Genomic DNA, 105,272 nt, shown 5'->3' with positions numbered 1-105,272 from the left:
GCACTGTACTTCTATTTCACATAAATTACAATGTAATTTTACAATAGTTTTGTCAGTAAATAGATAAGTCGGGTTTCTGGAACAAGTTGGTAACTATAGAATTTTCGAAAAATGCGATGTCTATTTATTTATTTATTTAAATTTTTATTCCAGTAAAATGGCTATAAAGTGCAGAGCCAATTCTACCATGTAAACATATAAACATGAACATAAATATAAATATAAACAAAAATATAACAATAAACATAAATATAAACATAAAATAAAAATTTATATTGCAGCACTTATGGTGGTCTTAACATATCGCGCCATCGCTTGAACAACGGTGATTGGATCCACTCTGCAGTGGCTTGGAGAATTTCGTTATTAGACTTTTTTAGGCGTTCCCATAGGCTCCAGGCTCTTTGGCGAAGCAGGGCAGCGAAGGTGTTTATTCGTCCAGCTGTAAACATTTCAGAGGCACTGCAGTACCTAGGCAATCCGAATAATTGTCGGTATGAGTTGTTTATAACTGGCATCAAATAATCTTTATTTAAAAAGTAAATTAAAATATTTCAAATATAAATACAAAAAATTATATTTTATAAAATTCAACTTGATGTTTTATTTAAATTGTTGATTTGGGATGAGCTTTTCACTTTAAGAGTGCAATATCTCATAACTAGTCAAATGTAAGTTACCAACTTGTTCCAGAAACACAATGATATTATTTAGAAAAAAAAAACAAACAAAATTTTTTAAAAACTAAAAAAGAAAAAAAGACTTTCAATGTATATAATAATTAATTAATTTTAGTAAATATTTGTATTTAACCACTTACCGACTTTTTATGTCTACCGGTTTCGAGACGTAACCGTCTCTTCGTCAGGACACTCACTACACCAACATGAAAATACTAAATTTTTATGAAACCGGTAGACATAAAAAGTTGGTAAGTGGTTAAATACAGATATTTACCAACATTAATTAAAATGTTTGACCAAAAAGTTAATCTTTGAAAATAAATAATAATTATACTCTCATGTATGGGACATATTCCTCAGCTTCCTATTTATGTAATCATTTTATATTAGACATTAATTGGTTTGCGCGCATTTTAGGAAATGGACGAAAAACATTCTGGTTCTAGTAAAATATTGGGAACTGGTGCCGTAAGAATCGATGGTAGAGGAAGAGTTCTTCATTTGCTGAATGTTCTGCATCACGAGTATGGATACCACGTAATCAGCCACTCCATGGCAATGACGTCAAGTAACCAGGAACGAATGTCGTGGACCCTTTTTCGAAACCCTTCATCACATAAAAGATCTCCTATTACTATGTAAAATTTATGGGAAATATGTAAAAAAAATTGATACATGATGAGCTAATGCTGTGTTTTGTGAAAGATTATAGTTTAAAATAATTTGACAATGTTAAATTATTTTTAATGATTAAAAGAAAAAATATTTTCATACTGTAAACTCTCCAATGGTGCTAGTACATTCTTCACAAGTCAGAAGACCGATTTTTTTAATCTCTTTGTTATTTTTTTTTGTTTTAATTGCGTTCTTATGAATTACCCAAATATTTCAATATTGGGGGCCATTTTCTATGAGTTGTAAATAACTCACTATTAGAAAATGGAAATCAAGTTGTGTTAAAATGTGGTTCTAATCTTGGACTTCTGATCTATGAATCCGCAACACTAGCCATGGGACCATAACCCTTGAAATTTAAAATTTCTTGTTTAGAAATTAAACTCATCATCATCAAGCCCATCTAAAAGTGTGTTTATACACTAGAATACTTCATAGTCGCAGGACTGGCCCCTAAAGCTAAGACTGATCATCTTACCTTCGTATAACAAAAATGATCAAGATATTTGCGGTTGGTGTACCAATGCAGTGCCCTGTGCATTAGTAGGTGCGGAAAGAGAATAATGAAATTAATTATGTGTAATAACAGCTATAATCCTTAAAATGTAATATGAATGACAGTTGTCAGAAAAAGTGACGACATAACTTTGTAGTAACGTCAAGGAGTTGTTTATATTGACACACGAAAAATCATTTGTATCTGGCGTGTTAATTATTTTTTTTATTACAATGCTTGAAACATAAATCAACATTAATAAATAAAATCAGCTTTAAAACTAAAAAAAAAACCTAAAATAAACCTAATTATTAACGACGTTTTTACAAGGTTACATCATTTTGCAAAAACGTTAGACAAATTGATCAATGTAAATTGATCGAATAAAAAAATTATTCGTTTGATGTTGTTCATGAAAAAAGTATAAATGTTTCATTTCTGTTGAACAATTATAAACACACTATAATAGGCTTGTTTTTTCGTTTTTTATATCAATTTTTGGAAACAGAGTTTCATGATTGCATGAAATAACTGATAAAATCGATTTGATCAGTGATCAGTAATTTCCCATCACAAATGAAATTAGTTTGACAGCTGTCATTCTAATCCTGCTATATTTTAAGGACTATAGTAATATTTTTAAACCCCGCATTATATTCTTTGTTAAAAACTTTAAAGTTTCATTATATGTTTATCATTATACTATCCAAAACTCTATAATATCTCCTTTGTAATTGACATATCGATTCTTTGGGGTCAAATAAATGCTTTTTTTTCTTCTTTAAAACGACAGTCTTACGAAAATTTTAAGATAAAAGCTTAATATTACGTCAGCATAAATATCTGTCATGTTGATTCCTATTTTTAGACAAAATAATTCTTTGGCACTTAGGGGCTAAAATGTGACAGAATTGATTGAATTGACAGAATGGCATGCTATAGAAGTGGCACTTATTTACTCTATATATGTATAGATATTTATTATAATTTTACTAATGATATTCATTCCAGTGTATGTCAAAATAATTGTTTACCCAGTAAATTTGAACGAAAATGTGTTATATTTTTTTTTGTAACAACCAGTATGCAAATTGCTGACAAACGTTTTTATTATTATTCTATTGGAATACTCGTGTATTATTTATGTTAATATAATAGAGTTTCCGTGTTTGTAAATGCATCATTTGCACAAATTTAAATGTGTTTATATGAAATTGTTCTACCATACCTTGTGAATCATATTTATATTCCTTTTTTAATTCAGCAGTGGACCAAGTTACTAGGACATAAAACAATTTCAAAATACTTTTATTTATAAGAATATAAAGAACATAATCTAAAACTATTTTTTATTAAAATTTATATGTACATCATAATAATATGTATATTAAACTAAACTTTATGGTAATGTACCTATGCAGAATCTTTTAGAATCGGGGTTTGAATCTCTTCTTTTGGCCGCTGACATCTGCATAACATGATATTTAATTATGCATTATAGATTTTTAAATTGAAAATGGACTGTCCATAAAATAATATAGCCATTCGAATTATTTTTTTAGAAAAAAATCTTGTTTATGATTGGAGCGATGTAGAAGATTTTCAAAGGCTAGTAAATAAATAATGTGCTGTATTTTCAGTCTAAAAATTTTCACTTAAAAATAACAAATCCATATTCCTAGCAATCGCACTTAAGAGCAATGTTTAACATTATAATTATATTGACATTTTGTTCTTCCACGTGTTGCCCTAAAAATTGTATTTATATTAAAATGTTTAAAAGGATTTAAGTATATTGAGAAAAATACAAAATGTACACAAGTAAATCATGACTTTGTTCAACTTGGAGATAGCCCTTCCTACAGGCATTTATAATCACCAGGTTGATCTTGTATATTAACATAAGAGAACATAAATATAGGCCATGTTAATGTTTTTTTTCCAGCAATGGATTGCATAATGTAAGATTATTGTGATGATTATGATATTGAGTTGAAATAATTCTTAATGCACCTTATTGTAATGAAATTTAAAATATTTGTACCAGAGACATTTCATAACAAAAATCTATAAATTATTTTGTCTGCTTTTGTCGCCAGTTTCCCATAGTACGGTCTATAAATTAGTATGCATTAATTTTACTTATGAAAATTGAGTTTCAAATATTAAAATAGGTTTTATATTATGAATTTCAGTGCAACTGACAATATTTTATTGTGATACCACATTGTATTAGATTATCAAGCTAATCTTATCATTCCTTAGTAATGTTTGTTATTGACAATGAAAATGCATGACAATTTTAACTTTTAATTTGGATTGTTTAATATTCAGTCAAGTATTGTTAGTAATAAGTTTATAGTGTAATGTTATTTATTATGTATTTATAGTTTTGGACTTTCCCTTCGAAGACAGTAACATACATACCTATTTATATTGATAACTACCTTGGAGTAGAATCCAGTCCTTGTCTATAAAAATATGGACAGACTCAAAATATTGTTGATATGCATATTATTTTATCAGTATTAAAGTGCCTTGGTATTATGGCGATAACTAAAAATATAACTGATAATGAAAAGTATTATGTTCCCATATAGATGTGTTCTCAATAACATTAGACAAAAAAAATTGTCCTGTCCATAAACTCTTAAACATTCACATTAGTTATTGAATTGTACAAAAGCTAACTAAATAATAATATAAGATAAAAAATGCTTTTGAAATGTCTGTTAAATATAACTTGAGTTTAATTTAATCAACAAGTAATTCAACCTTCTAAAAGGAATAATTCTATGGGTGGGGACAAAAACTGTCTAGAATAGAATTGAAGATTTTCAGACATTCACGGGGTGAAACTAGTTGGTAAAAATAAAATAACAAGTACAAAGGTATCAACATATTGTTTGAATAAAAATATTATTTTCGAATCCAAAATACTTGAGTACATTGGGATATCAAAATAATATTGGAAAATAATAATGTTTCATTTCAGCTCTGTTAAATGTAACATCAACAAACTTATTTAATTGTTATATCACCACTATTTTTTATATTTTTTAAATAATATATTTGCACATATTATTTTCAACCATTCTCAGCAAAAGCTTTGTTGCAACACCTGATGATAAAAAAATACCTAACTTGAAAAACTAACCCTGTATTTATGCTATGAATTTCCGCAGAATTGATGCTGAATAAATAATATCAATTTAAAGTAAACACAACTTGTATTAAAATATTACATGATTTTATATTTTAAAATATAAGTAATGTATTTATGTTACATATTATTTTATGTACAACCATATCATAGGTATTTCCCTCATTTTAAAAATCGGTTTTGAAAAAAAACATTTAGATAAAAATATTTAGATTGTATTTGTATGAAATATGATGTATTTTTGGTAGAGTTTTTTAATATCTTTGCAATAATAATAATTAGGATGTTATGTTTTAAATAATGTGATACATAAAAAGAAGCTATAAATGTATTATTTTAATAAAAATATCTTTTTAAATTACATTGCGTCTTTTAAAAATATTTGATCCTTTATTATCTACTTGTGTATGAAAATGAACCATCAAGATAAATATGGCTCTCGAATCATTGACTGTTTTTGATCGCTTTTGATAATTCCATAATAATTTATTTCAAAACTTATTACTCCTGGTTGAAATATCTACCAGGAGTGAAAAGTTTGGAATACTAAAAGGATGCTTAAAACTGACGTTTGTATATAAATTACCAATAAAAAAAACCATTAGCTACACTTACATTTATTTGAACTATGGGGAAGTTCAGTGGTTTAAAAAATATATATTATTTGTTAATGGACTATAAAACTAAGATAATTTTTGTATATTTTTGTTTAACATACCGTCACCACGATTTTGTTTTTTTAAAAGTTTTGAATTTTTAAAATTACTCTGCGAGTAATGTCACTTGTTCTCTTCGGTGGATTATCCTGATTGGAGGGTTGGCTTCCTGTAAACTGGAAATCTATCTCATCCTCATCATCTATCATGGTCGATTTCGGAGAACTAGTGATGTCGTTCAAAGTAGTTCATTTTTATTTAAATCATTTTGAACTTTTTTTTATACATTTCAAAGAAACTTCAATTCAACAATTAAATGCTCTTTTTTTTACCGCTTATAAGAAAACATTTTTTCCAATCAATTTTCTGTAGTACTGAACTTCCTCATTAGTCCTTTCATCTTCGAAGAACAATCTTCCTACAGGTAAAAAGAACACTACCTACTTTAGATTGTTAGTTTTTCTTAAACTGATTCTTCCATGATATATAATTTGATGAACTTCTTTGATCATAGGCAGAGTATATGGATATCACCAGGCATTTTTCCTGGTTATCTTACTTAAAAATTAATCATTTATTTACAGTATCTACTGAAAATGTTTAATTTTAAGGTAGTTTATGAATGGATAGGAATGTTCCATGTGGAAAAATGTTCCCTTTTCAAAAAAAAAATATTATGACGTATGACATAATTGTATTCTTTTTTCTTATAAATTAAAAATAATGTTATGTAAATAAATTAATTATCTTTTTATTTTGACATGTCTCGAAGTATTCTTCAAGGTAAAACTTTAATAAAGTAGAATTTTTATGTTTTGATTAAAAAAATAATTATTAGTAATGTTTCTCATTTGTATTTCAGTATTTGAACAGTATCAAAAAGCTCGTTTGACATTTGCACAAAGTATTTCTGATCTTGCATCTTGGCACAGTAACATAAAATGCTTTGAAGGAACAGAGATTATAGGTAAAATACTATTTTTGAAACGTCACAAAAACCCACTTAATATATGAATAATTTACATGCGAGTTATTTTTTATCAGGTTTATTGATACCTCTCATCACTGATGAGTCCATCAGTGTTCGAAGAACTGCAACTTCTGCTGCAGCTAAACTTGCAGAGAAGTCAGAACTATTGGCTAAGAAAATGGTTTCTTCGTCTATATTAAGTTCTCTACTCAAACGACTTGCCGAATCTGATGTAAGAAATGAAAATATTTTAATAAACTAAAATTGTAATATAACATTAACATATATGATATGAAGGCTGACATTTTCAATTCTGTTCGACTTAATAAAAAAAATAACATCATGGGAAACCATAAAAATAAAATTTCATAACTAATAATTTATATTTTGTAGGTATTTTTTAAAAGGTTTGTGTTACAATTCATCAGAGGCTTAGTAAGGTATATAAATATTACAATAATTATTTTTGAATTTAATTGTTTTATTTTTAATGCTTAAAATTACACATTGAACCTTATTACAGGCACAACGAAGAGTTAGCCCATGAAGTTGTCAATTTAGGTACATTAGAGAATTTAGTTCTATGTCTAGAAGATTTTGATACTCAGGTAAAGTTAAATGTTATATTAGGGTGTTATCAATTGTACACAAAGAAAATTATATACATTATTATTTTTCTAAAAAAAATGTAACAGGTCAAGGAAAATGCAGCATGGGCTATTGGACTTATAGGTAGACATAATAAAGAATTAGCTCAGTCTGTTGTGGACGCTGAGGCTCTTGAGAAACTTGTCATGTGTCTTCACCAACCAGAAATAAGTCTCAAGCAGGTGAGGAAAGAGAAGAGAAAGTTTTAGTTTTTAAAAACTTAAATCATACAATCTGTTAGACGGAATAAAAATACAAAAAAACTTTTTTTTATGCTGGCAGCACCAAATTATTTGTGGCTGTTATGTGATTGGTTACAAAGTAACAATACTGTTGTATTTTAGTATTGCTGTTTTTAGGTGAAAGGAAAGCCATTGAAAAGCTAATGCCCCTAATAATTTCTATGCTTTTCTGACAGACTGTAATATAATTGACATATTAACATTATTGATGGTTAGCGTGTGTGGTTACTATGTGTAAGGATTCGATTCTTGATGATTACCATGCCTTCATGTAATAAAAAAATATATAATCGAGATGCTATGCCCTGTGATTAGTTTGGATGGGAGAATTATGATGATGATGAGTAATTGATAAAAATAAAATAATTCATGGAATTTGGCATAGGATTACAGAGTAATATGGTAATTTTTATCACAACAGATTATTTCTGGTGTTCTTGAAGACATATCTCAGTACCAAGCTCAAGCTGTGGTTGATGCAGGAGCACTCTCTCCTCTTGTTCGCGCTGCAGAAAATAATGATCCTAAATTAAAGGTAAATTAAGTCATTTTATTGTCAAATATTTGGACAGAGCGTGAATAATAATAAAACACAGTGCGTTACACAGTTTGTTTAGCTGGATTTGGAAAAAATGATAAAAACCGTACTATAGCATGTGATATTGTAGTAAAGTAAAATGACAAATAAATATACCAGTTCAAAATTGAATTAGGTTGTGGTCCCTTGGCTAGTGTTGAGGACTCATGGATCAGAGATCCGAGGTTCCAACCCCACTCTACTCCAACTTGATTCCCATTTTCTAATTCAGTAATGTTTATAAATTAAATAAATGAATCTTTTCAAATAATAAATTATTGCAGTTAGATAGTTAACCTATGTGAAAATATTAGTATTCATAATCTACTCCAAATAATTTAATTCAGTCAGACCCTTTGCACACCTCAAAGTCCGATTATCTCAGAATATGTTCTTCAGAGATATCTCACGGTTGCTTTAGGCTAGTGGTATGAAAAACACAAAACAACAAAGGTCTGTTTGAGTGTATAATATGCAATACATAATACATTTTCGCCTTATCTTCTTTCCTTCTCTTTATTCACTGTACTGTGTATGTGAAAAGTACTCTCATAAAATACTATATTGTCCTGTCATCCGATATCAGACGATTTGATAGTTTTAAGTTTTATGGACCGATTATGTTTCCACTAGCGCTGTGCTTTGGGCGCTCTGGGAGCAATCGCTGCAAGTTCAGAACAATTGGCAGAGGCAGTTGTGGCATCGGGAGCTATCAGGCTAGCGTTAACAACCCCTTCACCTGCCTCTGCCCGATTACTGAGGAACATTGTCAAACATTCAACAGAAGTAAGGCACATATTACTATTTTTCAAAATAACATTATGCATACATTTATTGAGTACAGAGACACAGCTTATAGTGACACAACTAAGAACGACCCATGCCTGTGAAATTGCCCCGACTCAATGCGAATTTTCTAGCGAGTTGCAATGCATTCAACATACATACATACATATATTATATTCACACTCACATACGCATATTATAATTTATGCATACATACATATTATTTATTTATTTAAACACTTTATGTACATTTACAGTTTACATACATATGCATAAGGGCGGGCATATTTTACAATTATACAATTTCTTCCTACCAACCCAAACCATTCATTTTGAGAAAATCAGTGGTATATGAACATATTGTTGGTATATTAATATTTTCAAATTAGGACAAAATATTGATAAACAAATATATTTTTTATATTAGGATTATAATATTATATTTATTACATATTATGTTTATTATTACATTTATTGCATTACTTGTTACATTTATACATAAAATAATTGGTCTTCTCAACACTACTTTTGTAAAAAAAGAATATATGGATAGATTAAAACCCCCTAAAATAATATATTTAATACACAAGTGAAATTTACCAAATCTAAAAATAAAATGTAGATAAAATGTAATAAAATCAGAGTTTCCTGTTTCATTGCATATTTATTTATGTAGATAAACACTGATTATTTTTAGTTTTTATTATGACTCTTCAGGCATAGTCCATGTTATGTCAGAATATTTCGTTTATTATTTAGAAAAAATATTTTACTGATATACTGAGTCTTGCTGGTAAAATGGCCTAAGTGAAAAATATCATATAATTCTAATATAATTTTTTTTTTAGTATATCCCATAATCAATATTTTTTATATCTTGCATTAACCTAGCTGAATAAATGTCAGTACTACGACAGAATCATGTATTTTTATTGGTTATATTATATTTGACTAGTTAGTCAACTTAAAAGTAATTTGTCTTAAAACTACGTTATTGTTGCTATTTTTTTTTCACCAACCAAATGACAAAATATATTACATAAAAGTAACTAACACCCAAAAACTTATGTATTTATAATATATCATTGTGTGACGACGAAATATATTGGTTATTAGTCATTGACAGTATCTGTTCTATGTGCAATTATATGATTATTTTTTCCTTAACAATATGATTTTAATTATGAAAACTTGCTGCGGGAAATAAAATCAAAGAACAAATTTAGCATATAAAATGTAATAAATGTCTTCTGTTGAAAGCTAGCTCAGTTGGCTGTGGATTTGGGAGCATGTGGCATGCTTGTTCAATTACTGGGAGGGGCAGAGGAATCTCCCTGCTCCAAAACACCATCCATTATCACAGCTGTTACCACCAACACTACTACGGCAACTACACCATCCCCAGTACTCCCTTCTCCCACCGTCCCCATCCCTCCCCTCTCTCCCGCAGTAGCCCCTGCAGCCGCTACCCTCGGATACATCGCCGCACAATCGGACCAACTAGCCTTGGCTGTAATAGCTTCAAAGGTAATTCAGCGATATTTTTAATATGTTTAAATGTTTGTAGATTAATACTGGATTTCACCCCCTAGGGAGCTAATCGAGATTGATAAATATTATAACAGAGAACATTCTTGGAAAGAGAATATGGAAGGCTAGATGTATTAAAAAATTATTGAGATATTGTAGAAAATAATAAAATAACAACATTATTTTTTGGTGTGTGTATTTTTTGTACATACACAATTCTGGATTTCTCCCGAGGGGGAGTAGGTATATATATTTTTTTATCAATATTTCTACAGAGATGAGGTAGAATTTTTTTCAAATTCAGGATTATCGATATTCGAGCGTTTACAGGGTCGATATTCGCTAATAAGCGGATGTCGGACGCCAATGTCGATATTCGCTAATAAGCGGAATGGGGAATGTTGTTAAAAAACGTAAAGTGGCCACTCAACCCAGCCAATGACAGGTCATAAGCCCTGTAAACGCTCGAATATCGATAATCCTGAATTTGAAAAAAATTCTACCTCATCTCTGTAGAAATATTGATAAAAAAAAATATAATAAAATAAATTTAATTTTTATTTTATCAACATATGCGGCAAAAATGCCTTTTACAAAAATTGTAATATAAACATATTTGGTTTAATTTATGTATACAATATTTTTACCCAAGATTTAGAAACAAAAATTAAACCTAAAAATTATAAAACTCATTCAAAAGAAGTATTGGATAGAATCACTTTTGTTAAGTGCCTCAGAGGTATTATATTACACAAATGATGCTATAATAATATATAGGAGGTTAAGAGGAAAAATTAAATAAAAATTAACTATACTATATTTGATTTGATAGGCTGTTCCTATCCTGGTAAGAATACTGTGCGAAGCAGCGAGGTTATCCAGAAACAGCGTGTCCACAGAAGAAAAGGACTGTGAGCGTTGGGGAGCCGTGTGCGCCGCAGCGTGGGCACTCGGTCACATAGCTCAGCACTCTCCACAACACAGTGAGGCTGTTGCCGCCGCTGGAACATTCCCCATCTTATTACAGGTAAACTGCTAACTATTCTTATTCTTGTAGATGGAGGTCAATACTAAATAAGTCCCTGACGTCACTGCAACCAGAGTAGATCTGTGGGACTCACTCGGAAACAAATGGCCACTGTTATCTGACATACTATCATCTTAAGGACAGGCAGAAGTTGAATCATACATTTCCCGTATGCAAAAATAAATAATAAAAACATGATGTTGCATTGCTCGCGGATGTCAAATTGCTGACAGTCAGGGAAATACAAAATGACCTTAATTCCGCACTAGGAAGTAAAGTGAACTCTGTGGACAGTTACTTCATAGCAGTGTAAATTATTTTGTTTCCATATCTACTTTATGTTCAAATATGACCCGGAGCTTGTAAAAAACAACTTTAGCTTAATTATTCATCAAAATTTATTTTATCCCCTTCAAAGTAATCACCATTAGAGGCAATATAAGTAAATGCCAACATTTTTTCCAATCTTCATAGCACTTCTTGAAGGCAGATTTCGGAATGGCTTTCAGCTATTTCTGCAAATTTTCTTTTATCACCTCAATCAAGGCACAATCCTTTCCAAAAAGTGGTAATTTGAGTTAAGGGAACAGGAAAAAGTCACACGCAGCCAAATCAAGTGAATATGGTGCTTGGGGAACAACTTTTACATTGATTTTTTATTAAATAATCGTGTACAAGGAGAGATGTGTGAGATGGCGCATTATCGTGATGCAAAAACCAAGAACCATCTTTCCACAAATCTGGCATTTTTCGATGAATGTTCTCCCTCAAATGCTTTAATACGCCTAAGTAATATTCTTTTTGACCGTTTAGCCTGTTGGAAAGAACTCCGGGTGCACACCACCATGATAATTGAAGAAATCAGTCCACATCACCTTGATTTTTTTTAGTTTTGGCTCAGTTGGCAAGCTCCACTCTGAAGATTGTTAACCCGTTTCCACGTCATATTCATACACCCACATCTCATCATCCACCATTACAGATGATGAGATGTGAGTATCATTATACTCTGAACGCCGGTATCGTCCATAGAAAGCATCTCTTCTATGAAGTGTTAGAATGTGGACTGTATGTTTAACTGACTAGAATAAAAAACAAGTTTATTGTATGACCTGTACAACTTTACTTAATACTTTGGTATAAACATAACAATGGCGACTAACTTCGCCGGATACAGTATTAAATTCAAGAAACTTTAGTCTAAAAGGGATTTGTCAAGAAAGAGAGCTATAACACCATTGCATTAGCATTTATAACCATTCAATGCGCTCTGAACATGCGTATTCGGAGCTACCAATACAAGAAACCTAAACTAATAATAATTCAAGTTAGCAATACAAGAAAACTAATATTATAATAAATCAGTTCTTAATAAGACTTAATAAAAATCCAACCAGACAGATTTGCAATGATCTTTTTGAAAAAAATTAAGCAATCTTGGCACAAGTCGCGCCATAACACATCCCATATCCAAAACATTTTGTATAATGCTGTGCACTGATCCAGTTGATATCTCAAGGTCGGCAGCTAACTCTCGTATAGTCACTCGACGATCTTCAAGTCGTTTTTATGTTTTCTTCCAAAATTGATGTGGCCGGCTGACAAGGATGGGGCATGTCTTCAACCACTTCTCAGCCCTCTTTGAATGCTTTGTACCACTCGTATGCCCGTGTTTTTGACAAAGTAGACTTCCCCTATGGGAAGTCTATACTTTTTGTAACATTTTCAATGCGTTTGCACATTAAATTTTGTCGGAAAGACAAAATTTAAGACAATTTTTTTGCTCATTTTGACATAATAAAATTCACAGAACACACCAAAGATCGTCTTGTTTACATAGCTGCCACAAACAAACTACATGACAGATCACGCAAAAATTAACACGTATGTCTATGACAAGGACCCCAAGAGTGAAATAAAACGTTTCCTTAAGCGCGGTTCTTTTAAATTACAAATTCTGAGTCATATTGGAGAATAAGGTATATTAAGATCAAATAAATATCAAAAGAGTACAAGATTTACAAACAGGGAATTGTTATAAATAAATTGTGACACCTATGGTGGCTAAGATGCTTGCTTCACACACCGAGGTTCTGGGTTTGATTCCTGGTGAGTCTGGGTTTTTATGCTGTAATTCATTGGTATGGTAAAATTTGTATCAGGATTGTATATTTAGGAAGAAACGACATTATTCTAGCTATGGGGAAGTGGTGTGGGGGGAGAAGAGGTTAGCGCCCGCTGCTCTTGTGCCCTGCGGCAGGCCCTCCAGTGTTGCCTGCACCGTCCCGCCCTGGAGCCTCTCTTACACACTGCCCCTTCTCCATTACTGGAATGTGTACTAACACAGTACGCCAAGGTATTGCCTCTCCCAAATTAATACGATATTATTCAGGCCTAAATTTAGATCTTAAAACACCCTAGGGAATGAAATCTGGCATGTCTACAAAATATCCTTTGGACATACTCAAAATATTGTTAAAATGATCATATTCATTAGTAAATTAATTTTGATAATATTCATTAAAAAATTATCATTGCATCAAAAAAATATATGAATAAAATTATACAGCGGGGAAATTAAAAGTTGACAACCGCATGGGAATGATGAAGATGAATCTTAATAGAATATAATATGACAAGTAGACAGTCTGAAATAATAGGTTGGGGAAAAAGTAATTTCGTATTTTTCGCTTTATTTCAATGCTTTATAAAAAGTGTTACAATCATTCAATTTAAGTCAAATATGCACAGTTCTGTTCGACACTTTGTTTCCAATGAGAATCCAACTTCATAATGCCTCTCTCGTAGAAGCCCTTGTCCCTATGGGCAAAAAACTCGGACAACCAATTTACACAGGCCTCTATTGAAGCCAAATTTGTACCCTCAAGCGCGTTGGCCATAGACAGGAACAGGTTGTAGTCACTTGGTGCCAGGTCCGAACTATAGAATGGATGCATAAGAACTTCCCATCTGAGCTCCCGGAGCTTCTGGCGCGTCATCAAATATGTGTGCGGCCTGGCGTTGTCCTGATGAAACACGATTCCTCTCCTATTCACCAATGCTGGCCACTTCTGTTCGATCGCCAGCTTCAAACGGCCGAGTTGTTCACAGTAGAGGACAGAATTGAGTGTTTGGCCATAAGGGAGCAGCTCATAGTAAAGTATTCCGTGCCAATCCCACCAAACACACAGCAACACCTTTCTGGCCGTTAGTCCTGGCTTGGCCACGGTCTAGGCCGCTTCGTTGGCTTTCGAACACGATCTCTGTCGCTTGACATTGTCGTAAGTGACCCACTTTTCATCACCAATCACCATCCGCTTCAGAAATTGGTCGATTTTGTTGCGATTCAGCAGCGATTCGCAGATGGAAATTCGGTCCATGAGGTTTCTTTGCGTCAGCTCAGTCAGATAATTAATGAACCTTTATAGTTTTATACCTTAAGATAATTGTTGTGGAAATATTTTTTTTTTAGTTGGTGTATTTTAATTTTAATACATGATTGAAATATGAAGAATTTATATTAACATAACTGTATTTTTTATTTTCTAATATTCAGCTTTTACCCCATGACCCAAGAGCACGGAGATTGTTCGTTACAACAGGCGCCCTACAACGCTTACAAGAATTACCTGCTGAGCCCGGGTCACAACTTCAGAATCTCATATCTGCTATTAATTCTTGCTTTCCAGAGGAAATTGTCAAGTACGTTTTTAATTTTACAAATACGCACCATTTCCTAATACAGGCTTACACATTTTTCTACCTATGACTAAAGATTACAATCCTAACTAAACCTCAATACAGTATTTGAATTATAGATTATAAAATCTTAGATTTGAATCGGGTTGTGGTCCCATGGCTAGTGTCTCGGAAGGTCCGTGGTTCGAATCTCACTTTACCCCAACTTGATTCCCATTTTCTAATAACACAAATATTTATTTTTCACAAAAAAACATATAAATATAATATAATTTGCTACAAAAGCAAAATATTTTAATAGTTTTGAGTATGAATGCAATTTTGCTGGCCATTTTTTATCAACAATCAATTGCTTTCCAAACTTCGCGTAATATGTCAACTGTGGTCTGAGTGTTATTTAAAAATAGTTAAAATACTCTCAATGTGATTTTATGTACGCTCTGAAAACTGAAAATTATTTTTTCTCAAAACTCGAATTATTATTTGATTTTTAAATCATAGTTTTTTTTTTTGTAGAGAAATAAAGTTTCAGCTGTTATAAATTTCGCAATGTTTCCAGGTATTATTCCCCTGGTTTCCCGGACACATTACTTGAAAGAATTGATAAATTCATACCTAAGGTACTACATACTCGATTTATCTTTGAAAACTATAAAGAATTATTTTTTAAAAATATTGCTGTCAGATATGGGAAAAATTAAGAGTAACTATGAGACCATGAAATGCATGGACTTCTATTTTATATTATAATGTATATTATTTTTTCTTTCAGATTCCAGAACTATTTGTGGAGAATAACCTTAATGACTGCCCTAGTCAGTTGAATGAAACAAGATCATCAAAAAAATAACTCGCACATATTTAATGATCAGACAATATATTTTATGAATTTTGAAAAAAATGTGTTTGGCAATTTATATAGCAGTAACAATTTATATTGTTTTACTCATCAAGCTGTTTGTATCACTTATATATATTTTTTAAAGCTTTTAATACACTATTACAAAATCAATATCTTATAATATTATTATATAATATGAATATTAGGTAGGTAATTAAAAAAAATAATGTATTACAGTAGTCAGGTGGCAGAAGGGACCTTCTATATTTTTTTAGTTTTTAACAGTTTAAATAAATATTTCAGTAAATACACCAATATTTAAAAAGATAGTTAATTATTTTATTTATATTTAAAGGCGGAAAATTGGACAAAACACTGATATATTTGAGTTTAGATTGCTTCAAGATCTTATTTCAGCTCTCATGAACATTTTTGAAAATCCAGATGGTCCCTTCTGCCATGTGCAGGCTTATTTTATCACAATTTTGTTTCGTAAGTTCGTTCGTTCATTCACTATAACGCAATCAAAATTGTATTTCGCTCTTGTTCCCTCTCATACGTCATGAATGAATTTACAAAACTAATTCATTAAAGAATAAGGCCACTGACTACTAATTACATTGTAACTTCCCGGACATCAGTTTTCTTAGTAGAAATAAAGTAAACTTGACTGAAACTGGTACGTGTATAAAATCATTAATATGCATGAATATGAAGGATTGGTTTGGAAATGAATATTCATAAAACAAAGATTATGAGTCCAACAGGACGAGACATTTTCATTAACAATAATAAAATCAAATTGGTTGATGAATATATATATCTAGGACACAAAGTAAAGCTTGGTAAAGATAACCAGATAGCGGAGTTACCAAGAAGAATGGGGCTAAGTTGGGCTGCTTTCGGCAAACTTAAATATATTTTTGAAAATAAAGAAGTCCCTATATGCTTGAAAAGACAAGTATATGAATCGTGCATATTACCGGTGACAACATACGGAAAGAAAACCATGTCTATAACACAAAAAAGTAGCCTGAAATTAAAATGCACGCAACGATCCATGGAAAGACAGATGCTCGGTGTATGTCTAAGAGACAGAGTAAGAAATGAAGAAATAAGGCGCCAAACCGGAGTCGTGGATATCATGGATCGTGCAGCGAAATTGAAATGGCAGTGGGCAGGACACTTGGCGAGACAAAATGATGGCAGGTGGATAATAAAGTGGAGACCATGGGGAAACAAAAGAACTGTTGGAAGGCCACAGAAAAGATGAGTCGACGACATTGCCTCTATTGCCAGTAAAACATGGATGATGAAACCGGGTGATGGGAAGGAATGGAGACGTTTGGAGGAGGCCTTTATCCAGCAGTGGAGAGAATAATGCTGAAGAAGAAGAAGAAGATGAATTTAAATATTTGAGCGCAAAATCCATCTCTAACAACCTGTGACACTGCTGCACTAACAGTCACCTATTTAAAATTAAAGTAGTTCAAAGTCTATGGTGCGAGTGTGGCCTAGACATGGTACGTACTTTTTGGCTGCCCAATAACAGACGGATACAATATTTATTTTGAAATTCCAAACATAAATTTACCCATAAATGTCACTTCTCTCCTATCCTCACTTATCCCTGAAGTGATTCATCATAAGGAAGATTTCTGAGTGAGAATGGGGTAAACCTTTAAGAAGCTGCTATTTCTACTTGGATCTTCTAAAAATCCCAGTCTACATAAAATTATTTACATGGATGGCAGAAATCATCCTATGCAGGATGAATTGCCCAAAAAAAAAGGTTTATTTAAATAATACCTAATAAAATCTCGAGTTTTTATAATATTGATCGAAAAGAACAGTCTCAAAGTGTATGAGTGAAAATATAACATTGATAGTGAATTCAATTTGGTTCAATTCCAGAAATTACTAGATAAAACTACAATACACTATAATATTTTAGTCGAACAAAATAAATAGGGCAATGGTTTTCCTGCAGATTTAAACAAAATGTGTTTTGAAAGATAGACAATGAAAGATAATAATATAATGTAACCACATCCTAGATGTGGATTGCATTATTTCAAACTTATCATTTTAAGATTGCAAAAAATGCATTTTCAATAAGAATAAATATCGCAATTATACGGCAATCATGTTTAATTCGCTCCTAGTGGCCAACCATAGAAAACTGTTATTTATAATGCATTATATAACACTAACAAAGCTAGAATACCCTACTTCCATTTCTATGAGAGTTAAAGTAAGTATAGACGAGATTTATTTAACATACTCAAATAATAATATGTATATTATTTAATAGGTATACATGTTTTTACATTTTATACTTTCTCAAGGGACTCACGAAACCAGAAAGTGAGTTACTCTGTCAAAAACTGGCAGAAAATAGTATCCCTTTTACAACGATGGGTGCAAATAGTGCCAATTACGTTGAAGCTGATCTTACGGGAGTGGAAATGCTTAATTTATTAGCAGGAGAAGATTTTGGGTGAGTTGTCAAAACTCATTTTTTAAATTAGTATATACAGTGTTTTTCAACCTTTTTGAATACACAACCCCTTTTTGACTAAAAAAAGATCGGTGACCCCTCAAGACCTTAATTTTATTATATATAATACTTCTATGTCAATGATTTCAAGTATGATGTATTTAATTTTCTTTCTATTGAGAACATATTATCATTAATCGAAAAATCAAGTTTTTTCTTGCATACCTTTGTTATTATCGTTTTTTTTTACTTTGTAAAACTTTTTATTATATCCTTTCTAACTAATTTCACATATTTTTTCTGTATATTCTGTATTCTTTAGTATGTTAGCATGTATTTTATTTTTATTTTTTGTAAATGCCTTTTGGGCGTTAATGAACAAAATAAATAAATAAATAAGCTAGGAGCATAACGTTGGTGTCTTATGTATGAAGATATCAAAAGAATATCCAGAGCTGGTAAGGGAAGCATTGAAATTATTAGTGCTGTTCGTCACATCCTATCTATGTGAATTAATGTTGGTTATTGGGTCTTAAACCACGATTCAACAAATTGTTGAAAAATAAATAGGCACAGCCTTCTCACTGCAATTATTGTATTTTTATTGTAAAAAAAGTACCTTAAATCTTTCTTTTTTACTTTTCCTTACTTGCGACTGCGACCTCCAAGTAAGGCTCCGTGACTCACAGGTTGAAAAACGCTGGTTTAGTGTACTAAAAATATATTTTTTTAAATAATAGTTTATCATTGCTAAACACCTTTTATTTTTTGCCGCTGCCTTGCCTTGCCTACCTAAGCAGCAGATTTTGCAATAATTAAGACTGACTAATCTCTAATTAATATGGCGGAAAACACCATTGCACTAGAAGGGCATTGTATTACAAATGTCAATGAGGAAGTTCAATGTTTTTTTTTTATTACTTGCTAATAGACTTAAATTAAGCCAATTTTTTTTTTTTTAATTATGTAATTATTTTCAAAGTTTTGTATTTTTGAAATTATTCCATGTGTAACATCTCAAGTTGTCTTCCTCATCTTCTCGGTGAGTTGTGCTGATTGGTCAGTTGACTTACATTAAACTGGAAATCTGCCACAACTCTCTTATCATTGGTTGATTCGAAAGAACTAGTGCTGTCGTTCAAAGTGGTGCATTTTTATGATTTTTTTCATAAATTTTCAAGAAACTTTGCCATGCAATTTAACACTCTACTTTTTACCGTGCATTAGAATATTTTTTGTATCAAATTTCCCATAGGGCTGAACTTCTTCATTGTACAATGAAATTGAATGGAATATTTCAAATAACTATTGATAGTTCCTATAATTTCTTATTTTGATTTTATGCCACATTCGAAAAAGGTCTGTTTCATAAAATAATAATACATTGTATAGTTTCAGGGTTGTAGGACAGGCAATGGCGATGGAACTTTCCTCGCTCGGAGGTAGATCATTCCAAATTGAAAAGGTCGTGTGGACACTCGAAAAGAATTAAAACAAAGAAGATAGTGCTTCCATTGGTCACATTTAATGTCAACAAAAATATATTATAACAAAATAATACTTTGAATAAATTCTCTAAACCAATCAGTAAATAAATTAAACTAATAGGCAGAATGACTGTATCCTAAGTAATAAAGTCTAAACTCATAATTTATCGGTTGAGGTTTATTGGCAGAATATTCCGCACCTGAAATCAATTATGCAGACTTGTTAAATATGTAAATACATTTAAGTAAAATAAATGCTTATGGTGAACACTAATTGTATATATAGTATATGAATTACGACATTGGCCCTTTTAGATCCAAGCCACAAATTCATCTCCTATAATTTATAAGACAGGGAATCACATTTTGTTAGTTTCGAACATTCCATTCCATGAAACTTATTCAGGAAAAAAAAATGGCAATATCTCAAAAATAAAAAAAGCCTTTTTTTAGCTGTGTACCTTTCAATGTAGTAGAAAAATTCAAATTATAAATACTTACAACAGTCAGAAGGGCTGAAATGTTCTTAGGAATATCCTCTAAATTAGTGGCAGTTTGTAGCTGTTGCGAAGTAAATGCTCTTGTGTCCTTTCCCCCACCTAACCAGTGGAGTTCGCTGGCTTGGTATATACCTGCTACTACCGCTCGTCGAGCGTACCAAGTAGACTGCAAAAAATATTTTTTTTAAATGTGGGAACCAGAGAGTAACGAGAATGTTTTGTTGTCTATGCATGCAGTACCCAATGTACCTATACACCCACCCCTCTCTGCCTCCGCCAGCATTCAAATTCACTTCATGGTATTCTTTTAATTTGTGAAACCACTGTATTTTCGTATGTTCAATAAACCAAAAATTGTAAGAAACATCAAATAATTTATTTCTTTATTCCTTGAGGTTAAATCTGTTAAATCTTTTTAGTCATATTTTATATGAACTACAAACCGCTGCAAACTTGTAGAGTAAATACACCTCTACACAATGCCCTAAAAATAAGTAGGTATTCAAGTTAACTGGATGAAATAATTTCATTTCGATGAGCACACCGAGTTGCAAGTAGCAAAATAAAAAATGGATTTATTTAAGGTCATACTATTAATGCTATTTTTGGACAATAATATTAATGTCAGTTTGTATTTTAAAACCTACTTGTTGATTTATTATTTAGTAAGTACAATACTATTATTTTTTCTTTATTGAAATCACATACTTATGTATAAAAATAATTATTGCAAATTTATATTTTCTAGTACATACATTTATTTAAGTTAACCTAAGCCAATAACAGCGTTGTACTTGTTTAACTCTAAAAAGACTATGCTAAAATATCCCTCTGGCAAAGGTGCTGTAATGTTGTGTTAAATATTAAATGTGATCAAACTAATCTTGGTCATTTTTGTAACACAAAGATATCTGTCTTATGCATCAGGTGCCAGTTCCGGGAATAATCCCTGGAAAATGTTCTAGCGTAAAAATTTGACGTAAATTTGTCGTATACTTTGAATTGGCGCCAAAACGACCATTCGGATGCTGAATCGGCTAGTGATGTCACGTGTTACGATTCCGACTGACAGTTCAAACAAGTTCATACGAATTTGTATAGCCTGCGTGTTGTTTTTGTTGTAATTGGTTGTTTTACACTGTTTTAACTTATTATAAAATGTCTTTAGTTATAAGATACAAGTACTGTTTAGTTCCAATGTGCACAAACACTACGGTGAAGACGTTAAATAAAGCTTTTTTGGCCATTCCTAGTACTTAATGAAAAAATGCGGAAAAAATGGTTGAACGCATTTGAACGTTATGAAACGAGATGTTAAAAAAAACAAACCACCATACTTTTTTCCATAGGCCATGTTCAGTACGCAATACTAAATTTAATGATTTTATTTATTTGTATTATATTTCTGTACTTTTGTTACTAAGTTTAATTTGTGGAAACCTATTCTTGGTTCTGAGCCTACGCAATGTTAACTATGTAGAACTGTTTGTTTTCTAAATAAATAATAAATAAAATTACTAAAAAATTGCTGTATGAAAACCTACCTTATTTATTTGTGAAATTTATTTCATTTACAAAATGGTAACTGACTTTGAGATGCTGGACAGTCTTTACACTTGCAGGAATTTATTATTTTCTGGACTTCATCGTAAATCAACATCATCGAGTACGCTTTGGTTCTAACTTTATGTTCTGGGGTGACTCGACCTTTTACTATTCAAATATCACCCATCCGTTTTACTTGAATGTAGCCTATGGCATTGTCTCCGTAATTTTCCCTAGCTGATATGTTAGAAGTAAATCACATTTAATAAAAAAAAGGCATTAACACGCACTCAAACAACAGAGATGTTTACAAGTAATGGTATTTTATGTGTTATGTTGTGTCAAAGTCACATTACTTCTCTTTTGCATTAAATGTACGCGAAACAATATACTATCTATAGTACATGCAAATAATATAATTCTTTAAATGAATACATTCTGGAAGCAAACATTATATATTTCCTTACCTTATGGCCTTTACATTTCAATAATCTGAACTTAAAAAGTTTGTATTGGATGATAAAAAAATACCCATCGTGATTATATCTATTTTGGGCAAGTTATTGGATTTTCCTTGTAAAAAACCAATGTCAGTCATAATGCTATGGAAGTTTATAAATGAAAACAAAAAAAAAAGAAAAGGAAAAGACGAAATTTAACCAAAAAAAAAGACAAATAAAAAGCAACAAACCGCCCGCGTCAGACGATCTCAGTATAGGATTTGAGTGAACGTAGAATCCATAAGTCACGCGTAACGTCATCAACCTTTTGGCCAGTTATGGGCCGTTTTATTTCTTTCAAACTTTAAATAGGAAATTATGAATGAAAACATTAGTTTCAGATGTTTATAGAAAAATTCTCGCAATCATAAAAATATTATTTAAATACTCAATACATTTAAAATCATATGCCCAGTTTATGAAAATACCCTATTGAGTCCATTACTGGACCTAAAATTTCACAATTCTTCAAAATTTCAAATATTTGATATTTAGAATTTAGCAATCTGCAATATTTTTTTAAATGCAGATGTAACAATGTTTGCGCACATGTTAGTTTTAAATGTTAGTATAAATAAAACAAGGAATATTTTATTTATTAAAATGAACTTACATCAACACTTCGATCTCCAGCAAAATAGCAAATGTCATCGGAAAGTTTTAGCAATGTGGCTGCTTGTTCTAGAGCTAATTTGCTATTGATTACAGTTGCTAAAGCCGTACTCCATGTTGCCCTGAAAATATACTTATTTAATACCTTAGTTATACTTTCACATTCACAGGTTGACTTCATGGAGTAAAGTAATTAGTATTACGTAGACTTTATTAATTAAATTATTAATAACAATACAAGTGGCCACTTAAACCAGCCAATGACAGGTCATAAGCCCTGTAGATGCCTAGACTTCTATATTACCTTCTCTTAAATGTTCTTCATCTCTGTTGTAATTTGTTATACAATACTTATTAAAAATCGATAGAATGAAAAATATGTTTTAATTCAACAGAATATTTATTTATTTAATTGGTTCACAAACAAAAAAAAAATATTTAAAAATAGAAATGTTTATATAAAATGAACACATTACATATTTTTAATCAATTACAAGCAAACGCCAAACAAATTTTCAAAAGTTTTTTTAATGGAAAAACAATATAACATGTGTAAAATTAAATTAATAATGTAAGTAATTAAAATAAGAACAATACACATTAATAATATTATATCGTGGAATAATGACTAAAACTAGGCAACTTCAAAATCAGTATTTGATCAATACGGCTTCTAAATGCTGATTTAGAAGTTGTCTTGTTGTAGTATCCCACAATACCTAGCTTGATTTAACGGGGTTTGTATCAAAATACTGATAAATAGTAACGGTTTAAGGTATGGAACTAAAAATCACTTACTTATAGGGTTCAATCATCTCAATTCTAGTTATTATAGAATCTTCAATCAATTTTACTGGTTTATCAGATGCGGATATATTGGGTTTTTCAGAAACCTCCTGAAATTAATTGATCATCTTTGTAAAATACTTATTTTTATTATATTTTTTTGTAATATACTAGAAAACAAAAACCCTAATTAATTTATTGTATTTGGAATTCAATTTAAGTTATGTTTATAAAATAAAGAAATTATAAATACAACCTTTGTATATAAATATATCACACACAAGTTTAATATTAGTTATAACACAAATAGTTCCAGGTATTCTGAATGACTTATTATCATGAGTAAATATCAACTGTGTGTGTGATGTATAATATAATATATCCAAAGTGTTTTATTTGCAATACATTAAAAATTTTATTCTACAAAGTAAATGCTGAAACAATAAATGTAAAAATAAATAAATAGTGTCACAAGAAGGTAAAAATGCCAAGGAAAAAAAACAAAAACATGGTTTTAAAAATTACCAAAATTTAAATAAATTTAAGTTGAAAGTAATACCATTTCCATTTTCTGAGCGAGGTCCTTGTTACATCTGGTAGTGAAATAGTGAACAAGATGAGCCGCTCCATGAGGAAAAATGGTGTGGACAGTTGGCGCATAACCTATTGCTTTGGCACCTTTGGCTAATGCCCCTTTGGACCAACCCTCATCTTTTACAAACTCCATAGAAGCAATCAGTATTTTAGTCTTTACATCTTCCACATAAACCTTCTCATCTTCTGGTAAAAATTCTTCTTGTGGCGGTTCTTCTATTGTCTGTTTGGTAGACATGCGTGCATTTTTCATTAAAGCTGGTGCAAATCGGTTTCCATTCTTGGCAACTTGACAGGCTTAAATTTTAAATATATTTTGCTGACATGTCAAATCATAAAAATGTGTTTTATTTTATTAAAAACATAAAGAATTGTGTAACAGAATGAGTACTTTTATAACAATATGACAGTTAAATATATTTTAACAATAGATTATGTAGATGCTTCAGTAATACAATACATAATTTCTGTAAAATTGCAAAGTCAAATTTGTTGTGGCTTTTATATTGTGTATGTTATAAATATGTATGTATATTTAAAATAAATATTTGTGTTCTTATGATTTAACTAAATATTTCAACTTTGTGGCCATTTTCAACGGACTGTATATAAGTAAGTGTTAGAAAATGGAAATCAAGTAGGATTTGAATGTCGGACCTCTGATCCGTGAGTCTGCAACACTAGCCACGAGACCACAACATGATTTATATATAATGTATCTAATGAAACTATTCTTTATAAAAATAAACTAAACCTATGAAATATATTCCTCAATAACAAATTACCTAATTTATCTAAAGGATATTCAAAGATCAAAATAAAATTTGAAATATAGTTACATTATTGAACATGCTATGAAAGGGATGTGTGGAAAATGTAACTTAATTATATTTTAAAAAAACATGTAGACATATTTTTCTTTCCATAAAATTTAATTTTTCTGTTGAGTTTACAAAGAGTATGATTTTAAACAAGTTCTAATTTGGATTAATAACAAAATATCCATAATATCCATAAGGTCCATCAAAAGAAATTTAGTACATAGTTGTAGATTTGAGAGGAACAGATAAAAAGATAAGCATGCACAGCGTTTAACCTTTTTTCACCAAGAGACAATCACATGAACATCATATTATTATACCACAGTAATAGTCCAAACACAACAATAACATTTATAGTTTATATATTTAATATATTTTTATCAAACATATCAGCAAGCATTTGACTACATCTGATTTTTCCAAAGAAAAATTTAATGTTATTTTATAAAATTTTGCTACAAAAACTGTTCTCACTACAAAAAAATCTCTTTTGTTGACACTACAAAACACTTCATTTTTCAGTAAACAAAACAGTATTTATGTCTTGTTATGAATATTAATACACTCTTCGAGTCGACAAAGTATACTATCAGTAAGATGCAATGCATTTAATCCCGCCTTTATAACTTCTTTCTTTTTTTCAGGGGTGAGATTATCAAGAAGCGATCCATCGACACTCACTGAAATAGGTTCACTTTCAGTATTGTCTTCTGTGATACCTTTTTCAAATTCAGATAGTTTAACTACATAGTGAGCGCGTGATAAGTCAAGCCCTTTGTGCAGTGGCTCGAGGAAAGTATCCTGGATGTGACGAAGCATATCCCATATTCCTGTCATGTTCTCTGTGTCTTTCAAAACTAAAAACCGCAGAAGATTTAGAGAAGAAATAATATGATCGGCTGATTCCACCAAATTTGTTTCTACTCCTTGCGATAAATGACAAATTCTGTCTAGTACACCTCGCAGTCGAGTACCTTTAAAGCATGATAACGAATCACTCCCGTTTTGATACGCCTCCATTAAGGCTTGTTTATAAATTGATATAATGTAACCCTTTATTCCAGAATGCTCTAATGTTGGGAGCAGGTTGACAATAAACAAATAACGTCCTTCATGATTGAATTTCATAATGTAATCTTTGATTGTCACTACAGCTATCTTCCTCAAAGATTCAGAGGGACAGTAAACAGCGGTAGTGCAGATTACCTTGGCAAGGGTAGAATGAGATGATAAAGACAACAGATTGGAAGGAGCTGTAGAAGGGAGTAATTGAATGAGAGCTTGCGCAAGTGTTAAACCTTTTTGCTGCAGCGCAGTCTCATCTTGTTGTAACATAAATGCACTCAGACAGAGTAACTCTTGACTTATGTGGAATGGATCGTAAACCTGAGGCAGTAGAGGGGCTGGCAATTTTTCTACCAATAATAGATGGTACAGAACACTTAAACTTATAGGATTAAGTTTTTCTTGAAGAAGGAATATATCAGTGGGTGCATCTTCATATACACCATTTTGCAATGAGATATCAGTTTTTGGATAACACTTTGCGTGTGCATACTGAACAAATGTATAAAGATTTGGTTCGAGAATTTGTATATCTCTAAACAAGTTTTCTGCAAGCACACGGGATTGACTCTTTGTTTTGTGAAAACTTATATCCAAAAACGCGAAAGGCTTTCCCAGTAAACCAATTAAAAAACATAACAGTATGTTTTTAGTAGATATGCTATTTGCTGGGTTTTTACAGATTTCTTTAACAAAGAAATGATAAAATGTAGGAAGTTCAGCGTAGATCTTCAAAATTCGTCTTGTATTTGGGTCGCAATCCATCAAAAGATTTTCCGTTTTAGAAAAGTCATAGTCTTTCGGCACAGGAAGTGCTTCTATGTAGGTGCAGATTGAATTAAGACACCACTCTAAAGATCGCCCTCTTTTATTGACTAGCCTTTTTAAAACACCCACTAAAGGCATAAGTATCGCTATAAATTGGGCATCATTTTTGGCTATTTCTGTTTGTTCTATCAGTTCCAAAAGAACTTCTTCAGCATTTGCCCTATCTGCTACTTCCAAGAGCAATTTTTCACAACACGTCTGTAACGCTGGCCATTTAATGATTGTGTCATCTTGAATTCGGGTTAACAATTGAGGAATAAGATCCCAAGAGTAAAATTTAATAGCATCCGAGTACTTATTATCATTTGGCAGTTCTAACACTTCTTTAAACTTGCCAGCGTCCAGATATGCGCACACTAAGCCAATAAATTCTGTTGGCTTGTCGGAAGACTCCATGTTCTTTTTTTCTGTTGAAAACAAAAATGTTTCTATAATGATATACCTAGTAGATGGAAGAATAAAGAAAATCTTGCTATTCACTTTCGGACTCAACCATTTAAAGTACGTATTTAAATCAAATACTGCGTTGGAGATTAAAATATGCGATTTTTCGGTAAGTTATTTTAATAAATTAGAAAAAATACAGTTCGTATTTCACAGAATAAACAACTATTTAAGAACAGAAAAATACCAAGACATTTTTTGTAAATGTGACACAACTGAGGAACACACAAACTTCGATGATTACAAAAGGTCTATGCACAGATGCAATTATTATTAGTGTATTGGTAAAAAATTCAATATTTTTTCAAATACTTACACAGTTTAAAAAACATTTGGATTACTGGCCCCATGTCAGGAAGAAACTTAACTGTGAGTCCTATTGACGCAGCCTATTCAGTGATAATTATACAGAACGAGTCTCAATACTATAAATTATTATTTATAGTTAATAAAAACCACACACTTTTTATAAAAAGAAATTCGACAGTACAAAAATGACAGGTGGTAATGAGATGATATTTTTTACTTTTTACGATATCCGATATCTGTAGTCTGTGCTTTTTACTTGTACGTCTATAATATCTACAATGTTCTATGTCGTAATAATTAGTTTATGGTTTTGGTAATGGTGGAAATAATTCAAAATACAAACGAACCATCACGCCATTTCTCTGTAAGGGTAAGCAGATAGGAAAGAACGCCATACCACTCTGTTTTTACATACATATCTCACTTCCTCTACATTCATACATCTTCTCATGCACACTTTTGACATGTCTATCTTCAAGTATTTGTTGGATTTGGTCATGCCATTTTATGTCTTTCTTGTTCTTCCTAGTTTCTTGCATCTATCAACATTCGAATCGTAAATCCTTTTAGTCGTTCATTCGCTGTCCATTCGCTCTACGTCTTCAAACCAATGTAGGACTCCTGTCTCGATTTTGTCGATATTAATGTATAGCTATATATATGCTTATCTCAGCCTTACATAATGTATCTCGACATTTGTGCTCATATCGTACATATTTTTACCACACATTCATCTAAGAGATCGCATTTCAATAGCATTCACCCTACGTTCATCTTTGTTTTTCCAATTCCATGCTTCGCTCCCATACATAAGGGTTGGCACCATGACCCCATTGCAAACTGCTTATTTTGCCTCCTGAGACAAACATTTATTTGCCAAGGTTTGTTTAAAGGCATTGCTCACTCTGTTTCCGGCACTCATCCCCTTTAATATATTTCTCAGTCATTCCATCTCTACTAAACATACTTCTTAGATTTATAAATTCCTCACCTGTTTCAGTAAAACCTCATTCACAGCGATCTCACATTTAGTTATACATTCCTTTTTTTTTCAAAAACCATCACATGTGTCAAATTAATGTTTACATAAATTGTTTTGCTACAAATAAAATAAAACTATCTGGAATGTTCAAAAAATGTGGTGTAAAAACATAGCGTTATTACCAAAATAATTCAAAATGGTAAAGGCCATTCTCTTTGGCTACTCAAATAATTATTAACTAATAATAAAATAATGCGTTTTTTGCATTCACCCTTTTCCCTTTTTTGGGAGAGCAAATATTTTAATCTGACCAATCTGAGATTCAATAATATATTAGACGTAGCAAAAGTACACGGCAAAAACGGGCTTATTTAAAAAATTCTTCTTCTTCATTTTCGTGGCCTTTTCACATCACAACTCAGGTGTTCTGGCCAGTGTCAAGTTTTCGTTTTTTTCGTTTATTTAGATATTTACACATGTACTAGTAATATATACAAGTTAGTGGGCTAGTATTTAATATTTTGAAAACTTTGCACAATAAACAACATATTTACATTAACATATTACAACATTGTACAATGTTCTTCGTCTCTGTTGTAATATGTTAATATAAATAGCTCCCCCGGGGAGTTAAATCCAGTCCTTGTCTACAAAAATTTGGACAAACTCAAAATATTGTTAACATATTTACATTTTAACACCATTTATTACTATTTTTTTTTTTACATATATATTTTTTGAGTGGTGACAAGATGAGACTTAGAATATGAATAGGGAATAGTATGTTAATATCAGAGAGGTTGGATAGAAAATCAGGATAACAATCATTTATGGGGCAAAAAAAAAAACATGGTTTAAATCTTTCTCCTCAAGCTGCCATTCGCAAATGGCAGAGTCTCAGACATGGAACACACTTCTGAAAAGGTGAGAACTATTGCAGCAGTGCCCAATGCACATTCTGCATATAAAGGATATCTCAAACTTGTTTAGAATCTCTATTAACAAATTTTACACGAGAGCAAAAATAATAATAAAAACTTTACTCGTGGAATACTGAGTTCATATTGAATGTAATAAAACCGGTTTTCTAATTTTTCTACTTTTGACTAAAAAAAACTCCTATCAGACAAAAAATGGGCTCATTACAGCAAACGTCGCATTTGTTACGGTTTTTTGTCATACATGATGTTTATTTCATGCAATTAATAAAACAAGGAACCGCATTTTATATGTTTTGAATATTACATTCTATTGAATTCATTCCCGATCATTAAATGACATTAATATCTCAAAAATATAAAAAAAATGCAATAAACTCGTTTTTGCCGTATTCACTTTTAGTTTAGTCTTACTGTTTTTTTATATTTTGTTATAGTGAAGTAAATGTAAAAATATTGAAGGATACATAGGTAGAAGTAAATTTCCACCATCAATCTACAAAAAGTGGCTTGGTGGGATTTTTATTTCATTGGTTTTATTTATTGAAATATTTATTGGGGATATATATTTCAATAAATATAAATATTGAATATTTTAAAAGTACCTAATCAACACTGAATTATTAAGGGGCAACATTGTAATATTGTCAAACTACTGTCAAAATGCTAGAATTCGTGACTAATTCGGTATTGGGAGGATGCCCTATTTCACTATTTGTTGTGTTGTTTATTTAGTTAACTTAAATTTAAGATAAAATGAACAATCTTAATTGGTGTTATCGCAATAAATAGCTTTAAGGTTATCCTACCGCCTAATTTTTATTAAGATGTCCACCAAATCACAGCTGAATAATGATTGGAATGGTTGGTTTGCCGACAATAATACCGTAATAAATACTATGACTGTTAAAGTTTTGCTCTACTTTTGTGAAAAAAAAATACTTTCTTTATTTGTCACACTTTTATATGAATTTATGCGTTTGTGTAATTGCGTTTATATATCTATAAGTTTGTGAATTATGTTTTGCAGATAGTCTCACCAACCTGCTTGGTAAGAATGTTAAGATATTCTTCAAGACCCTGGTACGCCTTGAAACCAGAGGAGATAAATCTAAAGCGGAGAACAGAGTTCTGGTAAGTAAAGTTCTTAACTAATATAAAGTTCAATGTGTTGTTTTCATTTGAAAACCCATTCATTCGTTTGTATTTTTCTTTCAGGTTTTTTGCTCTAGTCGGTTATTCGTCCTCACTGTAAAAGTTCCCGCCAGGGTATGTTTTAAAAATCATATGAGAAAACTATTTAAAGAACCTTAATGATATTATTAGTGAATTTCTGTCAGAACTATTGTTTTGATGTTTAAAAGTTAATTACTTATGTTTTTAAAAATATTTTTCAGGTTGAAGCCCACTATCACTATTTAGAAATCGAGGCCCTAGAAAGTCGTCAACCTAATCATTTATGTTTTGTGTTTGATACCGATACGAAACCACTTTCTCTGTTAATTGGTAAATATATTTTCATTTGTAGAAAATTGTGGGAATTATCCTACAATCATTAATAAATAAATAGTTAAATAGCTGTAATTTATATTTGAGTTATTAACTGCTTTATGAAGTAAATAAAGCTGACAAAGTTTGATTATGTCCAAATGCTTGCAGACTGGCTGGATTTCCTCCCTAGGGAGTTGTTCATATTTAAATTTATTTCAACAGAGAGGGAAAAATTTTTGAGAAGGGAATATGTAAGTCTAGGCATTTACAGGGCTTATGACCTGTCATTGGCTGGTTTAAGTGGCCACTTTACACACTGTGTAACATTCACCATTCTGCCCAAGTTTGAACATCCACATTTCCTCAACTCTTCCATCTGTTGACTTTTGTGAAGTAAAAGAGCTGAAACCTTTATCACGTGGGTAAGATTCATCCGGCTGAACCAAATCACCTACTAGGCAACGCCTGAAAACAGAGTTGAGGAAATGTGGATGTTCAAACTTGGGCAGAATGGTGAATGTTATACAGTGTGTAAAGTGGCCACTTAAACCAGCCAATGACAGGTCATAAGCCCTGTAAATGCCTAGACTTCCATATTCCCTTCTCAAAAATTTTTCCCTCTCTGTTGAAATAAATTTAAATAAAGCTGATTCACTGCATAACTAAAAAAAGATAACTCAATATTCAATAAACGGAGAAAATCTAACTTTGAACATAATTTAACAATATTATTTACTTTCTAAATATTGCTGTAAATTTACATACGTAAATCACACTAATAATGTGCATTCATTAGCACCCACATGATAAGGGTTTCAGCTCTTTTACTTCGCAAAACTCAACAGACGGAAGAGTTGAGGAAATGTGGATGTTAAAACATTGGCAGAATTATTTTTCATATTCCTTATTCGTTAGACTCCCAGGAACATATTTATGACGAATATAGAGGTTCCACTATGCTTAATTAATTTATAGGAGATGAATCTGAAGGCGGTGCTCGAGTTGTGGGTGCCGTGTGCGCCCTCGCTGGTGCCCTGGCGCGCCTCTGCCCGGGAGCGGCACTCGCTCACATCATACCCAAGGTAACAAAACATTATAATTTCCCTAGCTGCACCCAGTAGTGCATAGGACACTGCAATGAGGAAGTTCTGTGGTTTTTTAAATTTTTTTTTTTTTTAATAGACTATTAAACTATGCCAAAGAAAAATATTTATTTTTTTGTATCATAATAGCCATGATTTTTAAAAGTTTTATAATTTTAAATATCCCCACCAAAACTTCAAAATTACACCGCTTGTCGCGAGTTCTGGTTGGTGAGTGATCAAAACACACATCTGAACGGTGAAGCACAACTGACAAGAAGAAAGAAAACATTAATTCAACTGACGTTTATTGTACAAATCACTAACTTGCAGGCTTTCTATGACATTGTTTGATATGATCAGATTAGTTTGTAGGAATGACAGCTTTTTTTTGTTTTTGACATTTAAAAGTTGAACCCCGTTCAATTATAAATTGTACCTGCTAAATGTTGATAGACATGGCTTCCCCTAAACTGAAAATCTGTTTCCGGTTGCTACAACAACATAACGCTATAATTTATTGGCTATTGCAAACACGTGATCACATAAACCTGTGACATTGTAAAGAAGTTCATTATTATTTAAATTTTTTTGCACATTTTCGAAGTTGTATGCTTCAGATCCAGTCCAGAGATCATGAAATATTAGAGTAAAGGTCGCCCTTTTAAATACATATTTCATGCCAACTCATCAAAATTACCAGTATTTGTGTACACCGATGATTTATTTAAAAAAAAAAAGTTTCATGAGAATATTATTTCTTCATCTATTGCTTCTACTTTAAAAGATACAATTCAATGTTTTGAACAAAAATCATTTTGAAAACCAGCTGTTTATTGTGATGCAAATGTGTTGAGTGTAGTGTTATTCATTTGAATAAACCTTGTGGTTTTATCTTGGGGGAAGTCAAGGAAGGAGTGTGGTTTTATATGGAATTATTATTTGTAATTGATAACAGGCATACATATTAAGTAGGCAATGAATATGACATCATCACCTGACAAAAATACTATTTGTTTTGTATCCATACAGCAGAGCAGGTGTTGCCTTTTCTGTGATCCAGTCAAGTGAATAACTAGTGTTTTGCAAGACCTATTGTAAATTATTTTGAAATTGTAATTTTTTTAGTAGGATACATGGTAAGTACTTAAAAATTGTATGTATTAATGTTAAAACTAAGTCAGTTCATTGAACAGTAATCTTGTGGTTTCGATGACACAGATTATTAAAATGTATGAGTAATTTTATTAATGTGTCACTTCTAACTAGAAAGGATTCAATGAAAATGGGATTGGTGAGTTGACAATTTATCCTTACGTTTTGTAATTTAAATATTTTATCTTCAGTTAGTATGTTTGTGTGCCTCTGTTTACTGTTACATCTTTTCTGAATGACATTTACTCAGAATTTCATGTGTCTAAACTGTGAACTGTCTTCAAAATACTTATTTTTATGTCAAAACTTTCTTATTTTTTTTGAGTTGTTTCTTTTTATTTCCTGCTTGTATCTTATAGCTTTAAATTTGTTAGAATTAAGTTTGACTGATGTCCGTAGATATCCGTCCCAGGGGCTCTCGATGCCGGAGGCATAGGAGCCACTGTTGGAGGCCCGTGTGGTGGGTTTTCTGCCCAATATGCTGCAGCTTGTGATCTGCTACAGGTTCCTTTCAGGTATATTTTATGTTCAACCAATAGCAATCTTAAGAATAATTTTATAAAAATATTGTGTTTTTCCCTTACTAGGTGAAACAACTGTTATAAACTTAGTAGGTAAACTTGGCGATTTAAGTAGAATATGATATGCAAAGCACCTTTTATCTAATTTATTATTTTACATGTGTTTGTATTTTCATTTTTAATATTCTTTTTAATATTTTATTTTTAAATAAAGAAAGTATAAAAGAAAACTATTAAAGTGGATAAAAATGCATTTACTGTCTTAAAACAGGGAAGTTGACCTAGTTAAGCCGTTTATGTGACTCACTAGCAAAAACAAAAAAATAATAAAAAAACTGTTCAATACTATTATATTTTTAATAATTTTTTTCATATTTTAGATTTTTTCTAATAAATGTAATATAGGATTCTAACATTAATAATATTATATTTTGTTTTATAGTTTCAAATGTATAGATATTTATGCTTTTCAGGGAAGACGTAGCTTGGGATATTGACACAATGTATCACACACACAACCAACGAGTATTGATGCTGAGAGATTTTGAACATCTAGACCCAAAGTAAGTTAAAAATAATTTAATTATCTATATTTATCATATAGATAATTGGATTTGTTTCTAAACAGTGCATATATTTAACAATATTATAATGTGATGTTGATGTATGTTACATAACCTCGCCTCTCTAAGGATATTTTATATTGAGGTCCTAAATACCGATGTGTTAAAAGATATGCGCTGTGAATATGAGTCAATGTTACCCGATTTTAAAGGTATTTTTTTAGGCATTTTCTGTAGTTTTTGAAAAAAGAAATTAAATAAAATATGATTTGAATCAATAAGTAATAATTTTTATATAAGAGTTATCATAGTTTTATAAAATTCTAATTCAAGATCGTTCTATGCACTGCTAGCTCAGTTTGGCCATCAGCAGCACACATCATAAACCAGGTGAATGATTCATGCTCATTAAAATCTGGTCTAAACATGTTTGTTACTATGACACATCAACTCACACCACCAGTGGCATGCACTCCAATAGGCGTTTAAACAGTGCCTGTTGCTTACCCTAATAATGAAAATATTTAGAGTTTCTACAAAATTAATATCAATGTAGATTTGACTTGTAATTTGAAAAACAATCTAAATCTTTTCAGAGAAATAAGTGCTCTCGTGTGTGCTTTACAATATAACCGCTGGTTTCGTGGTGTTTGTGGCCCGGGGGAAGGGGGCGGTGGGGGCGCCGCCCTTAGCGGGGCGCTGAGGCGGGGGGCCCTGAGGGAACTCCACTGGCCCCGCGCTGGGCTCCGCCATGACGGGGCAGCCCGGCTGGCCCCCGGCATAGCGGCTGCTGCTTCGCTGCACACCGTGGATCTTACTGATAACCCTATAGAAGATAAAGGTATGTTAGAAAAATTACATGAGACAATAGACAAAATACTACATGTTACTGATAATTAAGTTATTAATTTTAAAGAGGAAGTTCAGCGCTTTGGGAAATTTTGGCATAAAAAATGTCTTTTTACTCCCGATAAAAATTAAAGCATTTAATTATATGACAAAGTTTCTAAAAAATTATGAAAATGAACTACTTTGTAATGTCCAGGTAAAATTATCAATTAATTATAGCTTTGTTATTTTGTTGTGGTAACCGGTTTCCAGTTTCCGGGGTAGCCATGTTTTTTTACTTAGATTTAGCGGGTACAAATAATTTGTTTTTATAATTGTACGGGGTTCAACTTTAAAGTGTCAGAAACTTTAGCCGGTGGTGTAATTTCGAAGTTTCGAAAGTGAGGATTAATACCGATAATTATACGATACATAGAAATTAAATATAAAAAACGGATTAGTTTCAACTAACAGATAAATAAAAAAACCACTGAACTTCCTCAATTAATTCAACAGAAACAAGTTTTTTTAAGACTTAATTACTGATAGGGATTACAAAGCTTACGACCAGGGGACATTTTATTTTATTAATATAAACGGCAAATCTGCCTTTTACAAAAATTTATAATACTAATATATTTGGCTTAATATTTTTTTCAAAAAAAATATAAATTTTCTATTACCCAAGATTTATCAAAAAAAAAACCTAAAAATTATACAACATATTCAGTATAAAGTTTAAACAATTTAAGAATAAAATATTTTAAAGTAATAAAACAAGAAAATCGTAAGTACTGTTTCATACAGCTGGGCAAACTGAACAAACAATTGTATTTTTTATGAAATGTATAAATAAATAAATGTAATTACCATTCACCATATTTGAAAAAGTTCAAAAGGTATATCTGAGTGACATCCATAAAATATGCCACTCAGAATTCTCGCAATATTTTTAACCTATGCTTTCCCCCCTTTTGCGTATGCATTTTATTTATTTATTAACACCCAAAGGGCTTTTAAATATACAGAGGTTATAAACAATCAACAAATATAAAAATACAATTTAAAATATTAAAAAAAAACATAAAAAAAACAAATGAAAATACTAGAAACTTAATTATTATTCAAACATTTTAAGAATAATTGCTTCTTGAAGTTTGATGAAGTTAAAGCAAATACATATATTTTTCGGTCATCAGTATGTTTGTTCCCGAGAGAGTGAATTCTTGGGAACAGAGAATTAATGTGCAAATTCGCCTTAGATTTATTAATATACCTAAAATAAATATGCCTCATTTGATTATTTCACAAATATATACATACATGTTTACTTTTTTCAAAAATGATAACTTTATAGATTGCATAACACTCGCCATTATGCTCATTTTTGTATATCTGTATTTTTCCAATTTTTTTATTGCAAATTGTATTTTTTTTTGCAGTGAAAAATTTATAAACTTTTTTATAGAAATCCATAGAAAAAGAGGGATATTAAAATAAGTTGCGTTGCATGAGTATGACTGAAAACTATTTACTTGTCCTTTAAAGCAACTGTGTCATAGACATCAGATATTTAACATTTTTTTATTTTTCTCCGCCCACGCAAAATACGATATTACTTTTGCATTAAAAAATGTTTATTATTTTAGGAGCGATAAGCATAATAAATGCACTAGCAAGTAACGAAACGGGATTAAGGCACCTGTGCTTCGCTCGCTGTAATATAACAGGAAAGGCAGCCAACAGTCTCGGTGTGATGCTGTGTGACAATACCAACAACCTAGAGACCCTTACACACCTCGACCTCTCTAACAATAATCTTAAGGATGACATACATGTGAGTTGATTTTTTAATATAATAATAATTGTTATTAATTATTCATTTAAAGTTCATATTATTACTGTCCTTTACACATAATCAGGATTGCTAACAAAAATCCAAGTATTATGGATTGACGTTTTTTGTAGATATTTTTTGATAAAACTTCTTAGTATAATTTTAATATAAAATATGAATACAATTATTTGTTTACTTAAACACTACACAATACCTTTGTGAGCAATTTATTACCTTAACTTTTTATTAATAAATAAAGTGAATTCAAATAATTTTATTGGTTAAATATGTAAAATATACTTTTCTCTATAAGACTATATTTTCAACTTAAATTCAGGCCTCTATTTCCTAAAATATGTATCATAATGTACATACATAATTTAACAAAAAAATATTTATGAACCATACAGTAGATTTTATAGAAAATATGTATGTAAATATTATTTATATGTTAATGACTGCAACACGGTACAAATCTTCAGTACAATGCGTAACATATTATGAGCATACAAAGAAAACTAGCCAAGTTGGAATTCTTGTTTGTTGGACTTGGTGAAAAAAATCTTAAAATTGCAAAAAGTGGACTTGGCTAGTTTTCCTTGTATGCTCACGATATATGTTTACACAGACAACATCAATCCTGATGATGGATGCTGTAATGCTACCTGAAATTTAGAAAATAACCCAAAAAACTTGTGCATCTGAACCCCCATGAAAATCTAAGAAATTTTAATACTTTTTCATTCATTTTTCAGTTGATAATTATTAAATATTATCTAAATATATTATTATTATTTATCTCGGATAGTATGTAAATTTTTTATTTATTTATTTCCAGGACTTATGTAGTTTTCTGGCTCAACCCAACGTGTTAACACATCTTAATTTATCAAACACTGAAATCACGCTGGAAAATGTAAGTCTTTATTTACCAATATAATTTAATGATTGTTTTATGTCTTTTTGTCATTTAAATTACAAAACATACTCATCTTCGTAATTAATGAAAAAAATGTATCAAAATTTATTTATTTATTCATTTACATAAGCAGATAAACATACATATCCAGATTACAGGTCAAGACTGCCAAACTGCAACCTATTAGCTTTTTAAGTAAAGTCAAACAATCTACACCTTGTTAGTCTTGTTATTAGGGGGTACATTTACACATTTATCTATGTATTAAATCTTTTTAAAAATATATTATATAGTATCATTGCCAGTCTAACTAGGGTCAGAACCTCGTCCTAAGACCGGAAACGGTAATAATATATACATAAATAATTAGGCAAATTTTTATTTATTTATTCATATATAGGTACGTATTATAAAAAATAATAATAACATATTCCTAACTCTATGAGGCCAAGAGCCCTGTTGTATTGGGATTCAACATAATTGAAAGTGGAAGCATGCATGTTATTAAAGAATACTACAAATAAAAATTGTAACAAAAACATAAATTTCAATAAACATCTGGACAACACGCTTAATAGAACTATATGTAAATCTATGCAATGTCTCGCAGCAGTCTCCTGCAAAGATAATAACAAAGATTATTTTTTTCTTAGTAATAAGGAGCTTGAAGCATATTGTTAACTCTCAATTCATTACTTGTTAGACCATTGAAAGCCCCACTGATTCGGATCTAGTCTAAGGTTTTCTTTTAGATCTGCACATGGAAAGCAGTTTTTAAGATATATTAATGGAATTCAACTTGTTGTCTTGAAGATTTGTGTTTGATTTAGCATTTAGTGCATAAATTTTTCTGTATCAATAAATTTCAATTTACTTCTTTAATACTTGAAAGAAATTGGAAAATGATGTGTATCATGGTTTGTTATAAATTTGACAGGTTTTTGGAGCTCTTCTTAGGGGCTGTGGTGCGAAACTTCGATGGCTTTCTTTGGCCAACAATCCCTGGAGTAACCGCAGAGGTTCACGAGATCCTCCTCCCTCCTTAAGGCAGTTCTTCACGGCCTGTCTTGCTCTCGACCACTTAGATTTGTCTTGTTGCCGACTTCCACAAGATGCACTAAAGTATGATTCAATTTTAGTATTTATTTTTTTCTGAAGAACAAACAATTTAATTATATAAAAATATGAATTATAATCGTTTATAAACTCGGGTGTTTCACTCAGCCCAAGGGAAGAAGCTTTTCTAATTCCTACTCTTATACTTTTTTCCTAATTTGCCTGTTTAACTTATGGCAAAATCTGGCAGTAATTTACATGTTGTATTCAGTATGTAAACATTCCCAAAATATTGTTGAATAATTCTCTGGTTTAAACCCTTATATATCTCTATCAACTTGTTAAACAGGAATGTGTTGCTGGGACTAGCATGTAATGAAGCAGCCGTCAACCTGAGACTGTTCCTACGTGGGGCTCTCGCCACCGGAGGCCCTTTGGTGCTGGAGGCTTGCCTGCCGGGAGTACGCTGCCTCACACACCTTGACCTCTCCGACAACTGTAAGTTATTTTTCACTAGCATTCATTTACTGTAAGCTTGACTCCCAATTGAATATCTACTTAATGTTGTACCAAAAGTGTGGAAAAGGGTACATCCACTGTCTGAAACCGATAGTAAATAATCTTTATTAAAATTATAAATTAAGATACAATAAACCATAATTAAATTTTATACCCTGAATTGATTTGTAGGGATTTTGAGTATTATTCAATTAAAATCTATAACCTACCTCCACTATCTATTAAAACAATTAGTAACGAGAAAATGTTTAAAAAAGCTATAAAAAATTGGATAGTGGAGCTAGGTAGAAGTAAAATGGATTGTCTCATTCACCCAAACCAATATTGAATCAACCGCTCCACAAGTGTATAGCTTATGTAAGGTTTTTGTTATTTTCATTGTGCGTTTTGTAGTATAAATAATCTGGATGTACATATATACCTTGTTTTTAAAACTGTGAATATTTTGTTAATTATCTCTGTTTATTGTTAGTCTTCTTTGTTTATTCTCTAATGCAAAAACATTTAAAAAAAGTATATTGTTAAGTGTCCTCGGCACGGGTAACCCCAGTGAGGACACATTATTTTTATTATTAATTATAGTTTGTAAGAGAAAAATATGAATAAATAAATACAAGGAAACCTTTGTGTAATTATTCTTAATTTCAGTATTCCATGGAAAATACCACCATTTAAAACGGGAGTTTTGTATACTCTGTCAAATAACTTTTAAATATTAGTTCTATCATATTATTATTGCATTTTGAAATTGATTTTATTTTTATATTTGAGAGTTGCCAAAACAAATGCATTTAATTAGTGATTTGCTTTGTATGTGTTGGCCTTTACATGCACCTTTAAAACAATTTTTAAATTCTCTCTAGATAGAAATTTGAAATAGCAAGTCATAACGTTGCAAGTGCCTCGTAAGTTGTACTGTCAGTTGCCCCACATTAACTCATACCAACACAAGGTAATAAGTAAACAATTTAAAAAAGTAAGACCAATTACAGATTTCACATCCATATTTACTATGAATATAGGAGAGGGGAAAAAATTAAACAATTATGAAAACCGAAATACTAAAAAAATACATAAAAGGGAGAAGGCGGGCATGGTTTAGTGCCGTGTATTTTTCAGACACAAGAGCCTGATTCTTTTTGGCAAGTCCAACCTAATTTTTCTTGTATTTTTTGTATTGTATTGTAAAGGTATTTTAAAATCATTTTTTTAGTATTTTATGTATGCACATATTTTCGTACTTATTGTGCTTGCCTATATTAACAAATAAATATATATTTTTTAAACATTTGATCTAGGTATTGAAGGCGAATTAGCGGGAGTAATGTCAGCAGCAGGTCGCAGCCGATCTTTACGTGGATTAGTGGTTGCACGTATGCAAGGACGAAGGCAAGCCGCTGCTCCTATTGTTCAGGTACATCTGATATCTCATTTTGTTTGCATTTCTACTAGAATTTCACTTATCCCAAGGTGTAATTTTTCAAAAAGTCAATGTTGTATTATTGTGTAACTTATTTTCAATGTAGAACATATTTCTAACAACAAACATTAATTAAAATAAATATTTTTAAATGTTTATAGGCACTCGTGGAAGTACTGCAAGATCCTGAATCTGTACTGACATCTTTAGACATTAGTGATTGCAAACTCAAGGTACGTAATTAAAAAATATATACACAGCTTAGTTTTATCAGATCCACGATTATTTGGTTGATTTTGATATGTGTGTATTGTAATATGTCATTTTTTGACATAGAGATGAACCTTGAAAACCCTCTCCACTTACCGGGGTACGTCCGACTTGCGGCCTCTTTTCAGATCCGCACATTGCACAAACAAATTTTAATTCAATAGGTTAATTATTTTCATATTATTTGTTTACATAATTTATTATATAAATAAAACACGAGTGATACTTTAATCCACAAATTTGGAATATCCAGTGACCGGTTTCATCGCTTTCGCGACACCTTCGAGACTGGTATCTTTATTAAAAAGTTAAATGTATTTATACAGAACAGAGGTAAGGATACATAATTCAAAGTTATATGTAAGTAAATTAAATAAAGTTATTTTTATCTTAAGGATCATTATCGACAAATTTTCTATGGGTTAACTAATGAATGGATATAATGTTATTTTAATGAGTTTAAGTATTTTATTTTATTGTTGGTGTCCCATCCTTCGTGAGTGTGGTTTTGTAAATAATGATTTCTGAAAAACAAAGGGTAAAAAGTCATTAGTAAAATTATATTACAATGGGTAAAGTAATGGGGAATGCACATGTGTTATCTGTTCATTAAGTAATTCTACGTCGGGTTTATTTTTTAATCTATTAATTTCGAGAATTTCTAATTTGTCAAGTTTATGGCCTTTGGGTGCAATATGAATTATTTTTACATTATTTTTACAATAATAATTCCTTAGCTAATTTGTTGGTAAATACTAAAGACAAAAAAGATAAGTTTTCCAACTCAGGAACTTACCTTCTTAATTGTAACGACTGTAAAAATACATGCTACGTAGGCCAAACGGGTAGAGCCTTTAAAACACGCATAAAAGAGCACATACAATCATGGTCTAATAATAAAGATAATTCAAATTTTGCCAATAATTTAATAAAAAACAAACATTCCTTCAATTTAAAAAATAATGTAAAAATAATTCATATTGCACCCAAAGGCCATAAACTTGACAAATTTGAAATTCTCGAAATTAATAGATTAAAAAATAAACCCGACGTAGAATTACTTAATGAACAGATAACACATGTGCATTCCCCATTACTTTACCCATTGTAATATAATTTTACTAATGACTTTTTACCCTTTGTTTTTCAGAAATCATTATTTACAAAACCACACTCACGAAGGATGGGACACCAACAATAAAATAAAATACTTAAACTCATTAAAATAACATTATATCCATTCATTAGTTAACCCATAGAAAATTTGTCGATAATGATCCTTAAGATAAAAATAACTTTATTTAATTTACTTACATATAACTTTGAATTATGTATCCTTACCTCTGTTCTGTATAAATACATTTAACTTTTTAATAAAGATACCAGTCTCGAAGATGTCGCGAAAGCGATGAAACCGGTCACTGGATATTCCAAATTTGTGGATTAAAGTATCACTCGTGTTTTATTTATATAATAAATTACAATGAACTTCCATCAAGAATTTTCACTTACAAACTTAAATGTTTTGTTTACATAAGTTTCATATATTTTATTATTGCCATTTTTTGCTTTTAATGTTCGTATCACTGTCAGTGTACCTCCTATTTGTCTGTCATTATCAATCTTATTTTTCTGACCGCGAGAACCAAGTCCAATCCAGCGAACCAGAGCTATTGCTATCCCTCCACCAGATATTCTATAACAGTTCATACAAAGAAGAGAAATATCCAAAACACTTTTCATTTTGTGATATGACATTTTGTGATATGACACTTGTTTGTTTTACACTAATTTGTATCAACCACTTTAACTTTTAGTTAAACGTCAACTAAAAATATATATATTTGTGTAACATATAATTAAAAATTAGAGTAGTTTTACAATGTTTTTGTTTTATTAAAATGCTAGACTCTACTGGACCTTTTCAATGCATCAACATTACTTCATAATTATTTTCATAAATTCAGTTTCATAATATTTTCTCAAATATTATGATAATGTATTTTTTATCTATTATACTTTTGTTGGTTAGATTTAATTATGTTAATATGAATATCGGCATCTCAATACTGCATAAACATTTGTTTCAGAGCACATTACTTCCATTACTTGGTGCCTTGGGAGCAGCGCGTGGCTTGACCAGTCTGGATGTGTCGGGTAACGGAGTGGGCGACGCAGGGGCGAGGTTACTGGCGAGGGCACTCCGGCTCAACACATCCTTAAGACATCTGAGTCTCGACCGAAACCATCTTACTCACAAAGGTTAATAAAGAATTCGAAATTTACTATAGTTTTAAGCTCCAAATGTAATCAACTGAGTATTTTTTCATTAAACAATCAGGTTATTAATTTAATATAAAAATCAAAAGCATCTTCATCTATTCTAGAAAGTTAAGAAATCATGTTCCAAACCCTGTTGATATATCATTAAATGTAAGGTAGCGGATCTTCCATTAACAGAAAAGAAATATGAAAGAGCATGACTTTATAAAAGCATCTCATAATAATATTCTCATAGATGATCTGAATGTTTGTTGGGCAGATGACATCAGGAGTAGAATTCAGATGTCAGGCAAGCTTAAGATAGAAGGCAGCCGATTATGATTCAACCCCATATCCAGCTGTTTGGAAGTAGCTTAAATAAAATAAAAAACATGAAAATTGTTTTCAGATTCAATTGTGGCCAGTCAACAATTTTTTTTGTATTTTTTTTAAACTTCCGAAGTATGTATTTTCAATTAAACTTAATAAAGTTTGGTGTCTGTGTCTTATCAATATCAAAAGCAATTTATGTAACATACGAATACATTTTTTAGGAGTTGGTGAACTTTCGCAAGCCTTGCAATACAACCATTCCCTACAAAAGGTGGGTTTCCCTGCTGCTGATGTGCTGGGAGGCGGGAGAACGGCTTTGGAAAGAATTGAGCCACTTTGGAAGCAGTTAGAAGAAAGATTATTACGAAATGCATCAGCAGATGTATTCTCACCTAGGTATTTTAACCCTCACAATATCCATAATAAATATTTATAATCTTATTATTATTAGAGCACACTTAAATATTTGTATTGTGTGTCTCGGAGTAATAACGCACTACCGCTCCCACATGGACAAAAACCATTCTAGGATTTTCAATCACAAAGTTAGCTACAGCTTGTAGCAAAACAATGGGCCGTAGGTACTATGGTAGAGAATTGCAAGCATAGAAATGAAACCATCAGTTACTATGCAACAAAGCAAAATTGCTGTCTCCATTAGCGGGCAGGGCATTATTACTCTGAGATTATGTGTGCACTATTTTAAGTTATATCTGTTACCGCCATATGCCTTTATCATCTTCAATTTTGTTGTATTTACGTTTCGAATCTATTTCCAGTATATTCAAGTCACTTTATTTTTACACTTATATTTTTGTCCTATAGCAGTGATACAATAGAAGACATCGATGTTCCTCGATGTATATTACCTCCCTCACCTCTTCCACGACTTCTAGAATCTGCTACTGATTTATTACATTCCGGAATATCTAATCACTTGCAGGTATAAGCTTCATTTATTCAAAATATACATGACGAATAGAGCTAATATAATAGAAATACATGTAACTCAAATGCAAAAACAGATAATGTTCATATCTATATTATAATTTCTATATTAAAATAACCTACAATATCTTTAGGAAAATCAAATGGTTTCATCATTTTACCAATGGGCATCATAAATTCTAATACATAACAAAAAAATATGTATGCTCTTAAATTTATATGGAATTACTCCCACTTTTGAATTTTAAAATGCCCAACCCAGGGTTTTCTAAATATTTTCTGCAGCGGAACACTTGGCAGATCCGAAAATTCTAACAGATCTCTTAGCTTATTTTTTAGGTTGGCTAATTCATAATAGTAAAAATAAAAAATGTTATCAAAACATTTATTAATTTTTTATAATTATAACAATTCATATAAAAAAAATATTTAATAAAACTCTCAATGCCTTGTATGATTTCGAGTTCTTGAATCACAATTAATATCAGGCACTCGGTGAGTTGAATTCTCACATACATATTCTGCTGTAGCATCGAGCCTGTTTCTGCACTTTGACTTTGTTTCAGCATAATTATAAAATCCCACTTCGCATAAATAAGTTGTAGAAAACGGATATAAAACAATAATATGTAGCTTGTTTTGACATATTGGTGTACTGTACCAACAAACTCATCCTGGTATAATTTAATCTTTATTTCAAATCAGAGTCACTAATGAAATCAATTAGAGTTTTATAATGACTTACGCAGGAATCGTACTTACTTGTTTTGGAAAAATATTGCAAAAGAGTTGTTTTCGTATAGAATTACTTCATTTTTTTGCGGAACACCTATTCAGGCTCCGTGGAACACTGATGTTCCACAGAACGTAGTTTGGGAACCCTGCTCCAATCAATAATCATCCTTCCTTATCTGCACCCGGTGGTGTATAGGGCTGTGCATTGGTACTCTAAAGTTGTTAACAAAACATTTGTTTTTGTTTTGATCTGATGAACAACTGCTGTTCATTAAATTAAATTAAAAGCAACAATACTTGTGATTATTACTTATGTCTTCCTTTAGGCTTGTGCGGAAGCAGCGTCTGACCAAGCCGTACAAGGATTAAGTTCGAGCGCCCTGAGGCGGGTTACTCCTTCTAGAACTGTTATTCAAAGGGCGCTGGCACATTCCTTACAGCCTATAGCTGGTCACATCACGTGAGTAAAACTAATTTGTCTTTCTTTTGTGTTATATAACCTTTTGCCATCAATTAAAAAAGTATATCCCGGAGTATCCGCATCTCGGAGTATATGTAAATAAATTTTTCTCCTTTAGATCGAGTAAGCTTTTACATTAATGTATACACACAAACATAATGGACTTATACACATATGTATGTATGTACGTACATATATTTATTGTGGGGTAATTACTACAACTAGGTAACTTTAAAATTAGCATTTGTGAGTTACCCGCTAAAACCTATTTTTTTATCTACATAGTGCTTTAGTTTTTCCCTGTATTATATATGTACTCATCGAAGGTGTTCTAATCATTAATGTTTTTTAATTTATTGCAACAGAGAAAAAAAAATTGAGAAGGAAACATGAAAGTCTAAGCATTTACAGGGCTTATCACCTGTCATTGGTTGGTTGACAGGTCATAAGCCCTGTAAATGCCTAGACTTCCATTCAAAAATGTTGTCTCTCTCTTTTGCAATAAATTTAGATCTTTACTCCTTAGGGAGTGAAATCCAGCCTCTCTACATACAGACATTTCGACATACTCAAAACGTTGTTTTTTATTTATATTTGAATCCTTGATTCTTTATACTATTCATTTTTTCTCATCCTCTTCATTTTTTATGGAGACTGGAAAGTTCCATCATACTTTATGTTTTAATACAGGTAACATTTTTATCAAATACATATTATGTTTTATTTTTTAACATGTACTCAAAAATTTAAAAAATATTCCGCCTTCATATGCAATTTTATCATATGTGTACAATAAAATAAACAAATTGTATAACATATCTTCATAGTTTCATATCAATTTAACCTAATTTCCAATGGGTATAATGTTTTTTTAAAGAATTTTTTGATAATTATGTTGTTTTATCTTTTCCGGTGTTTTGTTCCGGAAAAAGATAGTTAATGATAAAAAACATAAATCATGGTGATTTAATTTTAGAAATACAGATAAATATGTATTTATGAAAGAATGATGAAATAAAAATTACATCTTGTGCCTTTGTCATCATGTATGTATATTTGAAAACAAGATATGGTTTTATTTTATAATACATTGATATTTTACATATACAAGTTAAACAAAGACGGTAATCTCAATCATTGGTCTAAAACGAGTTTGATATGGAGATGGATAGAGAAACAAAAATACTATTGACTACTGCAAAAATTTTGGACGGTAACTAGCAGTCTCCTTTACTTTTCAGAACAAAAACCAAAACCATTGATTACTCTAAAATTAGTCAATAATCTACCGAAATTATTATACATAGATATAAATTTCTGGCTATAATTATTAAATAAAATAATAAATTTTCCTTAATATTTATTGCATATTACTCAAAAATTTAAAAAATATATAACACGCCTCTTATAAATGTTGAAATTAGCACAATCATTATTTAAAAAATGATAAATACATACGTACTTAAATTATTTCAACCAAAATGGTTTGCTTTCTACAAAGCTTGGAGCGAACATTAGTTCCAAAGAACTTTAAAATGTGACATGTTTCAAATAAGCGAATTGTACAAAAGTTATTGGACGCCTGTACTGTATTAATATTATGTACGATTTTTTTTAAATTTAGGGAATATGGTTGTTATTTTTCAGTGAAGCATGGAATGCAGTGATGCGTGGTGTATATGAGGATGGTGATCTAGATGATGTCAGTCGAGGGGTTCTGAGGAGGCCGCGCCCTGCCCCACCCCCTCCGCTTCCAGTCCACTTACATACAACGGTCTGTATACTATACTACAGATACTTACATACACATGTGTGTTTAAAAAAAATTGACATTTGTCAACGGTACTTCCGTATTACGTATTCAAGTCTTACAGAATGAGGTGATGAGAATAGTACTCAAAGCCAACATTTTTATATTCACATTTAAGATGAATGCATAAAGGTATTGTATTTTTCACTGTAAAGCAACAAGTAAAATGTATTGTTGCAATTTTTATTAATAAAATAATTATAACAAAAAAATTGTAATCAGATTCTAATTCTAATATAAAATTCTCAAGTGTTATCATTTACTCTACTCTCACACTACTGTGTATTCATAGTTAGATCTTTTATTTTTTCTTATTCATTTTATATGTGCTTTATTGAAATGTTTTACAATACTTATATTATGTAATCTTTAATCTATCACCAAGTCTTTGCTTTAACCTTATTTTTACCAAAGTATGTAATACACATGATTTTTTACATACAATAGTTTTATCTTTTGCTATTGTTTGTTATGTGTTTGAAGTTAAAATTTATTTTGCTATTGTTAATTATTTCTTATAGCTACTTTAATCTATATATTTTTTTATCTTTTTTTTCTTATATGTTTTCTTAAGTTTTGCTTAGTTCTTTTTTACAGATGTATATTTTTAAGCATTTTAAAACATGTTATAATTTGTTTATAATTTTCTTTTCTACCCGCTTACAACTGTGTATTTTTTATTAGCGTATCTTAAAAAAAAGTTGTTCTTCTTAGGTACATTGATTTATTTAAATGTTTTACAGTATTTGTGTATCATGTCATCTTTATATATGTAGATACATATTTATGTGTTTATAAATTATGTTGTCTCACTGGTTATATGTAGGAATATGTATTTGAATGTACTAAACGCTATATTTTATTACTTACATCATATATTTTATCTATGTCCCATACTTGTGAAAGCCCTCCGGGCGTTTATGTGGATTAAATACATAAATAAATACAATTTCTGAACAGGACAACAAAATGTGACGAGAATATGTATTACACACAACTCTATTTGCGTTGGTATCTCCATTGTAATGTAATATTGTCACGGTATTTTGATTTTTTTGGTTTATGTCGATATATTTTATTGATACTTTTGGTTGGTGCTTATGGAAACTAAAAACTCTTTTAATACATATTTTTTATTCTTTTTCTGCAAATCAGTTGGATTACTTAAATCTGGTAAGGAAAAAATTCTACTACAATTTGTTCCGTGAAAAGAGTGTGATTGATGATAGTTCATTAGTTAGTTTTTTGATAACCAATATTTTAATATCTATTTTATTTATGAAAATTTAAAGCCAATACAACATGAGGATAACAAATCTTGAAAAGAGAAAATGAATATTTATCTGCCATGATTCTCAGTGCCTTCATCTCGGAAGTATTCAATAGTATGACCTTTAAAATACCAAAAACTTGTAACCTGACTGTGGAGCACAAACCCATTATTCAGATTAGCACCTTCAGATATTTAGGCATATACCGGTTGGAGGAGCTGATCTGTGTGAAGAAATACAAGCTCAAGTTAACAAGATAGCTACCATCTTTGGTGCTCTAAAATCCACAATATGGAAAAATAAAGATATGACCACAAAAAGAGAAAGTAAGAAAGTATATATATAATGACATGTGGCAGTTTAAGTAGCTCAATTGCAGTGGGGGCAATAATCGACGCGATAAACGTTTTTCACCGTGATTGTTTATCGTTTAACCGATACGTCGACTTAAATTTATCATTTGAGAATTTTTTTAATCTATGGCAATAAGCCACATTGCCACAATATCCTAATTTTTCAAATGCCCTTGTGTGAGTTTATTATCGCAGTCTAGTTCCACTGTGATCAGTCAAGTTGCTTAAAAACTTTTAAGCGATATCGATAAAAATTTCTTCCCACTTCTCAGATCTCCTCAATACCTCCATATTTTTGTACATCAATACATGTGTGTGACAATTGTGTATGTATGTGTCCAGGCGACCCCCCTGGGCGGGAGGCGGGTGTCGGAGGCGGGGTCGGGGGGCGGCGGAGAGCGCCCACAGTCAGCGGCCGGAGCCCCCCCAGGTCGCCACTCCCCGGACAGCCTGGCCGATCTCCCGTCCAACCACACTCAGTTGCATCATCTCGTCAAAGGTACAGCGCTTAATACTTTAACATTATATTTATTTCAATAATCACAACAGCAAACATAATATTAAGGTTACAAAATTCACAAATTTTTTTACAATTCACCTTATTTTGTTAGCTGTCCAGGGGTGCTATTCTGAACCACTCTCGTGGCACGAGAAAACAGTTTTTCTCGTGTATTTTGTATGTATATACGGCCACAAGAGCATTTGGAATATCAGCCCAGGTGGATGAAAAATATAGTTCTATAGTTAAAGTCCTGGATAAGAAAATTGAGTGGGAATAAGTGTGCCTCACTGTGTAGTGGTAAAACGCATTAGATTCCTGGAAGGGTGGGTGTGAAATATTGATTTAATGTTTTTTTGAACTGCAATACTTCATTGTTCCTGAATTTGGTACCTGAAGCATAAGACCGATCACCTTACCTTCACAAAATAGATGATCAAACTATCCTGCATTTGGTTTACTGGGTGATGATGACCTTTTATTGTGGATATAGCCACTCCACTGGCCCATAGGCACATTTTGGACTGTCAAATGTATCATTTTGCTTATAGGTGTATATATCGCTCATCATATCTACATCTATATATTATATATCCAGGTTTGATTCCTGGTGAGAACACACAAATTAAATGTGATTTTTCTCAAAAATGTAGTACCCCAAATAGGCAATTCACTTACTGAATTGCCCAATGAGTAAACCAAATACTCACTTTTTTCTGTTTGCTCAGAAAGAAACTTTTCCTGCCATCTTTTTATTATTATTATTATTTTTATTTTTTTTAATTACACCACAACAGACCAGGAGGCCTAATTACAGTGGGGAATTGTAGCACAGAATATCCAATCTTGAGAAAAATCACATTTTTGTATTCTCACCGGGATTCGAACCCGGAACTTTCCGTGTGTGACTAAATAAGTATCCACTTACCCTAATTTTACTGGACCAAGTAGATTGACATAATACGTGTGAAACTGGCCCGTACATGACGGACACAATCAATCATTTTTAGAATAATAATATATAAGATTCTATTTTATGCCAATTGCTATAATACTTTATGCACTTTTTAACTAAAGATTGTAAAAGCCCTCTGGATTTTGATATATAAATGTATTACAATGTGTGTCTACATCAATACATACAATATCATATTGCAAGTAACTAGACTGTACGTATGAGTTTTTATATAGTGGATAGATAACCATAGAGCCAAATCGTTGTCACGTTGGTTTGACCATCACCACTCTGCTACCAAGAAAAACAACTTAAAAGAAGAGTTATTATGTGGTGTGTTTTGTTCTACAGGACGTCCTAGAAGAGCAAAGACGCGTGCACCGAGTCGACCCGTACCAGAACTGCATTCACATCGTACAGCTGATGGTTAGTCTTCAAAATAAAATTATATTATTATTGATTGACATATTCACGTTTAAGCTGGCTATAGCTGTCAAAATAGTGTCTTTTTTTTATTTTTCAGAGTCTATTCAATAAAACATACACATTATTACAATATTAATACATTATAAAGAAAACAAAGTATTGAAATATATTTTGTCCCGATAAACTATTTAACAATAGTTTGAAATGGAAATGACAGCTATATTAGGAAATGACACCTATAGTTATCAGTCCAAAGGTCATTGCTAGTGAAAAGACAGCTACAGCCTATGTGAAACTGAAGTTTATATGGTAGGAATATTGTATCTATAAAAAACAGTCAGCAACAAAAGTGTCCCAATATGTTCGTCAAATAAGATTTACTTTAAACCATCAACTACGGTCCAATTGGAATATTTGAAAAAATAAGAAAGTTATGTGTCCACATGAGTGGATCCTATGAGAAAAAAGTGTCCGCAAACATGTTAATATACCTACAAAAGTAATCTATGTTTCCTAAGTTTTCCCTTTGTTAGCATGCTAATGAAAATAACAGCATATTTAACGCTATTGCTAAATTTTAATAATATTTCGGGAAGGTTCTCTCCCAAAAAAGTTAAAAGCTAAATGCTATGTAATAACTTCTAGATCCTATTTACTCAATTTGCTGACAATAAATAGAATATTTGCATTCAGTAGAATACATACATTAAAATTAATTAGCATGTCATTACATTCAGCATCTTTAATCTATTATTGGTAATGCTTTTTATATTTCATTATAAATTCACAATGCTAATTATTCTATACATAATATGCAGTGCACTCAAATGTTTAATAACCCTATGTTAATGTGTTAGTGCCTGTCGGTGAACCAAGTTAACATAAAAAATTTGTTAGTATTAGTAGGCACACTAAGATGATTTACATGAAATCTTATTGTTACGCACACATAAAGTTGAGGTTTTTTAAAACTCTAATGAACTGCATATTCATATATTATCTAAAATGTATCACATAATTTTATCTATACTTTTTAAAGAACATGTTCCGAAGTATAGAGTTACCATCTCTAAAAATATGATACTTCATCTTACAGGTGTGGAAGTTTTCTGGCGCGGTGGGCACTCCCCTCCAACATCTCCCCGCTCCACCCCCTCCTCCCCTACCTCTCCGCCCTCGGCATCAGCCTCTGCTTCTTTGACCCTGCATAATGATGATACAATGTAAGTTTATTTATTTTATAAAGGCATATAATACATTACTAGCGGAAAGAAAACTGCATTCCAATCCGTGGGTAATTGCCTTCCGCGCCTTCTTTTTATCACTTTTCTCTCTCGGCTAAGAAGTGTGACTTACCTTCTAATTTTATTGTCAAAAAAATTACACTACGCGGCAGCCATTTTTCAAACATTGAATGACATTTGTAAAAACTTGATTAATTTTTTCGCATTTTTAAATAGAAATCTGTTTGATCAAGTATTTTTTTTCTTCTTTTATGAGAAAGGTATATTTTTCCTTCAATAGATGGTAGTAATATGTAGTATCATTTTATGTAAAAAAATAAGAAAGTTGCTGGGCTTTTTTACATGACAATTCGCTCAGGCAGGTGACTCCCGCCATATGAGATGTAGCATGTTTTTATTTTAGGAGGATGACTCTCGCCAAAGGAGTTCTAAGGGTTAATATTTTTTTCAATTTAAAATAGATTTAACATAAATTTTATTTGTGTAGTGTCAAAAATTCCCAATAAAAATATTAAAAAAAAAATTTTTTTGTAGAAGTTGTTTCATATTTTCATTCAATGTATTCAGAATTACATAAAACTACCTTTCAGGTACAGTTTAACATCTGGGGAGAGTACACCAGTAGCAATGGATGATCGTTCAGGTATAAATATTTATATTTATTATACCTACTATTACTTACGTGTTTTAATCTATTTTTTAAATTCTTATATTTTGTAGGTATGCCTTTGATTGTGTGTGCTTCGCACTCTCGCAAAGATGTGTTTGTTCTGCTTTACAGACTAAACACGATATAAGATGACCATTGAAGTCTCTTATTGGCACCTAACGCATATCCCACTTTGTATAATATTTTAGAAAGTTGCTCAACAAACCATCGGTGATAAAGAAAATAAAAAGGCGGTACTTACATGAGTATAATACACTGTTTATTTACACACAAATTATTTACAATCTTAATAAGTATTTTTGATGAATTAACTTTATGAAAATTTATATGTGAAGCACTAACTTTCTGGTTATTTTATTAAACTTCATGATATTTACACAAAATTGAAATTACATAATTCATCTAACATTGTGAGTAAAAGTCCCACGACGAGGATCAAAGATCTTGAGGTGTTGAGAGGAGACGTGAAAGATAAAGAGGAATAGCAGTATTGCCTACGTCACTAATTCTCAGGGCTGCCAACCTTGCAGGTCTCTTGTCCTCAGTCAGTACCTACTCGGAGGCACCACAATACAACTGATTTTTATCTTGTGGCTTGTTTTGTGATTGATTATTTCAAGTTCTATTCAGTACTAGTATTTCTAATGTCTTACCATAAATGGAAACCCTTAAAAACACCCTTAATTAATTACAGAATTGTATATGTATACGGGGGGGGGGTCCGATGTCCCGCAGGACATCTGCTGGTACAGAGCGGGTTTAAACTATGCAACTCGGTTATAAACTTAGACTATACCCTGCCTGCGTAATCTATAAGTATGAAAGCACTAAAATTAATGATACGAATCATAAATGTATTTATTAACTCTGTTTAGAAACGGACACAGGACGAGCTCGATCTGCTGAATCCCCGCAGCCAACCAACTGCCTTTCAACAACCAATAGCATGTCACTTGCTACCACTCCTCATGGTTAGTATTTTGCATGTAATATACAAATTGATGTCCCTTCCAAAAATCTCGACGTTATATTCGACATTTAGACCGTGTCCAGGTGTACCAGAGTTCACAATACCTAGACTCACTTCACTCTTCTGACATCCCATCAGCCGCCGAATTTGTCATCATCCCTTAATTTTGGCCTTTATAAGGCAGATTCATAGCTCTAGAAGTCGAGAGTATTCCGGGTCATCTTCCTGCCATTCTGCTTACCTATTTTTTCGGGTAATTTCTGGCTTAAGACACCTACTCAGGGCTGCGTTAGCCTAACCAGCTTGCTCTCCATGTTTGTAACTCTTTGGTGGTAAGGGCACCCCTCGACTAACCCCATACAATCATTGTTATACTGATCTGCCTCTGCCTGCCAGGTTGCTTACTTTAATTTCACCAGGTTCTTTGGTATGACATATAACTTGATAAACCCAGATCAAAGTAGTTGATCCCTAATACTCAGTTAAGTACGAATGCCAGCTTTTAGGCCCTTTTGAAAACTTCTGAATATGGTGTGAGACATCAAGTACCAGATACAGATTGCTCGGCTGACCGAAGTACCACATGTTTTCGCCATCCGAAGCCCATAAATCATCCCTATGTCGAGAAACAATAACTCAGTCGCCTTTCAATCTGTAAAGTCAGTGCTTGTCAACCCGTGTAATCAACAATATTGTATTTCTATCATTTTATAGTACTTGTATTGTATGTTATATATGAACTGAATAAATAAATATATATTTGAAAATAGAACTGGATCCTTAATAAAAAATATAACCCTCAAAAATCACTTTTGAAAAATTCTTATTTTTAAAATACCCCTACTTCCTGTTTTTTTTTAAATTGAAACACTAAGCCCACCTAATTCTTGTTGATATTTTAATATTAATTTGTAATTTTTTTTAGGTGAAGAGAAATCTCCTATTGCTAACCACCGTGTAAAAGATGGATCTCCTTGTACAACAGGTCTGTTTTTATATTTAATTTTGTAGGACATATTTAATTAATACATATCATTATACATGGGCTGGACATCTACAGCGAATGCCTGATTCATGCTTCCCTAAAAGACTAATGAGCGGACACCCAGGTGGAAGGAGATTGGTGGTAAGACCCAAACTGAAATGGGAAGATGAAGTGAAAAAAGATGCAGTGCAGCTTCTCCTTGTGGTGAATTGGAAGACGGCAGCTGAAGACAGACTGAGTTGAAGGCGAAAGTTGCAAGAGGCCGAACCTCGATATGCACTGTAGCGTCATCGGAGAGAAAATCAACTGTCATATTTTTTCATTTGACCTGTTGTAATAGGCTTTCCTTACTAAGATACTTTAAAAATTGCCACCATACATTTTTCTTTATTCTATCTTTATTTTATCCAGCATTAAAACAACTTAGTAAATACTATTTTACAAAAAGGTAATCAAATGCAATCAATGACTTTCAGAAGGTGTAGAGAGCTGCGTTGGTGGTAGTATTGTTGGTATTTCTCCAGCTGCCTTAACTGGTAAGTTTTACGCATAGTATTAAACACAATTTGTTTGTTGGTGGTTAAAAATAATGCTTTGGGCTAGTGATATGATCTTCATCTAGATATGCCACTGAAACAATTATACAAAATAAATTCCATCTAGACCCCCACTCAAGCCTCACGATGAGGAAGTTCGGTGGTTTTAATTCTTTAATATAACTAAGCCAAAATTAAAAAAATATGTATATTTATGTATGTATCATCATTGCTATGATTTTTTAATTTTTGTAACTTTGAAATTACTCCGCCTGTAACGTCACGAGTTGTTGTTGGTGTGACATTTAAAAGAAGAGTCCCGTAACATAAAAATACACCAAATGTTGAAAAAAATGGCTACCTGGAAATCGGAAATCTATCATAACACATAACAAAGCTGTAATTGATTGGTTGATTCACAAGAACTTTTTTTATAATTTTTTTCATACATTTTTGAGAAACTTCACCGTATAATTGAATGCTCTAATTTTTACCGCATGTAAGAAAACATTTTTTAAATCCAATTTCCCATAGCACTGAACTTCCTCATCGAAACTCCATCCTTTATACTTAGATACACCACAAGGTGGAAGAAAAAAACATATTGGTGTTGTGTTTGTGTTCATAAGTTCATTGTAATTTTGGCCAGTTACATTACTTGAAAGGTACTTTGCTCGAGATCTCGACGACTCGAGCATTAAATTGTACTTCAAAATATTTCTTAATTGTGTTGCTAAATCTTATATGTAGATCTAGAATCTAATAGACTAATATTTGTCACTAATAATAATTTGGTTTCTTGAAACTAACCTCTTATTAACCAACATTAATTTTCCAGGATCTATGCGAAAAGAGGCTCCTTTAGCAGCTGGTGAGTGATGTGAATTCGTGACTATTGATTTGGTTATATTTTAATTAATCTTAAATATGTTCACAAATTTTTTGGAATTTCTAAAAAAAAAACTAGTATGTTAAAAATTATGAGAAATGCTTATCAATGTAATTAACGCCGCTATTTTATAATCACCTTAAACCGACATTTTAGCATTTAAACTGTTCATTTAGTATTTTGTAATGCAGTTTACCAAAAGTAATAAATATTCAATATTGCGTTCAGATATGAATGTTCAAATGACTATTCCTGTTTCAGAAGAGCCAGCCTGAATAAACGATATGTCAGAACTTGAAGTTCGGAACTGAAATACTTGCATGTACACTTCACTAGTATTGGAAAAGTTGGGACGTCACCGAGTTAGAAATGAGTGCAGCTTAACGTAACATTATTTTATAATACGATTTCAATAGTTGTATGTATTAACGAAAGAAGTACATTGTAGTTTCCTAATTATAAAAACAATGTCACATTCTGCAATGGTATATTAGGTAAGGGTTCTAATGTGTACATTTTTGTTACCAAAATTCTTTTTGAATGTATTTTTAATTTTAAAATCTTTGACTGAAATTTGTATGTCCTTTTTACATTGGCTAAAGAATACTGTATTTGTGCTAATAGGATATAAAATTGAGTTGTCAAATGTGATCGCATTATATGTATTTTATGTAGACGAAAAAATCTTTGATTTGATATTCACATTTGTCGCAACACTATCATTGTTTTAAGCGTCTTGTTCAGATTACAACTGATATTCTATATTTTGACAGTGTTTGACAAATAAGATGGATAGTGTGCTGTAAAATTAGACTTCAGAATGAATGACTAATTGTTGATTTTGGAATTAACTGATTATTTACACAATATACACGAAGACTAAGAGGAAGATCAGACGGAAGAGTTAAGCGAATTGTAGCAGTACTTGGTATATGCAGGGTAGACTGTTATGTCTGCCAATATGTTAATTTGGAGTCAATTAGGTACTTTTATAACAGTATTGTGATATTGATTTTCTTAGTAGCGTATAAAATGAATTAATTTTTAGTTTTAATAAATAATTTTAGTTTTACAAGAAAACACGAGTTTTATAAGATGCCAAGATTTTGCCAGTAAAATTTGTTTCGTAATTTTAAGATTATTAATATTAACGCTGAATTATATACATACCAAGTTACATAATATAGTATGTACATAAACATAGAGAAAACTTATTTTAATTTGGTGATATGTATCGGATTATTTTAAGAAAAACTAAATAAATATAATTATTTTCACTTGCGTTATGTAAATCTTGCATATTTGTTATTTTGTTAATTATAAATTCATTCGCTTTTCTAATTTTACAACCCATTTTTGACAATGAGTTTTGCAAATACGGAGCTCTTGTCAATATTAGTTGCATAATTTTACATGAATTTGAATTGAATGAATTTCGTCACAAATACATACCTATTTTTCCCCCCCTCGATGACAGTGAATTGATATTACCAAAGATATTAGCTAGTTAAGTAGTAAATGTTGAAGTGACGTTGTTGTTTATCTCAATAATAATATTAGGAATAAATTGAAATCAATCTGTTGCCCAAAGAGATTTATGCAATAACGACAAACAATCATACCCGGTCGCCTTCCACGATGTATTGGTAAACAATGCAAAAATGTACATTTGAAACTCATTGTCACAATGGGAATAAGATAAAACGACTTTTGCTCAACTAATCTATAAACTTCTTTTTGAAAATTTTATATGATTAAACTCTAAAGTTAGATAAACAAGATAAAACTATATTATTCATTTTAATATTAATTTTTGCATAATTATAAAAAACACATGTAAATCGTCCACAATGTGCAGATGGCACAGCATTTTTAATCAAATATTTTTTACATGCATTATTCTAATATTTATTATTTGTTAATTATTTATCTTTATACATTGTTTTTTTTTTTTTAAATACTTTTTACTTACACTTACACTCAAAGTTGTGATAATTGTTTAATCAATTCTATATTTAAATTAACCGTATGTAATAAAATAATCATTACTCTTCACAAAACTGATACGGTTTAGTGATTAATTGATGAGTTCTGATAGTGGTGGCGTCTTACCCATTATAAAACTTTATTTCATAATAAAATAATTGGGCTATTTTATTTTAACTATGTCTTGAGTTCTTTCTTTGCAAATATAAACATGCATAGCACAATGAATTATTCCATGTCGCATAATGTGGATTATGTTTTACAATGACAGTTGCATAGTATTTTAAATGAAAACAGAATATGGGGACGATCCATCAATACAATGTTATATCACTGGAGTACTGAATTTAAATTATATTTTTCATATTCTGGCAAGAATCCTGCAACAATTTACTATATATATGTATATATTGTGTATAGGAAGTTCATTGGTTTGTTAGGGGTCATTTGGATTGTAAAAAATGCAATGATTAGACTAGTCTTTTGTATCAACAGTCATAAATAATACCCTCAATAAACGAGCCAGCGATCAAATAAGAAAGAAATGTTTTAAATTGTATCATAATACTTGCCTTATTGTGAGAAGAATTGTCATTTAAATTTGTTTTTTATTTAAATGTTTCGTAATTATTTAAGATTGCGCCATTTTGATTTTATCAATCTTGCATGCTGCTTACATACATAATTATGTTATGTGCAATGAATTATATTAATTATTTCATAGTTTAATAATTCGGGCTGAAAGAGAAGACAAACTCTGGTGCTTGTTTTTTTTATGCCAATATAAAACTGTTTCATTATACCTAACACCCCTATTATATTACTAATTTACAAAACATAACTAGAAATAGATTGATACAATTAAGTAAGATTTTAAAATAAAGTCTTTTATCAGCAGTAAAAATTACATTCCCATCACTTTGGAAATGCTTTGTGCAATTCCCCTAATTGAATTTGATCATATTAAAGATTTTAGACCTTATTTAAAAATTTCAAAGATGTGGACTGGATTGCCAACACACTAGTCAAAACTATTGTGTCTTATGTACTAGAAGACTATTTAATAAATTATCCATAAGCTATGTGTATTTTATTTTAGAAAAATCTATAATTTTAGATTGAATACCAACTCGGCTGCCGGAGCGCAGATACTTTTAAGCGGTTTTAATGCGTTTAGAATTTAGAGTTTTTTCAAACTTATTTTATCTGGGGTGCTATTCTAAATCTTCTCGCGGGGATAGAAAAGAAAGAAGGATTTCAATTTTTTGCATGCGACTACACTGTGCTTCACATATGGCCACATGCTTAAACGTCAAATGACATAAAATAAACAGTTTTATAATAGACATTTATCTTCCCCCGTAAGAAGATTCAGAATAGCACCCCTGGGATTATGAAAGGATTTTTTAGCAAAATGTTTGTAACTTGTGCATGGAAGGTATTTTTGCTTTGTTTTTCTCATTAAATCCTGTATTTATTTCCTATGGGATTTGAAAATTTTCAATTTGAGATTTCTATCACTTAACTTAGATATTTACCTAACTGTAAAGCATACAGTAAATGAACAGTTCAATCATCAGTAATATTGCTTCTGTTAGAACAGGTGCGAAGTGACATAATTAAAGATTAAATAATAATTCTATTGAACCCCAAATAACTAATTGGATAATACACAACTTATTATGTGAGTAAATAAATAATTGGTTTAAAATAAGATAGCAATATTAAAAGTCGAGAAAGTTGACAGCTTTAAATACTTGGGAGTTCACATAACTGAGGATAGAAGCACAGCACAAAGAGCTCGCAATCCCCCTAGGAATTGCTGGAGCAACTTTTAACATGATACATCTTATCTGGAACTCTAGTCTATACTCAGTCAAAACGAAATGCCGATTATCTAACTCTTGTTAATGCCAGTACTCCTATATGGGTGCGAATCTTGGCACCTTACCCAAACCTCAAAACTTCTGAGTTTTGAGAGGTAGTGCTTGAGGAGAATATTAGGTATAACGTGGTCAAATTTGTAACTAACATTAAAGTCCGAGAATGGACGCAGCAGCCTCCTATAACAAGCATCTTAAGGATGCGGCATTGGACCTGGCTTTTCACGTGCTGCGCATGCCTCAGGAGAGCCTAAACCCAAGTTACCTCTTCTTTAAAGCTGCGGGCTCGCGCCGTCCTGGAAAGCCGTCGATGACGATTTTTCAACTTTATTTGGCGGAACTAAGGGGCGCTGGGTTGATGTGGGAGGAGACTAGAGTGCTGGTTGGCGATAGGGTCTCCTGGAGGCAACTAGCGATGACCACATGCTCCATTTAGGAGCAGATGTGGAAAAGAAGAAGAAAAATAAATATTTCCATTTCATTTTTTTTTTCATCGATAGTTTTATCTTCCTGAAACATGTATTGGCATGTCGCGGTAGTCATACCGAGGTAGATAGCTTTTGTAATCCTGGCCCTGGAGTAAGTACACTAGATAAGGGGAGAAAAAATAAACAAACAGTGATGCTTCAACATTTTTTAATAACATTTCCAATTATGCATGCCCAGCATACATATAATAATATGTAGGCATATATATATTATGTTTGTACATATTATATTATAACATTAGCAATTTTTTTTTTTTTTAATGTAACATAAATGGAATTTAATACTTTTGTCTTAAATAAAACGGAATGCTATCAATTTTAATCCAATCACAGGTTATTTTTTTTATAATATATTAATTTTGATGTATTTAATTAAGATATATTTAAATTATAAATTAATAAAAATTACACTAAAAGAATCAAAATTGGAATTGAATTTTGCCAAAAATGAACAGCAAATGAGATTATGAATACATAATTTGAGCAGGTCATTTTACCTTTGTCTGGAAATAAATATTTCATTACAAAAATTATGGCATTTCGCAATCATGGTACTAATTTCAACTCAACAGCTTTTTACAAACGATATTATTAGTTTGTTATCTATAGTTAAATTATTATTATCAATTATTTTTATCGATAAAACACGATTCCCGTCTAGTTTTCATAAATTTAAATACTAGTTAAAGCGCATTCTAGTTCCAATGCATTTATACACATAAGTAGCTAAGGTATATATTAATTACACTGACTTATTTAGTAAGCTTAAGTTATTGTCGAAATGTAAGACAAGTCACTTTACCTACTAATCACTGGGATTGGACAAATAATATTGGTTTATCAAATTCAACAGAAATTCAAAAACATTTAAAACAATATTCATATTTGTAAAAAGGTACTTTAAAAGGAAATTGTTAAAATAAAGCAAACTAGGTAAATGGAATGGTTAAAGGTATACAAAAAGTAATCACAGGAAGGATGCTAATTTTGCAAACACAAAACACAAATATTCTCATTTAAAAAAAAACAATAAATTAATGTAAAACCTGATAATACATTAAAAGTACATACATAACATTGAATCTACTAAATAACAAATTTGTATATTCTACAGACACATTCAGTTCCGAATAAATTACATTAAACAATATTCTTTATTTATTGTGTTAACCGGGCCATTACCAATAAATTGCATTCAAATGAAGGTGGCAGTGACTGTAACTTGCAGATACTTGTATGAATCATGTTCAAAACTAATATTATGTTTATTAAGTGTTTTGTGAAATGTGTATATCTTACTTAATAATAAAATCTCTAAGAAAAGATCTTCACAATGCAAATTTATCAAAAATGGCAAAAATAATCCGTTCTGGCGATTACTTGTACTGGTTAATGAATTCTTGGTGGAATTTGGAGAACTTCTGTAACATTTCCTTGAGCTTCTCAGTCTGCGGGAGGATGGTTGTACGGAAGTGATAAGTACCCGGCTTCTGACCAAATCCACTGCCGGGGACTATGCAGATTCCTTCAACAGGATAAAACCAATGTTGTACATAGTGTAATAAATTTATTCACAAAACCATAAGGAAACAATTTATTTAACATTTTTAGGTGATAATATAACACATAATGTAATCAAATTACGAAAATTCAGAGTAGATAACTTTTTGAGAATAATTTATTGACATTCATTTAATCAATATTACTCATTGAGATGTAAACATTATAAACTCTAACAATTATTTACACTACCAGTTATGTATAGATGAAATCGGCAGCGTCGTAGCTAGGGGCTTGTCATGGGGGCGGCTGCCAGGTGTGCTCATGCCTCCTAGCTACGTTATAATCGACAGCTAAATATAAGAAAGCCTGACCTAACCTGAAATTGTGAGTGCATCCATTGGAAATGAGTTTATTGTGATTAGAATAAATATACATTTACTAACCAGTCTTTTCAAGCAATTCAAAGGCGTAGTAAGCATCTGGTGCCATTCCCTTCTTTTTGGCAGCTTCGATAACCTTTGTTGGTAGTTTTATTTGGGGAAAAGCGTACATAGCACCCTGCATAAAAAAGTTAAATTTTTAGAATATATCAAATTTTGGGAGTAATAATTAAGCCTATCCACCTCGAAGTTGAAAAATACCTAGAACTAATAATGGTTTCAGAAATGTTATGTTATAATAAATACAGTAAAACCCCGAAATTAAGATTTTAAGGGACCAGCAAAAAAAATGTAAAAGGAGGGTGAGTACTGAAAAAAAAAATTAGCAAATATTTTTTTATTAAAAAATTTATAGAGAAGTGTTCAGACCATTTTTTAATTGCAACTTTTTAAAATATCATATTTATAAATAATAAATGTCTGTAAAACACAATACGCATATTTAAAATTACAACAAAAAAACACAAAAATGGAGGAAATAAATGTCTGTTAAGCAGAAATACACAAATTGTCTTTAAATTACTACTAAAAAAAAACACAAAAATGGAGGTAATAATTTCATCTATTTTAACTGATGTATATTCAAAATTATTTAACTTCAAATGACTAAATAAATATAAGTGTATGTCACTCTCCAAGCACAAGAGCTAGTCTATTTTTTGGAAATTTATAAAATTAAAAAATTATAAAAGTATATAGTAATAGAAAAAAAACACGTACCGTTTACATAACTATATAAATAAAAAATATTAAAAAAACTAACAAGTTGGTATAATGATAGAGACTAACTTCAGACTCTTGAGCTGTCAGTTTTCAGTTGGGGATTGCAATTTTTTTCCGACCAACAAGTTGGTATCATGACTAGAGACTAACTTCAGATTCGTAAGCTGTCAAAAACGCGAAAATTGCGGTGATAGAAAATGTCCGCATAATACAATAAATTGTTTTTAAAACCACAACTAAAATTACAAATTTCTCCGACAAAAAAGTTGATATAATTAATAATGATAGAGACTAACTTCAGACTCTTGAGTTGGGACTTACAAAATTATATGTAAATCGTGGGAAAACGCAAATTGCGGGGACGTAATTTCGGGATGCTAAATTAACATGTTTTGATACCAAGTCTTGCTTGTTGTGGTATTGATAATTGTTTTCGGAGTGTAGTCAGTTTTAAAGTTTATATAAATAGTCGATGGATGACGAGTCATAGCTTCTAGATGTTTTTAGACCTATTGTAAAATAAGGTAATGATGCTAAAGGATCATTTAAAAACCTTACCTGAACAGGATTACAGCTAAATCCTTCAAAGGAATTAAATGTGTCGGCAATCAGTTTAGCACGAACCCGTAGGGAATTGAGCACATTCGCCTTTTCCTTGGCGTACAATTCATAAGATGGGTCTCCTTTTTTCGGCGGAGATGCCTATAAAACATTTTTTAAACTTTATTCCCAAATAAATAAATACAAGTGATGTGTATAAACATTCACATGAAACGATGTGCTTTTATGTGAAAAAAAATAGGATAAAAGGTTATTGATATCTGAAAATAAATATATTATTAATTCTTTATTAAAATTCAAAGGTAGTCAAAAGATTTTTTGCAACACAAATGTTTTACGATATTTATCCCTGTATGACAATTGGAATGATTTTCATAAAGCTTTGGATTATACTTTAGCTATTTACTTACGAAAAGGAAAAAGAGGAAAATGTAACTAATATATTGTCAGTCCGTGTGCATTACAATTTTGACAAAAAATATTTTTATATTGGGGCATCTATAACTATTATTGGATGTTCCCTAATCATACGATATGGGTGGGACCAATACGAGGCGAGCTTTCTGAAGACGAACAGTGCCGCAAATCGGAGTAAATAATGGATTGGATCTGATTTTAAGAACAGTTTGTCTCCTGGAAAAAGTTGATTTAGTAGATATTCACACAAATTTCTAGAATTTTGTCACAATGAAAATCATACCACACAATCCATGACAGTCTGTCCCAGTACAGTGGGGCACAGCATGGCCGATATTGCCTTCATGAGGATAGCTCTCACGTGGGGACAAATATTGATGAGCTCCACGTAGCCCCCGCGCAGCCCACATTCTCCCATGTAGCCCTTGGAGCACGACATGAAACTGGCCAGCTCCAGTGAGGAGTAGGGTGGCCCCAATTCCGTAAGGATCTGAAACGGCACTGAGAATAAACAATACAGTAAAACCCAAGCTATCTGCAATGGTTGACCTTAAGTTGTATAGTTTTAATATTTTATTAATCTAGATTCTAAGATATTTAACTGTTATTTTGGTTGAAATTTTTTACTAAATCAATTTTATTTAGATTTTTTAAAAATACATCAAGGTATTTGAGGATACATTGGTATATTTATAGATTAAATATACCGATGCATCCTCAAACTCCAGAGGGTAAGGCCGGTTAATTTTGCAGGTTTTGTAAGTATGTGTGGATATTGTGTTTATTTTTTATTTGTATAAGGAGTACTAATTATTTCATTTTGTTATATTGTTACATCCTTTAAGATCTACTGGTTTGTAATTTTTTATTAAGTAAACCAATGAAAATAATTGTGTTAATGTTGTTGAATTAAAAATAATTTAATAATGTAATAAGTACATAAAATGAGCACTTTAGTAGCAAGTGGCCTTATATATGTCGCAGCCGGATTGTGATTTTGGCTAGCCAATATGTATTCTGCCTAAAATGACAATCAGGCTGCAACATATCGTTGCTTTAGATGTGACACCTTGTACATACAAACCAGTCAACCTTCCAAGAGAAAAAAAAAAACTCTTTGGACAATTAAGCCCACTGTACAAAGTGTCAGCAAGGCTAGGTACAAGAGGTCACTGGCAGTCAGTTTAAGCCTCTTATACATACAAGGTACCACCAGAAAGATGGAAAATTACTTTATGGACATTTTTACATCAAAACTTGAAATTGACAAAATATTGCAGTTACGAAGTGTCACATCTAGAGCAACTATCAACATGATTTATATGGACTTTTTATAAATTAATATACAAGTATACCAAAATACGATTTACAAAAAATATTTATACGTATGCATATTTAAATTACGATTTTGTAAAATACGTAATTAATGAACACTTTGTACCTTTTTAAACGAGTAGAACTTGGATCCTTCTGCATAGACATTATCTTGATAGACTTCATCAGCGAGTAAGAACAGTTTCTCTTTATATGCAAATTTGATAATTTCCTCAATGTTTTCCTTAGAAAGAACCTTAAACATCGCAGAAAGAAAAATATATTTTATTATTAGTATGAGTATAATTTTAAAAAAATTAAATAATCACTTACACAATACACATCAATCACATTAAATTAATAGAAGAATTCTGAAGTAAAAATATTCATGATATTAAAATATATAATAATAAACCTTAGACCTCTGATTAGTACAGTTCAGTGCCACACAGTGACGTTTATTTATAAAACAAATTTGATGAAATTATCATCATATCCCTGTCCACACCTAATGATGCATAGGACACTGTATTGGTACATTAAAGCGGGGTACATCGATCATGAAGACCCAGGAACATGAACTACCACCTTTCACCTTTCTAAACTATATTTTGTGTCAAACTTCCCAGGAATCGAATCCAGGTCGTCAACGAGCATTGTGTGCGTCAACCACTACACAACGAGGCGGACTTATCTCCGCTAGATTTCCTTATTCAAGATTTTTACTTTAAGAGTGGCCATTGAGTCAAAAGCACTCGTCCAGGATTCTGGTTCTATTGCACATACAGAACTGTATTCTTAATCTGCCTGTAGGTAGAGAAAAATCATGGTTTGTAAAATATAAACATAGATTCCACTAACATAGTTATCAGTGTATTCTATAGTTTTAACTACAATCATAATAATAAATAAATTCTCATTATTATAAAAATAGTACAAAATATGTAAGAAGTAGTCTTTAATACCACCAAAAGACCACAATCCAACACAGCGAATATATATTATTCTTATTCAGATTTTGTCGATAATGCTGGTCTCAGCCTTACATAGCGCAACGGACATTAATTTGTGCACCTATTGTATCGTCTTACACATTTTCAAATAAATATTTAATGACAATTTTGACAGGAATTGAACCCAAAACCTCTAGCAACCTATGTAGCAAACACGGGGCATATTCACCAGGACACTAATATCTATTTTATTTCCTTTCCTCGAGATTTTCAATAGAGTAGTCAATAGGGGGAAAAACAATTGTCCAGGGTCAGAGCCGGAGATACCATAGGTTCAGTTGGCACAAAGAACCAGACATTTGCTTACAAGTGAGAGGAGAATAATATGCTCATATTAATTTACAAACAAGCATATTTCCGTCCCTTTTCAATGAGTGATATGGCGCTAGATCCGGCGCTGTCCAGGGTTCTACATCTAGTCATATCAGTTACCTGTCCGGTAGGGTTCCCCGGGTTGATGATCACAAGTGCTCGAGGATTGCACGTTTTCCTGGCCTCCGTTAGAGATCTGCTCAGTTCATCAATATCCAAACTCCAGTTCCTGTCCTCGTTTAAGTAATATCCAATCTGATTAATGTTGAACTCAGCCAGCGTAGCGGAGTACAGTGGGTATTGTGGAATCGGGATCAAGACACCTGAAATAATTGTACATTATAATAAATGTGTGTAGATTAAAGTAGAAAGAATGTAGACCTGAAACGCAAGCTCTAATATGGAGTGTCTTAATGCCTAAATGGTGCCTATCTCAAAGACATAGGCCTCCATAGCGGTTAAGACACTTGACTTGCACACGGAAAGTTCCGGGTTCAATTCCCGGTGAGAACATAAAAATTGAATATGATTTTTCTCAAGTCTGAGTGTAATGTGATGTAATTCACTACTGTAATTGGGCCTCCTGGCCTGTTAAAAAAAAGACAAAAAAAGATTAGAGGCTTTCGAGATGTGCCCTGTGTCTTTTAGTCCAGCCAAATAAAGCCAAAAGATCGTCATCGACGACCTTCCAGGATGGCGGGAGCCCGCAGGTGTGAAGAAGAGGCTCTCCTGAGGCATCCGCAGCACGTATTAAAATAATTAGTTATTATATTTATTTTGGTACCTGGTTTCTTTCCATTTACATCACAAATGAGCAGTTTGAGTATGGATTTGATTGCATCAGACGCGCCTGCAAACAGTATCACATTGTTCCAGTCACAGGGTTGCCCATCACGGTTAGAGATGTATTCTGCAACATGGTGTCTTATTATCTCGATACCCGGGGAGTCGGAATATGATCCAACTGAACCACCCCTGAAATAACATCAAAACAATTTAATTGAATTTACCAGTTGTGTATTTATTGATCAAATCACAAATTTTGAGCAAGAGCATTTTAAAATTCAAAATTTTTTTGAAGTTCATTTTTATTTGTGGGGACCAGCGTAGAGTGCTGACTATAAATTATTGTCTTTGCGCGAGATAACCGACGCACCTATATAAGGGCGCGCATTACGTCACTCGCCTTCTCTGCCTCCATCGGCATTCCTGTTTACAACTTGTTAGTGTCTCAATTTTGTATTTTATTGTAAACCAACCGCATTATTTGTACGCAAAATAAATTATAATTGAATGTAACATTATGTATTTTATTTTACTTAAGGTTAAAATATAAATTATAGCTGTGTTGAGTTTTTAAGAAGAGCTGTGTTTAAATTTAATGAAACATATTGCGATTAATAATAGATACACAATTGATTTGATAAATACTCTTTTAAATAGAAAACCAAAGAAAAAAAACAATTTTTATATCATGTTAACAGTAATTATAATAATGATAATAAGAAGAATTCTTTACATAAATATTATATCCACAAATGTATCCAAATTTTTACCAAATAATGTCAAACCTGCCTTTTATACAAATAACAATATAGGTAAATTATTGCTTAATAATAAAGGTTTATTATGAATGACTTAAATTCAGGTGTTTACCAATTAAAATGCAATTCTTGTCCTTCATTTACGTTGAAAGAATATCAAGAAATTGTGATATTCATGTTAAAGAACACACGAGATGTCTTCACAATAAGTGGTCAAGACGATTGACTCACGCACGGAGGGTTCCGGGTTCGATTCCCGGTGAGAACAAAAAAATTAAAAATGTGATTTTTCTCAAGCCTGGGTGCTCTGTGATGTAATTCACCACTGTAATTAGGCCTCCTGGCCTGTTGTGGTGCAAAAAAAAAAATGTAAAAAAATAACAACTTCTCTGATTTCGCAAATCACCTAATTAATTTTAACCTCGACTTTAATAAAGATACAGGAGTTAAAATCCTCCATACAAATAATAAAGTATTAAAAGTAAATAATATGGAAATATTTCGTATTAAGAAAGCTTTAAAAAATAATGTTTCTTTGATCAATAATCAAACAATCTTTCAATATAGCCCAATAAACAATGTTCCATTGTAACGGTCACCATACCCATTAAACTCACACCCCTCCCTTTATCCCCTACCTCTTTTTTCAACTATTTCTCCCGCAACATCAAACATTTTCATTACCTAATTAGTGCATGTAAGAGTTGCCTACTAAAAGCATAGCATGTTGGTTTTATATTTTTGTGCAACAACTATGGTGAAGGCGTATAGTGGGTTTTGCATGTTGGTTTAATTGATATTCTGACGAAGAGATAGGCACGTCTCTAAACTGGTAGACATAGAAAAGTCAAACTCGGTAAGTGGTTATACACAAATATTTAATAACATTTAGTAAAATGTTCGACCACAAAGTTAATGCTCTAAATATTAATAATATAGTATTTAATTATCTACAAGTTGGCATATAACAATACGATTTAGCAAAAATTGGTAGCTTGATATTCTACTTAGCTGACTCCTAAATTAAATCCACGAAATGTCAATTTTAATTCCATAAAATAAGTTTTCATGGTAAAATATTGGACAGTTTGTACAAGAAATGTGTATTAAGCTATGCAGAATTATGCCCATACCGTATTCAGAATTGAAAACATTCTTATATAGAATTCTAAACAAAAGAAAACAGAGGTAAACATACTAAATTACTTTAATAAATCAAAGAAATCGATTAAGTGTCAGAACAAAAAGTTCAAATCACTATCAACATCTATGTATCGAATCGATTTGTTCTGCAAATTGGAATTTCCCCCCACAATACGGTAGATGGATTCCAAATATATTTAAAGCAGTTTTTTTTAATAAATTATTTTATTTATTAGTCAAGCAGTAATAAATAACTTATTCAATTTGTTGATTCTTAATTTAATGATCGTCTTCCTTATCACTGCTCGATACTAAACTAAAAATAAAAGTTTTTTTTAAATCATTATTTGCATTTTCAACCATCTTTAAAAAGTCTATGATTTTGGTTTGCTTGCTTGTTCACTGCAGATTTTCTGGTATGAAAGTCAACTCCCTTTGGAATTTTCGGCTTCTTTCAGCGGATGGGTCTGCATTTAAAAAAGTGATACTAAAATTTTCGCTAGGGCTTCTTATAAGTTAAAGTGAATATTTTATTTTACAATTTTCATCACTGTTCTTATCCTCGAAATTGGTTTGAATGCCTGAATCCATTTCCAGCAAGTCTAATTTGCCAATTTCATCTTCTATCAATCTTGAACGACCTGAATGTTCTGAATGTTCATATTGTCAAAACCGTCGCCTCTGATCGATTTTGCAAGTTCTTCAAAAATTTCAATTTCTGGTGATGTACATGCATCATACTATTAAACATAACAGCTTTCATAATGTATGTATTCATTATTGGGATACTGTTGATTACAATTATAATCTATGAATAACATATCCACAAGGCCATTTTGTAACACTGGAGAGCAAATTATTACGAGCTAATCTAAACTTTTCCTATCTGCGTTGATTGTTGAATGAGCGTTATCTGCACAAAGTTTATGTAAACACTGTTCAATGTTCAATAACTAATAAAAACAACACTCATAAAAAATACACAAATTATTTATATGTTACGACTATTTATGAAGGTCGGAATTTAATATTGCGACGATATCTTCTGTTTTATCGATCCTTCAAATAAGCTAATTATGTCACCGTGCGGTGGCATAATTGCTAACCCTGTTAACCAATCCTCAACATTAATTTAGCCGCATCACAAAAAGCATTAAGCAGTTACAAAGAATTTTCTGAAGGTGAATTTGAAAATTTGATTAGTGGAAGTGTGTTGCATCATTCCTTGGATATTTATTTGGATTTCAATACACAATTAATTAACACAATGCATTTGACGCAATAAAAAAATATATAATAATATATTATATAATCACACATGCAGTAAGGAGTTAGGAAACAAACAGTATTTTAGGTTAGTAAAATTTGTGAACTTATTTATGTTTTAAAAAAACATAGCATGAGTAAATGTGAAGCTTTTGTGCTTAATTTATGTTTTTTTTTTGCAATTATTATAATATTAAAACAAGACGATCCGTGACTCCATGATGAAAACGGAGTTAAGATCAATCTACAATCACTTTTTGCACACAAAGCTTTACCTTCGATAATGAAGATGGTAAAAATGTAGAAACATTATTACTTAATGGAAAAATTCTTATCTCCAGTAAAGACAAAAATTTTGAGGGTATAAATTCAGCCGGGCATGGAAATAGGCTAAAACAAAATATTTAAATATTATTCACTCTTTATGCTAGCTAAAAATAATATGTAAATAAAAATTTAACTACCATTCTTACTCATACAAAATATTATATTTATGAATTACCCTGTCTGCGTAATCTATAAGTGTGAAAGCACTACAATTAATGATATGAATCACAAACGTATATATATTATGGACCTATCCCATTAAAAAAAATAATAATAATTGATAAAATAAGTACAGTAAAACTACAATTATCCAGATTAATGAGTGCCAGATGTTATCCGGATATGCAGAAATCTGGTAATTGAATTAACCATTAAATTAAGGCAATGTTTTGAAAGAAAAGGAAAAATTTACTCTAAGATCACTTGCCTTCGAATAATACAGCGAATTGGAATAACATAAAAAAACTTATTGAAACATGACGAAGAAACTCGTTTACGAACAACGAGGTCCTTATTTCGAGGTTTTATTTCCTGATAACGATCCGGATATTGATTTGACAATCCGGATGGCTGGAGTTTGGATAAACAGAGTTCGACAATAGGTTCTATTTTTTAATTAGCTGTTTGAAACTTGCTAAATGAGTATTTATTTCTTCTAATTTTCATATATAAAATTAACGTTATTATTTAAAACTAAAAAGTCTTAAAACTGAGGCTATATAAAAATATATTTCTAAATCTTGCTAGTTAAAATAAAACAACTTTAAGTAATATGCCTTCATTTATTGGAACCTTCATACATATTCACTAAATGTAATAAATAACTTTGATGAAAACCCAACTGCTGATTGAGATACACAAAGATAACTTTAGAAAATAATTTAATGCAAATATAATTATACATTTCTTACTTCATTTTAACCTATTGCGACAGATTAACGAGTCGGACTCGTAGGAAGTAACCAGATCCAAATGTATAAACTGCGAGTCACTCTCATAGCAACTTTATTTATTTGTAAAACTACAATTATAAACAAATTTATAAATGTAACCAATTTTGTCATATTTTTTATTTATTTATATCGTTCTATACTACTAAAAGATTTCTACGTCTTTCCCTTATAAATAATACTAAAATTTATCATTTAGGCCCCGTGGCGCAGTTGGTTAGATGGCCAACTGTGAAACCGGCGACACTTTTCAGAGTTCGATTCCTACCAGCTGCAAAAAAAAAATCCAAGAATGATTATTTCCTCAATTGGTCTGGTTGTTGTGTTGTATTTTCATAACCTCCTTACATATCCCCTCTTTCCCACTTGCTGACAAGCCTCTAAAATAGAGACTTAGCGAGTTATTCCTTAAAAAAAAGTAATAGGTTTTCTTCCCCTTTTTAATAAGCAAAAAAAAATGCCACGCTAAGTCTTGAATATTTTTTTTTAATACGGTTTTAATGGGTTGTGCAAATTATAAAAAACACTTCTATTCGCATTGCTAAGAAAAATATTTAATTATAACATTAAATATGCATTGTTTGAGCAGCACGCTTATTCTGTCACAATTTCGTTTCATAAGTTCGTTCATTCATCAAATATCTATCTCACTCTAACGCATTAAAAATCATATTTCGCTCTCGTTCTCTCCCATACGATACAAATGAATTTACGAAGCGAATTAGTTACAGAATAAGGCCACAGTATTAATTGGATATAGTTATGCAGAAAGCGTCCAACCGTCAAAATGCTAAAAATGAGTAATGCCAGTTTCGATAGCATAGTACGATATCTTTTTGTGCTGAAAACGTCCAAGCTCCTAGTGATATCCTTTTTTGCCAGTCAAAGAAATTTCTAACCCACATAACAGCTAGCACTGTTAATATTAAGTTTTAAAAACGTCAAAGTGATTTGAGTGTTTTCTGTGGCCCTTTTTAAATTATTTTTTAAGTTTCTAGCACATAAAGATATCGTAGTATGCTATTGAAACCGGCATTAAACCTTTTTTATGATTTTGAGGGTTGAACGCTTTCTGCATAACTACGTCCAATTAAAGCCATGTATTTTTTATCTTGATTTTAGTGAAATTTAACTTACAAGTAAAATACCTCATGAAATAAATACGAAAAGTGCAAATGACTTGATAATTATGAACAAATATATTTTTTTAAACTAGTCTGTTTTTTGGTTGGCTGGATGATACTGCTTTTGGAAATAATCCAGCTAAAGTGCATGTATTTTTTGCTTGAAGTTTTTATAAATAAAATAAATAATGTTGACAAAAAAGGATTTTCCAATACGTATGTATAAATATAAATGTAAAATGTAATGGGTAATATAATATATTAATGATATGTAGTATATGTATAAACTTTTTTTTTTTTTTTAATAAAAAAAGAAATATTAGCGTTTTTATAATTTACCCTAATATTTCAATTTTGGTGGCCATTTTCAACGAGTTGTAAATAACTCACTATTAGAAAACAGAAATCAAGTTGGGGTAGAGTGGGGTTTGAACCTCAGACCTCCGGCCCGTGAGTCCGCAACACTAGCCACGGGACCACAACCCGATTTGTATGTGAATATGTATGTATTAAATATAATATGAATATGTATGTGCAAATATACACAATATAAATGTGTGCACGTATGCATTAAAAGTGCCCCGACTCAACATGAATTTTCTAGCGAGTCGGGGCAAGTTCACAGGCATGGGTCGTTCCTGATTGTATCGCTATAAACTGTGTCTCTGTCCCTAATAAATGTATGTACAACATAATAAATAAAATCAGTACATAATCGTAAATTCGCTTATACCCGTGGACATTAATACTACACCGAGTGCTATTCTAAAGGAACAGAATGATTAATCAAGAATATTTTATATACATAATGACATATTGAGTTTAAATGTTTTGTTAGAAGCAAAACTGAGATCTCACACCCTTTCCACCGGCGATATGTATTGAGCCACTGTTTAGATGCGGTAAATAGAATATCATGAAATAACACTATAGTGTTAATTGCGTGATACGCAATATGGTTTTGTAACCAAGTACAGTATCTACATTTTACTAAACTGAAGTAGTCAATTTATATGCTCTGTGAAAACTGAAGCAGAAAAGCATTAACTTTTAAAAGCTATAAAAACTAATAAAGAATTAAGAATAGTCCAGAAGGAGCGTAGAATCATATTTGAATATATCGGACTGAATCGGAATGTCCAAAATCCCCCCACTTTCGCCGAGCGCATTCGTTATGTCGCCGCGTAATGTTGCACGATGGGAAAAAAAATAATCATAACACAAATGTAAGGTTAAAAAAAGCAATCTGTTAATTTCTCTAAAATTTTATTGTGCACACGGAAATATAGAATTGACACAACAGAGTAGATACGTAAAGGGTCTTTTAATAAGAGTAATGGAATAAATGAACTTTGAACTTAAAATATAAAACATATTTTTATATCATGTTAAATAATATTTGATGTTTTAAAGATAATGTCGGTCTAATAATGTCCACCACAGAGTTGTTTAATTCAAGGTCCGATTTTCATTAGTTCTCTCATTAGATGAGCAAAGTAGGGTAAAAAAATTTACTACCCTGGCAACACTAACGAAATTTACATTTTCTTTTCTTCGACAATCTGACTTGGCAATTTATTTTTTAGAATTTTATGATGCTGTCAGTTACAACATATATAATATATGGACAAACACCTTTTCTAAATATTGGATTATAAGAAAAAAAACATAATTTACATAAATAACCATAATATAAATTGAATTAAACTCTAATATTCTACTTTTAAAATGTTATTTTTAATATTTTTTACTATAAAAATGTTCTATTATTCAGTGTTCTCACATTAAAAAGTATATTTATAGTGATAAAATTGAATATTCAAGCTTATATTTTATTATTATTATAAGATGTGCAGTGATTAAAGCAGTGAATACAATGCAAGAAGTCACCATGAATAACAAACATAATGCCTGTTTATTTAAGCTGTGTGTAACTTTTGAAGTACTATATTTCTTTATTATTATAAAACATAATATCTAAAAATATTTTTTGCTTTTACCGCTGTAATACAGAAAACAGGTTTATTACTGCCACATATCATAATACTGATACCCCAAGGCACTATTGAACGACCTGATAGAAACTCATTTTATGTGAACTAGATATAATGCTTCGACAATTTTCTTTAATGCAGTTTATGTTATTTAACCCTTTTTCAAAGAGAGCTGTTTTAAAACAACATGAACTTTGACAATTATTTGCTAAGTGCTGACCATATTCATATTTTTCTTTTTTGGAATTGATTTAGTGAATCATTTTTAGTAACATATTTTTTTGATTAGTTGGGTTTACTGCGAACAAATCTTTTACCATAAATAAACTACCGTGTTTGCATTCCAAATTCTGTCATCTGAAGAAGCTATTTTCACCAAATTTAAATGGTATTTATTTAAATTTCATTATAGGTATTTCTTAATAGTATACATTTATTAATTATTTCTGTTTTTTTACGCATTATGTAAATATAAAATATGATTTATAAGGTTACAAAAATGTTTAATTTATCTTAATTCCATTTACTCCTTGCAATGACTGTTGTTTTGAAATTGGGTTAAATAACTCTTAAGCTATTTGTAAAAAAATAGATGTAGAATTATTTTAGTAATGCCAGTACACATAGTCAAATGTTAATTATTTTTTAAGTTTAAAAAAATTAAATATGATTGATATTTTCAAAATGTATATATTATGATACATACATATTTATGCACATATCACCATTGTGGCAATACACATACACAACATATTGACATTGAATCTGAGGTCAATTTAAACTGTCATAGTCCTAATTGAGCAACGTTACTATGTGATAGTAGGTTCATATAATCCATAAAATTCATAATTGTAATTTATCACTAGAGATCTATATTCCGATAACAATATTTTTTATCATCATCATTCCCTCTCCAGACCCAATGGTGCATAGGGCACTGTATTGGTACACCAATCACATTGTACCTTGATAATTTTTTGTAATATAAGGGCAAGACAATCAGTCTTACGCCTCAGGTGATAGTCCAGGGACTATGAAATATTGTAGTGCAAAAATAGCTTTTTAAATAAATATTTCATGTCTACCATGTCGGGAGTCAAACCCGAGACCTCTTGCACGGTAGGTAAATGCGCTGACTATTACACTATAAAGCGGACAATCTTTTATACACGCAGGAGAAATCTACATAATACTTTCCTGACAAAATCGATTTTTCTTTAGCAAATCGGGATACGAGTGTGTAAAATAATTTGTAAACATGAGTAAATAAAGGTAAACATATTACCTGCATCCCTTAAGAATGGCGCTTGCTTTTGCCTTAACATCGTCGGGGAAATGGGAATCCTTGAGAAGAACTTCAGGATACGATACTATGGCGAGAACCTAAAAGAAACAGTCATTTTAATACATCATCAAATCGTTATCCGCACCTAATGATGTATGGGGTCCTGCATTGGTAAAATAAATAAAACATATCTCAAATATCTGTTATAGTGAAATACTGCAGTGTAAAACCACTATATAAACAAATATTTCACGTCAACTATCCTAGGACTTCAAGTATGAAAGTGAACTATTTTCTCCGGTCGATTTTTTTCAGGATTTTTGCCCGAGAGTAATCATCGAGTCGAAAACACTTGTCTAGGATTCTGGTTCTATTCCATACGTAGAACTGTATTCTTCATCCATTTTAGTATTAGGTGTTGACATAAGTTGTGTCCGTTTTTTCCAAATGAACAGAACAAGAGGACACAAGGACATATTTTTAAAAGGTATGTATGAAAACATTTCTCCACAATATCCATATTGATTTTGAAAATACAATTAATTTTTCTAAATCCATTTAATTTATTTTTATCAGAATTCGTAGTATGTGATATTTCCCTATTAAGTTAATGAGGCGCGTTTAAGTGTTTTCCAGGTGGTTTCTTTATAAATTTGTCTCGAGTTAGTTGAATACCACCCATTTTTTCTTAATAACATGCTATGTCTTTCTTAATCGCCCTACGTACTTAAGATATACATTCTGCATTGGGATCACATTCTTCCGTGATAGTCGAAAATTTGTCATCAATCCATGATGACTCCATTTCATCTATCACTATACCGTGTTTTTTGGAAACTATCTTTGAAGATACGTTTCTACAATTTTGAAGGAATGCATTAATTTAATTCTTGTTTTTCAAAATTTAACATTCCGTGGACCTGTTTATGTTGTACGAATAGCTGATCAGAGAAATGATTCATCACCATAAGAACATCTAATTATCTTTGTCTGAATCATATTTAGTTTATGAGTGATTTTTATTTATTCGTATCAGCACTGCAGTTTTTCCGTTTTTTACTCATATTTGTAAATATATAAGGGCGAAATATTTAAATATTCCCAAATAAATGGACAAAACACACAACGCATTGACACACGTCCAACGCAAGACTAAATCTGTTTGATGTTTAACATTACTTTAAAGACCAACTGCAGAGGCGAACAATTTTTGCACTAATAATAAAAACCTGTAAAAAACATGGGCAGAATGGTGAATGTTACACAGTGTGTAAAGTGGCCACTTAAACCAGCCAATGACAGCTCATAAGCCCTGTAAATGCCTAGACTTCCATATTTCCTTCTCAATAATGTTTTCCCTCTCTGTTACAATAAATTCAAATAAAAAACTTTATTTTTTAATGTGCCTAATAGCGAATTGTGTGAAAGAAGAATGTGCGAATGTCGAGGGCCGCCTGTAAACATCTACAATGTACCATAGTAATATAATACAGTAGTCACGTTTTATCGAGTGATTTCAATTAAAATCAATTTGAAGTGGCAAATCAATATCTAAAAGCTTCAAACACATTCTCCGTAAGTTAATTGAAATGTTTACCGATGAATTAAAAAAAAATAATTGATGTGGTCATTTTAACTTTTTATAGGACCAAGTGGTACATAAATACACCACCAGAAATAAGGTATTTATTTTCTAATATTTCATATTAATAATAAGTCTAATGTCTCAAGAGTATTGTAATAGGTTTATTATCTTAAAAAAGAACATATTTTATTAAGTTTACAAGATGTAATTCAAGACAAAATATGTGTTAAAGGGTTAAAAAATACATTTTCCGTACATCATCATTTGTACATTGGATAATAAATATATGAGATTTAACTGTGATAAAGCATTTTTTAATTACGGTAAGTTATAATAAAACTAGGTAAAAATAATTTTAAAATATAAAAACAAGATGAGGTATTTGATTATAATAATATTAACCGAGAAGAGTATGTTTGTGTTTTGAAACATACTGCAGACTGTTTACTATATGATGTGTAGAAATTATTTTTTATTTGCCTTTTTTAGATAAAAAATCAACTTTATTAAAATTTTCAATTCATTGAACCTAGTAGTATTTTTTTTTTAACAATAATATCATCTACATTCATATTTACCTGTGATCTGCCATTATTACATATATAATTTGTTGGTATGTTTGTCAACTTGTAAGTCTAATTTTACAACACTTTCAAAGATATTTCTTTTGAATAAAAATATATTGTTATTTAAAAACAATAAGATGTAAAGAAAAGACTAATAAAAAATGTAAATATAAAGAAGACAAGAAATACAGTAAATATGATAATGACACATTCCAGAATTAATTAATTTATTGTGTGAATTTGTTGTTAAAAAATGTGTAAACATACTTATTTCATGTATTTTATAAAACCTATTTGATTATATTTTTTTGCATTGACTTGATATATTCAGATACAAAGAATATACATGTAGATGTTTATATTGTCTAGTTTACCAGAAACATGTTTGTATTAATGTTAATTTAAACTGGTTATCCTCAGTGGACATGTAGACACTATGATAATATATAATAACATAACATTCAAACTCTCAACAACCAACCATTTTGTTAATTATAATACCTACTATCCTGTGGGTATTTTTCCTAGAAATTACAGTGTCATGTATACAAGTAAATATAAAGAAAGTTCATTAATAAAAAGTATTGGGGATACCAATCCTATGCGATCATTTTACAATAAATATGATCTAAAATTTAAAATTGAAGGATTAAGGGTGTATGGGGCACTAATTTTTCAATATTTCCAACCACAGCCATAGAATTAGAATAGTCCAGAAACCGCATCAAACTGAATCCGACTAAACTACTCACAAATGAGTAGTTTTACGTTTTGGCCGTTAGGTACTCTGTAGACGTCTCTTAGTAGCCAACTGCCGATTTAAATTCAATTATGCCGTGTTGTGTCGTTTGCAAGTGTCAAAATACTGCTTTGATTAAAGGGGAATACGGTAAGATCACATTTCATGTATAAAAAGCGAATTCACAAGTAATATAATTTAAGAATTCAATTATTTTACCATCTGTCAGATTGTTATATTGTTAAATAAAAGTACGTCAGTACGTGGACATTTTGTTAGTATTGCTAGGGTAGTCGAATTTTTTACCCGGCTTTCTATTAATAAGCGTTAGTGTAATATCAAACGGTATTAATTTACATAATTATTAAATTATTATTTAATGTTTTTTTTTTACGTTCGCCTAGTAAAAGTACCTGTTTTTATAGTCCAGTCAGTAAAATATATTTTTTTGTAAAATATAAAATAACATATCACATAATTATCTTATATTTGTGTGTATTGTTCACGGTCTGGCAACATTACGGGGCCACTTCAAGCATGCGCGCAGGCGGTTGTCGGGTAGAAGGGGGGGGGAGACTTTTAGGCACAGTAAGATGTATACAAACTTGGTTCTACGCGCCTTCTGGTATATTGTAATTCTATGGCCACGACATTGCATTCTTCTTAAAAATATAACAAAATGTAAAAAACAGAATGTCCATACAGTTATATCTACTATTGTATTTGGCTTTAATATTAATGAGTCTTTTGTTTGAATCCATAAAATGAGCATATAATATTGGTACTATAAAATGCTGAAATACTATGTCATAAATTATTATTGATGAGTGTTCAATAAGTACATCAACACTTTATCTTATGATTTTGTTTCCAGTTGGAGTCCATCTTGATAGTAAAGATAAATGATCTAGATTGAGTGTGCGTGTTCATTGGAAGTATTAAAATGAGATAGGAGTATACATTGTTATCATAAGTTTAAAGGCGTTCTCACCTGTCGGATAAATGTCATGGGTACTTGCCCCATGGCATGGCAGTCTCCAATGTTGGCCTTAATTACTTCACTGAAAGGCTTAGCTGCTCCCTGTTAAAGTAAGTCAAATAAAAATATTATTATAATTGTTCTAGGTACTAAATCTTGTAAATATATATAAACAGATGTGTCAAGAAAACGTGCGAGCAAATATTTGAAGCGGTATTTAAAAAGTCAATAAAATACACAACGAATTGATCGCATACTCGATTTGATTTTGAACAGCTATTAGTAAATGTCACGTTAAAATTAGAAAACTACACTGTGCAGACATTAATTGGGTAACTTTGGCCAGTAAATTTCAAAGTATGATTAAATTGCTACGGGGTCAAAACAATTGAGCGTTAGATAAAGAAAGCCGGACCGCGCCGACATCGATTATTTTCATTACTGTACGTACCTTTGATAATTCCTTTTCAATCTCTCCCGCCCTGATGACGAGAGGTCCTCTGACCGCATACTCCATAATTTTAAGATTTGGGTTAATATCATCCATGTTAACACACTTTTTTTCGGTAGCCATGGTTCTCGATGTAATATTGATGTGGACGTCAGCCGCCTTCGACACCTTTCCCACGTTTGTAGAATCGGCTGCGCGGGCCCAGTGCAGAGAGCGGGCGCTTATCAACCGCTTCACTGACATTTTTAGGCTGTGCTCAACACAGATAAAAATATTATATCACACACAAACAATATCAATTATCATTAATTGAAGGGTCACAATCATAAATTGAAAAGAGGAGCGACAGCGTAACAATGAATTGTTTCAATATTATATTTGCTACGCTGTCAACGAGACGTCACCTTCCGCCGTACGTTTTACTATCGGAGAACACAAACAACGAATACTCCACTTGAAATATTGTGTTATGCAATGTTCTAGGTAAATCCAGTCTTAGGTCAGTAGTTTATCGTGTAAATAAAGCGATATTGTTTATGTATTTCAACAATATTATCTTATTAACAAACTACAGCACTATTTTACATACCTTATATTTATCCTAATAGATACTATTCAAGACAACGCTGACGACCGGATGAACGTTTTCAAAACACTAGTAACTGGTACCGTATGAAATTTTAGATTGTTTTAGCTGCATAACCCTAACAGTTGAAGATAAAAATAGAAAATTTGCACGTGCCTACATCTCGTACTGATACATACGATTGACACAAAGTAAAATGAGAAATGAGCTATTTTTAAAATAACTTATCACTTTTTCCTGGCTCATAAATTCAAATTCACATTCTTATTTACTTTTCAGCATATTGAGGAAAAGAGTTGGATTTTAATTTGGAAGTCCACATTATTTCAATGTTTAAATTATGTATATAAGTCATAAGATTTTGTAGATTTTCACTTGAATTTGCCGGGCGATAAAATTTGCTTGTGGCGCCGAACGTCGGACTTGGCCGGACTATTTTTTAATTTAATTTATTATGGCTTTTACCATTCTTGGTAATATAAGTCAGAAACATATAATATTTACAAATGTTAAATGAGATCAAAACAATATTACAGAAAACAAGGGGACTATCAATAACTGTCTTGTTAACGTTTTTTAATTTTTCGACAGTTTAGTCAAAAATGAAATAATATAATATATGTTATTATCATACAGCTTTGTTGCGGGGGAGGTCTCATTAATAATATGTAGGTACTTATATTTGAATCAACATAATCATTATTATTAATATTTTGTGTATAATTAGTGGTCAAACATTTGATTAAATATTAGTGAATAGCTCTATGGTGAATAGTAATTAGATAATTAAAATAATAATAATGTTTTTTATTCCAGTAAAATATTTAATAGTGTAGAGTCAATTCTACCATATAAAACAACAAAAAAAACATATTTTCTTTCATAGATCAATGTAGATATAACTAAAGTGAACACATTTTTAGAAGATCCTCCAAATAAACAAAAGAAATGCGTGATATTGGCGTGATCGGTAGGGGCCAGTTTTTCAACCAAATTATTAATATCTCTTGCTCTCCTTTTTAAAAACTTTTACATTGAATGTTTTCCAATAAATACAATGTAAAAGAAGCAAAAATATTAAATTACGTATTGATTTAAGTCAGTAGGTACACGCACAGTGGATAATGTTTTAGATAATTAAATATACCAGACCAAAACAGAGATTTGATAAATCCTTATGGGTGAATTAATATAGGAAAGGACTTATGAAAAAAAATGTTTACAAAATAAGTATAAAACTACAAATGTTTTGAACATACTTAATTTATTATAATGTTTCTACCTCTCTAATAGAGTAAAAAATCGTGTTTAGAGAGGGAGTTCATTTTACATTAATTTTTATTTATAAGTGTATAAGGTACATATATATATTATATTTTATTTATATTTCATTTTTACTATCTAAAACTGGTTCCTTAAAATTAGATATTATATTCTAAAAGCTACATAATTTTCTACTGTATAGGGTTCAGGATAGGGTGGGTCTCTGTGTTTTTTAAAATTTAGATTGAAATGTTTTAGTTTTTGATATTGATTTCAAGATTTCTGGAAGATTATTATTTTTTAAATACCAGCATGAGTATAATGATTTCAAGCTGCAGTTGTGTTGGATCTATGTAAAATTATTTGGATATGTAGGGTTTTAAGAATTTTGTAAATTAGAGATTTTTTTTACTGTGTGTATAATAGATGCTTTTTTTAAAGATGTCATCAATTGAGGGTACATCTAGTTCTTTAAAAATTAAATTTGAAGGGTAAGTTCTAGTCTATTTTAATATATCAACAACGTTTTGAGTTTGTCCAAATTTTTGTAGACAAGAACTAGATTAAACCCCCTAGGGAGCTGTTAATATTAACATATTACAACAGATATGAAGACACTTCAGAGAAGGAATATAGAAGTCTAGGCATCCACTGGGCTTATGACCTGTCATTGGCTGGTTTAAGTAGCCACTCTACACACTGTAAAATATTCACTATTCTGCCTATATTTGAACATCTATATTCCTTCGATTTTTCCATCTGTTGACGTTTGCGAAGTTAAAAAGCTGAGACGTTTATTTTTGGTAGTGAGATTCAACTGATTGAATTATTTCACCAACATACAACGCCTGAAAATATTTTCAACTTTTATGTTTCTTCTTGAACCAGGTGGATTTATCAACAATGTTTTTAGTTTGTCCAAATTTTCAAATTTCACAAACGTCAACAGATGGAAGAATAGAAGGAATGTAGATGTTCAAATATAGGCAGAATGGTGAATGTTACACAGTGTGTAGAGTGGCCACTTAAACCAGCCAATGACAGGTCATAAGCCCTGTGGATGCCTAAACTTCTATATTGCCTCCTCTAAAGTGTTCTTCATCTCTGTTGTAATATGCTTTTAAAAAAATAATTTTAGCAATTGTTTTTCAGGCAATCAAAAGTGGGCATAAATTTGTCTTGTAAGCTCCTCCCCGGCCTATGACTCCGTACTGCAGAATGGACTGTATGATTGCGTAGTAAACAGTTTCAATATTTTTCGGAGACAGAATGTTTCTTAATCTAACAAATATGGAAATAAGTTTTCGAACTCTTTTTACCATGGCATTTTTTATTTGTGATTTCCATTTCGTAATACTATCTAGGATAGTACCAAGGTACTTTATTTGATTAGACTTTTTTATTGTCACGCATGTTGGGGGGCATGTAGTTTTATGTATTATTATTATATTAGTAATTAGTGGGAAGATCACAATTATTTATTGAAAAGGGTAGAAAGAAAGGTTTTTCACTATTCAGTGATAACATATTGAAATCGAACCATTTTTTCAATAAATTGATATCTTGGTTGGTGCTATATTACATCCTCCCAATTCAATGCATTTGTTATCAAAACAGTGTTGTCTGTATGAGATATTTAGATTTTACCTTTCAAATTTAAAGCGAAAATTTCATTACATATTTGACAAATAATAAAAGACTCAACATAGTACCCTGTGGTATAACAAAAGTTATTATTTAACATCACGTACTCATTAGTCCTAATGAAGAGAAGGGTACGTCTCAAAACCGGTAGATATAGAAAAGTCGGCTAGTGCTTATAGATAATTATTTACTAACATTTAATGATCGCAAATTATTTCATTGATATTATAATGTTTTCTCAAAGGAAATGGATGATGAGAGGTCAAATAATAATTAATACTCAGTTGTTTATTTTTTATTACGTAATAATAAAATATTTTTTTTGTTTACTTCTATTTTTTTAATATTTTTAACTTCTATTGATGTAATAAAGTATGTATAAAAAATATGAAATGATAAGATCTAGGTGGTAAAAAAAAACAAACTGGTAAACAACCACTGAACTTCCTCATTGTAGCAGTTAAACTGATAGTTGTAAGGTATAACTAGTTGTTTAAATTTATATTTTGTACAACTATTCAAATAAAATACATTACATTACATAGATATGACTGATCTAAGAGGATATGAATGAACACAATGATAATAATAACTTGGACACTAATAAATAAAAATAATATTTTATTTTCCAGATTAATAAGTATTATTTATAAAATATCACGTAAAAAAGTTTTTTAAAAGTTACATAAATATTATTTGTATTCTTCGACAAATTTGGAGTGGAATGAAGAGAACTTTTGAAGCATTGCTTTAAGTTTTTCAGTTTGTGGCAAAATGGTTGTACGGAAATGATATGTGCCAGGTTTCTGACCAAATCCGCTCCCAGGAATAACACAGATTCCTAAAAGAAAGAAAATATTATCATTTTTTCATCTCTATTTTTGGTAGTATTAAAATATCTACAAAATGAATAAGATATAAAATGTTGTAAAATCATCATCTCCTTATCCACATCCACCTAGTGGTGCATAGGGCATTGCATTTACAGTTTGGAGATTTCACATTGGTCCTACAAATCCACACAACATGGAAAAATTAATATGGATTGATTTTTATCATTAGTAAATCCTGCAGCTCAACTGTCAGATTCAGGCATGGCAGGCAAATGCACTAATCACTATGACATGAAGCCGACTAATCTAATATTAAGTATAACAAGTGGTTATATAAGTTACTTTACAAATTTAATACTTATGCCTTAATGCCATGGAATTGATTTATTTATGTTTTTCAGATAGTTATACAAATTACATTTAAAATCCTGACTAGCTAGGAATATCCTGTGTTGTGTGGACTATTTTATCTGTTTTATACCTGTATGTATAAGAATTGATAAATATGAAGAGTTTCAACTATTAACACCTAGAATAAATAAAAACGTATTTACAAATATAAACAAAAATTAAAGTAGACCCAAAAAATTATTCTGACAGATTTGCAAAAAAAAAACTAACCAGCTTGTTCAAGTAATTCAGTGGCATAAAAATTATCTGCTGGCATTCCCTTTTTCTTAGCAGCTTCAATTGCCTTTGGAGGAAGAGTTATTTGAGGAAAAGCATACATGGCACCCTAGAAAAATATGCATTATTATTTTTTAAATGAAAACTCAAACCGAATAATAACATAAGGACATTAGTACATGCACTTATTTATCTGTTGTTCCTGCAAGAAAGTTTAGTAAAAAATTTCACAATAATACATTTTATCTTTAGTATATTGATTTTGCAATTACTTTTTTTTACTTATAATAATAAAAATACTTTATTAATATTTGTATATAACCATCTACCGACTTTTCTATGTCTACCGGTTTCGAGACGTACCCGTCGAAACCGGTAGATATAGAAAAGTCGGGAAGTGGTTATATACAAATATTTAATAACATTTAATAAAATTACTTATTTAGTTTAATTCATATAAATGTCAGACTGGCGCCAGTCTGACGATGCCAGTCATGACATCAGTCACCGGCACTGGTGAAAATTATAAATACACGTTGAATTAAACTAAATAATTATTTTTCTTGTTATAATTTAAATGCAGTTCCACCAAGAAATGTCGATAGAAAAACACAGAGTCCAGTTGTCCATTTTTAATTCACATTATATTTGGTTATATGTGTTTTTGAAGAATGCCAATTACTCACTTCAATCAAATCGTGAACATAAATATTTATATATTTTTTTCAGAAACCAACCTGCACTGGATTACATGTAAAACCTTCAAATGAGTTAAATGCATCTGTTATCAATTTAGCTCGGAGTCCCAAGGAATTAAGAATGCCAGCCTTTTCTTTAGCAAAGAGTTCATACGATGGGTCACCTTGTTTTGGTGGATCTACCTGTAAATGCACAATAATTTATAAATAAATAATTATTTTTTAGCATTAAGAGTATCATTGTCTAACTGGGTGCGAAGGTTTTCACGGTCACTATTATCAATATGTTTATTTTTTGGGTGATACCGTGTGTTTTGGATTTGTTCCAACACATACGGTATCACTCAAAAAAGAAACATATTATTGTTTATTTAGTACTTTTAGAAAAGGATGTAGAGTTTCAAAATGAGGTTTAAACCTTATTCTACTGCAAATGTATTACTATTTTCTAGTGCAATTTTCATGACCTATTGTCTATATTGGACAACTTTTTTTAGTTTTAATTAAATTTAATTATAATATTTACATCTTTCACAATTTTTATATTTAATATTCGATTTTTGAAATTCCGATGCACTCCGCTCCTATTAGATGTATTTTGTTAATTTACAGTCATTAATTTTATTCAATAACTTCAATCAGTAATTCATTTCAGAATTTTCAAAGTAATTTTCATTTTGGACAAATACATCATTTTTTAAAAATATTCCCACGCGATTTGAAAGCGCTGGACGCCAATCTATTTACGTGTTTTGAACCAAGTTTTATTTATTAATTTATGATGTTTTTTGTGCAAGGTAAAGAAATCAAATCCATGAAGACTGGTGGTCTCCGCAGTGGAATCTAGCCTTTGGGGAGATCAGGTTTGAAAGTGTGAAATTTCAAATTTGGCCTAAGCCGAATGCAAAAGAGGATATCGGGTGCACCAGGAAACTGATCTTGCTGCAGTCACCACCAATTGTCACGTCTTTATGACTTCTACACATTGGCATTAAAAAATGCACACATTTCACCTTTTTAATTTGCCATACATTTTCGATCGAACTCAGATATCTCGACTTTGAACGGCCGTATCAAAACCACCTTTTCAGGTATCTCCCTGGATTTTGCACTTTGCGGTCGAGTCGGGTGAGCTCTATTTGGGGACTTTATTGAACTTTCACTTTTTTACATACCTGATTTTACACAAAATTATTTCGCCATATTTACACTGCGAAAATCAATGTTAATCAATGTTAATCCAGTGCCTCGAATCGACCCTTTAATATAGAAAAGTGTTTTCCAATCGGATAGTTGGCAGGGGACTGGACTTTGGTAAGTTCATTTAAATTTTGTAATAATTCTGTATTTTTCCATTTTTTAACCTGTATTGAAAGTCATGTATATAAAACACAAAGCCTTTTTAGTTGTACACTTTTTGGGTTTGCGCTATGATTGACTGCGGAACAGTGCAAATTTATCATAAATATATTATGTGCAACTTGTTGGAATAAATATTTAGTCCATCTTCACTACGTTTTACAAGTCATTATACAAGCCTCAACTTCACTCCACTCCTCTCCAGGCTTAGAGGATGGTCGATCGCTCCCCCCCTGCAGCCGTACTTAATCACATCTACAACCTAACCAAAGGTTCCTCCTGCTGGCAGAACGCTGTGTAAGCCAAGCTCCAAGCCAAGACGGGATTATTTCACTAGCTAAGTAAAGAGGTTCTGCTCAGCAGGGTTCTGAGCTAAAGTCCGGGTATAGGCAATCGACCTTCAAAAGAGACGGCTGGGTCTGAGCGACAGCACCTGACTATGATATTTCTCTGAAAACTTCAGTTCTCCTCTTGCAGGGCTAAAACAGCAAAAGAAAAGGTCACAGCCACGCGTACGGTCCCTGTGTTCGTCTTAATGGATTGCAAGGTTTCGCTGTCGCTAGCAATTCGCCGTTCAGGTTCTGGATTTACAATGTGGAGCAAGAAACTGGAGCAGTAGTCGGACCAGCGGTTTTTTGTTCGCCAAGTGGCCACCCGTCACCCCAAATGACCCAAAATTGAAATATTTTGAATAAAAACACTAAGTAAAGTAAAAATATATGCAAAATTATTATAATTTACGAATAATCAAATCCCATATATGAGGCAAACAAGAAAAATATACTCACAAGGCAATCTATAACAATTTGTCCCAGTGACGGGGGGCACAAACTGGCTGATATTGCTTTATGAAATACAGTTTTTACTTCAGGACATATGTTTATAAGCTCCATATATCCTCCACGTAAGCCACACTCTCCAAGGTACCCTTTAGAGCAAGACATAAAGCTAGCTAGTTCCTGAGATGAGTAAGGGGGTCCAAGTTCTGACATCACCTGAAATAAAGGAGTGCTTATATTATGTTCAGGTGTACGAAAATCATAATTATCACATTCAGCCATTGTTTTGTAAATTTAATTACCCAATTGCCTAAAAAATTAACATGTTTATTTTAACAAAAAATTCTTCAAATGACATATTTAAATTCGCAGTGCCTTTCCAAAAATAGAAAAAAATATATACACTTACAGTTCAAGCCTATTTTTGTATGTTGATGCGACGGTAAACCAAATTTTTGTTTGTATTGATGAACATTTGAATTTTTTATTTGAAATCTTTCTATTACGCACACATATGCAAAAATGGACTGTACGTTTTTGGAATATAGATCTTATTTTTAATTACAGTGTTTTTATGGTGATTTCACAGTGACAAAAATCTTTGAAATTTGATGATGTCAAGAATTTACTGCCATTTTATATTGTGATACAAGATAAAAGATAGTGAAATAAAATCAGTAATATTATTTGTTCATTTAAAGGTAGGTATTTTATAGTTTTCAGTGAATAAATCATTACCTTTTTAAATGAAAAGTACTTTAAATCTTTTTCATAAACATTATCCTGATAAACCTCATCTGCCAATATTAAAAGATTTTCCTTGTACGCAAACTTAATGATCTCCTCCATGTTTTCTTTTTGCAGTACCTGAAACATAATATAAAATGTAGATTGAATCTAGAAGGTACATAAATAAGTTAAAATAAAATCCAAATGAAAATTATTTTGCGTTTATTTATGCAGTAATTACGGTACAATATAATTTGTTTGATTTTATATTGCTTTTATTTTATGATTTTTTTAAAAATATTTTTTTTATTGTAATACAGACAAACGAAATGCCAAATGTCTTATTCTTATTCTTAACAGTGGGGGTCAGTGCTATACAAGCTCCTGATGTCACTGCAACCTGTGAAGATCTATAGTGACGGGTACCCGTGAATAGTTTTCGACCTCCAAGTACGGGTCTTTAAAGAGCCTGGCTACTGTGTGGAAGGCGAGAGTTCTCATTTTGCTAGATTTGTAAAGTGTCGGGCTATTAGGTAGGGGGCAAGCTCTTAAACATCCTCAGGTTTAACCAGTGGTTCTTCTGATGAAGCGGCTTCATTTAAGATATAAATCATCACATTCACGTAAAATGTGTAAAGGTGTTTCCTCATCAGGGCTGCAGAACCTACATCTAGAAGTTTTGGAAAGGTTCAATCTAGCAAGGAGTTTGTTCAATCTGCAGTGCCCTGGGCGGGCTCTAGTGACAACCCTCACTTGATTTCGGCTGAACTTTATTAAGTCAAAAGCAAAACTTTGCGAGTAACCTTTTATCAGTTCCTTCGCATGGTGCTGACCAGATTCTTTTTGCTAGAGCATTATTTAACGCCTGTTTGTCAAATTCTGCAAATAATATTTTTTAAAACTTAAGAGTCAGAAGGTTGAGAAATATATTATGGTGGTTGGTGTGTTCGCCTACCGTGCTTGAGTTCACAGGTTTGATTCCTGAGAAGATCGTCAAGAAATATTCACTAAAAAGGTGGTCCTAAACTGCTACACATATTTCATGTTCCTGAACTGACGCCTGAAGCGTAAGGCTGATCACCTTACCTTGTGATACCTATGTGACAGGTGATCCATATACCCTTCATTTAGTGTACTAATACTAATTTTTGTCTGAACTCTATTAGACAGCATCACAATACATTACCGCATTCCTTCCTTGCGCCTAGAGTATAGACGCCGACTATAGGTAGGTAGGTACCTTCATGGAAATCTATAATATCAATACTCTAGAATTGATCGATTGCGTCTGTCCCTTATACTCGCGCAATGGAATTTAAGCCTTATTATCGTGGTATCAACGCTAAATCAGGCGAAGGCGGCGAATAAAGACGATTTCGAATTTCCTATTCAAAAGCCTTTGTATTTTTAAAAACACTGATTTGTTAATATCTTTTTTAGAAAAAATAAATTTACATTAACCAATTTAAATACTATTATTATAATGAATATATTATTAAATAATAATATTAAGATCGGTGTTGTGCAATGGACCCATTGTTGTACATTATTCAGTGAATGATGAACTAACTTGTCCAGTTGGGTTTCCCGGATTTATGATAACGAGTGCTCTCGGATTGCACCTCTTTCTTGCTTCTCTGACAGATCTCTCCAGTTCGGGAATATCCAAACTCCAGTTTCTTGATTCATCCAGATAATAATCTATTTGTTCTAGATTAAATTCGGCTATGGTCCCAGAATACAGTGGGTACTGTGGAATTGGTACCAAAATTCCTATAAAAAAATTATATAAGAAACTGAATATTCTATAAATGCGGTACCTTCTTAAAACTAGAATGTCTTGTAACCTCTTCTAACCTTACGTTTTATTTATTATGACTAGTTAGCTTTTTATTATTATAACCAAATGGCCAATGGCCAAATAAAAGAAGTTAGTGTATGGCAATTTTTTTTTTTGTGCGTTATCGTGCCATCAGTCGCACTCTTTGTTGACATTTTGGATCACATTGCGGCGCCCATAATCAGGTTTGATGTTGAAAATTTATTACATGGCCTATAAAATCTAAAAAACTTAATCATCACCATCATTCCATGTCTGCTCTCTAGTTGGAGCATATGGTGTCCACAAAGAGCCTCCAGGCCTCTCTGTCGTCTGCCAGGATAATCTTGATTTTAGAGGTTGAACAATTGAACGTAGTTATGCAGAAAGCAGCCAGCCATAGAAAAATGAAACTGAGATAATAGCACTTTTGTGAAAAGGGTGAATAATCTAATTTACAGAACAGTTGGAATGTTTTTTTAACAAATGATCAACAATGAATACACTAGTTTTTTTTACATTACAAACAAGAATCCAATTATGTATTTGACCAGTTTTAATAATTTTTAAAGTACCGTATGATTTTTATAGTACTGTGGGTGTTTTCTGCAAATTGATAAATGCCATTTTTGTGATCGACGCCATTTTCAGAAGGTGATTAATACAGTTTTTTGTGTGACAGCGGTCTGGTTATTTTTAGCAGAACATAGAATTGACCCTGCACCCGATAACATCAATATCTTATTTGTTGAAAATTGTGGACTTGCTGCCTTCTGCATAACTACGTTCAATTTATCCCAAGAAAATAATTTTGTATTTCGTACATTACCTACTTTTTAAAAATGTATTAATTGAGAATATTATGAATAAAACAGATTGTATTAAAAGGTTTATCTCATATCCGGAAGTATCTCATTTCAGTCTTTAATCTCTGTATGGTTGTTTACTTCAATTTGTCTGGTAAGCCATTTAATGGTCTAGCAGTCGAGATTATCTTATTTTTGTTTTTGCTGTCTGCATACTATGTTTTCGTGTCATGATTGTGCATGCCAGTTACTTTTGTTAGCGAGATGTCGTCACGCATGATGTGGCCTAGTGTGAGTTTATGGATCAGTATTTTGATCAATCAGTTAATTCTTAATTAAAAAACTTACCAGGTTTCTTGCCATTTTCTTCGCACGCCAAGAGTCTGATTACTGATTTAATAGCGGTTGTTGCTCCAGCACTTAAAATAACATTTTCCCAATGACTTGGAAAACCATCTCTCCTCTCAATATAGTCTGCCACGTGGCGCCTCACTAGCTCTATTCCAGGGATATCGGTGTACGAGCCCACAGAGCCCCCCCTATGTTGGAAGGGAAAGTAAAAAAGTAAAATAATGACACCAGCTCCATTAAGGCGTAGCTGAATGAGGTAGTTCATTGGTTTCTTAGTTTTTTTTTATTTGTTAATAGACCATTAAACTGAGCCAAACATTTTTATATTAAGTTTTGGAATTTTTTAATTACATCACCCGCGACGTCGCAAATTCAAGTCGGAGAGTTTTTCTGACATTTATAAAGAGAAGCCCTTTCCCGTCTCAGCACACTAAACATGGAAACTGGAAATCTATCACAACACATAATTGATTTTCTATTCTAAATACGTGCTAACCTGAACCTGTGAAGTTTCAAAGTTGTTCATTTTTATTAATTTTTTCATACATTTTCATGAAACTTAGAAGAACAAAATGCTCTAATTTTAACCTTGTGTAAGAGAACATATTATTTCATTTCCAGATTCCTATAGCACTGAAGTTCCTCACTGAGTAGACAAGGGAAATAAAAAGAGGGGAAAAAGACAATGTTTGTAAAATTGCCCTGCTTTCACATTGCTAAATTTATGTTTCTGAAAAATGTGAAATTTTTCCATGTTAAACTACCTTTAAAACAAATATTTTCATTGAATCGAACCCGGAACCTCAAGGTATACATGCGCCAGCCACTACACTAAGGAGTGGACTTTTCCTCACTCGATTTCTTTATTCAAGTTTTTACCTAACACAATCATCAGGGGTTCTGATTCTATTTCCCATCCAGAACTATATTCTTCACCCAGCCGGATCTAATATTTTATTGTTTCACCCTAAGAAATAATAACAGATACATTTAAAGTATTTATTGTTGTTTAATAGTTTTCTTTTTATACATTTATTGGTTAAAAGTGAAACAAATGTAGTGTCTCTTATTATGTATGTAGGTACTCATTTTAATAAAAGCTATGTCTCACTTAGTGATGAGATTCTCTTATGTCCTGCTTATTATTATACAGGGAAATGTACTAAACTTATTTATGTGACCTTATGAGCCTTATTTCAAGTTAGGTACTTACTTACAATAGCTGAGTATAGAACGTGCCTTTTTCTTAACATCCTCTGGGAACAGAGAGTCCTGACTGAGAAGTTCTGGGAAGACAACTAGAGCAAGAACCTGGAATAATACTAAAACCATGTATTATGGAAGTATATTATTATTATAAATATGTTAGATGTCACAAAATTATTAAAATGATTTAATAATAAGTTTTTAAAAAAAGATTTGAAAAAGGAAAAAATACGAAAAGTTCCAATAGAGCAGTAACCCATGCCTCGCTTTGTCTTTGTGACTGATAAAACTCCAGAAAAGGTTGGTTCCTCTATATCAACATTAATAATTGCTTATTCATATTTTGTGCTTAGCTACTTTAAAAAAATGTAGTGGCCTGCCTACCTGTCTTATAAAAGTAATTGGCACTTGTCCCATAGCTTGTCCATCTCCAATATTGGTTTTGATTATTTCATCGAATGGCTTTTTTACTCCCTGAAATTTAAATATTTTAATTCAGATTTTTTTGATGTATTCACAAAGGAATATTCACGAAGGAGAGATTAAGAATTAAAATACCGAAGTACAAATATCAAACAATGATCTATAAAAATATGTGATAAAAAAAAACAGAGGCATTTAAATTTTAAATATCAGAACCGACTCTCATCGTATTTGAGAAAAAAAAGAAAAAATAAGACCACCGCAGGTTCCTTCTCCTTATTCTTGGCCATCTCTAGTTCAGTTTCAGAGTTGACACAATGGGTGTTACAATACAGTTACAGTACAATAATTTTAAAAAACTTCATTCTTACAATAATTAAAGTAATATGGTAAATAAGGTACATTCATAAATTTTAAGTATGGTTGCTAGCTATCTCACTAGGTATAATAACATGTGCTGAGATAGCTAGCAATGATTTTATAGCCGACTATCTCAAGAACATAAACACATACAAACACACATAAATACGAGGTACTCGTATATCCATAAAGTAAGTTCCGTTTTGAAAAATAAATTACTGTGAAAAAATCTTTACATCTTGAAACTATTCTTCTACATAACTCGAACCATTTTGTTAGCACATGTCATAGTGCGGCACACAATTTTTTATTCCCTCTTCATAAAAGGGAACACCCACATCGTTTGTCTTCTTGCACATTATTACGACCTTTATTGAACTGTCTCACCCATCTTCTTAACATTGAATCACTTATCGCATGTTTTCTGTACACCCACATATCTAGTGACGAATGCGGATTAGTTTTATGTTCTTCGCATAAGGAAAATAATTACAGACCTTATCTCACATGTGGCAGGATTTTACATTTTATTCTTCATTTCAAACAAGCGCCACGAAGCATACACAACAATCGACTAGCTCATAATAGCATCAAGTCCTTCTCAATAGGTCAGAGTAAGACCCCATGCGCAAAACTGTGATGGCAGCGCTGCGATGGCAAGAAATACAAACGGAACTTTATTTCTAGATATGCGTAGTTTATAATAAATATCAACAGTTATCATGAAAGAAGGTCATCTCTTAATGCTTCTGTATCTATTTGCCTTCTTTCTTTAGTAATCAGCCATCGGGAACATTTTTGTTGAAAGTAAGTATATAATTATGTAAATAATAATTAAAAGATGAAACCAGATAAAATATCTTGGTATTGTAATGAACAAAAACATTGAGTAGAAATCACAAATTGCTATAATGGTAAAAAAGATAAGAAAACGTATACACATATTTATTAGGCTTTGAAATATTTTGCCTGTGAAAAGTAACAATGTGTGTATTTTGCCATAGTACAATTAATTTTACAGTATGGAATTGTGGGATGGGGAGGATGCTATAAATCAAATTTATATCCTTTGTTAATTTCATTTAAAAACATTAAATTACAATTATGTTATGTTAAAAGTATGTTCATCTTGCATGTTTTGAATCTTAAACTATCCATTGTGCAAAAAAAATTGAACAAAATTGGCTGTTTATTGGTGTTATACCCAGTCACCTGTTATTTGCTCCTGGTAAAAACAAAAATATTTTATTAACTACTAAGGTTCTATAAACATCTTTAGGGGATTTATATTAAGCTTAATATTTTTTTAGTACACGAAGTATCCCTGGAGACAAGATAAGATAAAATATAATATATATTTGGGTACTACTGCAGAAAACACTCAAAACAAACAAACAAACTCAACACAGAACTTTCGTTCCATGGAGTTGGGATTTGTGTCTAAATAAATGTAAGATAAATATATTGTGAATAAAATAAATAATTAAATAAAAAATAAAAACACACTCATGTATTTTCAGTTTTATAAAATAAATATAAGCGAATCATAGAAAAATAAATAGGAAAAACCCTGCAATAATAAATTCACAGGTACATATTTAAAAGTAATTATAATGCAAATTATTATCGATTTGGCAATTCTCGACCTGAGTACGGCCCATTGTTTTGCTGCGAACAGTAGCTAACTTAATTCCTTATATTCATAAAATGGTTTTCCTACGTTTGGGCTCCTCTATAGTTTGGCACATTATTACTATGAGCTTTTAATGTTTAACTATCACTAATAATCAAATAACTCGGCCTAAGTTACAGTGAGACACATAATCGGTTATTACAATCGAATAATATGATTATTTCTGTAACCTGATTATTAGGTTACATCCATAACCGACTATAAGAATATCCGATTGATCGACTGACAAGATTAGTTGGTTAGAAATAAAAATAATCGGTTGTGGCTATAAGTCTGGTAAGAAAATTATACAATTAGACGAAATTTATCATGCCATTTTAAAGGCCATTTTTCAAACATCGTTAGCGTTAGTGGTCATCGGTTTTTCTAGTGGTGACAATTTGAGAAAGATATTGAAAAGAGGGTGAGTAACGGGATCAGAGTGAAAACTGCACTTAAATCAACCTTGACGAATAAATGTTTGCCGCAAAGTGACCACTTAAACCAGCCAATGACAGCACATAAGCCCAGTAAATACCTAGACTTCCATATTCCCTTTTTAAATTTTTTTTCCTCTGTTGCAACAAATTTTGATTGAATATCGGATACTTTTTACCATGAGAAATCCCGCTAGTCAAAAAGCTAGTAAGTCATAAAACAGTTTTATTTATTTGTTTCAGAGCTGAGAGACAAAAGAATGCATCGGACTCTGATCTCTAGTCAATTGACATGAATTATTTGACATCACATCATCTGACTTTCTTGGCAAAAATAGCCTGTAATTTTTATTATTTATTCAAAATAAATATACTGAGTAATAATAACAAGATATTTTATTTAATTTAAATATTTTTAAGATGCTTCGTGTTTTTTGTTTTTTTTTGTTTGTTTTTTTTTAGTTTCATTTTTTTTTTGTTTTTTGCGTTTTTTTCTGTTTTTGTTTTGATTTTTTTTTGTTTTTCTTCTATTTTTTGTTTTTTTTTGTTTTTTTTGCCAAATAAAACCAAAATTGCAAGTTTGTTGGATGGTAACTAGGAGGTTTAATTTAAACTTGCCTCAAGTTTACAGAGTTGCAATCTCAAACTTGGGTCAAGCTTGAACTCTTGATACTTCAAACTTGATATAAGCTTAAGGCAAGTTTAAATTGCTATCTGGGAAGGATGATAGTGGGCTGAATCCCATCGAAATGCGATCTCTCATGCAAATTTGTGGTAAAACAATGTAAGATAGGTGCACAAATGTACAGATCCGTATATTAAGTAAGGCTGGGATAAGCATTATCGACGAAATTAAAAAAGGAGTTCTTCATTGGTTTAAAAATGTGGAGCGAATGGACAGCAAAAGAACGATGAAAAGTATTTATAATGCGAATATTGTTGGATGCAGAAATCGGGGAAGACTAAGAAAGACATGGCATGACCAAATTCAACAAATGCTTGAAAATAGACATATCGAAAATTGGCGCGCGTGCATGAGAAGATGTATAAATGTAGACCTAGCGAGATCTGTATGTAAATACAGGGTGTTCTTTAAACCCCGTCACATCCGAAACCACGATGATCAGTATGAGCAAGAAGACATATTAGCACATTAAAATATTTTTTTAGAAATAATAAAATTTACAAAAAAAAATAAAAATGGTTGCTTATTTCTGCAAGGGAGAAGCGAGGAGAGGGGAGGGGGGAGTCTGATACACCGTTAACCACATGGCCATACCACCTCGCTTCTCCCCTGCAGCAGTAATCAACCATTTGTATTTTTAAATATTTTATTTTTAAAAATTTTCTGCATTCTAAATATTTTTTAAAATATGCTAATATGTCTTCTTGCCCCTACTGATCATCGTGGTTTCGGATGTGACAGGGTTTAAAAAACATCCTGTATATGGCCTACCCTTGCGAGGAAACGGCGTGATGTTTATTTGTAGAGCGTGGAAGAGAAAAAAGGTAGTCACGTTTTTTGAAAGGAAAATAGGAATCCAACTTTTAATTGTTACCTCTTTTGAGGACCTTCAAATAAATTTCATAAAAATATCGATAAATTATGCGTTTCGATAATCGATTATCTTAATAATAGTTAGAATAATAATATTAAACATAATTGTATAATTCGGTTAATCGAGTTATTTGACGCCATAACCGGTTGTGAATAGGGGAAGTACGGACAAAATGAAATATATGGTAAAATGACATATCGCGCTTTATTCTAAATACGCGGGCTTTTGGATGCTAGTCTCTTGCATCAAGAAACCTCAACGATACTTTCACCAAACTGCCTAAACACTGGCGTACTCTATTTCGGTATGCAGATGGCAGAAGGGACCATCTTAATTTTCAAAAACGATCAGGAGAGCTGAAATAATACTAAATTTTAAGACTTTAATCCTAATTTAATTTGATTTAATAAAAATATTGTTTTTTTTTTTTCAATAATTAATTAACTACCATTTCAAAGGATGCTTTTAAAAATTTTATTTTCCATGTGTCTTAACTGAAATATTTATAAAAATTCTTGACAACTAAAAAAACAAATTTATTCGTGCTCGTACAGTAAGAGAAGTAAGAAATGTCAAAAGTTTAATATTCACCTCATTTTTTTTCCAATTTTTGTAAGTTTTCTACGTTTCTATGTATTATACTTATAAATTATTCAATGGTTCATTAGATCGTTATATGAGTTTTTTTCACAATTATATGATTTTTTATATTTGTTTGAATGTTTGAGGATAATAACATACTGGTACAGTGAACAAAACAACATTCATATGTATATGAAAAAAGTAACTAAATATCCCCCTAAAAAAAGAAAAAGGGATGTTATATTTACTTTTTTATAACGGTAAGGATTTGTAGCTGACATACAGGAGAGGAGGATGAAGATTGTACAACGTACGTCTACTTATTGCAGCGCCATTTTTTACGCTCCAAGCCTGTTGCAAGCTGTTGACGATGCATGACATGTTCTCGTTTGGATCACGCATCTTGCGCTGATGTGCCTAAGAAGACGGGTATATTTATTTGCAAACCTTTGTCTGATTGTTACTTCCTATATTGCATGTTATTATGTCCGTAATTCATATGTCTTTTTAGACATACCTACTGTATGGACACGGTGGTTTTTGGTTGAACTCTCATAGCGTGGGGATCAACCAAATTAATTAAAGTCGTGATGCATTCAAATAATATTCTGATGATTTGAATGTACAACTTGTATATTTGTAGCGTTCAGCTAGATAATAAAACTAAGATATCTATTTAAAAATACCACTGTTCTAGCGTATATAACTTATTCATCAAAATAAAAACCATGTCATTTTGTCCGCACGTCTCCTATAATTAAAACGATTACGTCACAAAAGGTCACGAGTCATTCAACAATCGCTTTGTCAAGTGGACTCCTGCGTTTGAACTTTTCAAAGAAAAATATTTTTTTAATTACCTATTCTACGTACCTTAGCTAGTTCCTTTTCAAGATCTCCCGCCCTGGAGGTGATCGGTCCTCTGACGGCGTACTCCATTATTTTGAAGCAAGGATTAATATTCTCCATAGAGACACATTTGTTCCGTTTTGCCATTGTATTTCCTGCGACACCTCCAAACAGGGAGACAGTTTCGGCCTCATTGAATATTAACGTTCGCCGGACCGCATAAGTTAAACAAGACCGATTTGCACGAGAGATTATCATGATAATTTATTTAGATTAAAACGAACGATGAATAAAAATATTCAGTGAATACAAAAATAACTGTAAAATCTCTATTCTTTTGCAGAACGACGTTATGCATCGTTATCATTCAATAATATTTTCTTAACTGTTTAGCGCCGGCGGCGATGTGTGCCAACAAGTTACTTCAGTTACATAATAATGTATTATTATCTACAAAATGAATAAACACAGATTTCTTTCGGTATAAATGAAAAATACAATTTCTGTAGGTACACTAGGTCTATCTATGTAAACATTGGAGCCCGTATTCTGTCACAATTTCGTTTTGTAAGTTCGTTCGTTTCTAATATATCCATTTCACTCTCGTTCCCGATCTTACGATACGAATACATTTACCAAACGAATTAGTTACAGAATAAGGCCTCGTGTGTGTTTAAGCACTTTTCTTGTTGACGAATACCTTTCGCGCGATGCGAACAATGTAACAATAAATCTTGTTTTTGTGGATGTTTTTTTTAGTCTTGTATATGTTATAGCCATTGAGATATATAACATGAGCATTCGAAATATTTTCCCTCAACCTGCGGCCAATCGGCATATGTTTGATAGAACGGACTGTTCGGACTGAACGGACTGTCTGTTGCGAGCATTTACCGGCTACTTTTCTCCTCGCAATTACTAAAGTGCCTGTATGTATGTACGCTAAGATACTGCACAAATCGATCGGGAAAAGCGATGGTATAACCTTTCACCGGTAAGTAATGTTCTTATCTTAATCAATACTTCTTTAAAATACCTATTTTAATGTCAAAAAACATCTCATTAATATGTTACCAATTCGTGAGTTCTCTCCTGTTTCTGTCCTGCTCAGTTATTCGGGCGTACAGTGAAACGATAAACAAAGGTGACGCGTATGCGAAAGGGAGCGACATACTGAATAGAACTAACAGTAGACCGATGTAAACAGTCCGAGCTTTTACTGTATTACTTGTTTTGCTAGTCAAAGTTGACGTGATATGACGTGACGATACTTGCTTCCTCCGCTGGTCATTCCTTTCCTATGGGGATCGGGTTTGTATAGAGTGTTATCTTTATATATTATATCTCAATGTTTATAGCAGCTCTAATTTGCCTCATGTCATGAGTATAAGTTTGTCTATTCTGCCTGTTCTTGGTTTTCATGTTTTTTGTTTTTTTTCATTATTTTTTTTGGGTAATTTTTCCTTTTGCTTATGAACTACAAAAGCTTATGTATCTCTGTTTAAATTAGTTTCCTCATAGGCTTGTTGTGTCATATAGTGTTAATGTACTATAACTAAAGAATGAAAAAAAAATAAGAAAGGAATGGCTCGCACTCAGATTTTCAAGTCTTTGTGGGCATTTTTTTCAAATTGCGGTCTCTTTATTAGTTTTAAAATGTATTTTTTGAAGTGTGTATTTTTTTTTGTTGATGTTATATGACGCAATATGTTATACATATTGCGGAATATTTGAAATGTACTGTACTGAAAAAAAAACGAATTAAAAAAGTTATAAGAAACTGTTCAAAAACATAAAAATACATTTTCCTAAAGGAATTGTGTAAGTAGGTGCCTACGTTGTATGTTAAGATTGTAAACGACGCGATTTTCATATTATTGTTTATCGGTGAAAAAAAAAATGTTCACGGAAAGCATAAAAAATATTTCGTGTTGTTCTTAAATTCGGATGGTATTTGTTTGGATAAATAAAAAAAAATCTGTACTATAATTTACTCAGTGAAAACCAGATGCCGCCTATATAACGCCTGCATAACACCTATTCTCTTATACGGATGCGAATCGTGGCACCTCACTAGGGCCAAAACAGCAAATTTCTGAGTTTTGAGAATAGATGTCTCAGAAGAATCTTGGGTGTGCGGTGATTTGACTTTGTGAGGAATGAGGTAATAAGAGAACGGACGGAACTAACTCCGGTGACAACTGTCATCAAGCGGAGGCGATATGGACAGCCGGGCCTTACTGTGAATGCGTTCTGAGAGTCTAAACCACAATCACCTAATTTATAAGGCATCCGGTTCTGGACGTTCTAGACGTCCGCTGCTGATTTCGTCGGCAGTTCATCTCAGAACTGCGGGACGTAAACCTGACTTGGGATGACGCACAGAAGCTGGCAGCCGACAGAGATACCTGAAGGCTCTTTGTGGACATGGAATTATGACGATACTGTTTCCGTGATCGGGCGGATGAAGAATACAGTTATATGTAATGATTCGGCCATGTTACTAACGTGCTGTGGTACCCTGCGATTCCCCTCTGCCCGCTGCATGTTCTAAGGGCTTACCATACAGAGTGGAGATTCGTTTCATAGGTTTTGGGTTTCTTATTCTCGTTCGTATTCCATAGGTTTTGGGGGAGGGGGTTTCCGAGATTTATGCGAAAAACTGAAAACTGGTACCCCCCGCCCCTCCTCTTCGAGCTCACCCTCCGCCCTTGGGGACTTTTGACGCACATTAACCCACCCTATAAGGAAGCGTTCAAGACCATTTCCAAAACTCTAGGATTTTTTTCCACCGATTTGTCTAATTTGACTGGACTATTAGGTATGGTAATGATGATGAATTTAATTACAAAATAATCGTATTTTTATAAAAAACATTGTGTTATAGGAAGCGCCAGCTAAGAACAATGCTTAGTTGAGATATAAGGTTCAACATTTTTTTTTTAATATCTATTTATTAGATTCTTTGTTTCAGGTCCCGACTAGCTAGGAAATTCCCGTGTTTAGGGAAGGACCTTCTTTTTTACATGTGATATTACCACCATATTATTTCTGCATATTATTTCTGCAGCATATTACCACCTTATAAATAAATATTTCATTTTAACCTTCCCAGGAATCGAACCCGGGACCTAAAGCATGATAAGCAAACACACCAACCACTAAACTACGAAGCGAACAAATTATTTACAAACTATTTATTTTTTCGAGATTTTCAAACCTGAAAGTAGCCATCGAGTCTAAAACCTCGTCCAGGATTCTGGTTTTATTTTACACACATTATTGATCGCTTACTGTTTATTGTAGATACAAATTCTTCAAAATAAGGCGATGAGGATTATTCTAAAAAAAATAATCAATTCTAATGTAGAAAGAATGCACAAAGAAATTGGCTTGCTCACAGTAAAGCAACAAATCAAATATAAGGTAGCAATTTTTATACATAAAATAATTAAGGCGATGAATAAAATAAAAGCAAGAATAAAATTTAACCAACAATGTCATGCATATGAAACAAGTGGTGAAAAAAGATAAGATTACCAATGAGGAGAAAAACAGAATCTCAAATCTCATTGTACAAGGGATTGAAGCTGTACAATGAGTTACCTGAAGAAATAAAGGAAATAGAAAAATCTAAATATTTCAAATTAATTTGAAAAAATATGTTATTGAGAAATTTTTATAAAAAAGTTGTAATTTAATTGAAACTTTATATTATTTATTTATATATACGCTCAAAGGGCATTTTTATGGACACATTTATACATAGAAAATTATTATAAAAAAATTAGAAAGACACAATGGTTTAAAGTAGACTTTGTGGGAGTGGAAGCGGGAGAGAGGTGTGTATTGAATTTGATTCATTACAAACACCTCTCTCTATATTAGTTCTAAAGATGTTATGAACTAACTTAATAAAGCATAAATAAATAAATACTTATATGTATGACGTCTTCGGTTAGCATCTGCAACTTACCGACATTAAGAATGTCAATATTTTCTGTACCGTTTTGAATTATATGACTTTCTTATCGTTGCCGTTTTTAGATGATTGAGTTTGTTTGCATAAAGTTAATTCTAATATTATGTAATTATTTGTGTACTGAATGTTTGCACAAATCTCAAAGTGCTGAATAAGTACTTTAACACTTCGAAACTGTATTTACAAGCATAAAAAAATATTTTAAAAATATTTTGCTAAATGAGTGTAATCCGTAAGGGTTTATAAATAAATATCTGATAAAAAAATTATAAACTGACAAAAAAAAACAAATTTTCGCAGTTCAGCGCCTTGTCAAACTTGTCACGCAAACATCGTAGCATGATAGCGGAAAAATAAAATTGAAAACTAAAAATTATGTAGATTATAAATGAACTATTTCGGTCCACTCGAGTACCTACTTAAAAAAAACCCATACAAACATGTTAAAACAGAAAAAATGCAGCTGAGAATTCACTCGTTTATTTTATTTTTATTATTACCAATAAAGAATCATGTCACGTGTCCCAACTGCACGAAACTACTAGCCCCGTGAAATTGAAACAAATAGAAGAGGCATGTTGTAAAAATTGATTAAACACAAAGGATTAATCATTGATTCAATGTGGATATATCGGTAAGCAAAATAAATAACATTGCTTTCAAAATACTAGTTCATAAATGGGTAGCTAAAAGGGAAAGAGACACTCTCCAAGCAAAAGAGCTTGTCTCTTTTTTGGAAAGTTACAGTTTTAAAATTAACTAAATATTTAAAAGTATACTGTAATTTTTTTTTTTTAAATATGATTTTATGTAACAAAATTAATTAATTAAGAAAAATTAAAAAAATAAGTTGTGTTGAGGAATACGCGTATTTAAGGTCTTTTATTTCTTTTACTATTTTTTTTTAAAAATTATATTATCGAACTAATGTATGTAAGAGTACACTTAAAGGTAAATTATACTTAATATTTCATTTTAAAAATGTGAAATTTGCAACTCCGCGTATTTATTTTATCGTTAAATAATTTAAATAAAATACAAAACCAAGTATATCTACAAAAATACTGTATTTTTGGTATAATAAGACGTACTTTTGTGCTCTGAAAATTCAACCAATTGGGGTGCGTCTTATGGTCCGATGCGTCTTATTGTCCAAAACATTTTTTTAAAATTGATAGATAAATTTTGGGGTGCGTTTTAATGG

The 105,272-nt window shown here is 31.5% G+C and overlaps 6 protein-coding genes across 15 annotated transcripts; 3 read left to right on the top strand and 3 right to left on the bottom strand.

Annotated features, from left to right (window-relative positions):
• The first annotated feature begins 6,354 nt into the window (after positions 1 to 6,354).
• LOC148277803 (uncharacterized) lies at positions 6,355 to 16,164 on the top strand. 3 transcript variants are annotated; one of them, XM_088232376.1, is made up of 14 exons: positions 6,355 to 6,456; positions 6,536 to 6,640; positions 6,718 to 6,875; positions 7,037 to 7,083; positions 7,167 to 7,251; positions 7,339 to 7,473; positions 7,955 to 8,068; positions 8,744 to 8,896; positions 10,157 to 10,423; positions 11,259 to 11,453; positions 13,651 to 13,809; positions 15,010 to 15,155; positions 15,712 to 15,772; positions 15,925 to 16,164. In XM_088232376.1, exons 1-14 carry the CDS (start codon positions 6,435 to 6,437, stop codon positions 16,000 to 16,002), a joined length of 1,725 nt encoding a protein of 574 aa, XP_088088502.1. In that variant the 5' UTR covers positions 6,355 to 6,434; the 3' UTR covers positions 16,003 to 16,164. The 3 variants fall into 3 exon arrangements, 2 of the variants coding, with proteins under 2 accessions (XP_088088502.1, XP_088088503.1); XM_088232377.1 differs by lacking the exons at positions 15,010 to 15,155; positions 15,712 to 15,772; positions 15,925 to 16,164 and having other exon boundaries at positions 13,630 to 13,762; XR_015823367.1 differs by lacking the exons at positions 13,651 to 13,809; positions 15,010 to 15,155; positions 15,712 to 15,772; positions 15,925 to 16,164 and having other exon boundaries at positions 10,161 to 10,423; positions 11,259 to 11,395.
• A 1,872-nt stretch (positions 16,165 to 18,036) lies between these two features.
• On the top strand, positions 18,037 to 20,851 carry LOC148277802 (uncharacterized). Its single transcript, XM_088232363.1, has 3 exons — positions 18,037 to 18,247; positions 18,342 to 18,493; positions 19,886 to 20,851. Exons 1-3 carry the CDS (start codon positions 18,140 to 18,142, stop codon positions 19,983 to 19,985), a joined length of 360 nt encoding a protein of 119 aa, XP_088088489.1. The 5' UTR covers positions 18,037 to 18,139; the 3' UTR covers positions 19,986 to 20,851.
• LOC148277801 (glomulin) lies at positions 19,997 to 28,181 on the bottom strand. Its single transcript, XM_088232379.1, has 7 exons — positions 27,992 to 28,181; positions 25,878 to 27,638; positions 24,483 to 24,814; positions 23,936 to 24,033; positions 23,139 to 23,259; positions 20,482 to 20,646; positions 19,997 to 20,180 (listed from the first exon to the last, which is right to left on the bottom strand). Exons 2-7 carry the CDS (start codon positions 27,625 to 27,627, stop codon positions 20,145 to 20,147), a joined length of 2,502 nt encoding a protein of 833 aa, XP_088088505.1. The 5' UTR covers positions 27,628 to 27,638; positions 27,992 to 28,181; the 3' UTR covers positions 19,997 to 20,144.
• A 2,340-nt stretch (positions 28,182 to 30,521) lies between these two features.
• Positions 30,522 to 58,203, top strand: LRR (capping protein regulator and myosin 1 linker 1 leucine rich repeat protein). Of its 6 annotated transcripts, none has more exons than XM_088232365.1 (29): positions 30,522 to 30,768; positions 30,935 to 31,038; positions 31,123 to 31,173; positions 31,302 to 31,410; positions 32,371 to 32,477; positions 34,032 to 34,147; positions 34,627 to 34,716; positions 35,313 to 35,557; positions 37,194 to 37,381; positions 38,220 to 38,297; positions 39,238 to 39,422; positions 39,706 to 39,854; positions 41,174 to 41,289; positions 41,457 to 41,528; positions 43,656 to 43,827; positions 44,382 to 44,556; positions 44,989 to 45,103; positions 46,170 to 46,303; positions 47,951 to 48,077; positions 49,269 to 49,286; positions 50,080 to 50,236; positions 51,543 to 51,617; positions 52,714 to 52,840; positions 53,452 to 53,504; positions 54,407 to 54,502; positions 55,427 to 55,486; positions 55,963 to 56,022; positions 56,861 to 56,893; positions 57,173 to 57,336. In XM_088232365.1, exons 1-29 carry the CDS (start codon positions 30,732 to 30,734, stop codon positions 57,184 to 57,186), a joined length of 3,063 nt encoding a protein of 1,020 aa, XP_088088491.1. In that variant the 5' UTR covers positions 30,522 to 30,731; the 3' UTR covers positions 57,187 to 57,336. The 6 variants fall into 6 exon arrangements, with proteins under 6 accessions (XP_088088491.1, XP_088088490.1, XP_088088492.1 ...); XM_088232364.1 differs by having other exon boundaries at positions 44,986 to 45,103; XM_088232366.1 differs by lacking the exon at positions 49,269 to 49,286 and having other exon boundaries at positions 44,986 to 45,103.
• A 3,695-nt stretch (positions 58,204 to 61,898) lies between these two features.
• On the bottom strand, positions 61,899 to 82,524 carry LOC148277799 (alanine aminotransferase 1-like). Of its 2 annotated transcripts, XM_088232370.1 has the most exons (11): positions 82,094 to 82,524; positions 81,505 to 81,754; positions 81,066 to 81,155; positions 77,185 to 77,282; positions 68,336 to 68,526; positions 67,672 to 67,874; positions 66,354 to 66,482; positions 65,196 to 65,402; positions 64,493 to 64,636; positions 63,215 to 63,329; positions 61,899 to 62,793 (listed from the first exon to the last, which is right to left on the bottom strand). In XM_088232370.1, exons 2-11 carry the CDS (start codon positions 81,745 to 81,747, stop codon positions 62,645 to 62,647), a joined length of 1,569 nt encoding a protein of 522 aa, XP_088088496.1. In that variant the 5' UTR covers positions 81,748 to 81,754; positions 82,094 to 82,524; the 3' UTR covers positions 61,899 to 62,644. The 2 variants fall into 2 exon arrangements, with proteins under 2 accessions (XP_088088496.1, XP_088088497.1); XM_088232371.1 differs by lacking the exon at positions 82,094 to 82,524 and having other exon boundaries at positions 81,505 to 81,931.
• Positions 82,525 to 85,601: 3,077 nt separating this feature from the next.
• On the bottom strand, positions 85,602 to 100,461 carry LOC148277798 (alanine aminotransferase 1-like). 2 transcript variants are annotated; one of them, XM_088232372.1, is made up of 10 exons: positions 100,111 to 100,461; positions 94,589 to 94,678; positions 94,212 to 94,309; positions 92,996 to 93,186; positions 91,593 to 91,795; positions 90,032 to 90,160; positions 89,303 to 89,509; positions 87,195 to 87,338; positions 86,452 to 86,566; positions 85,602 to 85,838 (listed from the first exon to the last, which is right to left on the bottom strand). In XM_088232372.1, exons 1-10 carry the CDS (start codon positions 100,342 to 100,344, stop codon positions 85,690 to 85,692), a joined length of 1,560 nt encoding a protein of 519 aa, XP_088088498.1. In that variant the 5' UTR covers positions 100,345 to 100,461; the 3' UTR covers positions 85,602 to 85,689. The 2 variants fall into 2 exon arrangements, with proteins under 2 accessions (XP_088088498.1, XP_088088499.1); XM_088232373.1 differs by lacking the exon at positions 100,111 to 100,461 and adding an exon at positions 95,485 to 95,626.
• Positions 100,462 to 105,272: the final 4,811 nt, after the last annotated feature.

The sequence above is a fragment of the Micrasema longulum genome, unplaced genomic scaffold (assembly GCF_059751315.1).
Source record: "Micrasema longulum isolate JH-2025_06_02 unplaced genomic scaffold, ASM5975131v1 h1tg000978l, whole genome shotgun sequence".
NCBI classification, from domain to species: domain Eukaryota; kingdom Metazoa; phylum Arthropoda; class Insecta; order Trichoptera; family Brachycentridae; genus Micrasema; species Micrasema longulum.
Note: the sequence above shows the minus strand (reverse complement) of the source record. Positions and strands in the feature narration are given on the sequence as shown.

Coding starts and splice junctions, on each gene's coding strand:
- LOC148277803 (XM_088232376.1), top strand. CDS start 6,435: ATGTCTCGAAGTATTCTTCAAG. Junction 8,069..8,743: donor ATAATGATCCTAAATTAAAG/GTAAATTAAGTC, acceptor TGTTTCCACTAG/CGCTGTGCTTTGGGCGCTCT. Junction 13,810..15,009: donor TACTAACACAGTACGCCAAG/GTATTGCCTCTC, acceptor TCTAATATTCAG/CTTTTACCCCATGACCCAAG.
- LOC148277802 (XM_088232363.1), top strand. CDS start 18,140: ATGTTTAATTCGCTCCTAGTGGCCAACCATAGAAAACTGTTATTTATA. Junction 18,248..18,341: donor CCATTTCTATGAGAGTTAAA/GTAAGTATAGAC, acceptor TACTTTCTCAAG/GGACTCACGAAACCAGAAAG. Junction 18,494..19,885: donor TTAGCAGGAGAAGATTTTGG/GTGAGTTGTCAA, acceptor TACATTGTATAG/TTTCAGGGTTGTAGGACAGG.
- LOC148277801 (XM_088232379.1), bottom strand. CDS start 27,627: ATGGAGTCTTCCGACAAGCCAACAGAATTTATTGGCTTAGTGTGCGCA. Junction 24,034..24,482: donor TCGCTCAGAAAATGGAAATG/GTATTACTTTCA, acceptor AATTAATTTCAG/GAGGTTTCTGAAAAACCCAA. Junction 23,260..23,935: donor GAGATGATTGAACCCTATAA/GTAAGTGATTTT, acceptor GTATATTTTCAG/GGCAACATGGAGTACGGCTT.
- LRR (XM_088232364.1), top strand. CDS start 30,732: ATGTCCACCAAATCACAGCTGAATAATGATTGGAATG. Junction 34,148..34,626: donor CTGCTACAGGTTCCTTTCAG/GTATATTTTATG, acceptor TATGCTTTTCAG/GGAAGACGTAGCTTGGGATA. Junction 55,487..55,962: donor TGGATCTCCTTGTACAACAG/GTCTGTTTTTAT, acceptor AATGACTTTCAG/AAGGTGTAGAGAGCTGCGTT.
- LOC148277799 (XM_088232370.1), bottom strand. CDS start 81,747: ATGTCAGTGAAGCGGTTGATAAGCGCCCGCTCTCTGCACTGGGCCCGC. Junction 68,527..77,184: donor GCCATTCTTAAGGGATGCAG/GTAATATGTTTA, acceptor ATGTTATTTCAG/GGGTGGTTCAGTTGGATCAT. Junction 62,794..63,214: donor TGAATTGCTTGAAAAGACTG/GTTAGTAAATGT, acceptor ATCCTGTTGAAG/GAATCTGCATAGTCCCCGGC.
- LOC148277798 (XM_088232372.1), bottom strand. CDS start 100,344: ATGATAATCTCTCGTGCAAATCGGTCTTGTTTAACTTATGCGGTCCGG. Junction 91,796..92,995: donor AGAAAATGGCAAGAAACCTG/GTAAGTTTTTTA, acceptor ATTTTTTTATAG/GAATTTTGGTACCAATTCCA. Junction 89,510..90,031: donor AGTACTTTTCATTTAAAAAG/GTAATGATTTAT, acceptor CCTTTATTTCAG/GTGATGTCAGAACTTGGACC.